Here is a 144,179-nt window from a genome sequence, read left to right as displayed (position 1 = left end):
ATTAAGTGTTCAATTAAAAAAATAGTTCAAAGGAACTGCGCTTTTTATGGGGGGGGGGGGGGTAATTATCTCAAGTCCATAACTAAATAAATGTTTAAACAGCCAACTGAAGTACACCATATCAATACGATTTGTTACTTATTCTTGTTGAGTTACAATACGTGCCACATAGCCATTTATCTTAAAAACTGTAGCGAACTGGGACAACTAACTCTTTTTTTATACTGATGTTAATTATAAAATTGGCAGAAAAAGTAAATCAACCACAAAACAGAAAGAATAACAAGCTGTTGGACTTTAACTTCTTCAAAAACTACCACACGAAGCTCATGTTCATTTCATTTCGCTATTGTGTAGAATAATACAGGATTATATAGAATGTAATAGTCCATACAGAACGAGCATTTAGCTATGTGCTTCATATGGTTAAAAGAGAAGTTCACAAGTACCTTCTCTGTTTGCTTAATATCGAAACACATAATTTGTCACAACCGATTCAATCGATCTATCTGATGCTAAACATTGCACACAGTTTTTGAAAAATTCAAAGTTGAAACGTTCCTGATAAAATTAGCTCCAGAAAATGTATAAGACGGACCCAATTAATGAAATGTCAATAATATGTTTTATTATTTGGTGATTACCGCTGTTTGGTCGAATGTAAGTCCTAAAGCTTTCGGTTCTCCGATACGTATATGATTCATCATATACTTCCAAATATCTCTTTTTTTGGCTACGTAAATTTTCTTTGTTATTACTCCGGCCATCTTGGCTTTTTCACTTCTTATCTTGATTATTAGCATAAAGTGACTATATATCTATAAAGGACACATTTCTTGAATCTTTGGCATTGCGGTCTTAATTCAAATCAGGGAAAACACGAAACATATATATACCTTATACTAATGAAAAGTATCATGATCTTTTGGCAAAAATTAAACTTTTGGAATCATCAAAAAGAGTGACAAAAGGTCATTTCATTAGAAAATTTTAATTTCATTCACCACAAGTGCGAGAAATGTTTTATCAATTACACACTGTTCAAATGAAATTGAAAATGAATAATATACACTGACATTCAAATAATCCTCTCGTATTTTTCAAATATTTTCTCATATTTAAGTTGAACAGAGACACATATTATTTCACATACATGGGCGAACTGGTTTGATCATTGTTGTAAAAAACAAATCTTATATATAAAAAAACCAAACTCTTAGGAAAAAGTATAGTCCTTTATCAAAGGACAAAATCAAAAGCTCCGATACGTCAAACTAATGGAAACCAACTGCCATATTCAGAACTTTTTTGTGTAAACCTCGTACACAGCTAGCTTAACCTTCCACCTGTATGATAATAGCACAGCATTCCATTATACTGACAACTTATGTGAGCCAAACAAAAAGACACAACAGAAAAACTTGTATCTTGTCTTTCAGTTTTGCTCACATACATTTTCTCTATGTCTTTTTGTTTTTTGTTACATATGACTTGGCCCTGTCTACATACCTCTGTACATCCCGTCATTGTGTTATTGTGCAATGTTAAATGTTTTTAATATAAAAAAGAAGATGTGGTATGATTGCCAATGAGACAACTATCCCCAAAAGACCAAAATGAAACAAACTTAAACATATTTGTTTCATTTATAGTGATTAAGATAAAAACACAATGACTGCTGTGCCCCTATTTTTGAAATTTAACCTATTATGTCTTTTTTGTTCTCACATCATTATCAATATAAAGGCAATGTAAGCAACTGTTATATAAATGATAGGTTTAGCAAGCTACAAAAGAAGGGCGAAAGATACCTGAGGGACAGTCAAACTCATGAATCGAAAATAAGACCGACAAATAATAGTATTAAAGACACAACATAGAAAAGTAACGAATAAGTAACACGAACCCCCACCAAAATGAGTGTGATTGCAGTTGCTCCGGAAGGATGAGCAGATCCTGCTTTACATGGGTCACACATCCTGTTGCTCATATTATTGAAAAACTGGTAAATAGTTTAACTCGGTAAGTCGCATTCGTAGGGTAAATGGAAGTGGACTACAGTTACGATATAAGAAACATATTCGATATCATTTGTGAAACGGTTATTCCATAACGGTCAATCAACCCATGATGACGTCCGTAAAACTTACAAAGGGATGATTTCAACTTCGCCAGGTTTAATTCACCACTTTCTATACAGAAAAATACGTAGGTTACGGTATTCACGACAGAAATATATATAATTAGAGATCACACATAAAATGATATTGTGTAACTGTTAATAGTAAGTAGTACATGCTTTAATATAATACAACTTATCAATTGATTATTATATAATATAAAATAAATGATGTTTTATGATGATTAAGCCCGGTCACGCCATTTCTTCCACGATCAACATAATGGGTTCAATGATCTATCAGGACCATTTTTGTATGATGAATATTCATTACCGTTATACTTTTTTCAAAATTATATGAACTTTGTCACGTGATAACATTATGTTATATTACTGGACTATCTTACACACTAAAGATTAAGTATTAAATACCTCATCATAAATTGGATTGTGACCATTTAAGATACAAAACGTGAGTTTTCTTAATGATTCACATAGGTTTGTGTGAAGTTAAATAGTAACTTTTTCTTTCCCTCACTTCGTAGACCATTTTATAAAGGCAGTTGCTTCATTTTGACAGACATATTTGTTGAATATTTTTGAAAACATAACTTTATAACTTGATTTTCACTACTTTAGAATTACGTTATTTTAATCCATTTTCATTATTTTACGGATACAAGAGATTTTAAATTATGTAGATTCTTTTTCATTTCCTTTTTTATCAATATTTCTTTTAAAAAAAAGAAAAAAAGATTAAAGTCGCGAATTGAGTACTTTTTATGTAATCACTAACGGCAGTATTAATCCCTACATATATATCCATTCATTTGATGTGTTTGAGCTTACAATTTTGCCATTTGATTAGGTACATTCCGTTTTGTATATTCCTCCGAGTTCAGTATTTTTGTGTTGTTGTTTTTAAACAGTTTGAAATATTGTTCATAAACTTTAACAAAATGTGTCCCTAATTATTTATCATGTTTTAAAAGATAATCTTATGTAAAAATAATTAGTATACATGTCATAACTAAGAACAGTGGTCAAATTTAATAATAATCACAGTAAATCGTCAATTGCTGCTTAATATCTTTATAAACAAAATTACGTTTAGGGACCTAATTTTATCTATGTTATATTTCAGAAAAACACTAAAATCATAAAAAAATCTTTTCAAGAATATGATACGAAATATCTTACACGTATTTAGTCCATGAGGTACGAAATGGTGGATGCATTTGAACAATAAGGTACAAAGCGGTATTATTGTGGGTACGAAATGTTAAATATTGGGTACGAAATAGCAAATTTAGGTACAAAAGGGCAAAGATCTGAAATAACTTGCTTCCTTTAGATCTCTGAGGTCATGTTTTGACTTATGTGCATTAGTGCGAGCTAAATAATGAATTTGGAATACTTTGTGAACCTTGGTACCGTAGATTCAGTTTGACTCAACCGAAATTTCGACTCATCAAGTTTCGGCTAAGCGGGAGTCGAAATACAAATATTTATATGGAACAAAATTCGGGACCACGAGAAAACTTCGACTCTTTTCGCAATTTCGAATCAACTGATTTGGAGACGATGACATTTAACTGTACACTGAATTGCATACATAATCCGATGCCAGATTTTTCACGATCCAATTAAGGATTTATAAATCAAATATTTGAGTTTATTCCATATTGATAAAATTTTAGTAGGTTATATAATAGTTATCAAAGGTACCGGGATTATAATTTAGTACGCCAGACGCGCGTTTCTTCTACATGAGTGGGACTTTGAATAGATAAGTATATTCACCTGCTGAAAAAGTAAATTCACCATGCAAAAAAATACGTGCTTTTACGTGTATAATTTTGGTAAAAACATTTGATGTACAATTGGTTTTGATAAATAGTTGCAATAACATACATTTCTCTCTGAATGTGGAATAAAACAATTTCTGCATGTATATTTGACTTTTGTAAATCCTTCGTTTTTGTTCGACAAATGTAATACACTATAACCTAATCATCTATAATGTTGCACAGCTTATTTTAAATCCATTTGTTTTTGTCTTGTAAAATTAAAGAAATAATTGCTCGTTTATATACACAAATATACATAAATAAGGCCGGTAGTTTTCTCGTTTGAATTGTTTTACATTGTCTTATTGGGGCCTTTTATAGCTGACTATGCGAAATGGGCTTTGCTCATTGTTAAAGGCCGTACGGTGACCTATAGTTGTTAATGTTTGTGTCATTTTGGTCTTTTGTGGATAGTTGTCTCATTGGCAATCACACCACATCTTCTTTTTTATATACTCAATCGTTCCGTTTGATGTATAGTCGAGCAATTAGTATTATCTGTTTGAATGGACTTCCCCTTTTTAGATAAATCTTGGGAGGTTTAGTAATTTTGTTATAGTATGTATATGTAAAAGGATATATAAAGATGAAACATGTTCATTTATAATTGATTCGCTTGTGCGAGTAACACATTCTTTATGTAGAGATGATGGGTTATATCATGTAACTGGTGCTGGTCGATGTTACGTTCCCGAGGGTATTAGTAACCTAGTAGTCAACATGGCGGTGTTAATAACATGAATATCAACTATATGGTTATTTTTGTAAATCAACAGTTTGCAAAAGTATGAATTATTCCAAATACTTAGGATTTTAGTATCCTAGGCATTGATACCTAAGCCGTATTTGACAACTTTATGGAATTTTTGGTCCTCAATGCTCTTCAACTTTGTACTTATTTGGCTTCTTATCTTTTTGAGCTGAGCGTCAGTGATGAGTAGACGAAACGCGCGTCTGGTGTACCAAATCATAATGCTGATACCTTTGATAACTATACGCCTGATAACTTTGATAATTAATTAGATTCCCAGTAGATACAAGTCAATATAATCGTCACAAATGAAGAAATCCTTATCGTCTGATCATCATCTTGGAGTGCTTTAGGTTATAGTATTCCCCACGAAATTCAACCCAAGCAAGGATGTCGCCGATCAAACTTGACTGATAACATGCTCTATACCACCATCCACCACTTAGACTGGTTCCCGATCGCAATATTAAGTATGTTACACATATACCAATATAACGACCGGGAGGAGCTTAACGTTACCTTGAACTTGTTTACGACGTTCTTCAATATCGGAGGTATTTCTAAGCCAAACGTCGTCTATTGGCGAACTTTTTAATTTTGGCTTCTAAGCAGACGCTCCTCGCATAATGAATTCTGAGATCAATCTCTCGAGAGTTTTATCATAAAATCACAATTAAAAAGATAAATCGGCACAAATGAAAATAAAAAGTGAAATGTTTTGAATATTTTTTTTTCTTCAAAACTTGGATCTGAACAGTGAAATAGGGAGACATGAAATTATACTTCTTCAAACTTCAATAACTGTTTTATTTTTTTGCTGAAAAAAAAAATACATTCATTTTGTTAGCGTGAAAGAGTATGCTAATAGCTAATACCTGGAACGTAGTCCCGGGGACCAGGATACCCACCACTATACTCGTTAGCACAGCTTGGATATTGTGGGTCCTTTAGTTGGTCGTTGTCCATATCAGTCGTTGAAAATTGCATTCCATTGTGGTGAAGAAGAGAATCGCCTATTTAACAACAAGTATTTCAAAATCAATTATAATATAAACGTTTGCTCTACTGCAGAGTCTGTCAACTTATTAAAAAAAAACCTGAATGATACAAATTTGTTTATCAGAACTGTGTTTTCTGCATAGGACAATAAAGTATTAAATTTTATGAATAGAACTTTCGATAAATACTTATCTTTTTTGTAGACATGATATTACGACATATACATACATTGTTAAGAGATAGAAAACCACTATAGATTTAGTTAATTTCGTTGGTACCAATTTTCGTGGTTTGAGATCACTTACCTTAAGGGGATATTTTATTTCGTGGTATTGGCAAAATTTGCCACCATTCCTATAGAAAATGTGTTAATCGTTGAACAAGTAAACTCGTGGTTCTCTTGCACCCACGTAATCCACGAAAATTGGTACCCCGTCACAATCTTTATGCATGTGCCTGTCTTAAGCCAGGAGCCTTAAATTCAGTGTTTGTTTATGTGTTACATATTTGTTTTTCGTTCATTTTTTATATAAAGATTAGACCGTTAGTATTCCCGTTTAAATTGTTTTACATTGTCATTTCGGGGCCTTTTATAGGGTCATTAAGTGTAAAAAGTAAGGAGTTTTAGAAGTTATTCTAGTAGTATATCAATGGAAAGTACATAACGAAAACATCAGTTATGCATTTTTGTACAAACAATTGAGATACTAGTACTTTTTTCTTTTCGATTTTTTATTAGAACGTCACTTAAGAGATTTCTGTAGATACAAAGCTCGTAAGCGTATAAAATGTTAGTCCCGGTATCTATATTGGGTTTATTTTCAAAGACAAGTCAAAATTTGTTTCCTGTTAATTTGAAATCAGAATATTGGGATTCTTGTTTTATATTTTAGCTTGAATCTTTTAGTCTTTAATTTACGAATTACTGAAAGCAGAAGTTATAAAAGCGAATTAAAATATTTTTCTCTATGGCTGAAAAAACAATATTTGTCAAATTACTATAGTCCTAATCTTGTTCATCCCGGATTTAGTTAAAGTAATAAAGTTAAAATGACTTGAAGATCTTGACAAGGTTTCCGGATTAGATTCTGTAATAAGAATTAGGTGTATTGACTACAGAAAACTTTGAAACAAAACATGATATATAATGGACGCAGGTCATCAACAAGCCTTTATGAAAAGCAATAAAAATGAAAATATAAAATATTTTGAAACATATGTTTGCTATCTCCTTGTTTCTTAACATAATTTGTGTTATTTATAACGGTTATAAATTAACAGGTGCTCCTTGGTGTCTGTCTTTTATGATTTCATCATATTCATTGTATAACTGTAGTCGTTCTACTTAACTGCTACCATATATAGATATAGGAAGATGTGGTGTGAGTGCCAATACATGTATGTTTAATTTATTTAAACGAACTTTTTTTGGGGGTCAAAATCAACAGGTTACTAATGTTTCCCATGAAAAAACTACAAAATACATACTACAAAATAATTATATAAAAAGAAATATGCATATAACGAAACAATACAAAATAAATTAAACAAGCACGTACACGTACACACAAAGACAGAGAATATTCAACCAATCAAATTCGTCCACATTTTTTCAAGATTTTATTAGTCAAATATTTCAATATTTCATTAGCCGTCGTAACGTCAGACGTTAGTTACATAGCATAGAAGGCTATTCAAAAAATTGAAAACAACACGTTTAATAATTGCAATGCGCTTTTTTATTTACCTTCCAAATATTTTCAAATATACACGTGGACTAACTGGACTTGGAATGACACAATTACAGCGATTATATTTTCAATGAGGTATTTTGTATTTTTCTGATCTTCACACCATGGATCCCTAAGCGCCATCTGGTGTCATAAATGTTCTTAACTTCTGTCTCTTAAAGGAAAAGCCGCCGAAACTGCGGCAAAATCATGAAGTTGATCCTTACATATGGAAAGAGGTTCTGGAGCTTCTATTTGGTGAGATGATTTATTTTAGTCTTTACTTGATGAGGGGAAAAATATACTAACAAATTCAATGGTTTAACTGCATCTTACTTATTGCATAATGCCTCTTTGATAAAGCTTGATATCAAATTTTTGCAAAATGCAAGTTTATGATTTTTTTTTATAGCAAGCTAGTCTTTATTCTGATAGGTTCAAATGACAACATTATATATTTACGAATATCAGGTATTTGTCGTTGAATACTAACATGTTGCCAAGCTTAAACTTAACCATGGGGGTATGTTGTTTTTAATTATTTGTAATGTAAAAGAAGTCTTTTATTCATTTTCGTGAAAAAGATTTTTTATCAGCAACAGATTCATAAATAAACACTCATTAAGATGTATTCTGTACAACAGCTGACTTAAGATTTTTGACATGTATGCACTACTAGTATTATATATTGTTTTGTATTAAGCTCTCAAATTTAATCTAATTGATTACTTTGATCTGTTAACTAACCAGAAAAGCAACTAAAGATTTAAAACACATTATTAAATTTTATGTACCTTTTGTTGTTCAACTGGTCGATTTATTAACAGCAAAGAACTTTTCTGTGAAAAATAGTCATATATCTTCCCACAGATAAGCAAAAATAAGTATAACATTTTCTTCATGTTATCATACTTTCTGAAGAACCGGAAAGATCGAAAATCAACATGAAACCAGAAAAGAAACAAATATATTAGGATAACTTATACTTCTTGTTATAAGAATTAATAACGGAACCATATACCTATGACCTGAGAAAAAAATGATGCGATCTTTCAATAAATAGTATCAGATTAACTGATAATACGCGATATGCTTCCTTAGATCTCTGGTGGATAGTTGTCTCTTTGACAATCATTCAACATCTCCAAACTATTTTCATCTGATATCAATATAAAACACGTTTTACACATAAAATTAGGCAAAATGCATTGATTTTATCGACTCGAATGTTGTGTTATTTAACAGTTCCTGCAATACTAAAAAAAAAGGAATAAGATTTCTAAATATTGTGAAAGTTTATGGCCAAATTTCTCTTCACTCTGCTTACACATTTTGTAAAAACAATTTTTTAAAGATTGCAAAATACTCACTTAAGAAATTCAAAAAAACCTATTTACATATACCTGGAATATATGACTACAAACTGCTTTTTAGCTGCAACATTTTTATGCTAAAGACATTTTTGGTAGCAAAAATGGTTCGAGGGACATCCGTGTCCAACGAGAAATAAATGTATCTAATGGACTATTTTAGTTTGGCTTCTCACATAACTTCCTTTCATGTTATAGTTACTTAAAACTATATTCATGCTTTTCTCCAATATTATCTCTAAAAAAAAGTTTTAAGATAAAAAAAAACTCTTCATGTTAAACAATCCAAAAGTTCTAACTAAAAGCTGTATCTATATATGATATAGGCATTTTTCAAATTTAGGCATTTTGTAAAATGTCTGAAACATTTAGTCATTTTGCATACTGACTGATTTTTCATGATATATAATGGACGCAGGTCATCAACAAGCCTTTATGAAAAGCAATAAAAATGAAAATATAAAATATTTTGAAACATATGTTTGCTATCTCCTTGTTTCTTAACATAATTTGTGTTATTTATAACGGTTATAAATTAACAGGTCCTCCTTGGTGTCTGTCTTTTATGATTTCATCATATTCATTGCATAACTGTAGTCGTTCTACTTAACTGCTACCATACATGTATGTTTAATTTATTTAAACGAACTTTTTTTTGGGTCAAAATCAACAGGTTACTAATGTTTCCCATGAAAAAACTACAAAATACATACTACAAAATAATTATATAAAAAGAAATATGCATATAACGAAACAATACAAAATAAATTAAACAAGCACGTACACGTACACACAAAGACAGAGAATATTCAACCAATCAAATTCGTCCACCTTTTTTCAAGATTTTATTAGTCAAATATTTCAATATTTCATTAACCGTCGTAACCATATGTCAGACGTTAGTTACATAGCATAGAAGGCTATTCAAAAAATTGAAAACAACACGTTTAATAATTGCAATGCGCTTTTTTATTTACCTTCCAAATATTTTCAAATATACACGAGGACTAACTGGACTTTGAATGACACAATTACAGCGATTATATTTTCAATGAGATATTTTGTATTTTTCTGATCTTCACACCATGGATCCCTAAGCGCCATCTGGTGTCATAAATGTTCTTAACTTCTGTCTCTTTAAGGAAAAGCCGCCGAAACTGCGGCAAAATCATGAAGTTGATCCTTACATATGGAAAGAGGTTCTGGAGCTTCTATTTGGTGAGGTGATTTATTTTAGTCTTTACTTGATGAGGGGAAAAATATACTAACAAATTCAATGGTTTAACTGCATCTTACTTATTGCATAATGCCTCTTTGATAAAGCTTGATATCAAATTTTTGCAAAATGCAAGTTTATGATTTTTTTTTATAGCAAACTAGTCTTTATTCTGATAGGTTCAAATGACAACATTATATATTTACGAATATCAGGTATTTGTCGTTGAATACTAACATGTTGCCAAGCGTAAACTTAACCATGGGAGTATGTTTTTTTTAATTATTTGTAATGTAAAAGAAGTCTTTTATTCATTTTCGTGAAAAAGATTTTTTATCAGCAACAGATTCATAAATAAACACTCATTAAGATGTATTCTGTACAACAGCTGACTTAAGATTTTTGACATGTATGCACTACTAGTATTATATATTGTTTTGTATTAAGCTCTCAAATTTAATCTAATTGATTACTTTGATCTGTTAACTAACCAGAAAAGCAACTAAAGATTTAAAACACATTATTAAATTTTATGTACCTTTTGTTGTTCAACTGGTCGATTTATTAACAGCAAAGAACTTTTCTGTGAAAAATAGTCATATATCTTACCACAGATAAACAAAAATAAGTATAACATTTTCTTCATGTGATCATACTTTCTGAAGAACGGGTAAAATCGAAAATCAACATAAAACCAGAATAGAAACAAATATATTAGGATAACTTATACTTCTTGTTATAAGAATTAATAACGGAACCATATACCTATGACCTGAGAAAAAAATGATGCAATCTTTCAATGAATAATATCAGATTAACTGATAATACGCGATATGCTTCCTTAGATCTCTGGTGGATAGTTGTCTCTTTGACAATCATTCAACATCTCCAAACTATTTTCATCTGATATCAATATAAAACACTTTTTACACATAAAATTAGGCAAAATGCATTGATTTTATCGACTCGAATGTTGTGTTATTTAACAGTTCCTGCAATACTAAAAAAAAAGGAATAAGATTTCTAAATATTGTGAAAGTTTATGGCCAAATTTCTCTTCACTCTGCTTACACATTTTGTAAAAACAATTTTTTAAAGATTGCAAAATACTCACTTAAGAAATTCAAAAAAACCTATTTACATATACCTGGAATATATGACTGCAAACTGCTTTTTAGCTGCAACATTTTTATGCTAAAGACATTTTTGGTAGCAAAAATGGTTCGAGGGACATCCGTGTCCAACGAGAAATAAATGTATCTAATGGACTATTTTAGTTTGGCTTCTCACATAACTTCCTTTCATGTTGTAGTTACTTATAACTATATTCATGCTTTCCTCCAATATTATCTCAAAAAAAAGTTTTAAGATAAAAAAAACTCTTCATGTTAAACAATCCAAAAGTTCTAACTAAAAGCTGTATCTATATATGATATAGGCATTTTTTCAAATTTAGGCATTTTGTAAAATGTCTGAAACATTTAGTCATTTTGCATACTGACTGATTTTTCTAGGCATTTTACAAAATGACAAAATGCTCGAAATTATTTTATAGAATGAACTGTTAAAAAAAACCAATGACATCTCTGAAAACTGGAGCAGTTTTATATTTGATTCCTGAATTAAACAAAAAAAGTTTAATTAATCGAGAATAAATTTTATTTAATAATCAAAATTCACACTTGCACAGAACGCGATACTCATTTATTATTTCCAAAAATGTTTCTACCACCGAATATATTTGTCCTGAATTTTTGCAAATATACTGTTTATACCAAAATCATCAGACATTCAGCTCTTTAAGTACCTTTACTGATAAAACACTTAACGTTAGGCAACATTGGGTTTCGCGATAAGCACACACGTTACACATGCATATCTTCGTTTCCCCACATAAATCAGTACATTTTTATGATCAGTTAGACTTGTTTATAATTTATATATTTATACTTTAATACTTCTAATTTTTTGCATCAAGTCGAATAACATTAATGGTACCAATTCTACTGCACCAGTCGAGCATTTTGGTATTTAATGTCTTTTCGATAAAGTTTGAGATCAAATTATTGACAAATTCAAATTTTATTAAAAGATTAAGAGCATGTGAATAAAAAATAATAAAAAGTATGTCCAAATAGTCTTTATTCTTATTAGATCAAATGACAAAATTCTATATCTACGGATATCAGGTCTTTGTCGTTGAATACTTATATATTGCCAAGCTTATACCTTAAGTATGGGAGTATGTATTTTCACAAGGTTTGTTATGCACAGGAAATCGTTCATTCATTGTTTTTTTGTCACTATTATTAAAGAAAACAAAAGCAGTAGATTTTTTGATTGTCATAGCGCGAAACTCACATACGTATGTCTACATTGCAACAACTTCTTTTCTTTCTTTAAACACAAAATGTTTAGCTGATGCTTTTTTTCAAATATAGTTCTTTATATCATCATAATAATAATGATGATATATAACTCGTAAAACTAATACTTAATATAAAAAATATACATATTTGTTATTGGGTAGTTTTCAATCTACATATTATGAACTCGTTCCATTGTCGTTTTTTATCATTGTTAGAAGATAGCATTGATGTTATATCCTTTTTTTTTATTTATTATAATCAACTGTTAAGATAAAGAAAAAAGATACATGTATTCTGAAAACATTAAACTCATATATATAGTTAAGCATATATATACATGTAAAACATTTCAAAATAGGAATACGAAATGTATAAATGACTAGTCAAAAAAGCTTATTGTTTCTTTGATAAATAAAACCTTTCTTCCTTTACTATGTTACCGATCGGGCAGGACCTTCATGAGTAGTCAAGATCTTTAAACACCCAATTAGAAGTATGAATGATATGTTACTATTCCCTAAAATTCTCCTTCTGCAAAGTTTAAATCCAAGCAAACAGTTACTGGAACATATTATTATTTTTTTCATCTGGGAACTATACATAATATGTTTGAGAGTGTTTTCAAATGTAAACGGAATTTTACGATTTCAGAAATGTCACCATATAATTGCAACAAATTAGTAATTGGTTCAATGTTTTGAATCTGTATATTGCCTAATTATTCACAGTTATCCACATTTTTCTTTTCATCGCCGTTTTGAGTTTGTAATCATTGTTATAAGAGTGCAGTGAACTATCATTTTTTTTTACAATTTCTTTAAAGATAAAAAAAAACTTTATAAAATGTGATATATCAGAAAGTAATCGATTTTAATCAGACCAGTTTATAGTTATAGATATAAATATTTCAAAATAAGAATAGGAAAAGTAAATATTACGGTATACAAATGATAAAACCATTCTACTAAAACTTTATTACCGACATGGGTAATCAAACTACTTATAATAATGTACGAACAATTATAGTACATGTTTTCTCCCTAAAATTATCGTTCTGCGACTACTTTATTAAAATTCGATAACATATTAAAATTATTTCGGGATCATATTGGTCTATTCTTTAAGCGTGTACTATACATTTCATTTGGTCTGAAAATGTTTCTGAAACTTGTGACAAATTTTAACAAGGACATTTAAGTAATTAGCACTATCTACGTATATTCACAAAAAGACCTAATTGGTTCATTGTTTTTAGTCTGTAAATTAAATGATTATATACAATTATAAAAGATCTTTTTTTTAACAAAACCTATCAATGATGGATCTATGTTCATTCAAAGTTATGCTTGTTAGTGATTTCTTTTCAAATGCAATCGGTAGGAGTTCCTTATTAAATAAATGAAACAGTAGAAACAGGGAGGAGCTACAGACGTTAAAGCATGAAAGAATTTCATTTAATCATATCACCATCTCACCAAGACCACGACAGAAGAAAACACTATCAAAGAATGCGTGGAAATATTTGTTGTAAAATTCATGGTGATTACACTAAAAGATGATATATTATCTCCTTAAAATCATTATAGAGTAAACAAAATTTTATTTATACCATTTTATAGTTATAGATATGTACAGGAAATATTTCAATATCAGGCTAGATAAAGAAATGTCTAGTAAAGTATACAAATGTATTTCTGATAATTCATTCTACTTATTCTATATTACCGATCGTGCGAGATCCTCATGGGAAGGCAAACTCTTTAAATTCCCAAAAGAGAAGTAATGATATATACGGAACATATACATCATGATACATGTTTTGATTCCTTTAGATCCTCATTTTGAAACTTCTTAATACAATACGATAATCCAATTAAATGATTGCTGGACCATATTCGTCTATTCTTTCACCTTTGGGCAGTATATTGCATTTTGGTCACAAATACTTCTGAGACAGTTAAAAACTTTTGATAAGGAATTTAACGTTAATAGCGATATCTCAATGCACTTGCTGTAAAACGCAATCGGTTCTTTTTTTTTAGTATGTACATTGTCTGATTATTCACAGGTATACAGAAGGTTTGTTATACCAACTCTGATTTAAATGTGTTTGCCTTTTTTCAAATAAAAACCCAATGGTATTTGTATATTCATTTAAAGTAATGCTTATACATGTTTCCCTATAAAATGCAGTTCATTGAAAGGCATTTCTGAGCATATGAAAATAAAACTGTAGAGACTAGGAGGAGTTGTAAAGGTTTAACCCGAAAAGTATTTCATCAAATCATATCACTATATCTAACGTAGACAAAACCTAATTTAATTTGCCTTCTTTCCTTGTGTTTGTTGGCAAACTGACTTGAGCCTAATTGTTACGTCAAAGAATGATATCTTATATAAAGTATGTTATTGTTTTGAGAATATGCCATTGTTTAAGCAGCCAATAATTCTATATATGTTTGGCGGATCGGATTTTTCCTGCCTGCCAACTTTTTCTTTAGTTGAATCAAAAATAAATTCTGCACAATTTTTGAAAAGTGCAAATTTGACAGACTAAAAGGATAAAATCAATGTTGATAATACACCTATATACAGAAGACAGAAATTAGAAAATAAAAAAAATGCATTTTCATTTTTTTCATTTTCTTATTCATTATATGAAGAGCTTTTCTCTTTAAATTAAATTACAATGCAAAACATTTTCAAATCTTATCCGACTTGTGTAGGCAACATGGATATTCTTAGAAAAGATATAATGTACTTGTAGGATAAATATGAATTAAATTCGAACCACCAAATCATATCGTATAGAATATATAGACATGCACAATTTTTCAATATAAGAATACGAAATGTAAAAGTGACTATTCAAGTAAGCATATTGTTTGATGGATAAAATTATTCTTCTTTTACTATGTAACACATCATGCAAGATCATCATGAGTAGTCAAGCTCTTTACACACCCAAGAAGAAATATGAATGATATATGTTACTATTTCCTAAAATCATCATGCTGCAACTACTTTACTAAAGTTGAATAATCCAAGCAATTAATTGGTGGAACATATTCGTCTTTCTTTATCTGAGAACTACAAATGTACACATAACATTTTGGTCCCAAGTGTTTCTCAGACGGTAAACAAACGTACGAAAGAGTTTTACGTTTTTAGCAATATCACCATATATTCGCAACAAAAACAATGGATTTATTGTTTTTAGTCTGTATATGATCTGAACATTCGCAAAAGGTTTGTTAAACGAACTCTGAGCTCAAGGTTTCCTTTCTTCTTCTTTTTAAACAAAACCTATCAATGATGATAGTACTTCCTTTCAAATGCAAGTCAGTGTAGGAATTTCTCATCAATTGTTAATAAAACATTATATATATAAAGGGAGAAGCTACACAAATTAAACCAAAAATGAATTACAAAACCATGACACCAGAAAACACCATAAAAGAATGCGTGGGAATATTATTTTGTTAACATCTTGATAATGACATAACAAAATATTATCTCGATGAATAATAAAAATAAAAATATTATGCATTCGCAGTTTGAATGAATATAACATAGGTTTTCGTTGTGTTTCGTTTGAATATACCATTGTGGTTTCGAAACAACTTCTAAAAAAAATCCTATTTTAAAACGTGTTTTTTTAATAATAATAAAATTTTGCAATAATTGTTTATTATTTTTTCACGATCCAGGATTGCGGAAGAGCCCAATGTTACTTTTAGCCCTACGAATGTATTATCTCCTCTAATAATAGATAACTAAAGCTACGATTGGCAACACGTTTTGGAATTGTTGGTCATAATGTTTTTGAAATTTGTATTTTACTTTGGTCTTTTTACTAAATGTGTTTACCTCTTCACTTATGGATCTTTTTATTAATATATACGAGTCTTGCACACACAATTTTAATCGTCGATTAAGAATGATAATATCTAGGATGAACGTCTCCATATAGTTCATGTTATCTTTCAATTGCCGTTTGGATTTGTTATCATTGCAATGAGAGTGCAGGGAAGTAACATCTTTTTTTAATTTTCTTTATAGATGAAAAGAACCAACATTATCATAATGTATATGACAAATCTTCTTGAAATGATAATAGGGTAAACAAATTTTATTCAGACCAGTTTATAGATAAAGATATACATATAATATTTCAATTTAAATATAGGAATATAAAGGATTAGTAACGTATACAAATGTATTGATGAAACCATTCTGTTTATACCGACATGGGTAGTCAAATTCTTTGTAATAATGCACGAACCATTATGTACATATTTTCCTCTATTTTATCCTAAAATCATCATTCTGCGACTACATTATTTAAATAATTCGATAATTCATACAAATTTTCATGGAACATATTCTTCTATTCTTTAGCCTGGGAAATATACATTTCATTTTTGTCCGAAATGTTTATGAGTCTGCTACTTTATTATCAAAATCACCATATATTCGCAGCAAAACGCAATCGGTTCATTGTTTTTACCTTTAGGCTGTATATGATCTGATTATTCACATGTATACAGAAGGTTTGTTAAAATATTTCTGAATTTAAAGTATCCTCTCTTCTTCGATTTGAACAAAACCAATCAATGATTGATGTATGTTCTTTTAAAGTAACGCTTGTTAGTACTTCCTTTCAAATGCAATTCAATGTTAGGAATTCCTCATCAAATGTAAATAAAAATACTAGAGACAGGGATGTTCTACAGGCATTCAACCAGAAAAGAATTTCTCTAAATCATATCACTATCTCACCCTAAACCAAGACACTAAAAAACACTATTAAAGAATGCATGAAAAGCTTTTTTGGTAAATGTCATTGCAATGGCATTAAACAATTATCCTGATAAATAATGAAAACAAGCTTTATGCATTTGCAGGTTCTATCAATAGAACAAAGGTTCTCATATGTGATCTTGGTTTCGAAACAAGTTTTAATAAGATTTCTGTTTTAAAACTTACTTTTTTAATTAATAATAAAAATCTGTAATAATAATTGTCTATTTATTGCGATCCAAGATTGCGAAAGACTTCCATTTCTTTTTTTTAGAAAAAAAAATCAAAATCAATCGAAAAGTTATCATTGTATCAAAGATGCTTGAGAAGGATATACATAGATATATATAAACATAGATTATTCACATGATTGATATACATTGATCTCAAAATGAATGTATTAATAAAATAAAATGAAATAAAACATTTCTTGCTCTTGAAAAAAAAAATTTCAGTATTATCAAACACACCACTACAGGTAACAAAAATATTAGTATATGTACTTTTGGAGATGGTCCCCAAATAGTTTGTATTCACCTTCCATCCAACACGAGCGCCAACTGTAGTATTCCCCTCAATCCTCATTTTACAACTTCTTTTTGACAACTCGATAATCCAATCAAATAAGTTCTGGACCATATTTGTCTATTCTTTTACTTAGGAAATCTACAATACATGTTGGTCCCAAATATTTATGAGACTATTAACAAATTTAGATAAGGAATTTTATGTTTTTGACAAAACCACTATACACTTGCAGCAAAACCCAATCGATTCCTTATTTTTAAACTGTATATTGTCTGATTATTCACAGGTATACAGAAGGTTTTTTATACCAACTCTGATTTATAAGTTCTTTTTACCTTTTTTTCATAAACCCAATGATAATTATATGTTCATTTAAAGTAATGCGTTTACATGATTCCTTATAAAATGCATTTCAGTGAAAGGAAATTCTGATCATATAGAAATTTAACTGTACTATTAGCTGGAGCTGTAAAGGTTTAAACCAAAAAGTATATCAGCTTATTTCATAAGATGGTGCTTATTGTTTCACCAAAGAAGGATATATAATCTAAACTTCGTTCAGTGTATGTTCACTTGTGTAAATATGTCTTTGTGAGTTAAGCCATCTCAGTTGATATTCAATAGTGTGTCCTTCTTTGTTGTGATATAACACGATATTTCAGATCACACCGAAAATTGGTAAAGATTAAAACATTTTAACCTGTTGCATTTCTTTGCAACTGTCCTACGTCAGGAACCTAATGTTCAGTCGTTTGTTGATGTGGTTTATTAGTGTTTCTCGTTCTTTGTTTTTTATATACTAGTTCAGTAGTCAGCACTTCTCTATTGATTTGAGTTATCATTGATATGTTCATAATTATAGATTATTTGATAACAAAACTTTGCAGTATTGAAATACTAAGTCTTTTCTACCTAAGGAATAATTTACCGTAGCTGTATTTGGCAAAACATTAAGGAATATTTGGTTCTCAACGCTCTTCAACTTCGTACTTTATTTGGCTTTTTTTTTTACATTTTTGATTCAAGCGTCACTGATGAGTCTTTTGTAGTCGAAACTCTCGTCTGGCATAAATGTATAATGTTAATCCTATTATCTATGATTTTTTCTTTACAACCTACAGATGGATGCCACTGATGGTGGAGTATTAATTCCCCAAGGATATCACCCACCTAGTAGTCAGCACTTCTGTGTTGATGTGAGTTATCATTGTTATTTTCAAAATAAAAAATTGACTGTTAAAAAAAGTTTGAACTTTTTAAAAACTAAGACTTTTGTACCTCTGAAATAGATTACCTTAACTATATTTGGCAAAACATTTATGAATTTGTGGTCCTTTATGCTCGTCAACTTGTACTTTAATTGTTTTATTACAGTTTTTTATTCGAACATCACTGATGAGTCTTTTCTAGAAGACATATAAAATTTCAATCCTGGTATCTATGTAAGTTCTTTTATATAGATTAGATCGTTTGTTTTCCTTTTTGAATAGTTTTAAACTTGTAATTTTTAGAGCCTCTTCAACTTGCTGTTCGATTTTAGCCAAAGTTCCATATTGAAGACTGTACTTTGAACTAGAATTATTTTACTTTTACAAGTTTTGACTTGAATGAATAATATTCTCATCGGCACTCGTTCCTCATCTTCTTATATCTATAAGTTTTTGTTTTGAGAAAATGCCACTGTTATAGCATCCGTTAGTTCTATGGTTTTGCTAAACATATTGGAAAGTTTTTGGTCCTGTTCATCGTTCCTTTTCCTACAGTTTTAAAAAGGTTGATGCGTTGATTTATTGGAAATGTGATGACCTGGCACCTACACATACACATTAGGCTAACTTTGAATACAACTGTTCATTATATGTATTTATATTTTGAAAAGATGTACTATTCTTTTCAATGGAGCTAATGATTACTTCAAAAACTGTATCAATTTTTTTTAACTTAAGTAAATAAATAAATATCATGCTAATGTTAACAAAACGTATTTTACAACTGAGAATGATATTTAATATGAATAACAAAAATGGAAATTTAAAATGTAACATATTGATCATGAAAACGATTTCAAATTTTCTTTGATTGTAATCAGAATGTAATCAAGATGATAAGGTATTTTGAAAAGTAATTGAATTACAGTTATCAGAATTATAGCTGATAAATGATTACAAAGATTATTTGAAAAATTATAATCAATTACAGCTGATTAATGATTACAATTACCCAAAGTCTGCATTGGACTGAATCTTTTTGCCAATATAAATTAAGACATATTACATAATCCTATCTGCTTCTATATCATCAATACCAATAAAACATAAAGAATTGTCGTCTGATTTATCTGCTGATACTTTAGCATTACCATGATGTAAAACTTGTAAACCTAATTCTTTTAATGTTTCCATCCAGTTTTCAACATCCAAAGTATAATATTCATGATTATCTGAAAATTAAGACAGGACTTTTTTTGATTTACATCTCACTATTGCTCTGTATCATTTTCTATCTGGTATTTTACTGATTATACATGTAAGTATATGTTGCTTATAACCATAGACTACAATCTGTTATTTCTAGCACTACATATTCTTTACAAGCATTTTGCGCCTTGAAACAACGAATTACTATACTTAAAGTGTAGACAATCGTAGTATTTAAAATGAATGATTTCAATGTGCCATCAACACTAGGGCACACCTTTCTTACTGGTGATGTTCTGAGACTTAGGGACGAAATGCACAACTGTATTCAATAAAATATTGGAAGCCTCCAGTGTGTATTTTGTTGTTTGCCTTTGTTTCTATGAATGAACATTGTATGTCTGGTTTAAATGCAGAGTAGTAGATTTTGAGTGGTTGATGTGTTCTGTTGTACTTTGCAGTATATTGGTGATTTCTGTTTGTCCTCTTAAGAAAGTAGGAAATTATATCATATGTAGAATGTATGGATAACAAGATAAAATCATATAAGAGATGTAGCTTACAGGCGTGAAAGGTAAAAAAACTACAATTTGTTTTCAATGCATATCATATATAACAAGTTATGCATGATTTTTATTCATACAGTTGATTTACCTGTAACATAAATTATTCAATATTTTGACTTAATATTTCTCAGTGGTTGTACTGCATCCTGATCCTTTAACTTTGAAACAGCACCAGCAACTAAAACCCAATCAATTACACCAACATCTAAAAAACAATTAAGTACAAATAAAAATATTTTCACATATTGGTATTGATATACAGTTAGATATTAGTTTTCTTTAAAATGTCTTTTTTTCTTTAATTATATTTCAAAATATAATTTATCCATATGGTATGCCTGTCAGTAAAATGACAAGGTAAACTAGGCATAAACGTTGATGCTACATGTGCATACAATTACATACATACATGAACAGTATTTTACACTTTTGTGATTTCTTCAAAATACATGCACATAGATTTGTTCTTGAATAATGTTTAGATCAAGTTACATTAGCAATCCATTTGATCTGTATACCTAATAATATTATTACCTGACTGAACTGTTGGTGATGTCAACTGCACCTTTAAGCTGTTTTTTTCCTACAGTAGGTCTCAAATAAATATCGCTGAGTAATGTAATTGCAACGCCGTTCAATGAGGTTAGCATATTTTTAATATGAATTGTAATATTGCTAACGATTGCTGGCTGACAAATTCTAAAATAGTCATAACTTGTTATGAAGAAACCACAAAAAATGGCAGATATAGCTGTAATATTTTTTTCTGAATGGTCCATTTTGGCAATGTTTGATTTTGCTTCGACCAAGAATTTAAACATCTGAACATCTGCTCCTAAGCACAAGTAGCTGACTATTGAGAGGACTGATGGTTCTGTTCTAACAAGAAGAACGTTCGATAAATGACTTCCATGGACAAGCATTGTATACAGTATAAGTACAAATTTCCACAAAAGTCGAGGAAGAGATGCATCATGACTTTTGGTCTGAAATACAGGAGACAGATTTTGCCTTAACAAAGATTGATATTACCGCACCGGATTATTGTATGATAATCACAACGTGAATTCTGAGAATACTTTCTCTCAATTTACTTTCTAGCGAATGCACCCATGATTTTGCAGATATCACACATAAAACAATAGCAACATCAGAGACTACCAAAGCAACCTTTCTTTCCATGTTTATGTCGGTTTGTTAACATCGCTTACAACATTTAGGGGAAACGAAATTAGAAATAATAACTCTATACATTTGTATATTTGTATTTGTCAATTTTTCTTATTGAAAGGCTATACTTTGAATGGTATGCGTATCTTATCTTTGCTCAAAAAGACTACGTAATAAAAAATAAACAGCCTGTAACCTGAGCCATTATACAGAAAGCTATACGATGATTAACTTAAGGATTGAGGATATAAAATTCCAAAAAAGTTGTGCCAAATACGGCTAAGGTAATCTATGCCTGGGATAAGAAAATCCTTCGTTTTTCGTAAAATTCAATGTTTTGTAAGCAGGAAATTTATAAAAATGACCACATTATTGATATTCATGTCAACACCGAAATGTTGACTACTGGGCAGGTGATACCCTCGGGGACGAAACGTCCACCAGCAGTGGTATCGACCCAGTGGTGTAAATAGTTATCAAAGGTATCAGGATTATAATTTAGTACACCAGACGCCCGTTTCGTCTACATAAGACTCAACATTATCATTTAGCCATGTTTTTTATAAACTGAAACGTGACCAAGAGGAGGAACGACAACAGCACAGACTAATTTCTATCCTGGGATCTATAATTGGTTTATAACACACGGACGGAAATAACCATCCAGTGGGGCGTGGTTTCTCTGTTGATAATGATGCCCCTTTAATAAAAAAAGCAATCGCAATTCCTTAATTATAGAATAAAAGAAAAAAATATATTTTATAAACATTGCACTTAAATAAATTGCAATGACTTATAGTTATCACTATGACTGGTCTTCACTCGTTCCTATAGAACTTGTAAAATGACTTACGTTTTGCTTTGAACAATATGAATTTATTAGAGTTTTTAAAAGCATGGTTCCTTCAATATAAAAAAACATAATAGTAATTGATGAACTGGTCATTATCGTGACATGTGGACTGCCCGTAGGACAGTGGTATTGACTGTGACATCATTATTGAACTTGCTTACGGCTCAGTCATTACCGCATTCTTATTCATTCCGAATATCGCGTGTGTTGTGCATATTTATAACCTTTTGTTAGCGAAAGGTTATAAGATCAGAAACATGCTAAAGAGGTCAAAAGTATGATAAATGTACGATTGATGACGTCTTTAATGTTTTCATAATTGATTACGGGTATTTGTCAACTTGATCAGAAAAGAACACACATGCGACATGATGTAAACTCAACTTGAATATTTCGAATACTTATACTATGTTTGTAGTCATTGAAAGTTTAGGTTGCACTCTGATTCGATTTTTTAAAAATTAATTTACATAATAGAGGCTACAATTTGTAGAAAAATGGTCCTTGATTTTACTCTTCGTTTCGACTTTTATTGTTTTTCGTTAGTGAGAGGAGTTGGCGCAGAACAATACAATAGCAGAGAGGCACTTAGTTTGTCGCTGAAAATAAGTAAATCTATATACTTTATAATTGCGTTGCATTTATGTTTCATTATGATACGTTATTTTGATTGGCTAAGAACATTCTATTGTCTTTCTGAAATTGACATTAATTAAACAATCAAATATGTACCATTAACGATGACATGAAGTCCCACAATAAAGTAAATATCTAAATTAAAAAAAAACTTCAGAGAAATCGTGTATCATGATCCTAGCTAAAATAATGTAATTATAAGTTTTGAATGCTTCTTTTTGTAATTTCCTAGGGTTGTAAAAGCTTTGACTGTGTGTACATTATACGAATGAAGCCCGGAATGTACTTCGGTCAACGATTTACACCCCAGCAATATTACAAAAAGTACCATTCAATTCTTAAATACAAGTGCATGTGCAATAGCAGCAATGTTAGTTTCTTCGACCAAATTTCAGTTTCTTTTATTCTTTGTTGTTTTACCCTACTAAAAAGCACGACGGGAAGTTTTCTTTGTTGTTTTACCCTACTAAATAGCACGACGGGAAGTTAAGAGAAATGCACTAAACGTTCACTGTAGTATGGATGCAAAAACAATAAATTTATGTTTGCCTACCATGTAATATCTTCCTCTGTAACTTAGTGTAATACAGTCAGTATTGTAAAGCATGATAACATATTAAACTCTATTCTGATAGAACACTAAATTTAAGTTATAAAAATAAAAAGCGTATACACTATGAAAACCTTGAAATCGAATCCTTAGCGACTTTTCCCCGAAATCAACCCAACCGTTAATTGAAAATATAAAAGTTGATGACCTTACATGATCATGATCTCTACACGATCTTTACCCGACCACGTAGACTAAATCAAAGGTACTTGAAAACAACCCGACCAGCCTACCTGATTGTACATTAGTCGTATGGATAATCGATAACGCGTTGGGTACGTTCAATTTTAATATCAACACGTTTGATTGTTATGTCCCAGAGAGGCCATTAAGTATTGCAATTGTCTGTCTGTACATCTGTCTGCCTATACTCATGTTCTGAAATTGGTTTTTCTATGTTGCTTCCACCAAATGTTAGCAAATTTATACGCATTGCTTATAACCACAAATCTGAATTCATACTCACATTTGGGTTACGCCAATATAACTCCGTTAATTGTATTATCATTAAGAAGTTCAGAGTACATTTCAAGAAAGAGCAGTTGCATATGTGGGCAAGATGATTAGAGCTGGATGGAGATGGATATGTATGTTCATAGCTGACTCGACGACCGACTTTCGGGAAGTGCGAGGAACTATTCCACGTTTCAATAAGAATGTAAGAACTGTTTTTTCAAAGAAGCTTTACAAACTATATCAATCCTTACGTTTATTGTTTGCTGTTTGAGGGTATCCATTTTTTTTAACACTTCTTGTCATGTGATTTCCTTTGTAGTTTACTAGTATTGATGTTATACAAATGAAAATGAATTCTGTTGATTTAATATACATTGTGCATTGCTATTTCTTTACGAAATAAACAACAGTGTTTTCTTCAATAATTAACGATACTAGTTTTGCATTTCAATACTTTTTGCATAATAACTCATTGGTTTTATTTACTTTGCAGACTTGCCCATACGAGGCGAGTGGTGTAAAATGCAATGGTATATTTGCCATGCGTGTTAAAGGTCTGCTAGGATGCCTGATTTAGTTTCCAGAGACCATAGCGTTCGCTATTTGTGCGTGCATTACACAGCGTAATCCTCGAAATAATTAAAATCCTTTTATCGGAGGCCAGTCAAATGAAGTTGATTAATCATAATACAGATTTAAGAAGATGTGGTATCAATGCTAAATAGACAACTATCCACCCAAGTCACAGTTTGTATAGGTTAACAATCATATGTCAAAGTCTGGTCTTCGACATATTCAATTCGGAAACTTGGCTCACACCGAACAGCAAGCCACAAAGGTACCCACAATTACTACTTTAAAAACCATTCAAACGGAAAAACCAACGGTCTCATTTATATAAAGAAAATAAGAAACATTTATGAACCATATCAACAATCTACCACCATTGAGCATATAAAGTTCCTGACTTAGGACAGGTGCAAGCAAATGCGGCGGGATTGAAGGTTAAATAGGTACCAATCTTCACCTTTTCCTGAAACAATAGTGAAACAACACAACAAAGAAAGACACACTATAAATAAAGGCAACAGTAGTATACCGCTGTTCAAAACTCATAAATCCATGGACAAAAAACAAAATCGGGGTAACAAACCAAAACCGAGCGAAACGCATTAAATATAAGAGGAGAACAACGACACAACACCGAAACGCAACACACACAGAAACGGACCAAGCATCAGACAAAACACCACGAGAATAACAAAAATAACAGGAAAACCATATACATGAATTTGGGATAGACAAGTACCGTGCTACGTCTTATCTCAATATCTCAAAAGTATGGGAAAACACAAATGACTCAACGTTAAAATGCAACACACAGAGAAACGAACAATAATATAACAATGACCATCTTCCTGACTTGGTACAGGATACTTTTAAAGGGGAATAAAAGTGGTGGGTTGAACCTGGTTTTATGGCATGCCAAACCTCGCACTTTAATGGCAAAGTTAAATATAACATTGAAATGACAAACAGTGGATGTTTATAAAATATCAATTGAAATTTGTTTACTCAATTAAAAGACTTATTAACACATGTGATTAATAAATTTGACCTTTGACAAAATAAGTCAGACATCTTTATCTCATATACAATATTGTAAAATTTTAAAGATTGTTTTAAAATAAAAGTTATCATGTTCTGTCTTGCTCAAATTCTAGCTTTAGCTTTCATACATGGTTTGCCTTCTTGTATCACCAGGTGAAAGAAGGTGTGTGTCAAAATACTGATTACTTGTACTAAAAAATTCTAGGATTTTTTTGAAAAAAATATTTGTTGTCCTAGCTGGCCGAAAAAAAATTTATATTTTGCAATGTAGCTGAAAAAAAAAGTGCTGTCACCGGCTTAAAAAAAGTTTTGCACTGCTGAATTTGAATATGTATATTTTTTCAAGTAGATGATTTCTATTTATACCTTATCACTTTTTGTAAGTTCCTGTAATAGTGCTTGATCAAGAAATATCTGAAAGCATTCCAAATCTCCTGCATATATGTTTCTATATACTTTAAGACCATACTTAAAACTATAACTATTATAAACATGAAATGGTCATTTTATAACAGGAATAGATATGGTATCAAAAGCAGTATTTTAAAGTAGCCCTGATTGTGTATGACACAGACTTGTATACCGGTAGTATTTTCCGTTTATATCATTCTTTAAAATTCTGTTTACCTATTTTTTCAATGGGTTGTCAATAAATACTAAAGTTGGAAACAGTGGATGTTTATAATCTGAAGCTTCTCACTCTTTGTCATTACATATGGCAATGGTGGTCACTTCAATTGCAGTATTGAAATTTAAAGACTGTGGTACCTGTATGACGGACTCAGAGAATATCAAAATGTAGGAAGTGGGCTATAAAAACAAAAGACAACAGCCAATGCCAGGATATGGAAAGAGCCATGCACTTTACATTTACATCAATTAAATAATTGAAATGAATTTTATGTTAATCTTATGGTTTTGTAAAAAACAATGTATTTCTGTTCCACATTATAGGAAAAATTATTTTGCTTTCCTTCTCTTTAGAAAAAAAAAGTTATCGGAGGAAGGTACTGAAATTTTTTTTATGAACACAATAAAAATCCCAGCCCCACCCCCAAGATAAGAAAATTTGTGTTGCCTAATTAGATATATCTGTTTTAACTTTTACACTATTATAATTGATATAATTAAAACAGAACAAAACAACGCTTGTTCATAGGATAATGTGTTGTGTTTTTTTAATAGTTTTTTTTTCTCTCTTTCATTTAGTAGATAGTATTAATAAGGAAATTCCTTTTTGAAAACATGGCTGGATGTTCACCAATTTAGAATTACCTTATTATGATAAAATTGTTTTCACTTATTTAATTATTTCTTTGCATAGTTACACATTTTCCCTGTGGCTTTTATCCAAAGGTATTTACATTCGATTTTTGTCTTATTTAATTTATTTTACGGATATAAGAGATTTTAGAAAATATATGTAGATTTCTTTTCATTTCCTCTTATGTCAATTTTCCTTTTCAAAATAAAAAAAACAAAAAAATTAAAGTCGTCGATTGAGTAGTTTTAGGTGATTACTAACGGAAGTACTAATATCTTCATATATGTGTTTGAGCTTTCGAATTTGCCATTTGAATAATGACTTTTCTTTTTGAATATTCCTTGAAGTTCAGTATTTTTGTGATTTTTCTTTTTTTACACTTCAAAGCTCATCAGTGTAAATCACGATCAATTATTTCTAAACAGATTGAAATATTCTTCATAAACTTTAACAATGTGCTCCTAATTATTTATCATGTTCATAGAATATTATCTTATGTAAACAAAATTGTATGTCATAAATAAGAACATTGGTCAAATGTAATTTCACGTGTATTGTCACAGCAAATCGTCAACTGCTTCTTAATCAAACCAACCATTGGTTTTCATATATTTGTTTTTACGTTTAAATGCATAATGTTATTTGTGTTACATTTAAGAAAAAACATTAAAATCATAAGTATTTTTAGAAAAATATGATACGAAATATTTAACATGTACTAAGTCCATGAGGTACGAAATGGTGAATGCATTTGGCCCATAGGGTATTAAGTGGATATTATCGTGGGTTCGAAATGGTAAATGTTGGGTACAAAATGGCAAATTTGAGTACGAAAGGGCAGAGGTACCAAATGACTTGCTTTCTTTAGATCTCTGAGGTCATGTATTGAAATATGTGCATTAGTTGGAGATAAATAATGATTTTTGAATATTTTGTTAACCTTGGTACCGTAGATCCAGTTCGACTCAACCAAAATGTCGACTCATCAAGTTTCGGCTAATCGGGAGTCGAAATACAAATATTTATATAGAACAAAATTCGGGACCACGAGACTCCCGCAATTTTGAGTCAACCGAGTTGGAGACTCTTAATTGCATACATAATCCGATGCCCGATTTTTCACGATCCAATCAAGGATTTATACATCAAATATTTAAGTTTATTCCATATTGATAAAATTTAAGTAGGCTATATGAACATCTTCATTTAAGAATTGAATGCTTCTTTTTGTAAAATTATTGGGGTGTAAAAGCGTTGACCGAAGTACATTTTGTATGAAGCGCGGAAGCGCTTCATACTAAAAATGTGCGCACGGTCAACGCTTTTACAACCCTATAAAGTTGCAAAAAGAAGCATTCAATACTTATAATTACATTTTTTAGCTATGATCATGAAAACACGAATTTTATAAATTTTGTATATTTTTCACCTGTGCACTTTATTGTGGGACCACGTGCTGTCATGAATGAAAAGTTGTATTGAGTGATGCAATTGCTTACGGAATAACAAGTGATGTGCCGTTAGCCAATCAAAATAAAGTATTATAATGAAACATACATCTAATGTAATTATTTATAATTGGTTCGCTTGTGCGAGTAACATTCTTTTTTAAGAGATGATGGATTATATACATGGAACCGATAATGGCCGACGTTTCGTTTCCGTGGGTATCACCTACCAAGTAGTCAGCACTGCCGTGTTGACATGAATATCAATTATATGGTTATGTTTTTGTAAATCAACTGGTTGCAAAAGTATGAACTATTCCAAATACTAAGAATTTTCGTATCCTAGACATATTTTACCTCAGCCGTATTTGACACAACTTTTCGGAATGTTGGGCCTAAAATAATCTTCAACTTTATACTTGTTTGGCTTTTTAATTGTTTTGATCTGCGCGTTACTGATGATTCTTACGTAGACGTTACGCGCGTCTGGCGTATCAAGTTATAATCCTGGTACCCTTGATAACTAATTAGATTCCGAGTTAGATAGTCAAAATCGTCGTCACAAATTGAGAAATCCTTATCGTCTGATCATCATCTTGGAGTGCTTCAGGTTAAAGGTTTCCCCACGAAATTCAACCCAAGCAAGGATGTTTCCGGTCAAACATGACTGATACATGCTCTATACCACCAACCACCACTATACTGGTTAGCACAGCTTGAATATTGTGGGTTGTTTAGTTGGTCTTTGTCCATATCAGTCGTTGAAAATTGCATACCATTATGGTAAAGAAGAGAATCGCCTATTCAAAACAATTATTTCAAAATCAATTATTTTAATAAACGTTTATTCCATTGCAAAGATTTTATCAGTACTGTGCTTTCTTCATAGGACAATAAAGTATCACAGTTTATAAATAGAACTTTCGATAAATACTAATCTCTGGTATTTAGTATTTTGTAGACATACTATCAGAAATATAAATACATTACTTAGAGATAAAAAAAAAAACAAAAAAAACCTATAGATTCAGTAAATTTCGTTTGTGCCTATTTTCGTGGTTTCAGGAAAACTTAAATTTAGTGGATATTTAATTTCGTGGTTTTGGCAAATTCTGCCACCATTCCTATAGAAATTTTAATTGGTTAAACATTTAAGCTCGTGATTCTCCTGCACCCACGTTATTCACGATAATTGGCACCCCGCCACATTATATATGTGTGTGTCTGTTCAAAGTCATGAGCCTGTAATTCAGTGGTTGTCGTTTCTTTGTGTGTAACATATTTGTTTTTCGTTCATTTTTTGATACATCAATTAGGCCGTTAGTTTTCTGGTTTGAATTGTTTTACATTGTCAGTTCGGGGCCTTTTATAGCTTACTATGTGGCTTTGCTCATTGTTGTATGGTGAGCTATGGATGTAAATTTCTGTGTCATTTTGGTTTCTTATGGAGAGTTGTCTCATTGGCAATCATACCACGTCTTTTTTTTTATATTCGAGAAATATTAAAGAATCCAGAGTAATTTAAAGACTGTTTATATACAATCCTTCAAATTTTACCCGCAGTGCCGCTGTATCCTCCAATAGACAAAGTATAATAGGTACTTTCATTTCCAATTTTAAAGACCTGGTACAATGCATATCTTGTCTGGCTATCCCAGTCCGTTAGATCAACTCGTAATTGGTAGTGTGCTTGTGTTGTCAGCAAGTGTAAACTATCATTACCTGTACGAATAAAAAAGACATAGCGTTATTGACATAATACAACGTGTTCCCACTTCGTTTTTGCAATAGAAAAAGATAGAAAAAGATAACATGTGTCTACTTTGTCACGTAACAATTATTATCAACAGTGTAAACTAACTATAAAGCAACTCAAATTTTTTTAATGTTATGATTTGTTTAGGCTAGGACTTTCAATTTAACATATATTTTATAACTGATTGTTTGGTCTAGGAACACTTATTATACTTTTTTTTGTTTGTCAAAAAATACATAATAGAAGGTCTATTAAAAAAACCGGATCTATATGTTTATGATTAATATGACCATTGTTTTTTCCAGACCCGGACACTGATCTCAGTCATTTGTTCTAGATGTCAATGGCGTGTGCTAATCAAATATTAACCTTTAAGCATTTAGTTTGTTCTAGTTGAAGGTTAATCGACAACCCTTTCATTAGAGGTGTGCATACGGGGCGCCGAATGGGACTCTTGTGGTTTTGTACAAAATTCAATTCTGTCATAACAAAATCATTTTTGTCTTACAAAACTATGTGCTACAGACTTGTTTTGTTAGAACTTCAATTTTGTGATGACAAAATTCATTTGTGTAGACAAAATTCATTTTTGTAGACAAAATTCATATTTGTCATGACAAAAGTAAATTTTGTCTAAAAGGTATGCAAATATAAACATATTTGCATACAAAATTGACTTTTGTTACCTGATATGGAAATTTAATCACAAAAGTCAATTGTGTAAGGTAAGATTCAATTTTGTGAGACAAAATTGACTTTTGTGAAACAAAATTAACTTTTGTGAAACAAAATTAACTTTTGTGAGACAAAATTGACTTTTGTGAGACAAAATTCAATTTTGTGAGACAAAATTCAATTTTGTGAGACAAAATTCAATTTTGTCATTTTTGTTGAGACAAAATTCAATTTTGTCATTTTTGTTGAGACAAAAGTCAATTTTGTTGAGACAAAAGTCAATTTTGTTGAGACAAAAGTCAATTTTGTCAATTTTGTTGAGACAAAAGTCAATTTTGTCAATTTTGTTGAGACAAAAGTCAATTTTGTCAATTTTGTTGAGACAAAAGTAATTTTTGTGACGATAAAATTCATTTTTGTGACAACAAAATTGACTTTCATGAGACAAAAATCAATTTTGTTGAGACAAAAATCAATTTTGTTGAGACAAAAATCAATTTTGTTGAGACAAAATTCAATTTTGTTAATTTTGTTGAGACAAAATTCAATTTTGTTGAGACAAAATTCAATTTTGTTGAGACAAAATTCAATTTTGTCAATTTTGTTGAGACAAAATTCAATTTTGTCAATTTTGTTGAGACAAAATTCAATTTTGTCAATTTTGTTGAGACAAAATTCAATTTTGTTAATTTTGCTGAGACAAAATTCAATTTTGTCAATTTTGTTGAGACAGAATTCAATTTTGTCAATTTAGTTGAGACAAAAGTCAATTTTGTCTCACATTGGTCAATTTTGTCTCACAAAAGTCAATTTTGTCAATTTTGTTGATCACATTCGTCAATTGTGTGTAACAAAAGTCAATTTTGTGTAACAAAAGTCAATTTTGTGTAACAAAAGTCAATTTAGTGTAACAAAAGTCAATTTTGTGTAACAAAAGTCAATTTTGTGTAACAAAAGTCAATTTTGTGTAACAAAAGTCAATTTTGTGTAACAAAAGTCGATTTTGTATGCAAATTAGTTCACAGAAACCAAACTAAACTAATTTAAATACAAAATTGACTTTTGTCGCTCAATTTTCAAATAAGGTTACAAAAGTCAAGTCTGTGTAACAAAAATGAATTTTGTCATGACAAAAGTGACTTTTGTCCGCTGATAGATAATTTTGTATGACAAAATTTCAAATTTGTAGTATGATACAAATTTTGTTAAACTGAACTCATTTTTGTTGAACAAAAGTCACTTTTGTCCGTACAAAATTGAATTTTGAGTACAAAACCACAAGAGTCCCATTCGGCGCCCCGTAGTGCATTGTATAACGAGACGCCAACATCAAACAATCTCATATTTAAATATTACAAGTTGTGTAGCTGACAATGCATGTAACTATAAACCTCTTAATTATTTGAATAAAAGTTGTTAACATAAAGAAAGTACCAATCCAAAAGTCAGAACAGTTTCCAAATCCATTTTTATAATCTTCCCAGTTTGTATAAAATACAACTGAAGCGGCACTCCTATTGTGTACAACCTGTAAAATTTACAAGATTTCATTGAAAAACAGCATGAAAGTATTTCTATTTTTAGGAATACCATTTCGATGAATTATCTTCATATGTCTACATTTTAACTAGAGTCTTTAAGCAAGAGAGCCGCATATATGTCCATGAGCCTCTTTACTTTCCAAAATTGTACAAAAGAACATAATTCTCGTGATTGATGACTAAATTATCTGTTCTGTTCATCTTATATTGCTTAAACTTTTTTAAGTTTAGTTTGTCTTTATCTTCTATAAAGATATGTTAATACATACATATGGCTTTCTATATTGTCGATATCAAATGCACTTTAACAAGGTTAAGAAACTGCTTTAAAAAGACTTGTTTTACTCAGTCATCTGAGTCTATAATAATGCTTAAAATATCTCGGTATAAGAATTGTTTCCTTCAAATATTTAGGTATTTCACATCCAATTGTTTATGGAAATATTCTTTATAAAGCACAAAGGTGTCAGTATTCACCTCAGAAACTTACAAAACCTTTGAATAGACTTATTAAGAAGGGATATAATTACGATACTGTTGTCAAGTCATTAAAGATTGCATATTTTGGTGTTAATATTGAGTCACTGATAAGGTCTTTGCGTCGGAACTAAACACATTTATTCTAAAAACAGTTGTTGGCATGACACGGGTTATGTTCTTCTCATATATGTCATGATGGTATGATACTAAACCCCTAACGGGAAGGATTGTGCCTGATGTTCATATGATGAAATCATAATCTTTCAGTCAGTTTAATTGAAGTCTGGAGCTCGCATGTCAGTTAACTGCTAGTAGTCTGTTGTTATTTATGTATTATTGTCATTTTGTTTATTTTCTTTGGTTACATCTTCTGACATCAGACTCGGACTTCTCTTGAACTGAATTTTAATGTGCGTATTGTTATGCGTTTACTTTTCTACATTGGTTAGAGGTATATGGGGAGGGTTGAGATATCCAAACATGTTTAACCCCGCCGCATTTTTGCGCCTGTCCCAAGTCAGGAGCCTCCGACCTTTGTTAGTCTTGTATTATTTTAATTTTAGTTTCTTGTGTACAATTTGGAAATTAGTATGGCGTTCATTATCACTGGACTGGTATATATTTGTTTAGGGGCCAGCTGAAGGACGCCTCCGGGTGCGGGAATTTCTCGCTACATTGAAGACCTGTTGGTGACCTTCTGCTGTTTCTCAATTTTAAGAATTCTTTATGTTTCAAACATGTGCATGGTATACATAAAAAGTTATCAAAGGTACCAGGCTTATAATTTACTACGCCAGACGCGCGTTTCGTCTACATAAGACTTATCAGTGACGCTCAGATAAAAACAGTTAAAAAGCAAAACAAATACAAAGTTTAAGAGCATTGATGACCCAAAATTGCTTATAAAATTAAATGAATTTATAACTTTACACAAAAGGCAAAACAAAATATATATTCTATATTACTATACCGGAAGACCATAACTATTCCACAATTCATCTTTTTAGAATCTGAAGGAGTATTGGTTATCTCATTGCTCGTACACCAAAAGGAAAATAACGTTACGTCATTGGTTGCTTTCCCATCGTTTCGAACTTTTGAAACCAATCACAACGTTTTGATGTAAGATTATGAAAATATTACCCATAATGCATTAGATTCGTACATGACGAATTTAATCATGAGAAACTTACAGTCCAACCTCCAGGCTATGTATCCATATCACATTGGACATTAAATGCTCTCAGTCCTGGTGGGTACACTGTATATGAACCACTAACATTAAAAGTGCAATAGAAATGTCACTGCAGTCACGAGGGATACCTACAAGGCTGTCTGAAAATTAAGAAAATTCATTTAATGTAATCTTATCAAAATGAAATTGTTTTTTTTAATTCTAAAGTGAAAACAGGTTCAATTCTATTTTAAAAGTATTTGGCTTCGAACAGTTTACCATATGCCAATACAGAAGACATATGACAATCAGTGCCAGATTTTTTTTGGCTACAGAAACGTCTGTATTTAAATTGAGCTGGTTATTATCGTTGTTAATAGTTGTAAAATAGGATAGGTTAGTAAGTTCGAATGGGAACCATAACGTTTATAAATTAACGAAGAATAAAATGCTTGTGAATGAAATAAGTTCAAAGTTGGATTCTCATTTACAAACAATACAAAATTAGGTAATTTTACTGTCTGTTACATCACAGTGTGCGTTGTAAAATACAATTGCCGAGAAAAAAATTGTTCTTATTAACATGCTGTACGATTGTCGATTATTCAGTGTCATTGATTGGTTCAATATTGTCATAGTTTAGTTCATGAGCGCCATATTTTTTGTGGTGATTTTAGTCGTATATTAAAGTAACGATGAAAGTAAACATACTAAAATAACTGAATTTTCGCATATGCCATTCGGGGCAATATCGTTACCATTTTCTTAAGATGTTCATATACGAAAAAAATTAAACAATTACAATTAGGGGGTACAAAAATATTATTTGTATCCAAACTATGAAAAATTTGATCTATGACTAAATATTGATATAATTTTTTACACTTATAAAAATCATGTTAATCGCTCAACCAAGTCATATCAGTTTCTATACTTTCTTTTATCCTCATATAGTGTCTCATAAACAACAATATCATTCTTGATCCTTTGACTAACAATGTAGATTAAAAAATCTGTTAAGTATTTATTTTTGGATTGAAAAAGAACTTGTTCAATTGTTTTCAGAAGCATTTTAACCAAACCATTTCATGAACCAAATGAATAAGCTATGACAAAATCGATGTAATTAACGCTCCAACTTTTTCTTTTCTTTTTTTCAAGTATTAACTACATTGTACTTAACTAATTGCATTATCTTTTATAACAATAAATTAAATGTTGATATTGGTTCTTTTATAAGTGTCTATCTATCTATTGCAGTTTTAAAGATAAAAGAAAAAAACATGATATATATATCAAATCAAATAACTTTGAGAACGATTTCACCGACGACTTGAGCCATTTTGATGTATTTTAAGATCCTGCCATGCTTATTTTCTTTGTATTTGCTACTATGATTAAGTTAAACTACAGTAACTTATTATCTTAGTTCTCAAAATTAAAGGCAGAAATGCCAAAAAAATGTAAAACATCATCTTTTCATGGCTATAAATGCTACATTGAGATTGTCGAACCATTTCAGCGTTGTATACGTATTTGTAGATCATGTCTTCCTGATGATTTGTTATTACAAGTGTCTATCTGTCATGTATTGTTTAAAAAAATTGTCAGTGTTATACCCGGAAAATAATTGATTCCAATCGACCTAATATTTTCAGTCGAAATTGTTTTCATAAGCTTACATCAGACAGTCAACGACAGACGACATACGCCAAGTGATGGGAATAACTCGCATTGTCGCACTTGTTCCATTATTTACTTATAAAAGTCATCACCGATTCCCCTCTACGTTATGTGATATGTGCATAGCAGGATACGCTCACCCTGTAGAACCGGTCTTGCTGTTTTCTTGAATTTTGTTTTTGTTTAATGGATTATTGAGAATCTAGCATCTTAAATTTGATGCCGTTTTAATATTTTCTTTCTGAATTGATACTTTTACAATCATAATAATTTATAGAATTTCCTAACCTTCTTTTCCCTTTGTTATTACGACTGAATATTTTGCAACCTGACTTGGAACATAACAACAGTTGGAAATGTCCATTTTACATTTCATGGTACGGTAATCGTAACTGGAAACACAACATGTAGTTGCTTTCAAACACTCAACAGCACACTGCATTGAAGTCAACTTCTCCATTATTTCGACGGTTGACGATGTTATTGTCCTATTGTGATAAAGTCGAAACCTCGTTTTATGAGTAACGGATTCTATACAACTCATATGGAGAAATAATATACAAATCATTCCAATTTGTGACATTGTTTCAAATTAAAACTTTTCAAACAGAGGACTGTTCGTTCTATCTAATGTTTGCTTGCCAAGAGAAACAATCCTTAAAGGAAACTAGTGTGTTATCTTTTTATATATTTTGTTAACTTGTAATACGACTCTATGTTTATAATGGACGGACTACATTGTTATTTAACTTATAAAACAATGTGACAGTATCAAAAACATCAATTGTGTTTTTTTTTATATTTTAGAACAATATTTTTTTTCATTTGATAAGAGACTTGATATACCTAATACTTCTAAGTATTAACATTGCTTTACTTCAGCGCTTTTAAAATTTGTCTTTATGATTTATATGTTTTAATACAGTTCAATTGTTACATGACTATTGTTACGTCTTTTTAAAAGCCAAGCAATATGCATTTTCATCTTTGTGAATTTTTTATCTTCTTATTTTTCTAATGATTATATAAAAAATTGAGATAATAAAATTACCGGTCTCTAAGAAAAATTCAAAACGTAAAGTCTATTAACAGATGACAAAATCAAAAGCTCAAACACATCAAACGATTGAAAAAATTTCATGAAATGATTTCGTGTTATCTGAAGTATTAGAATATGCAAATATTTTACTGACTACTTTATAGTGTTTAATCTCGACCTTGATCTATCTGAACGGAACGATAAATTTAGAACGGAAATGGGGAATGTGTCGTTAAGGAAACAACCTGACCAAAGATAATAAAAACAGTCGAAATTCATCGATGGGTCTTCAACACAGCGAGAAAATCACGCACCCGGAGTTTTTTTTTTCAGGTTTATGCATATGTGATATAGATACAATGAATCAACGCTTATCCATTGTATCTATAACTTAAACTATTGTGTTAATGTCTTTTAAAAATCAAAGCATATTCTTAATTAGAAAGTATCGTAAGTGAGTTTAATTAACCATGTTATCGTGACAAACGATGCATTAAACTAAATTATATTGTATATATCACATTTATATGGTTTAAACAATACAAATATAACACAACACGTCTGCCCTTTAAGATCTCCATTTATCAGGCATCTAAAAAGGAACTGTGTCGCCAAAATGAGACATATTCGATCTTATTTCTAATATAATTGAGAATAAAGCTGGCGAAAGTGTCAAAGCCGGGGACAACAACTTGACAAAGAACATATACATAGTATATATATATATAGGACTCAAATCTATGGCGGGTTCCAAATCTATGGCAGATTCCTAATCTATGACAAATGTGACGTTACAAACGCCAAACAACTCAAATCTATGGCAGATTTTTGTTTTCTCCAAATCTATGGCAGATTTTTGTTTTCTCCAAATCTATGGCAGATTTTTGTTTTCTCCAAATCTATGGCAGATTTTTGTTTTCTCCAATTTTATGACAGATCCAACATATAACGTCCCAATTCATAACGTAATATTACATTGTTGCCGCTGCAAACGATGGCGGAACCCATAGATTTGAACACCATTCTAGATGACAACAATTTGAGGATGGTTTACATAAAGATGTGACCCATTATCTAGAAAAAGGACACAATGTGCTGTACCGGTCGAAGTCCACGATGAACAAGGTCACCGCTTTTTTTAGTAACGGATATTTCATAAAAGGAGTTATTATAGTAAACCTTTTACTGTCTGCGGTTGGCAAAGCTTATAAGGCGAAACATGCAATTAACGGATACCAATTTTATTTAGATCGTCAGAAAATAAAAAAGATGCCATAACGATGAATAACATATTATTTGAACATTCAAACTGTTCATTTTTATTTATCCCCCTTTTTTATTTATTAAAAATCCACCTTCTTGTTTGTTAAGGAACTTTACGTTAATTACTATGTGGTTAAATGAATGCACAGATTAGAAAATGTTTATTTTTACAAGGCACATCATTTCAATCTTGAAGTCTGTAATTATGTGCTGAGTTCATCATTTACGGTTTTTTTTGTTTACCAGTATTTACTGTTTATTTCCCAAATGTTTATAGACATGCAAATTAATGGTCGTATGTGTACTGCATTATTTTCCATTTGCAATTCATTTTCCGTAGACTGGGACAAACTAAAAATCCACCAAAACTTGCCATAGATTAGGATTGTAAAAAATCTGCCATAGATTTGGAATGACATTACGTCACATTTGCCATAGATTAAAAATCTGCCAGAGATTTGGAACCCACCATAGATTTGAGTCCTACATATATATAAAGCATGTGTCCGAAATTTTGAACAAGAAGTCTTATTCTAGGCATATCACGAGTTTGTAGCATATAGGAAATTGCGAATAAACAGATGAATTCATACTATATTATTTTTTAAAACAAAATGGACACCTAGAATGTGAACATTTTCGTTTTAAACATGTGGAATAGCCAACAATGATCCGATAATAATCAATCGAACTCGCTTTTAGTAAACAAAATATCCTCAATAACTTAAAAAAACAAGAAACAAAAACAGGACTGGAGAATAGGGGCAAGAAAAAAAAATAAAAAAAAATACAAGGATTCAAAACCTAAACCGACAAGTTCTAATTCATTCAACTTAACCATGAAACCTCGCGGCTACGAACTCATACCATACGATTGCCTATTATTGATATATAAAGGTACAATTTCTGTATGTCCGTTGTACCGATGTATATCATATATACAATTATATAGATAAATAAGTCAATTAATTCGTAGCCTATAGGTAGAAAGTAAAATCACAAAATTACTGAACTTTGAGAAAATCAATTCGGAAAGTCCATAATCACATGGCAAAATCAAATAACAAAACGCATAAAAAACGAATGGACAAGAACTGTCATATTCCTGACTTGGTACAGGCATTTTCAAATGTAGAAAATGGTGGATTAAACCTGGTTCTATAGCGCTAACCCTCTCACTTTAATGACAGTCTCATCAAATTCTGTTATATTTACATTGATGCGTTAAATAAACAGACACAATTAAAAAAATAGTCAAAATATGGGTACATCAGTCATCATCGTATAGCAATTTTAAAAGGGACAATTTAACAGAACTATCTACGACCACATTCATTGATTTGAGTGTCTGACGTCAGAAAATTTTACACGTCACATAAGTTTGTCGTTCAATGTGCATACAAATTTTTTTATTTACACAGGCAATGTTAGCATACAGGGTTATAAAATCAAAAGTATGTAAGAGTAAATTTCAGAAATAGACCGAGATTTAAACTAGTCCAAAAGTTATTGTTAGAATAAATTTGAATGATTTGGTATGCTAGGAAAAGATATTGACCAATTTTGAAGTTGATGTTGGTTTTATGGAGCAATTAAAATAAACGTTCGCATCAATTAATTTCCATGTATTAAAAACTAGACTATCTTTTATACCTATTGATTTATCACATTGATTTGAGGTATTATCATCAATAATAGGACAAATATTTTCAGACAGAAAATCAAAACAATAAAATATTAATAATGTAATTTAGAATTGGACTGGAAAGTTTAACCATGCGATTCCATTTCATTCTGTGATAAATTATAGATAACATAGTAATAAAAGCAATGTAATTAACAAACCAAAATAACAAATGAAATTATCGACGCAATCGTTTTGATATATTTTACATTGTGATTTAAAATTAATTAAACTTTTTAGATTATCTCACTTCTTGCATATAATACTTTGTACTTTATTCAATCTAAATCAGAAAGTTGAAATGCTTGAAATTTTGATATTTCAGAAACAAAAAGGATTACACCAATCATGTTTGTGATGGTTATGTTAAGACCAATTATGCTAAAGTAACGCCTCCGATAACACAATTAAATGGACTGAAAGTGTTCAAAGATGACAATGTTCGTATGTTAAGGACCAGACGTCAAAATTATATAAATATACAGTTCACACATATGCGGACAAACTGTTGATGCGTCTAAGGATTTTGACATATTTGCATATATATTTTATGGCATATCTTATCATTTTGAATTGGTTGTCGTCATTATAAGGCAACATGACCGCTATGTAAATTAGCAAATTAATCAAAAGTTTGTCATTTGTATGATATTAACTAGACAATTGTAAAAAAAAAAGTTGAATATCAGCTAAAAATTAAAAATTAAGTACGTTAGGAGATAGAAAATGGATATGCAACAAAAATGCACACTAGCCAGTTCAAAACAAAACTGTGAATTCCTTCCGATTTAATGTCTGATTAATATGTGTTGTAAATTATGTCTGTTTGTTTTGTTCACGCGTCATTGTCAATATAATTTAATTTGATGCGACTGTCATACAAGTGAGATGTTTAACTAGCCATTACACCTGTTGAATCCACCATTTTCTTCAAAGAAAAATACCTGTATCAAGTCCGGAATACGACAGTTATGGCGAGATTATAAGGAAGTATCTGTATTTTTATTCTATGTGGATGTGTATTTCGAATATCTGATTTTGTAGTTAAAATGGGCACACTGTTTCTTTATCAATAGTGTGACATGGGCATCGTAGTTACAAAGCAAAGAAAATACAACATTTCTTTTTTAGAATGATGCCATGTTGTCAATAGGCCCAAGACCACAATTAATGATCCCTTTTTTCGTTGTCCACGAATATAGTTTTCTTTAATGATAGTGTATTTTGTCTTATTTATTTATTTTCCCTATCTCATACATTTCTGAGTTTTTCTGGGGTGGAAATGAACGAAGAGAGCTGAAATAAACTTTTAATTTAACTGATTTGATATGTAATTGTAAAGAATGAGTAGGCCAGGTGCAAATTAAAATAACTTCAACGTGACATTGACAAGACTTTCTCTGAAGGTTGAAGCATCTCTAAATTTTTCAATAATTATTTCACACAAAGTTCTATAGTTAAGATAATTTTCCCTATTTTTATTGTATGGCATGTCGAACACACTAACTTAACAATTATAACTTTGCATTTCTTCAAGGGATAAGCGATACTTTGTACAATAGGAATCTAAACTCGTATCATCATTTTTGAGTGTTTTAGATCATAGTATGCTCCTCTAAATGCCTCCCAAGATAGATAAGTTCCATGGAGGTTTACTTGGTAACAACTCATGTACCACCAACCCCCACTGTATTGTTGAGCACAATTTTGAATACTTGGATCAGTTACAAGATCATTGTCAGAATCTGTTGTGGAAAATTTCATACCATTATGGTAATAGAAGCTATCTCCTGCAAAATATAATTAAAATCAGTTTTAAAATCTGTTTAAAATTACTTAACTCACATTTGCGTTGTCAGATATATACATGCTTCGACTTCATTTGCAAAAAACTTTTGCATTTTTTTTTTATAATATATGTTTCTGTTTAAGTAAGTTATGTTGTTGATTCAATGTGCACCTGTACAGATGAAAGGTATTCAAAATGTTGCTGCTACTAATTTTATTTATATCTTGTTGTAAACATTAAACTAGCAGTATACATTAAAGGTGCAAATGTGAGTTAAAAATATACGGATTACTTTCTCAGAAAGGCACATGTTGTGTCATGTGTACTATTGTTTGTCTGTTTGTCTTTTTCATTTTAGCCATGGCGTTGTCAGTTTATTTTCGATTTATGAGTTGGACTGTACCTCTGGTATCTTTCGTCCCTCTTCTTTAGACTATTATAATATCCAATATACAATTTTGAACGAACATCGATTAACATTGACAAGATAATAGATACACGGAGCTCAATACTAAATGTCATTATGCTTCAAAAACTGATTAAATTGGGAGTACTTTCATGCTCTCAAATGTGTGTAGATAAAATTTTGGTATAAAACCAATCCAGTGTACCCCAAGTTTTTGATGGGGTTCGTGTTGCTTGGTCTTTATTTTTAAATGATGTGTTTTGTGTACTATTGTTTGTTTGTCTGTTTGATGTTTTCTTTTCAAGCCATGAATTTCGATCAATGAGTTTGAATGTCTCTCTGATATCTTTCGACTCTCTTTTGAAATTTAATGTATTCAAAGGAACAATACCTGCAGTTCCGTTATAACCGTCAATAGACAATTTGTATTGTGTATTTTCATCTCCAACTATGAAAATCTTGTAAACTGCATATTTTGTTTGTCCATCCCAGTCCACTAGATCTACTCGTAATTGGTAATTCCTCTTTGATGTCAGCATATGCAAATTATCATTGCCTATAAACAATACGCAAAGTAGGAAATATAGAAATAGAGATAAAGAAAGTAGCATTGCTTGATAGATAGTTGTTACCTTATAAAAGTGAGACACGATGTAGTAGCCACTAATTAACTTTAAATATATATTAGTATTCGAAATAAGGCAGTATTTCAGGTTTATCGTTGAAATAACATCAATATCCTTCCGTTTTGATGCTCGGGATGATACCCAGGCTGATACAGAAAAGGCGATGTATTTTAAAATCTCTATGAGGGTACTTTTTATCTGGCCTTCCAAATACCGTTTCGACCCCTAGCATCACTGAAGAGACATTTATTGTCAAAATCCGGATCTGGTGTACTAAAAAAATATTGACACTGTATGTTTGTGGCATAACATCGGGCCACAAGTTATTTTTTTCTGTTTAGTATTAAATTTATATTAAGATCCATTTTTGTTACATCTTGTGATCAATTTTATTTGGCAATCGCCAATGGCAGTCAGCAGGGTTAAAGAAAATCAGTTGTTCGACCTGTTAGTCAAATGCGTTTTGTTTAAATATACTTTTTCACTTTTTTTGGTCTCTTGGAAAATGTTGTTTGTGCTGTTTTAAACCCTTCTACAACGAAATTTGTTTTACATGCACACGTATAAAAAATGCGGTTTTTATCCAACGCAATCATAGGTTTGAATGTAGTTTTCAATTTAGACTCGTTTATACTTTTTCGTTTGGGCTTTCATCATATTTTCCCTCCGGTTTATATGATCCGTTCATCCTATATTGACTTTTAAAATTCAAGAGTCTATCTAAAAATGAGGATACTTTTTTTTTATAAATATGAGGGTACTTTTTATATGGCCTTCCAAATACCATTTCGATCCCTCACATCACTGAAGAGACTCAATGTCAAAATCAAAGTCTGGTGTACTAAAAAAATATTGACTCCGTATTTTTGTGGCATAACATCGGGCCACAAGTTAATTTGTTTTCTGTTTAGTATTTAATTTATATTAAGAACCATTTTGTTACATCTTGTGATCAATTTTTTTTGGCAATCGCCCATGGCAGTCAGCAGGGTTAAAGAACATCAGTTGTCTGACCTGTTAGTCAAATGCGTTTTGGTTAAATATACTTTTTTCATTTTTTTGGTCTTTTGGAAAATGTTGTTAGTGCTGTTTTTAGACCCTTCTACAACGAAATTTATTTTACATGCACACGTATAAAATTGCGGTTTTTATCCAACGCAATCATAGGTGTGAATGTAGTTTTCAATTAAGACTCGTTAATCCCTATTTATATATACGTCTGAGCCAGTGACAACCATACAATAATTTATCCATCGGATCACCAGCAGTGATGGTGATACATGGCTGTGTACATTATGTTTATACAACTCGTCTAAACATCAACCCAACAATGTTAGATCTGTTAATTTTCTTTCGCAAATTTTTTGCTCTTTCCTCGCCGGGATTCGAACCCATGCTACTGAGATATCGTGACACCAAATAGCCTGAACTGCAGCCGTCTCGCTAGACCACACGACCACCTAGGCTTAATAAAAATGAAGCTTTCGGTGGCCGGGTGTTATCATTTTACGTAACACTGATTAACTTTAACTTTTATAATCGTTGAAATAACATCAATATCGTCGTGTGGTCTAGCTGGAAAGCCAAAGTGCAGGCGATTTGGTGTAAGTTTGTCCATTTTGTGTTTGATCTTAATTTGCTTGACCAGGACGCATGTGTCCATGTTATATGTATAAACCAATACGAGAGTTAGATGTTTGACGACATGATTACAAATCTTAGATCAAATATAGATGTGAAATGTCTCTTACCTATCCAGAAATCAGACAAAATGTTACCAAATCCATCTCTATATTGAGCCCAGTCTGCGTAAAAGATTGTTGAGCCAGAATTTCTATTCTGTATCACCTTCAATTAAAAATACCAATAAATTTTGGTTATGCAAATAGTCATCAATGAATATCTGTAAAAAAAAAAGTAAATTCACAAAAATACGAACTCGGAGGAAAATTTAAAACGGAAAGTCTCTAATCAAATTGCAAATTCAAAAGCTCAAACACATCAAACTCTACCAATGTTCATATATAAAGACAAAACATGAATTTAAAATGATCAAAATAGTACACATTTTGAAATATGCTGGTAAGAAGACTTTGACAAAACCTCGAAAATAAAATGTTTCCTCAATTCTCAACATTGGTACCTAAGAAAATACACGAATTCACTTGTTGGTGTTAAATTCCTATATTGACCTGTAGATAGCGTTTAGATTTCATGTCATTCAGCGAATATCTCATTACCGTGTTTCCAATCTTGGAATTTATTCGAAAGCAACAAGAATCATGGTTAACATAGAAGCATATATGAATCTGCATTCAAATATATCTTCAACCAATAGAAAAAAACCACATTAGACTATAAGTGCTAACACGAAATCAAGCAAAAGTAATTTTATCTTTATGTTGATGTTTGCATTATTATTTTTTTTCTTCAAATTTTAAAATTCATCTATCATCGTAATCGGTATTTGATGGATTTAATCGATATTATCATATCAGTACTGAACCAATAACAATAGGGATTTTTAAATCCTTGGAGACTGACCGTCATCAAAACAAGGTAGCAAAAGACAATTGATTCAGGAAATTTAACCATTTGAATCTGTTTCAGGTATTACTGTCAAAGTAATGTTTTAAGCAGAAAAACAACCAATCAGTTTGACTTCCGGCATAAACAGTAAGTATTGAAACAATGGTATTGGAAGCTACATTTGATTTCATGTAACTGGTACGAATTGTATCATCATATCACTGATGGGATTGTGTGATAACAATGACACATTATGTTTTAAAAGAGGGACGACAGATACCAAAGGTCAAACTCATAAATCTAAACAAACTGACAACGCCATGGCTAAAAATGAAAAAGACAAACAGAAAAACAATAGAACATATGACACAACATAGAAAACTAAAGAATAAACAACGCGAAGGTATGGGTAAAGAACGTTTAAAAAAAGAACATATTGCCTTTCCATTAATTAATAAAGATTGAATAAACAAATATTGCTTTCAACAACAATAAATTATAACCTTTAAGTAAGAATTTTGTAAAGAAGTATTCAAACTGATAAAAAATAGTCACTTGACTAAATACAAATGTAAATAACTGATCTAAGATTAAATCTAATGTAGAGAAATATCGAACAAGACCAAGACGAGTTTACGATTATGAAGAACCTGATATCACCTCCGGTTTAAATCTTATGGAACTTTTTTTGATTTGTGGAATAATGATTTTTTTTTTGCTTTAATGCCTACATATCCGTTGTATTTGCCTCAAATATGTTGTCATCTCGATTCCCATGTGTTACCACTCAGCATAGGAGATCAGCAGCGTTAAATTACAACACCGAACAATGTCATTGTGTCATTAAAAATAAGAAAAAGAACTCATCTATAAAATCAGGTTCATAATTTGTTGCGTCAGACTCGCGTTTATTGTTACCTGCTGATAAGACGCACCAATTATTTGAAAAGCAAAATCAAATATGAAGTTAAAGACATTTAAAGTAGAAAAAAATCCAAAAAATCATTCAAAATACGACTAAAACTGTATCATGGCTGTGCTAAAGAAAAACACTTCTCGAACAAAAAGGTGTTTGATACATATAATCAAGTGAACGAAGGAAAAAGTCAAGGGCAGTAGATGATGTTAAAACAGTTAATTTCATATGCAGCGGAGTCAAGATGAAAGGATACTAATTGTTAACATCATATTACATGCAATATTTACAAACAACAACTTTATCAAAAGTTAACGATTAACTACAACTATTTATTAATGTCTGTAGAGAAAAGATAATTCCTCCGATAATGTTTTAATCAATAATGAGATTGATGATAATGATCTTACAGTCCAACCTCCTGTATCTGTGTCCATATCACACTGTACTTCGAGTGCACCTATACCTTCAGGGTAAATTGTAAATGCACCACTTATTGTTGACCAACATTTAAAAATGTCACTACAGTCGAATGGAATATCTGTAAAATTTTCTGAAATTGAAAATACATGTACGTTGTATAATAACATATCTAAACGAAAAGATATGGTTTTTTTTAAAGAAAAAAAGGTTCTTGTGTCAACCGGGTTTGTTTATTTTAATTTACATGTATAGTCATTGTGGATAACCCCGTACGGTTAATTCCGGACATTGTTTCATTTCGGAGCGATCTAAAAGAACAATGTCAAAATACTGTCTTTCGAAGACGAGAACCAGTAAAAATAAAACAAAAATTCTCATATACTATGCATATAGAACAAAGATTTGCTTTTTTGAGGTCTATGAATTGTACAGTATTTTTAATATTACATCCACAGCAAATATGCATTCTATGCAGCAAAAAGAAGTTCAAAGCTCACGACCACTTAAAGTCTTTGAGTACGTATACTATATTATATCTTTGTTAATGAATTGTTGAATCCAGATTCACTCTGCTTATTATTAATTGATAAATATATTAGATGAATAAGATAGAAATTGATCGTATGCAAATGAATATAAATATAATTAACCGCTTGATGGGTTGATATTTGTATATGCGTAGTCTGTAATTGTTTGAAATTTGAGCTGATATAAGACCCCCCCCCCCCAAGAAAGATCAAAACTCTTTTATTTCGTATTTGAATGTTCCTAAATCAGTCAAAGTCACACACATGCACCTAAATATGTGTATTTGAATAAGGTTGATTTTGATCCGACTTAGATCATGTATAACTTTAACAACTTACAAACTCTTTGCATTTCAGTTATACCCATGTAGATATTAAACAAATGGTGTCAGTTAGAACCATCTGTACAGTTTGTTGTCGTTGCATAATGGTTGTACAGTTCGTTTTAAATTCGTGTACTGGTCGTTGCGCGTTTTTAATTTTAAAAAAAAAATTGATATGATAGAAATATATATACATAACGCGTGACCAATTTGTAAAGCTTATGTAAGTGAAGTACTTTGAATGTTCATTAAAAAATGATAACAACGTGGAATTAACTGACTAATTTTGTACCATCATTTTAATTTGGGCAAAATTGAACCCTTTATAATATCGAAGAATCTTTTAAAAAATCGTTAATGTAGACAAAGAATTCATTATATCAAGATAATATAATACAAATGATATTGGTAAATGGAGCGTAGAAACCTGTTAAAACATCATTTAAATGTCATTGTAAACAGAATAAATGCATGCATGTAATGAATTTATGTATATCAAGATATTTCATTTTTGATCAATATGTAACACAATTTGATATGATCAACCATAAAAAAGGAGATGTGGTATAATTGCCTATGAGACAAATCTCCACAAGAGCCAAAATGACACAGAAATAAACAACTATAAGTCACCGTGCGATTTTCAACAATGAACAAGGCTCATATCGCATAGTCAGCTATAAAAGGCCCCGAAATGACAAATGTAAAACAATTCAAACGGGAAAAACTAACGACCTAATTTGAACGGAAACAATACTAGTATGTTACATACAAAAAAATCGACAACCACTTAGTTACAAGCTCCTGACTTGGGACAGGCATATGCATACCGAATGTGGTGGTGTTTAACATGTTAGCGGGATCCCAACCCTCCCCTAACATGGAACAGTGGTGTAACATTACAACATGAAAACGAACTGTAAAAATCAGTTGCAAAAAGCTTAACTCAGCAGTTGGATACATATAGAAATGCTACACAGAGTGTACGTGGCCGGATACTTGTATATCCCAGCAACATCAACAAAAACAAAAAGTACATATCTGAGAGTACTAGCAGTTACTTGCAGCTAGTTCAAAGCCACTATAAACTATTAAAAAAAATGCATCTAAGACTACATTTAACTAGTCTAGATAATAATATAGTAAATTGTGTTCCTATGATATAATAACGTTTCGAGAAATGCATTTATTGTAGAAGTTTGCTTGCAGTTGTATAAATTTAATATATAATGATTGGCATTTAACAATAACATGTATTCATTGTAAACAAAGAAACCACCCTTCCTATGCTTGCAAAAACAAACAAGATCATAGTAAGAGCTCATATAACTGTTCAGAAATTGGGTATTTTGAACGAGACAGTCTTAACGAATCCAAATATTCCTTCTGCAAAAAAAGCGGTCATGTCCGTAATGATTGCGCTGCTTTTAAACACCATACTATGAATAAGTCTTAATATGGTAATTGTGCTAGCGAAATTCTCGAAGGTAGAGAAGCTAAAGAAAACGACAAAAATGAAGGTCAGTCCATCGACCTATTAGCGGAAACAAACCATATACAAACACCTAACACATACCACACCAAATCAAAGGGAACAAATGTAATGTTAGGAGCTTCAAATTGTTAGAGAGTTGGTAAATTTTAGGACAATTTAATCAATGCCTCTATAAATTGTGACACTCTAGAAAAAATCGATCAGTGTTTGGGTGCGGCTTTTGAAAATCATCGTATGAAAAACAATGGCTCAAAAGTAGGCAAAGTCATCATAGGCTTAGGTACTAACGACTTGAGTAAATCAAGCACGACAGTGAGCAGGTGAGTGTGTACGCAACACAGGCTATTGTCAAAGTTAAACAAGTATTTCCGAATGCAGACATTGGTGTGTGTAGTATTATAAAATTATAGCTAAAATACTATCAGAAAGATTAGAAATAGTCCTTCCTAAGCTTATACATCCCGAACAAAAAGGGTTTGTAAAAGGCAGACATATAACGGAAGCGAATAGAATGATACAGGATATCATAAAATATATTGATGATGAAGATGAAGAGGATATAATTGTCTTTTTATACCAACAAAAGGCCTTTGATATGATGGAATGGGGATGGCTAGACTTCGTTATGAAGGAATTTAATTTTGAAGACAATTTTCGTGGTTGGGTTCAAATGCTATTAAAACGTGCAAAGACGTGTATTAATGTGTAATACTACCATTGACTTTCCCCTATTAGTCTTTGTTAAATTTGCACTTTTCAAAAAAATGTGCAGAATTTATCTTTGTTTCAAATAAAGAAATACTTCGCATGAGTAAAGATTTATCCTGTCCAGTTCTATAGATTAAATTTCACATAACATTTCATTGCATAATATTATAAGAAAATAACCATCATTGGAAGTTAACCAATCAAATTTCTCCCCTTATTCTATCTGTGTACAAGGTTTAGTCACCATGTAACCTCAAGATTACATTTTTTTTTTATAGAAATCACAAATAAAAAAGAAATTGGTGTTTTGAAATACCCAAGACATATGTTTATGACACAGAAATAGTTTTACTGCAATAAAATGTAGGATTAATTACCTACAACGCTCAAATTCAAGGGAATTCTTTTTTAGACCTACTTTCGTATGCAACCGGATGTGACGTACCATGATTTGGTGGTATTACACCTAAAGAAGACCTTTTTGTTTAATAAACTGAATGTGATTTTTTTCCTTTGTAATACTGGTTATTTCAAGCATTTCTTTCAAGTTTTTTCATAATCAGTTCAATAGTTTGAGAAAAATCTAGTATATTGAAAGACGATATCTACAGCGATTCGAGCAAAATTTCTTCGACAAATCCAAACCAAGCCGCATCAAGATAGAATAGAGTGTGGACTAATAAATGATCAAATATCTATCTTATCTGCCTTCAAACAGTTGAAAATGATACACAAGAAGATTTTAGGAAGATAAAATACCACTAATAAACCTCTTTGTCTTCTTTATAAGGTCTCTTTGGGTCAGTTTATACCTCTCATTTTCTCAAAATTTCAACTTTTCAGGCCAATAAATAAAAAAATTGGAATACTTTCACTCATTTATGGTAGAAATGTTATGAGAAATAAGTAATTGAAGCATTTTAGCAGAATGAACAATCCATATAAAAGTTTACTGTCTCCATGGAGGTTTCAATAAGTCCTTACGTCAAAATTAAATTTACGCCGCGTTCCAAAGAGGGACATAAAAGGCTTCTCTTTTAGTGAATAACTTGTCGTTACAATATTAAAAATAATTTCATCTACTTATAACTATATATTTATTTAAGTATTACCTAGTTATACCATAGCAAAATATAAGAAATAAGGAGAAAAAGCCCAACCCCTCCAAAAAAATAAATATATGCACTTAGTATGGCTTGTTCTGTCAACTGAATATTCATGGTACAGTCCTATTTCAAGACAATTTTCTCATAAAATGTGTTTTGGAGACTCAATCCACTTAGAATATTTCATTTTTTGTATTATTTCACTTAAATAGCAAGAAATTTTAACACATGCGATTACTCACAAGGCCATAGGTACATGTACAGCTTCCCATATTAGGTGTAATACCACCATTGATTTTCCCCTATTAGCCTTTGTTAAATTTGCACTTTTCAAAAAAAAGCAGAATTTATCTTTGTTTCAAATAAAGAAATACTTGGCATGAGTAAAGATTTATCCTGTCCAGTTCTATAGCAAAAATTTCACATAACATTTCATTGCATATAAGAAAATAACCATCATTGGAAGTTAACCAATCAAATTTCTCCCCTTATTCTATCTGTGTACAAGGTTTAGTCTCCATGTAACCTCAAGATTACAATTTTTTTTTATAGAAATCACAAATAAAAAATAATGGTGTTTTGAAATACCCAAGACATATGTTTATGACACAGAAATAGTTTTACTGCAATAAAATGTAGGATTAATTACCTATAACGCTCAAATTCAAGGGGATATTTTTTTAGACCTACTTTCGTATGCAACCGGATGTGACGTACCATGATTTGGTGGTATTACACCTTAAAACAAATGGCTACATCTCAAAATATTTTTCAATTTCTAGATCAGTCAAGCAATAGTGTCCTATAGACCCTTTTATATATATTACAGGCAGAGCCCTGGGCCTGTACAATAAGGGCAGAAAAAGACATGCAATGCATTATATTGCCTAGGGAATAAAATGGGGAGCTAATATAAACCAAATTAAATATGTTTGCAGACGACACGCAATTATTTAATAAAAATGAAAGTTCTGTAAAAAAATCTTTTGAAATATTAGACAAATATGAAAAGGCATCGGGTTCTAATTAAAGGCAACAGTAGTATACCGCTGTTCAAAACTCATAAATCCATGGACAAAAAACAAAATCGGGGTAACAAACTAAAACCGAGGGAAACGCATTAAATATAAGAGGAGAACAACGACACATCACCGAAACGCAACAGCACACAGAAACGGACCAAGCAACAGACAAAACACCACGAGAATAACAAATATAACATCAAAACCAAATATATGAATTTGGGATAGACAAGTACCGTGCCACGTCTTATCTCAAAAATAAGAGAAAACACAAACGACTCAACGTTAAAATGCAACACACACACAGAAACGAACAATAATATAACAATGGCCATCTTCCTGACTTGATACAGGACACTTTTAAAGGGGAATAAAAGTGGTAGGTTGAACCTGATTTTATGGCATGCCAAACCTCGCACTTTAATGGCACAGTTAAAAATTAATTACGAAAAGACTAAGGGAATACATATTGGCGCAAATAAACGCAGACGAGCTACTTTTAAAAAGATAAGCTGAACAACAGATAACATAAAACCACAAGGTATTCACCGTGGTTATAACATTGACAGTGACCAAATTTAGAAATCAATATTCGAAAAAGTACAAAGTCAGGAAAAGTCGAATATTGACCTACTCTGAAAAAGTCCTGATTATTAGAAATTTAATTTTATCAGTGTGTGGTTATGAGTTAGAAATAAGAGGTATACCCGAAATATACAAAAAAGAATTGAATAAGATAATATGGAATTTTATTTGGGATGGGAAAGTGAATCAAGTAGACCGGAAGGTTTGTTGTTTATATGTTAAAAAGGGGGCATGGGGATGGTAAATTTAGATAGTGGTATAGAAAGTAAATATATCAAATCTTTATATTCGATATTACATATGCCATTATCTAGTTGGAATGCAATAGGTACATTTTGGTTAAAAAATGTGATAAGAAATTTGAGGATGAACTTTTTCTGTGTAAATGTTCTGACCTTTCAGGCCTTGGGATAAAAAACCTACCACATTATTACAAAAAGCACTTTACAATCGTGGTCAAAATTGACAAAGATCACACAGGGTCTATTTAACGAAATGGAAGTAAAGAAACAGCGATTATTTGGAAACTCAAATATTCTATTTCAGGACAAATCTTTACTTTATTCTTCCTTTTGAAGAAGTCAGATCAAAACTATTGGTGATATATGGGACGATAATACCAAAGATTTTAAAATCATGCATTAAGATATATATACAATTAATAGATAAACGGCGTAATTGTATTTCGGAATATTCACGAATTAAAAGTTCCGTACAACAATCATTCATGCAGATTTAAAAAAAATAACGATGATCAGCAACAAAATAAAAATTTCTGAAAACCTTGAAATTTTAAATCAAAACAATAAAATCATTAAAATCAAGGATGTGATATTAAAATATGTTCAATTAAACATTAACATAACTGAGACCCCTAAGTGTCAAACAAAATGGGAAATTTTTTATAGCGAGTATATAAATTGGGAAAAAACTTGGCTAAATTTATACACAGGATTGGTCCGAGTACACAGTTATTTCGTAGTGCGTTTCTTTTAGACAATAAATGAAAATTAAAAAAATCCCACCTGCGCTTTCTCAATAATATTTTTACAGTGTGTTGTACTACTTTTGGGACAAATTATATCAAAATTATAGAAAACTTCATCAGCTCTAACTCAAAATATGGACAATTGTATGCTGAGGGGGTCTTGAAATCTTTTGACAGCTTCCGAAGTGCTAATTTTTGACCTTTTTCAGCTGGACCTAATCACTACTTTACATCAATATTTATGACCCAAATTTTTTTACAGTGTCATTTCACCCCCCAACTTGCAATATGAGGCATAAAACATGGAGAAATAAATTTGGAAGGGGTATAACAAACATTGGCAAGTAACCCACTGTCCACACTAAGGACTATATACGAAAATCAAAGGATGATAACTGTGTACTCTGACCTAATATATACAGAAAACAAACTGAAAATAATGCACATGGAAAATGGAAAATGTCACTTAAGTGATGAAATTAATAATATTGAAACTCTTGAGCATTTATTTTATCAATGTAACAATGTGAAACCATTGATAGAAACGGTTGTTAGAAATTTACATCTTTGTAACCTTATGAGCGACGAGGTTCTCGTTGAAAAAGATATTTTATTAGGAATTTGTACAGAGAATTCACATAATTCCAATGTTTATGCAATAATACTTTATTTCAAATGGGCTATTTGGACAATACGTAATAAATGCAAATCTGATTAAATTAAACTAAATGTGCCGTCTATACAGGCTTTGCTAAAACTACATGAAAAACGAATTAAAATTTCTTCTGCTACGCTCGGATATATAAAGTAGATATGCAAAACGAAAATTAAACTCTGTATCGAAAAAATTTAGGAAGATGTACTTAGTTCTACTGCTCTAAACGAAAGGTGCGTTCGAATCTATATATACTAATCTTATTGTATCTTGTGTATAAAGTAGTAAACAATATGTTATTAAAACAGAAAGAATTTTTTTTTTCTTGTAATTATTATTTGAATCTATGTCTGTGTATAGTATAAGTTAATTACCACATATAGTCTGCTTCGTTATACATTTATACTTTTTTTTATAATATATTTCAAAGAATACTTTCAAATTCTGTTCAATTACATCAAAATTCTTCAAGTCATGCTATAACTTATTTTCGCAATCAAATTTTAAGGTATTTCCAGTTTAAATCAACACATGTTTGTTCAGTGAACCGGATTTACGATAGTGATTTATTCAGGTGTGAAAATCAATTGTATTGGTTATTTAAATATAATTATATAGATATAGGAAGATGTGGTGTGAGTGCCTATGAGACAACTCTCCATCCAAATAACAATTTAAAAAGTAAACCATTATAGGTTAAAGTACGGCCTTCAACACGGAGCCTTGGCTCACACAAACAACAAGCTATAAAGGGCCTCAAAATTACTAGTGTAAAACCAACGGTCTGATCTATATAAACAAAACGAGAAACGAGAAACACGTATATATTACATAAACAATCGACAACTGCTGTACATCAGATTCCTGACATTTGCAGCGGGATTAAACGTTTTAATGGATCCAAACCTTCTCCCTTTTTCTGAAACAATAGCATAACATCACAACATAGAAAAACATACGATAAAATATCAATTATGGCAGACTTAACTCAATCAAAAAACGTATGATTACACAATGAACGAATGAATAAATTTGATCTGCGATATCTGAATGTGTAAAACATTTGTTTAAACTCATTTGATATTTTCCCTGGTCAAGTGAGGCTGTTAAAATACAGGGGCTCTAAGTATGCGACCTTGGCTACTTAGGTATTTATATATCAGGAAATGATTGAATAAAATATTTGTTATCGTTAAAAAAAAACAAAAAAACAATAACACTCCCACATCTTTTGCAGCACTATTTGTAATTTGCTTTCAGAAGCAATGAATTATTTTTATGTCTTTTCTGAGATTTAGGAAAACATGAATATTTGTTCATACAATTAAATGCAAATTGACATTCTTATGCAATATTTATGTAACAATGTTACGGTACACGTAAATAAGGAGGACCCGTCATTTGGAATAAGAGGAATCAGCAAATGTTCAATTTCTACAATATTATCGAAATTGAACATCACCTACCACGAAATCACCGTTTCAATAATACTACTTGCATGGTTCATGATGATGTAAATGATCAAATAGGTTACATCAAATGCAAGCATCTTCCGTTTTGAATTTTCTTTTGAGCTCGGTATTATTGTTTCTTTACGTCACAGACTATACAAACTGAAATCTAATTTCTCTTGGAATTACAAAAAAAAAAATCCAAACATATACAGACAAACCTTTGTTTTTTCTGACCATTACAACAGATTCTTCAGACGATTTCGTTTGAACATTACAGCATCCAGATGAATCAATACCACACACTTTTGTACTTTCGGCATAACTGCTAATGCAACAAGATTCACTTTTTAAACATTCAGCAGCACATCGATGTAACGAACTTTCTGTTGTAGAAATAACAGACACCGATGTTGTTAGTATTTTGTTTTTATGAATCAGAAATTGTCCTGTTTGAAAATCAGAGTTTATTAAATGTATATGTAAAAGTAATACCATACAAATTATTCTCCCGCCAGTTTTTCTCCGCTGATTAAAATGTTCTCCCCTGCTTGACCACAGACGACCGTCCATCATACAAGCATCCGATTGCAATACTAGGTAATATAACCATATCACAATTTGTTTTCATTTACTTAATCATCAACTTTTTTAAATCGATTGTAATGATTGTTACATTTTAGTATTCAAATTATTCATTCTAATTGAGCTATTAATTTTTTTTCAAAAAACATTATTCAAAAGATTTTTAAAATCAATGAGAAACGGACAGCATTGTATATTGCTTTGTTTAAAGAATGATAGCGCAATCCATTGTGTTTTGATATGAGATATAGATTTTGTTTTGACGTTAGCATAATAATTATAAAATGTCATAATAATTGCTATTTAGACAGCTACTCACCAGAGACCAAATGAATAAAATATTAAAATTACAAAACTACCGAACTCTGAGAAAAATTCTATAGTCAAAGTCCCTTATACTGTATATGGCAAATTAAACAAAAAGCTAAAACACATCAAACGAATGATTCAAACTGTCATAAATGTATTCCTGATTTGGTACATAATAAACTCATCATAGATACCAGGAATTATATTAGTTATCTTTGTGTAATCAGGGGTGTACAAAATTTTACACCGTTGTTGAAAATTCATACACCCTGGGGCGCAGCCGAATAGGTGTATGAATTTTCAACAACGGTGTAAAATTCCGTACACCCCTGATTACACCAAGATAACGAATTTATTTCTTATGAACAGTTCCTTTACTCATTTTGAAAACCAGGATGTAAAATTGTAAAAATGGTAATGAAAAATTTCCGGCGTAATATTTTTTCAATGTCCATGTTGCTGCACATTGTCAAACACTTTTTAACTTTATTTCTGGAAAAAATTCAGAAATTTTTTGTGTTCTTTTGACAATGTTTGAGTTTACAAAAAAAATCCATAAATAAATGATTTTTTAAATTTTTTTTTAGCATTTTTTTTTAGCATTTTTTTTTAGCATTTTTTTTCACATATGAACCTAGTATTATAGCTAGCTAAACCTCTCACTTTTATGAAAGTCGCACCAAGTTTTATTATATTAACCAGGTTTAGCTACACGAAGCGTTAAAACCAGATTTAATCCACAATTTTCTACAGAAGAAAAAATCTGTACCATGTCAGGAATTTGACAGTTGTTATGCGTTTGTTTGATGTCTTAGAGCTTATGATTTATTGTGTCATTTGATTGTTTGATTTTAATGCGCTATTGACTCGTCTTAAACGAAACTCATCTGTTTCGAGTATCTCGACCGTAATTACCTCTGAATACCTGTAAATTACCTGTAAATAGTATATGTTCATATATATTAGTCCAGAGCTTCCAGTACTTTTGTGATTTTCTTCGAGTTGAAGAGCGAATCGACGATTGTGTCCTCCAGTTTATGAAAAAGTTTTCGTAACTGCTACTCTTTTCCACACTCTTGTTGACTTCATTCGTCTGGTGTCCATTCTCACCGTTTTTTACTGCACCATTGTTAGGTTTAAACTTTGCTATACATTATCAGTTCATAATACTAGTAGTCTTTTGAACAGCTTGTTATTTTGAAACATAGAGCTCGAGGCAAACATCTTTAAATGTAATATAAATACACTGTTTGTTAAACGAATAATATGCTGTGACGTTCGATAAAAACAAAACGTTCAAAAGCAAATTATTTTCATTTATTTGTTATCCTCGAGGCCCAAAAAACAACAAATAGATAATAAGGTTTTGGCAGTATTTGGCCACAGCTTTATCTTGAATAAAATATAACATATATGATATATAATATGTATTTAAATTGGCAATCTTGCTCTGAAATATATTTATCAATGTCTGTATTTAATATATATGTAAATTATAATGTGGCTACCGCAAATTATGGCAGACCACTAATATAAATATATTTAAGTAATATGTCTGGTACGAGAAGTTGACTGATGAGCCCTGGTAATCAGAGGCTATCATTACTGTTCACTGAATATATGAATGTTAAATCCAGCGCAGCGAAATGTGCTCTGCCAATGTCCAACTTTTACATCTACTTTATGTTCACTAGTTGTCTCCTACTCTCCCATCTCAGTACCATTAGCAGAAATAAGCTGAAATATAAACTTAAAAGCAGTATCTGGTTTCTTACTTCCATTCAGAACAAATACACATGTAACACAAAATTAATTTACATTGGGAGGGTGGTGGGATTTTTAAGAAGATTATTTTCTCGTCCAATTTTCGTCTTCTGAAACCTTGCCGTCGTATTTTGAAAAGACCAAAGCGAGGTTGCGATCAAACTAATCAACACAAATGTTAAATACCCAACAGTGAACCACCACCTACCCAAATTAAAATATTATAGTTTGTACCCAATGGATAACGGGCTTTAAAATTGTAGATTTTAAATCCTTTTATCCTCGAGGCCCAAAAAACAACAAATAGATAATAAGGTTTTGGCAGTATTTGGCCACAGCTTTATCTTGAATAAAATATAACATATATGATATATAATATGTATTTAAATTGGCAATCTTGCTCTGAAATATATTTATCAATGTCTGTATTTAATATATATGTAAATTATAATGTGGCTACCGCAAATTATGGCAGACCACTAATATAAATATATTTAAGTAATATGTCTGGTACGAGAAGTTGACTGATGAGCCCTGGTAATCAGAGGCTATCATTACTGTTCACTGAATATATGAATGTTAAATCCAGCGCAGCGAAATGTGCCAAATTGTCCGATAAGATCAGAGTAACAACTTGATCTGATTGGACAACCGCCACTGAAAAGAGGGGGTGAAGCTGCGCGAAGCTGTGCCAAATACAATTTAATATATATATAACTTTCAAGTTACTTCCTAGTAACTTACTTGAAACGTCAGATATAAAATGTTAACATAACAGTTGTATCTAATTACAGTCGGGGAAGGTTAAATTAATGCCAAGATTCCTGATGATCATTTCTAATCCTCCCTGGAGGGTATTCAAGAAAATGTTATTTCCCAAAGACGTCAAATGCACTCCATCTTTCATTAAGAATAATTCATTAGCCTTTATCTCAGGGTAACGGATGTAACAACCATCTGATTTGGTTAAAAATGATGCTATAGAGGTATTAACCCTCAATCTACATTTTTCCATGGCATTAATATTGTCAGAGTAACGCCAACTTGATCTCGGAATAATTTGAGACCAGACAAAAACTGTGTCCAACATCAGTTGACGCATCCAACTGAACTGTTTCCTTATTAGTTCACAAATAGTTTTTTGTACTTTCTTTCCCTATATCATTTCCTCCAATATGTAAAACTAATATAGTTGGCGGATCTTCATATTTTAACATGGTTCTTATTTGTTTTTTCATGTCCAGCACTTTACCTCCACATTTTCCTTGCCACCAAATATTTACTCCCATCCTCTGCAGCCCCAAGTTTACCCCTCCCGGTCGTCCTCTGGCTTCCCCAAAGGCATGCTTAATAATCGAGGATCCAACGATCCAAACTGTAGCATGTCCTGCAATTCTTAGAAAGCAATTATTACTTGCTTATATTGATGCAGGACATACCATTTATTTACATAATATACTATTTTTTTTAAATGCCAGCTCAAGACTGCATTATGAAATAAGCAAATTGAAACATATTTACACACATAAATGTACATATATAATGTTCAGGCACATTTAAATCCTAATGTATCGCAAAAAGGCCTGTGACTTCCAACGTCCCATTTCTTTAATTTGTTCATCAGAAATACCCTCTAATGCGCATGTAGTTGCCATTCCAATTCTAAGGAATGGGACTTAAATCCATTGTTTTCTATACCAATTACTGACAGAGACCTTTTTAATAATGCTGAAAACTGGTATCTTGTAAGGGGGGATCCATCAAAATGACAAAATAAAGGTCCCAGATAAGGTGGGCGAACTTTAATAAAATTAGCCATTATTTGTACTGGACATATATTTTTGTTTTTCTGCTTAGAAATAACGATTGTTGTTCCAGAACCAAACTGATCAGTTTTAGATGACGTCAATAACACCTCTAATCTTGTATCACAAAGCTTTATATTTTCAAATTTTACAGTATGCATCTGCTTATTTTTGCAATCAACTGTTATTTCACCTACTCTCATAAAACCATGAAAGGCTAGCGAAAATGAAGTCATAAACAGTTTTGTCTCATACCCGTTTTTGCAAATCACCGCCAGTGACCTCAATAATTTTTCCAATATATCTCTTGTTATAGGTAATCTAGTGTCCTTTTGATTTGGGCCCCCCAACCTTTTTATTCCTTCAATCAATTTTCTGACCACAAATTTCTGTGTATTGTCTTCTAAATTGTTGATTTTATTAAAGTAACTTAAGCCTGATATATAGCCAGATACTGTTGAGTGGGACAATTTCTTTCTAAACATATAAACAATGAATGATGTCAAGTCATCAAGCGGAATAGGCCAGACATCAGAAAAACCATGATTTTCTCTGAATTTAACAAATATATCCATGCTATGCAAATATGCTTTCTGTGTACTGGGTGCTAATGAATTTATAAGTAAGTGATTCATTTCAGTTCTGAAATCATCGACAGGAATTCTTGTGGGATTGCTGCTGGAGAACTGTCTGCATTCGGGACCAAGTCCATAAAACGTTGTTCCTGAAATCGAGAAAGAGCATCTGCGATTGCATTATGCTCACCCTCAATATGTTGTGCCCTAAATTGTATGTTATTGTTCATAGTGAGAAAAACTAGTTGTCTTATCCATATCATAACTCTCTTTGATTTTGATGTTCTTTTGTTCACAATGCTTACTAATGCCTGATTATCTATTCTCAACAAAATCTTTTTATTTCTAAATGAAGGACCCCATATCATGAAAGACAGCACGATGGGAATAAGCTCCAAACATGTTATATCCAATAGAATGCTAGTATCAGCCCAACTACTGGGCCACTGGTATTGTACCCAGTGACCTTGAAAATAAGCTCCACAACCTAATAAAACATTACCTGCACTATCAGTGAATAATTCCAGACTTTCATTAGTCGACCAACATCTATCAGGAAAATAACACTGACCATTGAATTGATCTAGAAAATTTAACCAAACTCTAGCATCTGCTTTGACCTCTGAATTCAATCTGACAGTATAATAAGGCTTTCCATTCTTAACTGAAGCTATCAAATCGTAAAAACGACGAATGAATGCACGGGCTGATATAATAGCCCTTGAACAAAATGCCATTAAACCAGTGATTGATTCAAGTTCCTTCAGTGCCATTTTCTTTTTTGACAAGACCTGATCAAGCATAAATTTAAGTTTATCCAGTTTTTCAGGGGGGATTCTAACCAACATAAGTACTGTGTCAATTTCAAGGCCTAGAAATGTGATACATGTAGTAGGACCTACTGTTTTATTCTCTGCTAGTGGAACACCTAACTGCCTACATACTTCATTAAAAGTGTCCATCAAAATGGTACAATTATCCGTTGAACTTTCACCAGCAAAGAAAAAGTCATCCAAATAGTGGTCTAAAGTCTCAATGCCAGCTTTCAATGCAACTGTTTTATGCAAAAAGGTGGCAAATTTTTCAAAGAGGGCACATGATATAGAGCAGCCTTCAGGCAGACATTTATTAATATAATATTTCCCATCAAAGAAAATTCCCAGAAGGTCAAAATCAGCTGGGTGAACCAATAAAATTCTAAAGGCCTGACTAATGTCCATTTTGGCGCAAAGCACGTTATTTCCTAATTCAGAGATCATCCCAACTACTTTATCAAAAGAAGAATACTTTACTTTACAAATTTCTGGATCAATGAAATCATTCACACTCCAGTTTGTAGGATATGACAAGTGAGTTATAAGACGCCATCCCCCGTCATTTTTTGCAACTACCCCAATAGGAGATATTCTTAATGTTGAAATTGGTATTTTTGAAAAGGGGCCCAACATTCTACCAAGATGCACTTCTTTTTGTAATTTTAAATTCGTTTCGGTTTTGTGAACTTCTGCCGAAATGAGATTGCTTGCAAAACTCGAGATCCTTGGACCAGTATAGTTTAATCTAAACCCCTCTATAAATCCCAATAATAACATTGCTGCATCAGTTTTGTTTTCATAATTTGACAGTAATTCTCTCAACGATTTAATTTTGACTGGGGTTTTGCCTTTGTCCCATAAATGCTCCAGGAGAACGGAATCTTGTGTTATTTTGCATTTGCCTAGGTGCAAAGGGTTGAAAATTAGAAGCTGTTTTCTGTGGTGCTTGAGGCCGGGCTGATCTGAATCTCTGAACAATCCCAGGTGACTGAGGATTATTAGAGTTAGTCACTTTGCTATTAGTGCAATATATAACCGGATGTACCCCACTGCATTTTAAACAAGCATGTTTGTATGTGCAATATTGTTGGGTGCACGTCCCATTATAATTATATGCATAGCATTTAAGAAAATTGTTTGTTGGTTTTTGTGCAATATTGAACTCTGGCCCATTAATAGGACCTGCTGGTTGCATATACAATAACCATAGCTCAGTGTCTATGACAGACCAGGATCCAGCAGGATCCTGTGATCTACGTAGTCTAAACTGTTCATCATACAATTTCCATCCTAAACCTGCATAGCGTTTAGCCCCTAACCTGACAGTTTGCATATACTTCAACAGTTCTTGGAACTGAGATGTATGTATAGAACAATAAATACTGATATATATTAAAAAGGCATCCGTCCATATACCTATTGTGGTAATTCTCGTGTCCTGTTGCTTAGGTTGTAATATAATCTGTCCCTGATTAAATGTAAGTGTTTGATTCACTCCTGTTATGTTCTGTGAATTATTTAACAAACTGCCCATATCTACATATTCCCCATTTATTACTTTTTGTTTGACATTTTGCGAAACGTTTCGCGCTATGTCATCTGACGCCTTAACCGTTTCAATGGGTAAGGCATAACCTGTGTTAATTAGGGGTTGGTGTAATGTATTACTTGGAGCAGGGTAAATTGTTTCTGCTGGCAGTGTTGCTGGGATCATTATTGGACTCTGTGGTAGTACATTAGTTGTCACAGTGTTTGAGCCGAGCTGTACAGGTGGTGTTCCACTTGTTCTAGGTAAATTCCTGGCTAATCTATCTGCAATATTAGCAGTCGCCTCTTCCTGTTGCTGTTTCGACTTCTTTGCAGCTGCCGCTGCGCCTCCATTATTTGCCCTGCTTGTCGGCACCCTTTTTCTGCCGGACCTCCTATACATGATCTGAAACTTAAAGTGTATGTGTTATCTTCATTCAAATAAATACATTACTTTACCTTATCTATATAAAATATTAAAACTAAAAGTGAATATGCGAATCCGGAACATACGAGTTTATCAAAGCCGGTTCCGGTTTTTTTATTACATGTTTGTCAATAAATAGTCAAAACACTCAACTTTTTGCTCATTTTTGTCCTGTATTTAGATGAACTAAGTTATCTACTGCATCAACTTATATGCTGACAATAAGCTGTTTCATAATTCCTCGTGAAAACATTTGGTTGATTTGGAAACCCTTCATATCCCTAAGTTACGGCAATAACATATCATATATTCCTTCACACTTTGAAATTGCATAAAAATTTAATGTCTAAACACAATCTTGGTTTTGATTTATTTTGGCTGTGACCTTTTACTTAAATTCGTAATTCATTTGCACATTAAATTTTTTTGTATGTTTTAAAATGTCGCTTTTAACTAAAATTTTAAGACATCGTGATTAAATCGATATCAATCCGTCTTTATCGTTTATCGATATACACTTATAACCCTTTATCAAACCTATTTCAGGTGTTATTTCAACTTTTTTTAAGAAGATTATTTTCTCGTCCAATTTTCGTCTTCTGAAACCTTGCCGTCGTATTTTGAAAAGACCAAAGCGAGGTTGCGATCAAACTAATCAACACAAATGTTAAATACCCAACAGTGAACCACCACCTACCCAAATTAAAATATTATAGTTTGTACCCAATGGATAACGGGCTTTAAAATTGTAGATTTTAAATCCTTTTGTGTCTGAAATCAAAGTCATGTTATAAAAATATGTATATTATATAAACAGCTACCCTCTGCTATTTACATGAATTACAGTTCTCCCATGATAGTAAGTTGTTTATTCTGTTAACTTGATATTTTGACAAATTCTAATTACAAATTTAACACATTACACATGCTACACATGTTGAGCGTGATGTGCTTACCCTTCCGGATCACCTGAAATCACCCCTAGTCTTTGGTGGGGTTGGTGGGGTTTATTCTTTACTTTTCTATGTTGTGTCATGTGTACTATCTATTGTTTGTCTGTTTGTTCTTTTCATTTTTGGCCATGGCGTTGTCATTTTATTTCCGATTTATGAGTTTGACTTCCATCTGGTATCTTTCGGCCCTCTTTTAAATCTCCTATATCATATTTAAAAGAGAGTCAATTGTAATGTTATCTACTTCAACATTGTAATATATTAATTGTTTATTCGTAAAACTATTGAGTTACAATCCTATTAGTATTCAAATTAAGACTAAAAGGGTTTCACGGAAGAAATATACAACACACTTGTATGGTTTCAACTGTTCATATTTTAAGGGTAGAGGATCTGTATCTTAAAGCAAGTTTTACGTCACCACATTTTCGCTTGTTTCTGTAAATCAAGAATATCTGCAGGGCTTTTCAAATTATATTTAAGGTAAAGTTCCAGTGGGGAAAAAAGTTCCTTTTTTGTTAATTGTAAACGAAACCATTTTCTAATATTGTTACAAAACATTGGGGACACGATCTGATTTCAAAATTGAACTTGCAGTCAGTTGTATTTTCTACTTTTACCATATGTAATCACCGTCAACAACAAGATTATTTTTCAGATGGCTTATTGCAAACGAAACGTAGATTAATGTCATATGAAACTTCATAAACAAAATGTTGAATATGTTTTTTTTATACAATAAAGGGTAAATTTAGCTCTAAATGATGGAATGCGAACTTGTATGAAGAAAATCCGTTATATAATCAAAATCGTCATAAACGTACCGATATTGAATTATTGACTTCTCAGACATAAATTCGATGATATTTTCGTATAAAGTATCATTAAGTACGCGACCGCTCGTTATAAATGCGGTCACTGAACATCGAAAGTACGAAGGGAAAACTGATCGAAATACAATAGAACATCAAACAATTGTTTAAGAACATTTAAATCAACAAATGAGAACGCATTGAAAATATGAAAAAAACAAAAATATCATGGATATTTTAATTCACTTATTAGTCACGTTTTGTTCGTGATCTGTTTTTATTGTTTCTCAATGTCACGATTCCGTTAACTTCGACAAAGCAATTGATATCAACCATCACTGAATAAAATATAGTTTGTCGATAATACGTTATGAATTAGTAAAACGTATTAAAAACACCGTACATCCAAACCTTTAAGTTTAATATACAGTCGAACCTGTTTTAAGAGACCACTTTAAGGAGAGCAAACAAGTGATCTCTTAAGACAGATGGTCTTTTAATACAGGTTCAATTTTAATGAAATGTACCACAGAAGGATCTATAGTTATATTGTGACACAGGGTTTTGCTTAATACACTTGGTCTCTTGAGCAGGTTTTACTGCATATGCATGCATTGGTTCGATAATTTCGATAACATCAAAATTTCAAGAAACTCAGATCATAAGACTTTAACTTTATACAGATTAATACAGAGGAACAATATAACTGATTTACAATAGTTTGATTTGTATAGCCTAATGAATATTGCTGTTTTGATTTTGAAAGTCTACATTGCTATTGATCATATTTTTGAACAGTTTGTTTCATTTGGTAAATGCTCATAAGAAAACATAGTAGTTTGTATTGTATTGTATAAGGAGGAAGGATTTCCAAACTATTCGAATTTGACTGTCCTGTTGTTCGCCTCTTATAATTAGTTTGTTGTTCTTATGTATAACACCTTTTTAAATTCAATTCCGTGTACAAATTTTGTTCTCAATGCATTTACTTTGTTAGAGGTGCTGTGCTCCTTAAGGTGATTTTCAAAATGTCGTGTGTGTTTGGTTTTTTTTGTGTTAAAAAACATACAACTCTCTTTTAACTATTGTAATGATATCTATGTCTTGTGTAAGTAAAGGTTCTAAACTAAGAAGGTACAGTACTAGTAGCAGTCTTACTAGAGACTCATTTGGACGACCTTGGAGATTTTTTTTTTATTTCTCCACATAAACTTCTTGAAGATGAATTCACTTCTCTTATCTTGAATGAAACATCAACGTGTTAACATGTCCACCATTTCCATTTCTAGTTGAAGATACATAAGCATTTGACACAACTTTATGTTTTTTATCCAATGTACAACATGATAATGTGTTTGTCTGATGTTCGGAGTCCTTGGTGATTTAACCACTATACATGGTAAAATATTTTCTCTATAACACTCAATATATTTTCTTATATGACTTCAATGGCTCATAAAAAGTAATTTGCCAAAATATAAGCAGATTTAAGATTTCTCTTTGTTTGATTCCAGGCACAAAACTACCAAGACAAATGTTACGAAAAAGCCCAAGTCAGCCTTTTCCGCTATTTTAAAAACAAGTAAATTCTCAAAAAGGAGCTTCATTACGTTTAAATATTTTTAACTTTATTTTGTTCATTTAAGGAATGACTGTAATATTTTTTCTGTCTATGAAGAAATAACATAAAAAATTTGGTGCACACTGAATAACGCGTGTAGCGGGTTATTTAACAGTGTGCACCACATTTTGTATGTTATTTCGAATAAACAGAACAAATATTACAGTCATTTCTTATAATTTGATTCTATATTCCATTTTAAACCGTAGAAAACGATGAAAAAACGTTGATGACGGCATGGTCACATGACTAAATTATGTCTATGGGTTGATAACAAAATAAAGTCAGCCAATCAGGAGACGCGACACATCCGAAGTTACATTATTAACTAATGTACTCCTGACTTTAAGCATCCATTTAAAACTACATATGTTCTCAAATTTCCCCTAAGTACATCCTTAAAATAATATATACCTTATTGAAATCTGCCACATTTGACAGGATATTTTGCGATACTTGAACCATTGGCGTCACACAACAATATATTTTCCATTTAGAAGACAGATGATTTTAAAATTAACTGAACGCCTGCTATATAAAGAAAAGCTGACATATAGCGATAAGATGAATACGTTTGGTTTATTGTTTCACATTCAAAAATGTGTCTTCAAAGACTGAGACCCTCTGTTGGTGGTTCTTTAAAACTAAATTTGCGACTTCAAGAAATTCCCCTTCATTCCTAGTCATCTTCCTAAATTTAGCATAACTAAAATAGAACACAAAGTTTTAAAATGCTAGTGAAACATATATAATTAAGAAGGTTTTAGCATTTATCTGTCTTTAAATCTCTTGTGTTGGTAGAAGACGAAAATGGTGGCATAACCGACTATTGATCCTCGACCTGAAATATTTTGATAGAAAACTTTTTATATCAAGGCTTTCAAAATACAAGTTAGTATGGAGAGATCGATGAACATGTCACAAAGATCCGCGTTATTTAGACAATGATAAATAGATATCTCATCGACAATCGTACAACGCAATCTTTTTTATTATATATGTACCATTATTGCTAATTTTCCACTTGACGTGTAAAAAGTAAAATAACAAAAATACTGAAAATTCAATCGGAAAGCCTTTAATCAAATGACATTTTCAAATGACAAAAAAATATCAAACAAATGCACAACTGTCATATTTCTGACTTTGTACAGACATTTTGAAATGTATAAAATAATGGATTGAACCTGGTTTGATTGCGCTAAAACTCTCACATGTACGACAGTCGCATCAATTTTAACAATATTGACAATAATGCGTGAAAAAACAGACAGCCACATTAGGTAAACATGTTACAAATAAAGGTTTAATTTCTAATAAGGTAGGTCAAATTCGTGAAAAAGAAATGGCATCGTAGTTACGACATATCCGATATCATCTATATTACAGATATTCCATTTCAGTCAAGCAACTCGTGATGGCGTCCGTGAAATTTACGAAGTGATGATTTCAGCTTCCCAATGCTTCACTATTGGAAAGCTGAAATCATCTCTTTTGTCGTAAAGTTTTGTTTTCAACCGACCCTCATAGTCGATATACCAGTTTTAGTTGACCTTGTATCATAAATCAACCTAAACTTTGATTGCAAAATGTGTCTGTCCATTGTGTAAAAGAGCAACAAAAGATTCCAGATTGCCATCTTAACTTAAAAATCAAAATCAACTGACAAAGCAATGGCTACAAAAGAACACTTATCCCACCAACATCTGGGGATTATCAGGTGCTCATGAAGTGTAAGCAGATCCCGCTCCACATGTGGTACTCGTAATGTTGCTCATCTTATAAAAAAAACAGCAAATAGTCTACTTCGGTAGGTCACATTCGTGAAAAGGGAACAGGGTTGTAGTTAGGACATTACAAACATATCCGATATTATCTGTAAAACACATATGCCGCAACGGTCATCCAATGTTTGATGGCGTTTATAACATCTGTGATTAAAAAAAAACATAATCCACGCTAACTTTTTGATTCCGATCAATCTGTCAATATAATTAATTCATTAAACATATCCCAGCCTCTTCTGCTTAATTGATACCAATTTTACTGAGTAACCCTTAGTAACAAACACAGTATTAAGAAACAAAATATTACAGATATAGTTGCGGTTTGAACTTGTACTTGACCTATACTAATTTATCGGATACATGTAGTAACACATCTCATTATTCATTGTGTAACATATGTATATCACATTTCAAATAAAACATAGATTCAGTTCAACGTTGTTAAATAACTCATATCATGTGGTCTGTGTACTGAAAACAAGTAAAATTTAAAAAAAAACATACCGCACTCCGACGAAAATTATATACGGAAAGTCTTTTATCAAATGGCAAAATCTAAAGCTCAAACACATCAAACCAATGGATAACAATTGTCATATTCCTGACTTGGTACTACAGTTTCTTATGCCAAAAAACAGTGGATTAAACCTTGTTTTATAGATACCTAAATCTCTCACTTGTATGACAGTCGCATACAATTCATTTATATTCACAACAATGTGCGGACAAAACAAACAGACATTATAGGTAAAAATCTCAAAAAAAGGGATACAGCAGTCAACATTTTGTTATAATCTAAAACACAATTAAAACAAACAAATTTGTAACGAAGAAACAAATAAAGGCAAATAGACAAATAAAAAACTCATCATAGATATCAGGACTAATTGTAGTATACAATGACAGGATGTATGGATACAATAGCACGTCATATTAAACAGAGAAATACAAAAACTGGCATGTACACAAAAAACATAAGGAAATATGAGAGACAGGAATATATTTTTTTTTACCAAAGGAAAATAAAACAATGATGGGAAGTGTAAGTACAGAACCACGTCAAATAAAAAACACCCAAAGCAGACTAATGTTGTTTACCGTGACGGGAAATTTAGAAACGATTAGTAAATTAAAAGAAAACTTAATATCATTGTTATATGCATAAACGCATTCATGGATCTACAATCTGTCGATACCTGTATCAAAGCATTGTACAAGGTAATTTTTTCTCTGATTGTTTATGACGTCTTCACACTAAATCTTTTGGATGTTGGATGTGAACTCATTGATAATTTAGTCTTATATGCATCATTTTATGTTTAGTTGTTAGTGGCTTTGAACTAGCTTTAAAATTGTCATTTCGGGTCATTTATAGCTAAACGGTATGGGCTTTACTCTTCTTTTTTTATATAAACAGTAACTCGTTATACAGGTGAATACCGAGTAAGTTGAAAAATATATATCATACAATGTATATGCAGGTTTATCAAAATTAAGGTGGGGAAAACCCCTGAACATGTAACTCCAGCAGTCACATATGTTCTGACATACAATTACTACTTTGTTTGAATCACAGCCATTATTAATAGTAATAACAGTATTGCAGTCGACCCAACATAAGTTCAACATATCGCAAAACAAACTGGTTTTCTAATCTTAAAAAAATGTTTTTCTGTACTATCAGGGAGTCAAACAGGAATTTGGTATTTCTCCTGAACTTTATCATGTATACACGACTTACAATAAAAACATACTGGATGAACTTGAAATTGCATACATTTGATTAAAGATAGGATTTAATTTGATGGAATGTCCTACATATGCGTATAATGTATACTATTAGCAGGATCATAATGTGATCATTGAAAGCTGCACAGCAAGGAGACACTTGTGATTAACAATAAAATAAAACATGAAATCTTGTGTATATACGTATACAAAACGAAATTTAAAGGGGTTTCAATCGTTTTGATGAGACCAATGAAAAGCTATTATTTAATACCAGGGTATTGAGAGGCAGACCAAAATAGACCAATATAGCAAATTGAATCTCCGATCCACTACAAGTACAACTATGTACTCCATTGTCATGATTGTGAATGCATAACTACATGGGATAAAAGAACAAAGTTTATTGACATAATAACATTTGTGACAATATGCAGTAACAAATATGCTCAATGCAATTGAAATTTTCAACACTTACAAATCTAACATTTTCCTACAGCATAGGATATCATTATTCTAGCAAAGAGAAATTTGACAAATATCAAATCATGATATGATTGACGAAAGAGAGATAAGTCTAATAAAATATAGTCTGCAAAATATGGTTCTTATCTTAAATCGCATTATTTGTAACCGAATTCTGAGTTATGGCTAAAAAAATATCATAAAGTATTGCAAACACGAGAACATCATTTTCACTGCATATTTTGAAATTGGTCACTTATCTAGCAAACTATTAAGTTGTGTTTATCAATATTTCTGTTGAACAAACAACTTAAAAATCACCTACGTGCAAAAATTGCATATGAACGGTAAGTACTTTTTCAAATATTTATAGCTTTGAAAAATCTATTTATCAAAAGAAAAAGTGTAGTTTCAGTGAAAGGCACAATATATATAAGAACATGTTCTGAATACCTACATATATAAGTATTAATACATTGTCTTTTTATATCAGAAGTGATCTATTGTACAGGTCAACATTTTTGAGAGTGTAATAAAAAGTGTTTTGTATAAAACAAAAATCTTATTCACACTGTACATACAAAATATCTTAATAGTGTATCCTTTAATATTTGATGACATGTTCATTAGTGAGTAAATTCGTTTTGTTTCTTTTTCTCAATTTAATGTGTGTAAACTGTTTGATCCTACATGATCCTATATATCATGTATCATTATAGTTAACATATTTTTAAGCAACTTTACACACAAGTTTTTTTTTAATGTTTTTACACAGTTTGGTATACAAAGAAACCCCACATTGTTAGAAAATACAAACATTTATATTATGATCTTATCTAATCAGATCGTATGTCTTCTAATCTCATCGTAAACTGCATGTGAATCATGAACAGGAACCTATTACTTGAAATACTTAAGACAGGGGTTATTCGTAATAAATGTGCATATAAGTTTTTAGGCAGGATAATAATGACACAAACTAGACCCTTAATTACATGTTTTATTTAAGCTTAAAGAATTTCGTACGGTTCAAACTCGACTTGGGACAGGCACATCAAGTATATAGCAAGGTTCAAGATGTTTTAGACTTGGGACAGGCACATCAAGTATATAGCAAGGTTCAAGATGTTTTAGACTTGGGACAGGCACATCAAGTATATAGCAAGGTTCAAGATGTTTGAGACTTGGGACAGACATGTCAAGTATAGTTAACAAGTTTCAAACAACTTCAAGCTTGATTGTAGTAATGAACCCATATGACTAGACGGCAAAAAACAAACACAAACTTAGTATAACCTGCATCCTTGAAAAGTATTGGTGGTTTATCAAGGTTTGTTGTTGTTGTATGGTCTCGAAATCACCTTGTGAAGGTTATTCATAATGCTAAGTACACATAGGAGAATGTTATGATTATATGTTTATAATCTATAATGCCATGTAGATATAAGCAAAGCATGTGATTATTAAACCTTTAGGACAGAAAAACAAATTTCTGACGATTTGTTTATAAAAATCCTTATAAAGACTATGTAAGGATATACACAGAAAGGGCGATTTTGCTTATTTTACATGAACTGTGCAGCTTTGTGAATAATTTAGCAAAAATAACAGTAAAAAGAATTGATTATTCTTGATATTTCTTTATCGTTCTTCGTCTTTTTCATTAAGTCAACTAGGTTTTAAAGTACTTAGGTGGTGTCCCACGGCGAGAATTCGAAGGGAAACGTTTGGATTCACCAGCTAAGACAAATGTTAATAAGTTGATTTGTATTACATAAACAAACTTACACTTCACTGTCCACGTTTAAATCAGAAGCCTTGTAATTCTATATATTGTCACATAATATGGAAGTTATTTTCTTGATTATTATGATTTTTTTTTAAATGTTACACATTCATCACCTTTAATCTCAAATAAACACATAGTGAGTCTTTAGGAGAGATATAGTGCATATGCAGACATCAACAATGTGAATAAAACAAACAACGACAGTCACTTAATGGTCAATTGTTGCTAAGTTTAAAGGATATTAAATAATATTTGCTTGTCGGTTATTTTTGAGATAAGTATCATTTCCAACAGCATCGCTAAGTGGCAAAGTCGTATACTTATGTTATGTTTACCACTTGTTCAATAACTCTGCTGGTGGTCTGTAGCGCACGGATGTACCACAGTACATAAGTAACTACTTAATTGAAAACTCGGATATTGTTTTATCAAAATTGAAAAAAACTGTGAAACTAGTTTAAAATAAAAAAAAAGATAATACTCTTCGTGCATAGCTTCTGTTTCCTTGAAAATAACATTGGTCCTTAGTTTGTTGTATAAGCTCTCCAAAGCTAGTATAAGGTTATGCATTTTCAAAAGCGAAATTAAAAATACCAAAAACTAAGGGACATTCAAAAGCATGAGTCGTCAAGAACCTGAAACTTGCACATCGTTTGATCTCTAGTGAAGAGATTACTCATTAACCATGTAAACCATCATACCATATTTTCACATTTCTTTTTACATATTGACGTCGCTATGTTTAAAAGAGAAAAAAGTCCAAACGAAAAACAATAGTAAATAAATTTAACATAGAAACTAAAGCCCGAGAAATACAATTCCAACCTTAAACCAGTGGTGGTCTCAAATTCATTATTGCCGTAACAAGAGGCAATACCAAATGTTTCTTCTTTTATTATGAGAACGGACAATATTACACGTGTACAGTGTACTGCAAGGCTTACCAGATTCAGTATATTTAGAAAATCGGCGGAATTGATTATTTTAACATTCAGTTCATCTTAAATAATATTCTAGTTTATAGTAAAAGATATTTGTGAGGACAACAGTGATATTACTGATCATGTAGGCTAGTATTTATATGTCATTTAAGTATGGTGCCTGATAATTAGAAATGTTAAAACATCTAATTGACAATTGATGTTTATCATTTTGTTTAACATACGTAATACCTAAATTATAACTTAACAATAATACTCGAATATCCTCAATTTAAAATGTAAAAAAGTCGAACAATGGGCAAATAACATACAAATGAGATCTAACTTCAGATAAATTAAGTAATTGAAATGAAAACAAATAATTTCCATATATGATATTAGCAATAAACAAGCATTGTCGAATTATACAGAAACTATGTCGACATTTAAACATTTCATAATCACTCATGATCATAATTACTTATCTTGCATTACTTTAAATTTCATCCGTTTTGATTTTTTTCTGTGTCATCTATAAACAAAGTTTGCGATTTAACTTTTGCAATGCACTAAGGCAAAACTTTAAGTTTGCTGCGGTTGTTTTTTGTGTCACATTTCACAAAATTGTCAAAATGATATAATCATTCAGAATGATGATAAAACTTCATATAGCAACTTTCTGAGCATAATTATGTTTGATACATACCTTATAAGATTGTTTCCAACTGTTTAAGTTCCTGTGTTTTGATTGCGACCTTAATGAACCTATCAATATTTTGTTGATTAATTGTGGAATTTAACTATATTTGAATACAAAGTTCAAACGCCAATAGTGTGAAATCCCGCCATTGTGTTATAGTTCTTTGGTCAATTATTGAATTCTTGTCTTCTCTGTTTCCTTATATGTTCAGTCTAAACACCCTTTTGTTTTTCTTTGTTTACATGTTCGTTTGCTTTTATACGGATTAAGATTATACAAAATGTTGACTGCTGTATCTCTTTTTTTGACATTTTTGCCTATAATGTCTGTTTGTCTTGTTCATATATTGTTGTCAATATAATGGATTTTTTTACGACTGTAAAAGTGAAAGGTTCAGCTAGCTATATAGTACAACCATGTTTTAAACATAAAGAAATGCATGTACCATGTCACAATTGTTTTCGATTCGTTTGGTGAGCTTGATTTTTTGAATTTGCCTTTAAAAAAATTACTTTCTGTTATGAATTGTCCTTGGAGTTTGGTGTTTTTGTTAATATACATATGAGACAAGAAACTGATATATATTATAAAGCACAATGGATATATTGTGGAAGCCTTTATAAGTTTTAAACAGCTTTTTATTTCTGTTATTGCTTGGTCTTTGTTAGTAGGAATTCCTTGTTTTAATGCATCTCTCTTCATGGTTTAGTAAAGGTCCCCTTAATAGACCAAACTTTCTTTTTGGTTTAAGTTAATATGTTACGATCATTTCTGTACTTATTTATTGATCATTGTCTTTTTATACAAATTTATATATTTTGTGTATATTAAAATGAAAAAAATCTACTTGTAAAAAACAAGAATCAGAAAATCACATCTTAAACACCAAATGATTTGTTCCGGTTGCATATAAGCAGCATACTAAGAAAGTAATCAAATAATTAACGTAACACATTGCTGCTTTGTATTAGCTAGATCTGGTTTATACTTGAAATAGAACGAAATTTGTATGAGAACGTGTTCAATTTGTTTTTGTTTCACATGTGTTATCTTGACTTATCATAATCATTGAGAATCCTAGAAAAGAACTTCCTATGCATGCTGTTTATAACATGTTGCTTTCATTTTTTAACACAGTGTTCATGAGGTTTCATAAATTACATAACATTTGACACATTGATAACCATATACTTGTACTTGATGCTCTCATTGACTATTATTCTGTTTTGTCCAATGTACTTGTACGAATTTATAATGTTTTGTTACGATCTTTTCGTAACCTTATTATTGTAAGTCAAAGTCATAAAAAACGAGTTTCTAGTAATAATAATTTTCAGGAAAATTAACAAAAAGAGCGTTAAGATCCTTACAGACCACCAATTGTTTTTTAATCAGATTATGATCTATGTTTACCTTTTTCTTAGTTTAAAACACGCAAATATACTGCTTCAAATTAATTTCGGCAACTTACAAGGCGTAAATTGTACACACGTTTTTTAGGAGTCGGGTATATGTGGTTGATATGGTCTGATGCATTAGATATAGAAATACCAATTGGCTTTACTAATGGAAAAATACTATCCAATTTTGAAAACATCGATAATAAAGCTCATACTATTTCAAAGGTTTTTATAACTATGTGAACAAAAATAGATTAAAATGATCATATGGAAACTCCAACATTTTATTCTTCTAAACAAAATTTTGTTAGAACAATTGAAAATTTACCCGACCTAAAACTGTTATCACTGCAATGATACATACTATTATGAACGTGCTGGTTAAATTGATAATTAGATGCTTTTTGTGCTTCTTTGTTAAATATTTGTTTCTATTTTGATCCGGTTGAGATTGCGACACGGTGATGACTGTACCCCTATTTTGACAGTTTTACCTATAACGTCTGTTTTGTTCACGTATCGTTGTAACTATGATGGAATTAGATGCGACTGTCAGACAAGTGATAGCGCTATAAACCAGGTTCAAAACCATTTCCTGCATTTCAAAATACCTGTATCAAGTCAAGAATATGTTATTATCATTTGATAAGGGACTTTCCGTTTTGAATTTTTTCTCGGAATTAAGTATTTTTTCTATTTTACTTTTTATGAACGTTTTGTTTTATTACGTGACACGTTCGTGACATTTTCTTGATAAGTTATAGCAAGTAATGTTTTATCTGTCAGACGAACTTAGTTTAGTCTTAGAGGCATGATTTTTTTATTAGTTGTCAGATAACTGCGAGTACTTTAAGATCTGTTCATTGTGTCTTTTTGTGTCGGGATGTATAAGTACCCAGCCATGTCCACATTTATTTTTTGTCTATCTGATGAGTTAGGCCTTTTTCAACTGATTATTATCGTTCGTTTCTTATTTTGTACTGTTATACCACTGTCCCAGGTTAGGGGGAGGGTTGGGATCCCGCTAACATTTTAACCCCGCCACATTATTGATGTATGTGCCTGTCCCAAGTCATGAGCCTGTTATTCAGTGGTTGTCTTTTGTTTATGTGTTACAAATTTGTTTTTTGTTCATTTTTCTACATACATAAGGCCGTTAGTTTCTCGTTTGAATTGTTTTACATTGTCTTATCGGGGCCATTTATAGCTGACTATGCGGAATGGGTTTTGCTCATTGTTGACGGCCGTACGGTGACCTATCGTTGTTAATGTTTGTGTCATTTTGGTCTTTTTGTGGATAGTTGTCTTATGGCAATCATACCACATCTTCTTTTTTATATTATCTTGAAAATCGTATTTTTAACCTTAAAGGATTTCATTTGGAATAACAAAATGAGTTATATACAATACTACGAGATTAACTATTTATCACAGTAATTGGGTTTTCAAAACACCACTTACATGAGATGTCTGATTTAAGAACAAACATTATAAACGTGACGTATTTTCTGTTTTTCAAGCAGAGTATAGAAAAGGACTAATTTTGAAAACACGTTAAAAATAGATACTTAAGAAACGATAGTAAGGTGTATTTGAGTTATATGATTTGTAGCAATGTCAACTTTGTGCATAAAATAATTAATTATTAAGTTTTGTGTATAAATTTAACTTACTTTTAATTGTACATTACAATATTTATATAATCTGGCACGATGTATAATCCGTACAAAGCACTGCACTACAGTATAAATAAAACAATATAATCAATATTTTCAATTATGATTTACTTAAGTAAAGGGAAAACAACAATATTTATTCTGCCATAGGCGACAATACCAACATTTTCTTAATTGACCACTTTTCATGATAAAACAGTGAGGTGTGGTGTTAGTATTGTATTATTCTGTTTCCAAAATTGAAGTGAAATAGTATCATGACCACGTTTCAACGGAGGTTATTCTTACCGATGCCCACCGCCATTTTACACCAAATGTATGAAATTATGGAAGTCTTTTCAAAACAACTCTAGAAAATATCTCAGTAAATTTCAAAATGTCTATTGTAAATAAACACACTGCAGTTATTTTAAAATAGATAAATAAAAAGATATTTTGCATCCTACATCTTTGTAAACCTAAGGCCACTAAATTTAGTCCTAATATCTATGATGAGTTTATTTATCATGCAGTGAATACCCACCCCCCTCACCCCCACCCCCCGCCCACCCCAAAAAAAATCATTTCCACCTGTATTTAAAATTAGTTCGCATTTTCTACATCTCATTCATCCCTCAGCTTAGGAAAGTAGCAAGAAACAAGGGTGAACGAAAGAGCAACCTACATTCTGGAATGCAAATACTACCGTGCTACCTTAAACAAGCCACCACACACTTGAAACCAATCGTTACACCTATGATAAATAGATTTCTTACTAGAAAACATTTTACAAAAAATTCATTAGGTATTATATATCTTAGAAAGGCATGTCATTTTTGTTGATATTTTTTATATAAAGGTCATCGAATGTGTACTAAAAACAAAATGATTGTGATGAGAAAATTCACTCAGAAAAAGTAATCTTGTTTTATCGATACATTCACCTCTGTGAAAAAAAATGTTACAATTTTACACATGTTATGATGTATATATATCTGACAATACAGGCATGTGGTTGACATTTAATTAAGACTTTTAGTTGAGGCAACATACAAGATACAGGTAAGGAAAGAAATTATATTCCAAAATTGTGGAGGAGGTTTCAGTAGTCTGGATTACAAAATTTTAAACCTGGTATCTATCATGAATTTACAACATTTTTATCAGGAAAAACATAATTAGCTTTAATCTGCTGTTGTCTGTTGACATGTTTGTTGTGTACCTAGTTTAAGTTGTTAGCACTAAGGTGAATGATGCAAGCATCGGTTGCTGTCTCTTTGACACATTCCTCATTTCCATTCTCAATTTTATTCATTCATTTGTCAGAACTGCTTGCACTCCTTGATATAGTAATTTTATTCTCTGAATTACAGATGCTATAAAGTAGCTCACCGCTTCTGGGTCATTGTTTTTGTGCAATTTTCTCTGTGCTTTTTCATATTTTGTTTAACGATAGAATAGATCTTCTTTGCAAGACAGAATGGAACCCTATTTGTGATTATTGTTGTGCATATCAATGTTTATATACTGTTCAATAGTTGATTTTAAAAAGCCGATCTTTGTTGAATATATTTATAAAAATTTGGTGGACCATTTAACGTTACTAGGATTGGCATATTAAATGATGTTTTCTTTAAAGACATTATGTTAGTTCAAAAGTTAACTGTTTCTTTTCTTCTAAATACTGCATATCTTTGAATGTAAGAGTTTTTAACTACATTGACTGGCTATACAGCCTTACATGGTCGGCAATTTATTTATATGGAGCAAGTCTTGAACCAAACTTTAAAAAAGTAAGATCCTCTCCCAAATCTAAAGTGTTGAAAACGTAGTCCAATGTTTATTTTTTTAATGTCGTAATGGCGTAATAATGTTCTAGCTTTCGATGTCAAATTATCAAAAACAACTGGATTTATGACTGTTAATAAGTTCAGTAGATTTTTCTGCAGCTTAATATACTGATAAACCAGTTTTATTAATGCTTCTCTGAAAAAGATATGTTCATCAATATCAAAATTATTATCAAATCTCTCCCGGATACACGTTATTTTAAAATTCAAGACATTCGTTGTCCTTCAAACACTTTATTTAAAAACGTATGACATTCGTCGCCCTTTATCTAATACAAAACACATATGGTGTCGTGTGTACACATAGCACATCGTTAAAAACAAACAATGTAAAGAACCATGCAAAAAGCTTTGTAAGCCCAATTGCTACCTTTATAAACAATATTATATAATGATAAATCAGATTTAATACATATTTTATACATATGAAAATGTCTGTTCCAAATCAGGAAAATTACAGTTATTAAGCGTTCGTTTGATGTGTTTCGGCGTTTGATTTTGTTATTTGTTTAGGGAATTCCATCTTTGAAATATCCGTTGGGGTTCGGCATGTTTGTTATATTAGTTTTGCATTTATTGTATGCATAAAATTGCTGACAATTAATGTTATAACTACAACTGAATCGAAACTTCAAAATTTCATTGCACTTTTGCTGTTAACAATTTACTAAATCTACAGCTTCAATTAAGTATCCCTTCAATTAGTTATTGACTATTTAGGGAAAATTATTCAATAAGTATATCTATAAAATTAGTTTTATTTATTACATACATAATAGCAGTTCTACAGAGTACAATTTCATATCGGAAAACGGTACGTTTCTTTACCTAAATTGTATTTGATTTATTTATTAAAGCTTCACTGAACCGTGAAGCTGGTGATTTATTATATCTAAAATTAACACCAGCGACGACATCATTCAAACATATAACTAATGATACCAGTAGTATGTCGCTGTCCAACAGTCATAAATGGATATAGCGAAAACAATACCAGTTTACAAATTGACCGACGGAACCACATCAACTCTACGAGGAAAAAATGGAACAAAAAGAAAAAAAAACAAAAAAAAACCAACCACCAACATACCCAGAAACGGACTATTTGATAACAACTATCATATTCCTGACTTTGTACAAGACATTTAAAAAAAGGTAATGAGTTTAACATGACAGTGTGGCTTGCCAAACCTCCTGCTAAAAAGGCAATATTAAAAAATTCCGCTAAAACGAAAACACTTCCACTACTACTTTTGCTTCTGGAATATCCTGACCTGTGCAGTTTATTAATGATAATATGATGTTTACTTCACTTTTGTACAAAACATGCCTTCCTATTTTATTTTATTACCAATGAAATAATATGCAAGACACCAAACGTGTTTTTCATAATACTTAGCCGTGAAATTTGCACAAACACATATGTGTCAATTTGTACCGTCATCTATATATATATATGTTACAGGCATTTTCTAAATAAGTCATTTTGTATAATGCCTGTCAAGTTTAGGCATTTTATAAATTTCCTTAAAATTCAGTCATTTTACAAAATGCCCAAATTAAGAAAATGACTGTAACATACATATATCAATTTTTATTGTAATTGTAACGGAGACATGCTTGTCTTCTCTGATACAACTGTCTGGATCAATAATAGCTTAAATATCCATGTGCAGAGCAATATTATCTAGTTACATGCACCCTTTCGAAATCGACTATTTACGATATGCACATTTATCATCTGTACTTCTCTGTTACCTAGTTTTAGTTCATTTATCAAAAAGGGTTGAAATCATTGATTTAAAGATCGATTAATCTAAAACATGTTATCCCAGTTTATAAACAAATAGATTTATTGAAGACGAAAGAAATATTTTTCATCATGTAAGCCAATACGCATAGCTCATTTCAAAGCAAAAAATCTAATTGAATATTGATGTTCAACATTTTGTTTTACGTACGAAATAATATCAGTATAACATGACAATGATGATATAGTAAAAATGATCAATCAAACGTGGATATGTTAAATAAATGGATTAATTACATATTATTGAAATCTAACTTGAAATTAGTAACGGTAATAAAAGCAAATTATGTTCATATAGATGTTGTAAGCAATAAACTATCAGAATGATCGTCAAATTGTCGTTCAGAAACTATGTCGACATTTAAACCTTTTACCATCATTCCTAGTCTTAACTTGTAATTAAGTATGACTGTAAGTTACATGGTTGATTTAATCTAATTTTAATTTTGTTACGTCTTATTTAACTAACTAAATTTTGCGATTTGATTTGTTACATTACTAATATAGAAGTTAAAATCTATAAAACCAAAAAATTGTCAAAAATGATGTAATCTAGTATTTTAATAAATCAGACGCCATGCATTAACTTCAGAGAATAAGTACATTTGACAAATCTACCAGATTCTTTGCAACAGTTTAAGTTTTTATGTTTGATCGTCACTTAAGGCTATCAATCAATTAAGTGTTGTTAGTGTAATTCAATTTAATTCCTCCAAGGTTGAAACATCAAGGTGTAACATGATAGTTTGCATTAAAAACTCGTGCAATGATATGCATGTAAATTACAATAATTAAGCGTTTGTCACTAACTGACAGGTGACCATGAAACATATTAAAATTCTGCGTCGTTCATATATATGTTCTGATGTTGTACTTTCCCTTTTCGTACAGATGCACTTATGGTGTATTCAAAAGAACTTTGGAACAAAGACTATGTGCATGCAGCCTTTGTGAAACATGTTTTATGTACAAAAACTTATATTTGAATCAATAAAATAGGCTGCAGTGGCCAAGTGGTATATGTATAGCAACGTTTTTTTTTTTATCACTAGCCAGTTAAATAGCAGGTGCACTATATCGTTATCTCAAATAAGTTGTTATAAACCCTCCTAATGGTCAACTGTTCTTCTCTCCAAGTATATTAGGTAATTTGGTTATTAATTACGTCACATAAAATATACCTTCACAAAATGGTCAATAGTAGTGCTGACAGTGACATGACAAACCAATCAATCAATCAATCATACGGTTTAGAATGCCTGATTTCTATAATTTATGTACAATAAAATGATAGTTCTAATAGAATTAGACCATTTCAAGTGAAACGAAACGTCTCTCTTCAATAACTTTTATCGATCTTTATCAGATATTTCAAAATTTGAAAAAATTGACATCCCAAATATTTTTAAATATTTCAAAAGAATCAAAAATGTCTTAACACGTATTATTCTTATTTCCTAAAGTATAGATAGTTAAAGTGACAGAACGTCAAATTCGTGTACACATATTTTATTAAATTTTCACCCAAAAACTATAATTTGAAATTACAAAAAGGTGAACAAAATTTTTACAACTCTTGGAATCAATAGTATGTATGATAATTTCGTGCGCATTGTAGAAAGGCGCCATCTAGATTTCTATTGAGATTCTACTGCATTTTACCCGATATGAAGATTTATACGAATATGACAATCAAGCAAGTGCAATCATGTAATATTTGTTCTTTTTAAGGTCTGTTAAATTTCATATTATACATTGGTTATAGATAAAAAGATAAAGGCAACAGAAGTATACCGATGTTCAAAACTAAAAAATCGATAGAAAAAAAAATCCGGGTCACAAACCAAAACCGAGGGAAACGCATCAAATATAAGAAATGACGACACAAAATTAAAATGTAACACACACAGAAACGAACTAAGATTTAGACAAAATCCGACGAAAATAAGAAATATGAACTAAATACATGAATTTAAGATGGAAAAGTACCGTTACACGTCTTATAATAATGTGAATTCGCACTTAAATATGAAAGGAAATAAACGACACAAAAGAAACACAACGTTAAAATGTTACACACACAAAAACGAAATATAATATAACAATGACCATATTCCTGACTTTGTACAGGACATTTTTTAAAGAAAAAAATGGTGAGTTGATCCTGATTTTGGGGCATGCTAAACCTCCCTCCTTTTTGGCCATGTTTAATATAACATTTAAATGACAACACAACATTACAAGACTACAATACAAATAAATAGGAGAACACAATTGACAAAGAAACACACGAATACTAGCTAGCAAAAGGCACCAGCTTTAGAATTGCGCCAAAAGTGCGTTTTGTCCACACAAGACTTACTAGTGACGCCCAGATACAAAAGTTTGAAAGCCAAAACAAGTACAAAGTTGAACAGCATCGAGTACCAAAAGTTCAAATTGTTTTGCCAAAAACAGTCAGGGTTTTCTGTCAGGTACCAGAACATCCCAATTATCTAGAATAATTTATACTTTTGCAAACCGTAAATTTTATAAAATGACTACCTAAAAGATATACATGGTAAAACTGAAGTATTAACTAATTACAGAAAACAACCAGATATATTACAGTACCCGACAAAATCCAACACAAAAAATAGACACACCCGAATATGGCAAGGCCTCAACGCATAGTGACGTCACATTTGAAATTGTAAAACAGGACAAAAAAATGACTTCACATTTGAATTTGTAAAACAGCACACCAAAAATGAAAAATGACGTCACATTTGAATGAATGAAACTATCTGCCAAAATTAAATAGAATTAGGAATTAAAATAGTATATTTGTACTAAATACTGATATAACATGTACATTTAATAACAATGAAATTGCAATACTGAGGTAGCAATTAGACAATTACCTATAGTATATGTACGGTTAATTCAGAATCAAACTGCAACCGCAATATATCGTACAAATTGCGTTGAACCAAATCAAATCTCAAAAATGAAGGTGGTGATTAATTTTCTTTAACATAACACATGAATATAACCGAAAAGACGTCAAGACATTTGAAAAAATCCGATGAGAATAACAATATAACATCAAAACTAAATACATGAATTTGGGATAGACAAGTACCGTAACACGTTTTATAGCAATGCGAATTCACAATCAGCAAAACAGTCACAATCGGGAACAAGTCACGTTTATATAATTATCATCGTTATACTGGTATAAGACTATACTTTGTGGACCAGATCAGTCAATGAACTGTTATTGCTTTTGTCACCTTTTATTCTCTCTACGAATCTTGACATTCTTTTCTTTTTGATGAATGAACAATACGCTAGATTCCTGCATCTCAACTAAAGGTCAAATTAAAGATTTCATTGCTACGGATTCAAGAAGGTTGAGTTTTTCAATCGCAATAGTTTCCTGAACAGTATTGTATGATGAAAAGCTATCAAGTTATGCTCTAACAGAAAATACATTGAATGTTTTCATGCATTTGTATTTCTGTAAATATATAAGGAAATGATCTTGCAAAAAAAAAAGAAGTTAATTTTGTATTTATAAACAAGAATATAGAAAAAATGTTCAGCTATAAACAGTCAGTTTGGTTCATTGTCGTCAAAAAGTCACCAACCAGCAACCAGCAACCAGTCATTTCGGGTACTTTTATAGATAACTATGCGGTATGGGCTTTGCTCCTTGTTGAAGGCCGTAAGGTAACCAATAGTTGATATTTTTTGTATTGTTTTTGTTTGTATTTGTTTCCTTTGGGTAAAATGTTATGTTCTGTCTGATGATACCAGAGTTTGTACCTATTTTGTTATTGCTGGTATTTCCTTTATAAGTTTTTCATTGTAGATTTTGTTTTTCCGATGTTTATGTTGGTGTCGGATGGCATATGTTATCTGCTGTGGTAAAATTAACTTGATGGTTTGTTCTTAAACATGCTATAGCTGTTTTTGCGTGAATTTTTATCTGCCATTTTTGTTTTTTTTTCATTTTTCATGAGTTCTGAGGTCTTGCTGATGAGGTCTTTTCTAGTTGTTGATTTCCCCGTAGAGTCAGCAGTTGTCTGCAAATAGTCAGACTGAGAAATTGATGGCACCGGTGGACATGAATGTGGCAGAGAAATAACATGGAATCAAAACTGGCCCTAGTGGTACTCTTCAGTCTGCTTTGAGTAGTTTTATATATTCACTATTTAGTGCTACTCCAACTTATATGTTTGTTAGAATGTTTGTTGCTGATTGTAACTAGTGGCTGAGTTTCGCATAATTAGCCTGACCATAAGCCATCATTCAAGGTCATCAAAACTTTGGTTTTCTCGAGATATTTTAATATGTGTTAGCATACGATGTGTTTCAATAGTTTGCATGATATGTATGTAAACAATATAGAACTGTTTTCTGATGAATGTTAACCGTCTTTCTGGCACATGTGGTATATGCTTCAGACTTCAAGTAATTTCCTAGAGTTAATAGAATATTGGAAAATGTTTGTAAGTGATGATGCCATGATCTAGAGTTTAGCGCATATGCTTAGAAATCTATTTTGTATAGTGGTTAGGTCTGAGACTTCGGATTGTCGACGTCCTAAATAATTCTGTGACTCCTTTTTCTCGTCTTATTATCAACGACTGGGATTTTTTTTAATACTTTCTTGGTAACTGCATGCTATGTGTCAAGTGTATCTTATTTAAATACAGATTAAAATTGATTTAGGAATATTTCTGTGATTTCTTTGCTTCCTGTTATTGGCTGTCTTGTGTATTAAAGGTATTATACCAATATTGTCCTGTTTCATTCAACATACGTATTTTACGAAAGGGTTATAATTCCTTTTTAGTTCTTAAGTTCTTTTTTTAATAAGTGTTTATCAGGTAGTTGAATATGTTCCTTCTTGAATTTTCTTGAATCTGTTCATAAATTCATTTTTGGCTTGTTGGTCAATGTGTCTTCTTAAGTATTTAACATACTTTGCAGTTTATTCGCGGTGTTTTATTGATAAACCAGCACAAGATCTATATACTGTCGTCTCACGGAAATCAAATTCGTTCAATTTTTGACAATGTTATTGTTCTATGTTTTCACAAACTATCACAATAAAATACACTAAGTTACATTTTTAATTTCTGAAAAAAAAATATTCGTTAATAAAAAAAAATGATACATGTATTAAAAATCCGTGTATTTGATGATTAAATATTAGAAAGATCACTCAGAAATAAAAATATAAATGTTTTATCGATACACTCACATCAGTAAATCTTACAATGTAATTATGTATATATATGACAATACAATAATTGCTTGACATTTGATTAATACTGTCATTAGAGACAACATATAAGATACAGGTAAGGGATGTAATTGTATTCCAAAACGTTGGTTTTGTAAGACTCTTTTTGTATAAACGGTACTTTGGCATGCATAAATCTTTGAGCTTGGAAACCGAGATGAGATTATTAAATTTTTATAGGTAAATTCAACTGAATTGTGTACAAATGTAAAGTGAAATGAAACTTTAAATGATAAAAAACGATATGCATCTGTTTTTTGTAATTAAATGGCTAGTTTTTATTATAAAACTTATGTATATATACTGTTTTCTAAAAAAAATCTATAATGTGTATAAATTTAGTCGAAGTTTCCCTTTTTTTAATTGCTTGCTTCCAGCGAACAATTCGTCGACAATTTTTCCGTATGCAGCGTGAACTTTCTCGTAAAAATCCAGTGATCCCAATACGCAAGTGCGAATGGAAATCCAAACATAAACATCGCTCCGTAATTAAGATAAACTTTGCTCGTTTCTGGTGTGACGTTTTTGATTTTAACGAATGTAATCTATGTATTACTTGTAAATTATTAAGGCAGAGATTTCAAAATAATTACTTAAAACCTTAACTATTTTTTTCCATAGATATAAAAATTGGTTTTGAAGTTTAGTTGTACTTGTAGAAAACTTATTTCTAATTGGATAGCACATCCTCATTTTTACAGAAATGTTGTTAATCGTTATCGAAAATTAAGAAACGATCCTGGTAAACTTGTCGATCTTTAAAAAACTTCTAAAAGGTTACCCATTCAAAACTAATTAAATCATTGCATATTGTTTTTGTTGGTATAAATATTGATTTTGTTCTCAGTAAATTTATAGCAAATTAAATATTACTTGAATGGTATATAGATAAACACAGTCATGGATCTACAATCTGTCTATACCCTATTTTGTCATTGCACAAGCTCATGTTTTTCTCTGACTGCTAATGACGTCTTAACACTTAATACATTGGGTGTTGGATGTGTATGGATTGATAATTTAGTCTTAGGTTCATGATTGTTTTATACGTTGCTAGTAGCTATGAACTAGCTGTCAGTTAACTGTGAGTACTCTCAAGATCTGTAGCTAGTGTCTTTTTGTTGTTGGGATGTATAAGAACGCGTCCTCGTCCACTTGTACTTTCATCCTTCTGATGAGTTAAGCCTTTTTTAACGTTCATATGTTGTACTGTAAAACCACTGTCCCAAGTTAGGGGAGGTTTAAGATCCCGCTAACATATTTAACCCATCACATTCTGTATGTATGTGCATATTCTCAGTCAGGAGCCTGTAATTCATGCACAGAAGAGTAAGTTTATGATATATGTATATATGCATTGGTTTAAGAATTGGATTAACAATTTTTTTCACCGATCACTCGTTTCATATGACTTAAGGTAAAAAAAAGCTTTTTTAAATTTTGTTTAAATAATGGGAAATTACCTTATCTTGTTTTTCTTCAAATTCAGAAATCGAGTCAATCTTAGATAATAAGTAAGTTCTAAATCAAAAGCATAAAAAGAGATAAATAAAGATATACTTTCTGAGGAAATGCAATTTACGAAAAAAAACCTCCAAAAGTAACGACAATTGCTTTCTAAAACCGTAATAATGTTCGTGGATCAATAGCTATATATCCTAAATTTATTGTTTAATAGGTACATGTAATAATCTATAATTAATGTATGTATTATATTGAAGCTTTTACAGTTACCAAAGTCCCGCTATCTGATAATAAGCACCACTATACGATTTCTGCTTCCTTTTTGCTAGTTCAAATTTTGTAAAAGATTGATTGTGGTATATGTCAAGAGGAAATTACTTCATCATCATAAATAGATAAAGGAAGATGTAGTATGAGTGCAAATGAGACACCTCTCCATCCAAATAACAATTTAGAAAAGTAAACCATTAAAAGTCAAGATAAGGCCTTCATCACGGAGCCTTGACTCACACCGAACAGCAAGCTATAAAGGGCAACAAATATGAATGTAAAACCATTTAAACGGCAAAAAACCAACGGTCTAATATATATTAAAACGAGAAACGAGAAACACGTATGAACTACAACTACAACTACTGTACATCAGATTAATAGCCAATCCGCCGGAAAACCAGAAAATGAACCAAATCAGCATTAAAACTTGACACATTCTAAAACATTAGCTTAATCCTTGACATAAAATTGAAGAATTTTGCCACTAATTTTTTCCAGAATCGCATCTTATTTTAAGCATAATGCTGTATATTCATAATGAAACCAAGAAAAGCTCCAACTTTTGTATGCCTTTCAAGCATGATCCAGAAGTAAGTTAAATTTGGTAATGGAGGTTTAAAAGTAATGTCATCGGGCACACACCCATTTTCCTATGTATAGGCTTATTTGTTGCTGTTTTAGAACAATTTTATCTTTATAAAGATGGTGCATAAAATAAATCCAGAACGGTTTAATATTTTCAACAACAAAAACATGTGTGTAATTATTTACATTACTGAAAGAGGGACGAAAGATACCAGAGGTATGGTCAAACTAATAAATCAACCATTAGCTGACAACGCCTGGCTTAAAATGAAAGATGACAAACAGTCCAACAATATAACAATATAACACATGACACAACTTAGAAAACTTAAGAACAAGCAACACGAACACATACTAAGGTGCACCAATATGCCAAAATTGAACTCATTTGGTAAAAGTGACCTTCGTACAGTTGTTCCTGCTTTTCTGCCAGATCTGCTCGAAAGGAAGGAGTAAGTGCTGAAAGAAATATTATAGTAAAAATTTGTCGAGATTTTATTTTCGTTTTGGGGTCAAATTTAATTCAAAACCAGACTATGCATCTTAATCAATGGAGAAATTGAAACAGTTCATTTGAGTTTAGAAGTACTTGATTGTCACTTCTATAACACCAATAAACCAGATGCAATTATTCTGCAGTTTCTGGTTTAAAAAATGTTAAACATGTAAAGACGTGTTATTTTGTTCCAGTTCCAAATTAATACTGTTTGCATTATGCGCCTTAAATAACAAACCCTTGTTGTGTAATAATGCCCAAGATGAAATACTTTTCCTCACCACTAAACACCACAGTATTAGATAATTTTAGCGTTAAGTTTCAGTGATATATTTTGTGGACTGTCGATTTGTTATTTAACCGGTTGCTTTGGTAATGGTGGTTTCATTGTTAAATTCTGTCAAGATTTATCATTTAATAAATTCAGTAAGTTATAGGTATATATATATATATAACTCGTCTAAACATCAACCCAACAATGTTAGATCTGTAAATTTGCTTTCGCAAATTTTTGGTTCTTCCCTCGCCGGGATTCGAACCTATGCTACTGTCATATCGTGACACCAAATCGCCTGCACTGCAGCCGTCCCGCTAGACCACACGACCACCTATATACAACTCGTCTAATATATTAACAGTTTAATATATCAATAAATTGATTTGTTTAATGTTTTACTGAAGTATAAAAACAATGTTCGCAGAGTCAGAATTCTTATCAATAAATTTAACCCGTTCACACTGCATTTAAAATTGGAAGACGTTCGTCTCCCATTAGCTTGTATAAAACACATGTATTATACTTTAGTACATATAGTTCATAGGTAAACATAGTGTATGACAGAACGATGAAACGAAAGACTTTAAAAGGTCATTAGTCACTAACACTTGTTCGATACCTCTGCTGGTGGTCTGTAATAACCGGGTTATCACAAGCCTACAGATCAGTTCTTTGCTGCTTGTATACAAATGCGAATATTGTTTTAACAACATTTATAAAAGTTTGAAAATCATTTTGTTTTAATAAGGAATATAATCTTCATCGTGCAAAGCTTCAGACCCATTGGCATACCTGCGGTCCTTAATTAGTTTAATCAGCTCTTTGATGCTATACATGAAGTATTGTTTAGAAAAGAGAGGCGAGCGATACCAAAGGCAATCTGACATTCAATCTCATAAGTACACAAAAACATAAACTGTTATTTGGTCTTTGCTGGAGAGTTTTCTCGTGGTCAATCAAACTGCATCTTATCATTGTTATATTGACAATGGTAAGGCATAAAAAACAAAAATAAAACGACCAAAAGAACTTTTTAATTGAAGGTTGGTCACCTTAATCTTATAGGTAATAAAGTGAGGAACTGCCATAACTTTTATTTTATTATGAAATGCAGATTATTGCGCCCTTACCCCCGAGTCACTTAGTTCCAGAAAATATATAGGTATATTTTGAACAAATATGTTGAGGTTGAAAATCTGCTTAGTCTTTATCTTATTTTGTAGTGTCTTCTGTACTTGTATTTGTCTGTTTGTCCTTTTATTTTTAGCCATGACGTTGTCAGTTTATTTTCAATCTATGAGTTTGATTGTCCATCTGTTTCTGTTTGTACCTTTTGAATTGATTGGTTAAACATTGTGTTGATCTTTAACAATATCCTAGATAGTAACACAAATATATGAGGACGATTGCAATATTACTCATAATTTAAACCATTATTCATTTCTCATTAATATTTAATACATAATAGTTAGAAATGTAAAAAAAAAATCTAATTGAATAATGATGTTCAACTTTTTTTTACATACGATATACCATAAATATAATATGACAATTATGCTAAAATAAAATGATAACTTAAATGAATTAAGCGTTGAATTGTTTAGAAGATGGATTTATTTACATATTAATGGATTTTAACTTTAGATGGATTATTTGCCATTAAAGCGAATAATGTTCTATGTATATTGTAAGCGATAAACATTCGAAAGCATTGTTGAAGTATTGTATGGGAAACTATATTGACATTGAAACCTTTCACCATCACTCATAATAATAGATATGTATCTAGTGTTGCAGTTAATTACATCTACGTCTTGTGTTTATTTTTGGCATCTTTTAAAACCAATTGTGTGATTTAATTATTTCAATGCTGACGTTAGACTTCAAATTTGATGTTGTTATTTTCTGTGCCATTATACTACATAATTATCAAAATGATGTAATCAATCATAATAATTTAACTCGATTTCAAGCAGCAACTTTTGTAATGTAGATGCATTTGATGCATACCCTATACAATTTCAGTTCTGCGTTTGCGAATTAAGTTAGTCAATCAATATTTTGTTGATTGAATTTGTAAATCAATTTAATCTTTAAAATTGAACTATAATGTAAAAAGATTTGTTTTTCATCTAACACAAGTACAATATTAAACATGTAATTATGCATTACACGATTTTAGTGTTTGTCACTAATTGACAAGTGACCATGAAACGTGTTTCAAATCTTAGTTGTTGACCTATTTGTACTGATGATATATTTTTCTTTTACATACATACGCACTCCTGATTAATTCAACTTTCGAACAGAGACAACGTTCACACGGCCACTGTGACACATGTTTTGTGTACCCAAGTTTATATATTTGAGTTAAAAACCAAACAATTATTTGACACATATTTACTTGTTTGCAAACTTGTTTCTTTCTGGTATAACACCGTATTTCGAAATCAATTTTTACAATAAAAAGAGGGATAAGTTGACGACGTGATCTAAGACGTCAAACTACGTATCACTGGTCTGTCAAAATTGAAGATTTTAGTTCGAGTCTTAGGTACACTTGTCTCTAAGGATTTTTAGTTATGCCAGCGAAGCTCAGTTGTTTTCGTCACCACTCTACTTTAAAAAGTAAACAATGCACTCCAAGGAGAATTCACAACAGGGATGCCTTAATCAAAAGGCAACATCAAAAGTTCAAACACATAAAATAATGGATAACAACTGTCATATTCCTGACTTGGAACAGGCATTTTCTTACACAGACAATGGTGGATTGAACCTGATTTGATATCTAGCTAAACCTCTCACGTGAATGACAGTCTCATCAAATTTCATTTTATCGTCAACGATGCGTGAACAAAACAAATAGAATAAATAAGAGAATTTAAGTGATGCTTTACAAAACAAAATATCTTTTTGTCGGAATTTCTATCGTATTATGTTGTGGATTTTCAAATAAGATGAACGAACATTATTGAAAATGCAGTACAGACTGTACTTGCCGAAATGCATATCTAACTTCACCCGAGTCTTTACTTTGCCTAATGGCACATGTATAGTTTCTCGGTTAGTTTCCGATTTGAAGCTGTGTTTTCTGCTTTTTCCCTAGGTTCTCCATTAAATCCCTCTTGTTCTTACGCGATATTATTTTACGTCCAAGCTACATTCTGTTTATATTGTTCCTAGATTTTCTTAAATTTGAATATTGTATTTGATTTTGTTTTTTAAAGTCATAAGAAACCTCAAATTAAAAAAAAATAATGCATATGTTTTTTTTATAACTCAATGGATAGTTTTCATTATAAAACTTATGTACATATACTTTTTTCTGAAGAAAATTCTTTAATTTATTCATATTTAGAAGAAGTTTACTTTATTTCAATGGCTTCCTTCCAGGAAGTATACGCGTACGGTCCAGTACGAGCTGCCCATACATGTTATTGGATCATATGGGTTAAATTTAAACAAACATTTATCACAATCTTTATTTTAAATTTTACAAATTGTTATTATTACAATTACATGGATAAAATAAACAAACGAACAATTAAAATTAAATATTTGCTTTATTGTATATCCGAATCATATTTTGTTACTCTCGCCTAAAGTGACACTTGCTACCACTAGTAACGTAATATTTTTTTTCACATTTACATGTTTGCCGATCATGTCTGTTCCTTGGCATTTGTATTGTAAAGTAGCTAAACGTTCTAATAGTTATCAAAAGTACCAGGATTACAATTTTATACTAAAGCAATTGTCCTCCCACGTTATGTTTACTTCCGAAATCTTCAAGTTCAGTGATCATAACTCAATTAAAACGGTATTACTGATCGACATACTAAATACAAGAGATTAACATATTTAATAAGCTTGACTTTTTTTAATAGTTAAAATGTCAGGTTTTCATTTCAATTACAATTGAACTTTTTTATATTAATTTGAGAGTTTCTGTTATACGCATTTGTATCTAATAAACTTGACCAACTTCTTAATTTCAGTCCGACCGTACGCGTACGTTCCGACCGTACATGTGTGAGTATTTTGAAAAAGTACGCATACGGTCCAAATACTCATACGGTCTGGAACATATATGTATTCCGTATGATATCCTTAAGTGTTGTTTTAATTGTAACTGAGGCATGCATGTCTTTTTTGATACAGCCGTCTAAGGATATTTTTGTCCTTCTATATGCAGGTGCAATTTAGTATGCACTAGTTACTTGCAACCTTTAATGTCAATCCTCAACATTGCCTATTTACGTAATTCTATTGATTGATATTTAGTCCTGATATACATGTTTTGTTTGATATTGTACGCTAAACCACCAATCCATCATCATTATGACACTGAAAAAAATGATGAGCTACGACCTATATTTCTGAGAACTTACAGACAGATTTGTATATAATCTAATCATTGATATATGCCTTATAATTTCCATGTTTTAGGGTCTGCCATCTTAATGTTTTTCATCTTTTCACACCAAAACTAAAACATTATAAAGCTGTCCACTGCAAGTATATACACCATACCATTTTTAATTTGAGTTATCATTTCAACATAACTTTCAAAACTAATCAGCGATTCAAAGATAAGAAAGCCCATTCAAAAACAGCGTATGCACTTCTTTGATTTATCTTCGTTGCCATCTAGAAAGACACTCCAGCATTCATGAAAACAAATGTACCTTCCTATTCCCTTGTATGATCATATTTAGAGAGCAGATTGATTGCTAAACGATCTTATACATTGTTCTAGATTATTTTAATTTCTTGATTGAAAAATATTTGTTTTCTAGTTTAAACGTATGTTATTGTTAACAAATGACATATGGATTAAACACAAGTTTTTCAATATGTACATGAATATACACATGAATGAACATATTTGTTACGTTTAAAGGATGTGTTTTCAACAGATCGTCGCCATTCCAATGGGGACATATTATGCCTCTCTTCTTGCCTATTTTTGCTGTATAGGTATTTATTCAGGAATTTCTTAGGATAAAGGATAAGAAGTTACCAATATCCTTTAATTTTACTTTCTGCTATAAAGATGATGTTATGACATATCATGATTTCCTTAATAGAGGGTTGCTTCTAACAAAGAGGCTTTTAAACCATGAGTTCCGAATGGTGAAGTTGAAATCATCCCTTCGTAAATTTAACGGACGCTTTCACGAGTTGACCGGTATGGAAATGCCGTGTCACAGATGATATCGGATACTATAACTCCCTTCAATTTTCACGAATGCAACCTACTGAATAAGACTATTCACATAGTTTTTATTATCATGAACAACACGACTGGAATCACATGTTGACAAGAATATGCTTACTCTTTCGGTGCACCTGAGATCAACCCCAGTTTTTGGTTATGTTCGTGTTGCTTAGTGTCCTGAGTCTTGTTTTCTATTATTTGTCCTTTTTTTTGCCATGGTGTTGTCAGTTTATTTTCCATCTGGGAGTTAGACAGTTTGATATTGTTCCAATATATGACATTATGATATTTTTCTAGTATAAATTAGAAAATAAGTTGAACCACAAACGTCCGAATTATTTAATCGCGTAATGGAATGAACTATTTGCGGATTCTTATAAATTCTTTATCACGTTTGGACTATTTTTAATAACGGTCTATTTCTGAAATGACTTCACATACTTTTGATTTTTTTAACCCTGTATGCCAATATTGCCCATGTGAAATTTTAGAATTGTTTGTTTATTCATTGAACGACAAATATATGTGACGAATAAAATTTTCTGACGTCATACAAGCGAATCAATGAAGGTGTATGGATATGTTTTTGTAGTCTGTTAAATTGTTCCTTTAAAAATTGTTACATAATGATGACTGATGTACCCATATTTTCACTATTTGATTTATTATTCTTGTTTAGTTCACGTATCATTGTATATATAACGGAATTAGATAAGACTGTCATCAAAGGGAGAGGTGTAGCGCTATAAAACTAGGCTTAATCCACCATTTTCTACATTTGTAAATACCTGTACCAAGTTAGAAATATGACAGTTCATGTCCAATCGTTTTTGATGTGTTTTGTCATTTGATTTTGTCATGTGATTATGGACTTTCCAATTAGATTTCCCTCTGAGTTCAGTATTTTTGATATTTTACTTTTTTCGTAATTCACACACAGCTAAAATCAAGCATACTAAAAAAGCCGATTAAATGCAGTTTCTTTTTGGTTGCAAATATATTTAAAAAGTGAAATTACAAAATGCCGAACTACACGGAAAATGCTAAACGGAAAGCCATATAATTAATATACATCCTTTAAGATTGGTTTGAACAGTTTCCTTGTTTGATTGTGACTTTATTTATCCTTTCAATCTTGTGTTGATTTATAGTGTAATTTAATTCTTTATATCAAATGAAGGTATATAATATATGATGAGTTGTTTTTGATGGTGTCATATCTATTTTAGTCAGTAAAAATAGTGTATTGAAATGTGTTTTCACATATTACATACTATCGGATACAACTGATAAACATATAATTGTAATTGGTGAATACATTTACATAATACAATACTGCAATTATAGTATTTTATTTTTGGAATAATTTAACTTGAATATAGTCTTACCTATACCTTTATATACTTTGAACGCAATGCACGACTTTCATTCAGTGTAAAAAGATTGAAGAGGCATTATCTGTCAAATTAATGTTCACCGATTTTAATTTAATTACCATACTTGATTTAGAACAAACTTAAACATATAAAGAAATTTAAGAAAAAAAGTCCAAAATAAACAATTTTAAAACAACGTTTGGACATACTATAATGTGGCTCCATTTTGTGACTCTTTCAGACTTTATTTTTGTCTAATAATTCTGAGAGATAACATGAGAAGACTGCCGACGGTTATTTGACTCCATGTAATCATTGATATTGATATAAACAGATATTCAAGCAATTGCAATCGTACAATTACGATAGTTTTAATCTGCTTGATCAAATGTTATATAATAAACATATATGTATACATTATCGTTTTACTAGTACAGTGTAACTTGCCTAATCCAACACACGAAAACCAGAAAAAAATGTCGAATTAAGCAGGGTGTCGAAATACTTAGTTTTTTTCTGCAAGATAGGCATATTGAGGGCCCATGAAAATGTGTCGATTAAAGTAGGATATTGGAATACTCAGGTGTCGAATTAGGAAAGTTACACTGTATAAGAAGACTTGTCTGTAGGTGGGCTCAGTCAAAGACATTTGTTTTGCTGTCTGTCATGTTTCGCTTGTCAATGCTGACAATAATTTATATTTACTGAATGATTCACATGCGAAGCCCATATCAACAAAAGATTAAATTCAAAGTAGAATAAATACTATATCAAATAAAGAGAAATTATTGGCATGCAAATCGATGTGGAGTTTGCCTTATGTCGACGGAATGGAATCAAACAGACTGATAATAGCTATATATTGTTTCTGTAGTCGTCTTCTTTAATAAATATTTAAATCTAAATCAAATTGATATCTAATTATTTGTTTAATTTGCAGCTAATCATAATATATATTTACCAAAATATAAATGTTACAAATCATTCAATGTTATTTATATTAGTACATAGCTTTATACGATTACTTGATCAAACTTATCTTGAATATTCCGTTTAAGCAATACATATATATTCCCCATTTCAAAACCAAATGTTATACAAATGAAAAATAAAATCCTAAAGAAATCTTACGTTCACCTATATATATATATATATATATACATAAGTAAAGAAAGGCACCATTAATTTCAAGTTTGTATTGCAGTCATTTCGATTTGTACAAATCGAACACTCTGTGTTTCATAACATCTAGTTTTTATGTTGATTTCTTTTTTCTATTGTATCAGTTCTAAGAATCCATTTATAGTTTACGGGAAAAACTTTCATATTTGAAGACAAAGTACAATTATTAATCATTCAAACGAATATGTATGTTTTATTACTTTTAATTAATTAAATGTCTAATTAAAAATTAATGTTTAACATCAATTTCTGTCTGACATACAATATTACTATTATAGATAAGTTTATTTTAACATGGCAATGATGATGCAGTTAAAATGATCGAAAATGATAAATGAAACGCGGAAGTATAACGTAAATCGATAAATTAGTCATTTAATACATCTTACTTCAAATGAGATAAAGTAATAACACATGCAAATAAGCATGTATAGGTCATAAATGCTCTCCATCTAAGTACTTTACTTGTATATTAAACTTGTTTTATTCGAGCGTTTGATGATTTTTGTTAAGACAAAACGTGCGTCTGGCGTACACAATGACATTTCGTTGAATTTGTGATGAGTTTATTTGTAAGCAATCATTACAAATTTAGAAAGAAGAAGCGTTGAATGTGTGTATCAATATTATAATCTATTCTGAAACAAATTTTATGCCGACTTATAATTGAATTTTACGAAAAACTAAGAAATTTCTTTTCCTAGGCATAGATTACCTTAGCCGTATTTGGCACCACTTTTTTGAATTTTGGATCCTCATTTTCAATTTTGTTCTTGTTTGGCTTTATAAATATTTTGATATGAGCGTCACTGATGAGTCTTATGTAGACGAAAGGCGCGTCTGGCGTACAAAATTATAAAATGGTACTATTATAAATCATGAAATCTAATTTGAAATAAGATAAACAACAAAATATGCATCAAGTTGTACGCCATCATCAAACGTTTTGATGGAGCGTTGAATTCTTCCATTAAAACAATGTTATCGTGCATGTTAATAAGCCTTACTTCATAAATTTTTGAACAAAATCATCCAAAAACCTAATGTAAGTTTTCAACCTTTTCACGTAAGCGGACTCCTTCTAAATGAATTATGTTCAGTTATGTTTGCGTATTTTTATTGTAAATATAGAAGCTCCAACGTTTTCTTTAATACCTGATATTATCTTCGCTAGCCAATTGTTACGATACAGATCCTCTATCCCTTTCGCCCTAAGAAAAAACAGGGTTATAATTCGTGTCTAGCGAAGATGAAATGACCTGCTATTGAAAAATTAGGTTTTAAACGACAATTTATGAGTGAATATTAAACTTCAAGAAAGGAAAAACTTTTACTTTTGTTTTACAAATAGTGAAAATGGTGTGCACATTGAAAATATTTTCTTTTACTTATATTGTTGTTAAAACTGATCAGAATAAAACTGAGAATGGAAATGGGGAATGTGTCAAAGAGACAACAACCCGATCATAGAACATATGCAACAGCAGAAGGTCACCAATATGTCATCAATGCAGCCAGATACTCCCGCATCCGGATGCGTCCTTCAGCTGGCCCATAAACAAATATATACACTAGTTCAGTGATAATAGACGTCATAATAAACTCCAAATTATACATAAGATACTAAAATGAGAAATCTACCTAGCATATGATCCTGTCTTGTAACATCGAATGAATGCGGTTCCTCATTAAGGTGTTCATCAAATTGCAATATGGATTGATGATTGATTGTTGATGTTTTAACCCCATTTTCTAGCGCCACTTTTGAGCTATTTCGTGTCGGCAAGTTTTTATTAGTAGAAGAAGCCAGAGTGGCCGGAGAAAAATGGCCGGCATTCAAATTTTTTTTAATATGTTCATTTGCGAGCTCATGTTCTCTTACTAAAGTATCAATTTATACTAGGGTTGTCAAATTGTACACTTTTGCCTAACCGGTTACTCGGATAATAGTTCGACCGATTAACCGGTTAACCGGTAGTTTCAGTTGGTGTTTGAAAGCCTTATCTATAGAACCCTACACATAGATATAAGATGTGATATGAGTGTCAATTTGACAACCTTTCATCCAAGTCATAAATACGCTTTTAGAATTGAAATTTTTCTTTAGCATTATAAGGCTTGTCCGTGAGGATTCCCAGCGAAATTTGACATTTAATAATCAAATATACCGTATCAACTATAGCGGTTGTACGACTTTCAGATTGAAAAAAAAAATATATTAATATCGTAGATTTGAATATGTCATATGTCTGAAACCGATTATTCTTTCCTTTTCTCTTGTTGTCTCAGAAAGTAATGTGTTGTGTTTCAATTTGAAATGATTAATTACAAAAAAAGAAGATGTGGTATGATTACCAATGGGACAGTTCTTCACAAGCGACCAATTTCTTTACTGTGTTTGCTTTTTTCTTTAAGCATGTTACTCGTACTTTCACGTATACATTAAGTAAATTTACATTGGTTTGCATTTTACAATTTTTGATTTAAAGTAAGACTAACCCTTGCACTACGGAGGCTGCACATTTATATGTAGGTTTTCACAATATTAGATCAAAAACGAAATAATGTAGTAATTAGTAAAGTTTAATCTCATTTCTGATTTACAGTTACTATTGCAAAAACTAATTATGTTTCTTTAAGATCCTGCCCCGAACTCTAATTAATTTTATGGTTTTTTTTATGGATTAACAGTAGCAATCAATATACTGGACAATTGATCTGTCAAATACATTACCACGACAACAATTTAAAAAAAGCCATATATATTTAATGATTTTAATACAGATTTATATAAAATCTATCAAAATTGACAAAAAGTCCGGTTAACCGGTTAGCGTTTTTGGTATTCGGTATTCGGTCGTTCGACCGAGTAACCGGTTAACCGGTTAACCGTTGACAACACTAATTTATACACATCCGACAGAAGTATGGCAAAACATCTTATACATTAATTACGAAATCAGGCCTTTATTTCTTTTCATAAACGTTTTAGTATGATAATTTAAAGTGCCAGCCCTTAGTAAAATCCGAGTTATAATATCAAATTTGAGACAACACGTCTCATTTCAAATTGAAATTGTGGTTCACCAAATAAAACGTCATCAAAAAGAAAAAAGGAAAACACAAAAAGTACTCAAAATCAATATTGCATATAGGTCGACATGTTTCACTACTTAGAGTGGCGTCTTCGTGAAAAATAAAGATTGGATATACACATGAAAAAACGTTAATGTGGTTCATGTGAATTTCAAAATTAAGTCACACATTTCTACAGGACAAAATGTGAGGCTTTTAGTATTAAAGTCATATTTTCACAGTTCATTTTCATAAATATGTAATGTGTAATTCCGTTTGTTCATATTTGTTTTTTCTTGTTCTCTTTTTACTGTCTTTGAATCATGCATGTGTAAGACATTTATGGTTAGTTTACCAGAAACTAATTTTTTGGTGATTTACCTATTACGTATTTGTTTTGTTAATACATTGATGTCAATACAAGATATTTTTAAGACAGTCATATAATTGAAAGGTTAAGCTATCTATAAAACCCGGTTTTATCTTTCATTTTCTACATAAGAAAATGTCTGAACCAAGATAGGAATCTTACATCGTATATATTTGTTTGATGTGTATTAGCTTTTGATTTTCCACTTTTGATTAGAACCTGTGCGTTTTGAATTTTCCTCGGAGTACGGTATTGTTGTTAATTTACCTTTTACTGAAATCTTCGTTGTTCTAAAACATATAATACGCCATGCATCTCACGATATTCTCGAAACAAAACAAATTGGTGCCTCTTTAAATGTAGCGCCGTTTAAAATTGAAATATTATGTAAATCACATGTCAAAAGGAATTCAGATTAATTCGTTTGAAAAAAAAAGTTTTGTTCTAATTTGTTAATGCCGTTTAAGTATATATTCTGGAAAATATTTTCGCTCTGACATTGTGTAGTCTATTTCTTGGTAAATTTCAAAGTGATGTGTTGTTTAATTCGGAAAAATTGAGAATCTAGATGAATTGAGTAATTATAAGTAATAAATCCAACTGAATGGAATATAAGTAGAAACAAAAGATTAAAGAAAGTCACAAGTTAAATTGCTTTGAAAAGAAATTCACGGAAAAGGTACAAAAAACAATAAATAGAGAATATTGACATATACTTCAGAATAGAAAAAAATTGGATGCACAAATCTTTTTAAAAATTGAAAACAAAGGCCTAGTTCTCCTCCGGCAAATGTTACTCATAGTAATTCTATTGAGGTTTTAAATTTTTTTTAACATCAAATTTCCCCCACATATTATGAATTGTGTTGTGAGCATTATGTGCTACATTTTTATATTCATTTCTGTTGTGTGATTTTGATATTTTATTTCAGATATGTGATGCATTTCCAAGGAAAATTCAATGTCTTTTGGACGTTATTTTTATATGAAGATGGATGTTTACATCAGTTTTAATAGAGTTCGTTTTTGTTACAATTGGTTGCTCTGACAACGTATATTCCATTAAAGTATGATCAAGAACAGTATAATTGGATGATAAAAATGTGACTTTTGTTTTAATTAAGCAGTAAACTACATAAAAGGTCTCTAACAAAGTTGAGGTTGAATTACTAAAGCTAATAGTTACGACTTGTTCTGTTACAATTTGATTTGTTTCGGAGACTATTAGGTAAATAGTTATCAAAGGTACCAGGATTTTAATTTAACTGCCAAACGCACGTTTCGTCTACATAAGACTCATCAGTCATCATCGGCTAAGGTAATCTATTCCTTGGATAAAAAAATCATTAGTTTGACAAAAAAAATCAAAGATTTGTAACAGGAAATTTATAAAAATGACCATATGAATCATGTTCGTTTCAACACCGTTGTTTGAAACATATAATAACTAAATAAAAATCAATTGCTTTGAACTTATTGTACACATATTGTTTTTCTTATAGACTTTAAAAGAGAGTTAAACAATTACCAAAAACAGAAATGAAATTCACCACCTCTCCGCTCGATTCATTACTTCCTGGGGAATACATTTTATTGCCAACAGTGCATGACATGTCAGTTCACACTAGCTCTCCTCCGCCAAATGTTACTAGTAATCCTATTGAGGTTTTAAGTTTTCTTTAATATCAAAGTTCCCCCCACATATGATGAATCGTGTTGTGAGCATAATGTGCACATAATTATCATAATAGATATGCGTTCATATATTTATTACATTGTTATATTCATTTCTGTTGTGTGACTTTGATGTTTTATTTTAGATATGTGATGTATTTTCAAGGCAAATTTCAAGGTCTTTTGGAAGTAGTTTTTATATAAAGATGGATGTTTACAACAGATTTAATAGAGTTCGTTTTTGTTACAATTGGTTGCTCTGACAACGTATATTCTATTAAAGTATGATTAAGAACAGTATAATTGGCTGATAAAAGGTGACTTTAGTTTTTATTACGCAGTAAACTACAAAAAAGATCTCTAACAAAGTTAGGGTTGAATTGTTAAAGCTAATAGTTACGACTTATTCTGTTACAATTTGATTTGTTTCGGAGACTATTAGGTAAATAGTTATCAAAGGTACCAGGATTTTAATTTAACTGCCAGACGCACGTCTCGTCTACATAAGACTCATCAGTCATCATCTGCTAAGGTAATCTATTCCTGGGATAAAAATATTATTAGTTTTCAAAAAAATCAAAGACAGGAAATTTATAAAAATGACCATATGAATCATGTTCATATAACCAGAGATCGTACTAGTATGGAAAAAGGTTAAAACACGTTACGGTAATAATCTGCTTGACTTATGTAAATGTAACAACTTATTCATTATGAATGGTAGACTGGGAAATGATAAAACTGAAAATTTACCTGCAGAAATGCTGGTGTTGTAGACTATTGTTTGAGTAATGGTAACATTTTAGAAAAAACTTTTTGATTTTGATTTACTAGAATTTTCACACTTGTATTCAGATGTTCATTGTCCATTGTATTAACGCTTATAAAGCAACTCATTGGTCACAGATTGTAATGACCAGGACAGGACAGTCCTAATGTTCAGGCAAGACAAAAGATTAATAAATGGGATCATAAAATGGTACCTGAATTTAGAGTTAATTCCTAATTTCCGTGGCACGTAGTGTAACGGGAATTAATTGTCTTCTCACGTAGTAGTTCGAAGGCGTATGAATTTTTCGGGCGGGAAAAATTATTGTGTTAAATGATAGGTGTATGTATGGTCATTTCGAGCCCTGCTTTACTTGAGTGAACATCAAATTTTTTAATTTGTACGTTAAGAACGTTTTTTAAATATTTTGTATATATAAGTATGTTCAAATTAGCATTAAAGTTAAAACTTTTCGTTATATATATAGGTGGTATGGCTATACAAACGTAATCGGATTTGCGGTTATTACAGACTCATTTCTGTCTTCAAATTATTTCATTTAGCCGCAGTCTTTGACTGATAGCAGATTCTTTGTTTTTTAAATGTTTTCTTAAATGTTTTTTGAACATTCTTATATCAAGTGCGGTCCAACACTTGGGGTTTCGCATGGCATTAGGCAAACGGACACAGGTTTCTAAAAGTAGTTTTTCCTGAACGGCCACGAAACATTTAGATATTAGTAGTAGATATTAGAAGTCATCATGATTGCCACAATTTTTTATGTGTATTGGATGTGACATGTTTGTACATATTTGTTTAATAAATTCGGCAGCTCAGAATATACACAAGCAGCAAGCTAGTCGACAAACATACGTTTGTGTTTTAGTTGTCTATTGTTAGAAGTGTTGCTATGTTAGGAACATCAGGTATAGAGAAGACTATAAATGTTGATAGATTAGACAGGTTGTTACGTAATTTGAAAAATGTGAATTTTTTAAAAGTTGATGATAACAATGTCAACGCATTTGTAAATGAGATTGGATTAGTTGTTTTAGAGTCTGCTAAGACAACGTTTGGAACACGAACTGATAAACCAAAAACGCGAGCCCCTAAACAGAAGGGAGACAAGCCTTGGTTTAACTATGACTGCAAGGGAAAACTTTAGAAAGCTTAAGCGCAGGCTCAAATTTTCACCTTCGCTTTTATTGTATAACAAAGTTAAAGATTCTGAGAGGAAATATAAAAAAGTGATGGATAAAGCCATAAAAACTCATAGACGTGATATGGCTTAAAAATTAAAAAACCTCAGATTTCAAAATTCAAAGGAGTATTGGAATATTTTAAATAAGCGGGCAACACACGAAACAACCGGACATTAAATTTGATAATTTACTTAATTTTTTCAGAGATCTAAATTCAGGCACCCCCAATCCTATTGAGTTACCAAATGTAGACCAGGATGTTTTAGATGATTTAAATGGTACACTTAATGGTCCAATTACAAAGGACGAAATTATGAATAGTATTAAGAAACTTAAAAGTAACAAAACCTGTGGCGACGATATGATTATAAATGAAAATTTAACATCGTCTATTGATTTGTTAATTGATGTATATGTTGAATTGTTTAACTTAGTTTTTAGAACTTAGATTATACTAGAATCTTGGGTAATTGGCACGATCAAACCATTTTATAAGAATAAGGGAAACACATTTGATCCAAAAAACTATAGACCAATCACAATTGTCAGTTGTGTTGGGAAATTATTCACCTCGTTTTTATGTCATAGATTATCAAAATTTTCTGATGATTTTTTATAAATAAATGAAAATCAGTTTGGATTTAGAAGTAGCTATTCAACAGTCGATTGCATATTTATACTGCACTCTGTCTTTGAAATTTTGAAATTAAAAAAGAAAAAAATGTTTTGTGCATTTGTAGATTTTGAAATAGCGTTTGACACAGTCAGAAGAGACGCTTTTTGGTATAAGATGTTATTGAATAACATAAATGGCCACATGTATCACATAATTCATAACATGTATGATAATATTAAGTCATGTTTATCTTATAATGGCAATATCTCAGATTATTTTTCATGCAATATTGGCCTACGACAAGGGGAAAACTTATCTCCTTTTCTGTTCTTACTTTTCTTAAATGATTTGAAAAACTTTTTTATCAACGTGAATTTGATTGGTTTGAACACTATTGAAGATGCACTAGAGGAAAAGTTAGATATTTATGTTAACAGAGGGACGAAAGACACCAAAGGGACAGTCAAACTCGTAAATCTAAAACAAACTGACAACGCCATGGCTAAAAATGAAAAAGACAAACAGAAAAACAATAGTACACATGACACAACATAGAAAACTAAAGAATAAACAACACGAACCCCACCAAAAACCAGGAGTGATCTCAGGTGCTCCGGAAGGGTAAGCAGATCCTGCTCCACATGCGGCACCCGTCGTGTTGCTTATGTGATTACAAATCCGGTAAATAGTCTAATTCGGTAGGTCAAATTCATGAAAGGGAAGGGGATTGTAGTTACGACGTAAGGAACATATCCGATATCATTTGTGAAATGGTTATTCCATACCGGTCAACCAACTCGTGATGGCGTCCGTAAAATTTACGAAGGGATGATTTCAACTTCACCATTTGGAACTCTTGGTTTAATAGCTTCTTTGTGAGCAGTAACCCTCTATCAAGAAAATCATGATAGGAAATGCAAGCACGGGAATATCGTATCAATGTGTTAAACTGTTCGAAACCTCTATGCAGATGATACTGTGCTAAAGTTGGAATCGGCCAAACATCTTCAATTATTGCTAGATACATTCCACTCATATTGTGATGTCTGGAAAATGAAAGTTAATGTAGAAAAAACAAAAATTGTAATTTTGTGTAATGGAAGACAACCCCAAAATCTCAAATACATATGATATCTCTGTTATAGATATCGTTCAAGAATTCAACTATCTTGGGATCTATTTTTCACGAAATGAGATATTTAATCACTGTAGAAAACACTTAGCAGAAAAAGCTACAAGGACAATGTATGAGGTAATCAAAAAGGAGAGAAAACATGGGTTATCTATTAGTTGTCAATTAGACTTATTTGACAAATTAGTGAAACCAGTCTTATTGTATGGTTGTGAAATTTGGGGGTTTGGGAATAACGACATTTTGGAGAGAGTTCAATTAAAATTCTGTAAGCTTCTTCTGCACCTAAAGTCTTCTACCCCAAATTGCGTAATAAATGGTGAACTTGGACGATATCCTGTTAATTTAGATATTAAAGTCCGTATGTTATCATTTTGGGTGAAATTAATATGTGGTAAACCGACTAAATTATCAGCGACCATTTATAAACTACTGTTTAAGCTGTCAAATGAAAATGATGTAAAGTTTAGATGGTTAAACCATGTTGAATCTATTTTTAATGAAACGGGATTATCTTTTGTGTGGTTATCTCAAACATGTATTAGTGACATTTGGCTAAAGAATACAACCAATACATCACTCCAAGATCAGTTTCAACAAACATGGTTTTCAAATGTGCAAGCAGGTTCGAAGACATTAAATTATCGAATTTTTAAGGATACTTTTGGGTTGTAGAACTATTTTGATATTTTAGAACTTCGTGATATTTATACTTTATGCAAATTAAGAACCATCAACCATAAATTACCCATTGAGATAGGGAGATGGACAAATATTCAGAGAGATAGACGAAATTGTAAATTATGTAATTCTAAAGATCTCGGAGATGAGTATCATTATATTATCATGTGCACAGAGATGTCAGTAGAAAGAATGTCTTGATAACAAATAAGTTAACCGTCCAAATATAATTATGTTTAAGAAAATTATGAATTTAAATATAAAATCTAAATTGAGAAAGCTGTGTACTTTTATTCAATATATAAATACCCATGTGTGCCCTTCTGTCTAAATTCTATATTTTGCTCTGTGTATTCATGTATTTATGTCTGTATTATTGATGTCATGTAGTGCCTAAAGAAAAAAAGATATGTAAACATATTCTTAGTTTTACAAGAAATAGAACACATAACCGCAATCATGTTTTTAAAACAATTTGGTAATATAACTAAAATCAAATCCCGAGAGGAACAGTGGTGGATAGTCTGTATAGACAAGTTTCTTTTTTCGATTGTGTCTGACTCCATTATAACATGATAAACAGAGGCAAATTCCGTATCTAAATGAAGGATATAATGCAAATATTCCGAACCTTATCAAACCGATTAATGTACATTCAGTTTTGGTCAGAAATGGTTTTAATACACCATTTTAATGTTAAGTGTTCTTCAAACTTTTATCTTCAATGATATAATCTATTTTGGAGAAGACGGGAATAATTCATAGAAGTTTTGTCTGATCCAAAGCATTGTCATTTCTACAATGAAACATGATAAAATACTCATTTAGAAAAAAACAATTTGCTAAGTTAAAAAACAACTTTATACCCAGTTTTCAAATATGTTCTTATTATAAAGGAACCTACCAGTATAGGCCCCGTTCAGTACCTTAAAAAATAATTTCTTTTAAAATGATATTCATTACTTTTTACTTTTTATTTTGGTGCTAATGATTTTCAAATTTGTGCGCACTACTGTCAATGTAGAAATCAGCTAGTGCGTACGAAAAAAAAATGCGCACAAAACTCTTTTAACGTTTGCGTACAATTTTTAAAACTGCTTAACATGTTTTTCAATCTGTTGCGATCGACTATGAAACTGGTGTGGACGATTTATAGATAGTGCGATGTACTTCATATCTAGTGCATGCATCTGTATAATTGGTATTTGATTTCATCTAAAATAATCTTATGACACTCATCATGTCATACAAACGTTTCTGTACAGTTCAATTTACAATGTCTTAACTTTCGTTCGCTACGCTCTCTGTTAACGTCCCTGATATAGAGAAGATTAACATTGTTAACTTTATGCAATAAGTTTTGAGCAATTATATGTTTCAAAATTAGAGTGATATAATCGACCTCAAAAACATTCAAAGTGTAGCAAAACAAGTCGTAATTGTTGGCTTTCATAATTTACTAGTAATCATTACTAGTATAGTACTTGGTTAAGTCATTTTGGTTAGTTTACTGCGTAATTAAACAAAAGTCTTGCCGATTAACAACAAATAACAATGCAATTGGTTTATCATAAAATTGACTATTGTCGTCAAAGCAGTCAATTGTAACAAAAACCGATTCTATAACATTAATTTATTTTTATATAATGCAATTAAAACAACAAAAACGTGAATCTTCCCTTGCAAATACATCACTTATATCTAGATTAAAAAAACATAACCACACAAAAGAAAATGTATATAAACATGGTGGTGAATATGTGAACGCATAATTTATTATGATCATTTTGCACTCAATACTTATTTAAGAAGATTTATCTTATGTGGGAAAAAACGGTACTAATGTAACCGAAAACCTCTATGGAATGGACTAAACGGTATCTGTGACGGGAGGGAAATGGTGTGAATCGACATGCACTATTGGACATATATTTAGCGTACAATAAGGGTCTGAATCGAGAGGAGGGGTTACATTATCATTTCTGTCCTCCATAATTGCTTATGTCATTCCAAACCGGAGTTCCAATTTAAAATATCGGTTATTATTTTTAGTGTCGGACAGGCGGTTGATTGCTAAACAGTGTCCATGTTATAACTTGAAAATGCCTTGATGAAATCATTTATATTATAAATCTAATGATCAAGTTTGGTTTTCACATTTTTAATTATGTTTCATTGGGGTGTTGTGACCGTTATATAGTAAACATGTATACTTATGTTTATTTTGTCCTTTCCAATTTGTGCACCCTACCAAATTTTCTTTTTTAATTGATTTTATTTGGGAGTCCAGATTTTCAATTTTTATTTTCATACAGATAAATCCTGTTTGCTGACAGCCTCTTGTTTCATATTTTTTAATTGTTTATGTCGTTGTATTTTATTGTTTAAATGTTTATGCAATATTTGTGAGATTCAATCGGATTTAATAAAAAAAATAATTATAAAAGTATATGACGCTGTTCATGCAGCAGACTGTTTATGGCATTATCACAGTAATGTGATCTTTCTATTCGATGTAAAACCATGAAATTTTGCTTGTTGCCACGTTTTATCTCTGATCGGAAGAAATAATATACTGTTTGAAAACGACAGTTTTTCTTCTTGACATGCCTTCCTTTGCGAGACACACTTATCATTCTCATATGATATTATCGCACTTATATGATGTTTTTGAAAGTTTGTCTCCGTTTTGTCCCACAAGACGCTACTGCAAATTTTACGTTTTCGCCACCATATTGGACACGGCTGTAATGCTACATATCTCATTTTGTAAATAAGTTTTTCCAGCATTGAGGGACACGACAAATTTGAGTAGAAAGCGAGGGGAAATCTCCCTATATAATTTATCATATAGAATCATATTCAAAACAGTGTGGTCCTGGCCATTGATTGACGACCTAAATTATCCCATTGACTGGGACAGATTAGGTGAACGTTTGTCGGTAACAATCACTGCTCACTATGTACTTGTTAAAGACACTGAATCTGTGGGGTCACCAAAGGTTCTCAACACCTAAATAAAGCAATTCGAAAAACGAATCCGGAATAATACGATGTGTTGATTTATATCAATAATATAAATCAAAACATAAAGCTTATTCCTGAATAATTTTTCGAATTATTTTATTATTAAAGGCGTTAAGAACCTTTGGTGACCCCACAGTGTAAATTCTATAATAAGTAAGAAGTGAGCAGTGATTGTTACCGACAAACGTTCGCCTAATCTGTCCCAGTCAGTGGGATAAGATAGGTCGTCAATCAATGGCCAGGACCACACTGTTTTGAATATGATTCTATATATATATATAAAAAAAATGACAATATCACCGCTTCATGTATGTACCTTAGTGGTCTAGTGGTATATTTTAGATACCATTGACCAAATTATACACGCCAAAATAAGCTCAAATTTTGTATTTATTCAAACAAAGATGAAGCTTGCATGTGCAATCTTCACCAACAAGTTAGACTATTTTCAAATTACCGACATTTATTTTGTTTATTTACTCTGTAGGACATCATGGTACCAAGTTAAGTGAAAGCAAGGTAAGGAAGTAAAATAAAACAAACTTTGAAATCGTACAATTTTTTGGGGGAATTTACTGCTTCATACTTTCTTTACACGACTAAATCATTGGAAAACACTAAAATTTCCGCTCAAACTACATCGATAATTTTATTTTATTTCACTTATTTTGCTTGCTCTTCATTGAACGAGTACCAGGATATCTAACCGCGGAAAAGATAGCATGTCGAAAAAATATATAATCTGGAGTCAATAGTCGGTTATATGAACATAGTCTATTGTATATAACTAAACTAAGGAATCAAAGTTCAAGTATTCTCTTTGGTTTAAGGTTTCTGTCGATCCAAAAATGTAAATAAAAAAACAGAAACTTATAATTGTGTTGCGCTATTAAATAAAACTTAATTTTATGGGATATGTCGAACTTAAAAAAAAAAGAAGTACACTAAATAAAAATTCGTATTGCTATTCATTTAACAATAAACAAGAAATCAATCTTTGTCCTTTTTTGCGGAATTAAACTTCTTGGAAAGTACCTTTTTATTTTATTTGTAGATTTAACCTTTTTAGAAAGTACTTATTGTTGACGAATAATATGTATCTTTTGACTTTTTACATTTGGTGCGATATGTCATATTTTTTGTTCGAATCGTTATTCATCGAGATGTTTTGATGTGCATCTTGTGGTTACTGTGATTAATAGCAAGTATTTTACCTAAAAAGAAAAGCCGATTTTATTTTATTTTATGTTTATTTTTCAGAAACTCTTTCCATTTCTTGGAAACTTGCAATGAATGGTCTCTGGTATATTCTTCTCTATGTTCTTGTGCAAACGACATTATTCGCACGCGCGCAAGGTCCAGTAGACATTGCAGCAGCCATTGGTGATGCTGTAACGGAAGTGAGTGGCAGACGACCTGGTGTGGCTGGTAAATAACATATTAATTATGAATTAGTATTTTGACTGTAATATTTTTTCTGTCTTTTCGAAATAACATTAAAAAAAAAATGAGGCGCAAACTGTAAAATTACACGCTATGCGGGTTATTCAGTGTGTACCACATTGTTGATGTTATTTCTTTATAGACAAAATAAAATATTCCAGTCATTCCTTAAACAAATAAATGCTTTAATTTAATCGTTTATGTAATAATACAATAATTCGTGTTCTTCTTATAAATGTATAGAAGGTTCATTTCGAAGGTGTAAAATTTCGCTAATTTCATTGAGCAAGGTAGATATAATATTTTCCAGGTTCTTATTTTAGTGGATTCAAAATTTATACCAAGACTGCATCTATACTTTTAAATTGGCGGAATTTTTTTTTGGCGAATTTGATGTATCTCCGAAAATAAGCAAAAATTTACAACCCGCGAAAAGTTACCCGCTATCATGGCTATAGGAGGTATTTCTAAAAATGCATTGTATATCCATATTATTTATTATTGCATTCATTCTAAACATTAACTTGCCATGTTAATTTAGGTTCCGGTCCTGCTGGAGGTTTTGCCGGCTTTGCTGGTGGACCGCCTGCTGGGGGACTTGGTGGAGTTGCCGCCCCAGGAGCAGGATCTGTAGCAGACAACCCAGTCTCTATTCATGCTTTGTTCAGTAGTAGAAGAGAAGCCCCTGCGGCAGTTGCAGCTTTAGGCGCGGCGGGAGATATATCAACTACTGCAACTTCTAACTTTGCTGCAAGGTTTTTATATGTTTGATTTAGATGTTCAACTGTAACTTGTTAATTTTTGTATCAGTTAGTATCTTTTGGAGAGATGTTTCGTTATCGGTCATACCAAATCTTTTTCACTTCATATTCAAGTCTCACGCTTAGCAGTATTTGGCCCGTAGAAATTAAATCAATAGGTAAATTTTATTAAAAGATTTCGATTGATACTGAATATGAAAGAGAGAGAAAAGACATGAGATCTCTGAATGAGAAACAATTTTCCAACCAAGAAAATACCAAAACATATTTGTTAAAATTTCCATGACCAAAAAAATACAATTAAAAAAAAGTAATATTAATTGTACAGAGAAGTTCTATGTGCAATGTAACAACAACCAAAGTATTTTTTACACAACTATTTCATTTCTCCCAAGTTAGATTTGTGGCCTATGTAGTCGATTTTTAGTAAATTAGTTCCATAACTGTATTTCTAGCCTGTCGACACTGAGGTTGTGAATTCGAACCTAGTAGGTGGGAAGTGCTATCGACTTTTATGTCATTTTTCCTGTCGAAGATCGTTGGTTTTCTCCAGGCACTCCGGCTTCTTTAACCAATACATGATACGGACTGTCATGCTATAGATTATAGTGCTGAATGCGACGAAACTTGCATACTGTTGAACTGCAACATATTCCAACCATTCTCGCCTTCAACAATTATTTAAACATATCAAAAGTCAACGTAAAATTAAACCTTTATTTAACTATTGTGCTTCCATCGGCCGATGAAAAAACTCATGCAAGCTTTAAGAATAAGAACGAACTTTAGATGACTCAACAAACCTCTCTAGGACAGAAACTTGATACCATCCCGAAAAGACATTACAAAACAGATATTTAGATATAACAAAGAAAGGTTAACTGCTGCACCAAACCCCAAGCCCCCGCATCATATATGTTTCCTACTGTTGCATTTATATATTCAATTACAGAACTGGAGGCGCTACACCTGACGCCGCTGAATTCAGCAGACAGATTGCTCCGTACTGTCCAGTTCGTGTCCCTGTGTGTAATCCTAACGACCGCTACCGAACAGCAGATGGTTCTTGCAACAACTTATTCAATACATTATGGGGAGCTTCTATAACAACTCAAGCGAGATTTCTTTCCCCTACATATGGAGATCGTAAGTTCATTATTTACTAGAACACACCCGCGAAATCGCGGGCATACAGAGCGTAGTTTAAAGTATGTAATGTGTTGTTGGAAGAATTTTGTAAAATATTGAATGACTGGGGAATTTCAGCAAAAGTATCATAAGTCATAGGTTATTGGGGACAGGAAAATGCCTTTTTTTTTTTATCCCTCCTCCTTTCCAATATTCTCCTTTTTGGTTTTCTATCAATTTCTATATGAACATACATTAGTATGTTATGAACATTCAAGTAAGGAGCCTGTAATTCAGTGGTTGTTGTCTGTTTATGTGTTACATATTTGTTTTGCGTTCATTTTTTTTGTACATAAATAAGACCGCTAGTTTTCTGGTTTGAATTGTTTTACATTGTCAGTTCGGGGTCTTTTAGAGCTGAGTATGCGGTATGCCATAATGGGTGCTCGTTGTTGAAAGTCGTACAGTAACCTATAGTTGTTAATATCTGTGTCATATTGGAGGGAGGGATAGGAAGGGTCCTGATCCCGAAATCCCGGACTTAAAAAAACGAAATCCCGAGGTCCCGAATTTATAAAAAGTAAATCCTGACGTCCCGAAATCCAAAAAAAAGGATTCCCGGATCCCGAAACGGCCAATTCCGAAATCCAGATCTTAAAAATACCCGATTCCGCAGTCCCGATAAAGGTATATAAAATAGTGTGTTTACTTTCAACTCTAAGTTTACTAAACGACCCATAGTGGTCATTGATATAGTATACAGACCCTCTCTATTTAATAAACTCTGTGACTGCCGTGGATAGTAATCCCGCAGTCCCGATACACCTTATCGCTATTCCCGGCTGACCCTGCCGCTTGAACTTTTGACGTCAACAACAATCACTTTTCCATTGTGGCGTCAGATATTTTGTTTTATGACGTCAACATTTTACGGGAACATGTGTGAAATCCAGCAATGGCGGATAAATAGCGATAAGGTGTATAAAGTCCTATCCCTCCTCATTTTGGTCTCTTGTGGAGAGTTGTCTCAACATGGCAATCTTCTTTTTTTGTATAAATGACTTTTGTAAAAGATTTAATAACTGGAGAATTTCAGAAAAGGTATCAAAAGTTCACATGAATATTTTTAGCGCTTATCTGTTTATTATGAACATTCATTACTATATAAATATAGTGTGTTTACTTTCAATTCTAAGTTTACTAAACGATCCATAGTGGACATTGATATAGTATACAGACTCTCTCTATTTAATAAACTCTGTGACTGCCGTGGATAGGAAACTTGAAAATGATAGCAGATAGAATTCTGAAAATATACTTTATTCTTTGTATATGTATGTTCAAAGTATACAGAAAAACGCAAACCGGAAGTCTAATCTGACTTAAAATTTCGTCCAATGACGGGACAATATCCGGATGCCTTTTTTCTCGTTTTTCTCCAAAAATAACTCAATCTGAATAATAATATGAATGGATGACAAATGACACTATACATTGTACCTATAGGACACAGAGGCGTGTTGATTAATTTATTGAGGAAAGAAGAGAAGCGACACCAAAAATGAGGTCTTCTCGTTTAATAGTATAGAAACTGTAATTTAAAACTACAGGAAATAAAATAATTATGTAATGCTTCATCGCTTATATTTTAAATATGTACCCGTAATGTCTTGTTTATTATGTTATGGGTTCAGCTTTACATAATTTGTGTTTTTTTACTTTTCGGACTACTGAAGGCACTTTGAAACGTGTAAACATGGTAAACATGTGAATAATATACTTGTACAACACAGATTTGACTTATGTTTTTCATTGTAGCATTCAACACTGGCTCTATTCCACGTATACGCAGTGTGATTGCAGGACCCCTTCCTAGTCCACGTTACATATCTAACGCTATTCACAATGGTGGTGTATCACCCCCTAGAAGTCAAATTTACAGTGTATCCTTAACTCATTTTGGACAGTTTGTCGACCACGATTTTATATCAACACCTATACTTAAAGGTAATTTTAGTATTATTTCTGTATGAATGTCTTTTAAAAGACGAACAGTATACTCTGGTTTATTCTTATTTACTGATATTTGTATTTTACGTATTTTTTTATGTATATATAATGTTCATGCATTTTTATTTCATTCTATTCTACTATATTAATAATAGTGCATTGAAAGTGCATGTTAGACACTGTTCTGTAATAATTCGATTTTTCTAATAAAATGGATTTGTGTAGACATTCGTATTTTCCCGCAAAAAAATTTTAATCTCCCATGCAGAATTGCAAACGTTCTTGAGATATTTTCCGCATGGGTGTGCATAGATATTGATGATTGTTTACTTAGAAGTATATATATTCAAACATTTTAAAATATAAATGTATTTTCTATAAAAAGTATTTGATGAGTATTCATTGAAGAAATAAAAATAACAATCATTTTGCATTCGATGATGACTGCGTATTCATCATGTGTATATAGGTCGGTTAAAAATCCAAAACGGAAGTTACGTTGTGGAAATCTAGGCTATAGCAATACACCAAAATGCCCTCACAGTAATAAGTAAATAATTAAAGGTCAAAGTACGGCCTTTTAAAACGAAACATCGACTCACACAGAACGACAAACTAAAAAGGGCCCCGAAATGAATAGTGTAAAATAGTTCAAACTGAACAACCAACAGTCAATAAATCTTTATCTAAAAACGATAAACAAGAAATACACATAAACTACATCGACAAATGACAACCACTGAACACGGGAATAAGGGAAAACAAATGCTGCGGGATTAAGCGTTTTAACGATCACCAACCTTCACTCTAACCTGAAACTTTATTGTATCAAAGAATACGAATACGAATACTTAATTTCTCATAAAACTACAATTACATAGTTATAGAGAACATACATAAATATAACTATAAGGTACAATTTTTACAAGCATGTGTGAACAATACAATGAAATTAACTTGGAGGACTGACTTTCACATTTATAACTTTGATAAATTTACATAGTTTTTTCTAATATTACAATATTACATGAATTAAACAGTTGATCAAACTTATAGATATTAGGGTTAGACCAGCAGTATGTAGGTAACAATTTCTTTCTTTCAAACATAAAAGATCCACAATTCATAAGATAATGGTATTCGTCACCAATGTCGTTTGAGTCACAGAGACGGCAGATTCTGTCTTCTCTCGGTAAACCCTACCACCTTCCAGACTCAATCGGCAAGTGATGACTACCACATCTATATTTGCATAATGTATAAATGAATTTGTAAGGTAAAACAGAAAAATATTTTTCCAATTGAAAATTATTTTTAAAAATACGATAGCATAAAGTTTTAGGTGATTCGGCAACAAATGCAAAGCATTCTTGTTGAAACTGATCTTTAAGTTTTTGCTCAATACATTTTGACACCCATTTATCAGCAAACTGTGCATTCCATATATTGGACATACCACAGTTATCAAAAATATTTTTAATATATGATATCCACTTAGTGTTTATTCCGTAATCATTATAATATAAAAATACAAGTTTATATAATACAGCACAAATTTTACTTTCTTTTCCATTAAGAAGTCTACTCCAGAAATTAATCATTCGCAGTTTTACAGACACAGTAATACGGTATCTGCCAAGTTCTGCATACACTATGAAATTTGGAGTAGACTGCTTTAAATGTAAAATCATTTTACAAAATTGTAAATGTACACGTTCAAGAGTATCTATATTTTCAAAACCCCATATTTCTGATCCATATAACAATATTGGTACAACCATTTTGTCAAATACATCAAGTTGACATTCTATTGACAAATTGTTTTGTCTACCGCCAGTTAAGATGAAACTACACCAGGGCATTAAGTCATTACTTAACTGCAATTGAATGTTACTTGTTTAATACAGCTTTAGATTAACACATGTATACAATGATCTTTGGTTTACAATGGAAAGCCAAGAGAGAGAGCGAGCTAAAACATAGTTGACAGTTCCGGACAATAGAGCCTATAATGGCGTTACCAGTTTTTCTTTTTTTTCTCTCATATATGAAATTAAAGTTACTTTTAAGACTCTGCATAAATGTTACAAGAACAAACATATTAATTGTAGAAAAAAACACACTTTCATAGGGTAGACTGCCCTCAAGTGATATCGGGGATTATTCTGCCCCACTTATACATAATAATAATCAAACAAATAATATTTAAATTTGCTATTCCAACGCAAATTGTTTTTGTGCTAATGGTCCACACTAGTTATACTAGAACGCAATAATTTGTCTCTCACTAAGATAGCAAATAATTGTCTTGAAGAAATTTAGGAGGATGGCGTTCCCGTGTGGATCGTCGAATTACATCGGTGTTTACTTGATCATCAGGTTCGTGCTGTAATTCATTTTCGCCTATTGGTAAGCCTAAGTCACTTGGTTCGTTTTCGAAAAGTTCAGGTTCTAACTCCTGTAAATAAGGAATGGATATTACATTCGGAATGTCAGGGGGTTTAGGCGGGCTTTGTGGTTTTCCTGTATTATCGTCCTCGTCTGAAGATGTAGAATTGTCGTAACTATAAGTATCCTGTTGGCGTAAAGTGTTTAATAGTGACGGGACTTTATAACAATCACTCCTTTTTACACGGTATGATGTATTGCGTAACTGAGAACCAACAAATTTTCTTATGTTGCACCAAGAATTGTCTGTAGAAACAACTAGGTATCGGTCACGAGCACAAGTTTTGTTTCGGTCGTTATATAAGTAAACTAGATCACCAACTTCTAAATGCGGAGATTCGGGTAGGGCTCCAGAGAGAGCTTTCGTAATTTCGCTGTACCTGTGGTTCGATTTTCGTAACTCATATTGACGCTGAATAAGATTCTGATCTATCAAAGGTATTTGGTTGTTTGAGAATTGGTCACGTTGAGTCCACATTTCTCTTGCGGATAACCCACGGTTACGAATGCGAGAATTTAAACGGGCAATAGCCAGAGTGAGTGACAGGGGTGATATACATCGTGTATTCGGATCTTGTCGCAAAATTTCGTCTTCTAACTCTTGAATTGCCTTGTCGGCTACAGGATTTTTGTTTTTGTTTTTGAAACGACCAACTTCTACGGTAATTCTATGTCGACGCAACAGTTCATCGTTGACCAGAGCTTGGAATCCTGGTGCAGGGTCGGTACGAACAACGGCAAATGGTCCATCGAGTGGACATAGTTCAACACAAAGACACAATAAAGACTCACGTAAAGTTTCTTGGCGCTCGTCTGTGATCAAGCGAGCGGCTGTGAATGACGTAACATATTCGCGCACAACTAGGATAAGCTGTCGTTCACGCTTCATCACATCTGCAGCAAATGCAGACCCTATTGTCTCTGGTGGGTCACCTGTAGATTGTTCATTTAACTTGTGAGGAATTTTTTGAAGAGCGGCACATTGATGACATCCATTACTGACAGTTTCAATTGCTTTGTCCATATCAAGTGCGAAGAAGTAACGGTGTACGACAGATTTAAGTTGATAGGTTGAAGGATGGTTGAGTTTGATGTGTAACGATGTAAGTAGTCCATCTAAAACCTGACGAGGAACAACAATACATTCACGTGTAGGAGCCATCGGCTCGTTTCTCTTAACAACGAGTAAACCGTCTTTAGCAATACACGCATTGTTCAAATAGCGTTTTATGTCCTTCACATTGGTAAGTTTTTTTGACGGTCGGGTCCCTTGGCGCAAGTGAGCATGTGTTCGCCGTAAGTCCGAGCATTCTGTTTGGATTGATATCCAGGCGTTCCTGCTTGTAAACGGAAGTTTTTGAATCCCTTCAAGAATGTCTTTTGTTGAGATATGTCTAACAACTGAATTTTCAGTAAATTGCACAAATGTACATATTTGACAGGCTGAATCCTCACAGTCTGGAGCATTGCGACTTGCAAAATCGGACGGAAGTATAGCAGCTCCTGCTACATGTCTTACTGTTACTTGATATCTACAGGCTGTTGAAAGAAATGTCGAAACACGTGGACTTGCTGAAAATTCTCCCCTACACAGCTTCTCAAATGCCTGAACACAGGGTTTACTATCGGTCAATATGCAAGTGTTATGTTTTGATTGTATGATATACGGACTAAAGTGCTTAATAGCTGAGGCAATAGACAGTGCTTCAATTTCACAAGGCAGCCACGTTAGTTGGCGTTTTCGCAGTTTTGCACTAAAAAATCCAGAAACATGTATTTTATCATCAAGTGTTATGTAAAGGGTAGCGCCTAAGCCATGTTTTTTCACAGAACCATCGGTTACGATCCATAGTTGATCATTTGGTTGAGGTAAAAATATTGAACGATTTGTTGAAAGAGCTTTCTGGGCCTGTGAGAATATATCAGTAAGTTCCTCTGACCATTTTATAGTTTCTTTAGATTCTCGACCGGCTACAATATCATCAAGTTTACCTAGTAATGAAGCGCAATCTGGTATTACTCGTGCGAGTACTTTATACGCTCCAATAAAAGACCGTAAACCGCATACTTTGTCTGGTTGTGGACAAATTGATAAGGTGGAAATACGATGCGGGTTGGCTTTGATAGTTCCTAATTGCCAAATCCATCCAAGAATAGTTGTAGTTTTGGGTGCGATAATCGTTCTAGTAGCAGACAAATTTAGACTGTTCTTTTGCAGAGCCTGGAGAACCCTTGTCCAGTTTTGTAGTAATTCGAGTTGGGTATTTCCACCGCAATAAAGATCATTAGCTATTTTAGCTACAACACCTTCTTCTACCAGATCACCTAATACACGACACATTAGCTCCTCAAGTGCTGTTTCTGAGCCTGGCATGCCCATTGCAGAGCGCACATACACACGCACACCTTTAAAGGGGGTTACTACACCACAGTATTTCATTGAATCACTCGAAAGTGGAATTTGGTAGAACGATTTAGTAAGGTCTGTAGCTATTATGTATTTCCACTTTGCTATTTGACGTAAGGTTGAATTAACATCTGGCATGAGTGACGGTTGGGGTTTGCTATATCGACCTACGTCTGCAAATGCGGTAACTAAACGGAAACTGCCATTTGGTTTCTTAACTAAAAAGGACGGGTTAACATACTCTACAGATACGCCAATATCTTCAGGGCGTTTGAAAACACCAATTGCTTCAAGTTCATCAATTTTTTGTTGAAGTTCTACTAGTTGATTACGGGAATATTGCGGCACACGGCCTTTGCGTTGCGGTGGTTGGACTGGTCCCATGTTCACTCTAGCTTGAAATGGACCGGCGGCACCATTGTATCCCTTGAAATGTGGGTCAAAAACATCATCAAAGTTTTTTACTGTATCCCTGAATTTTACTTTTAACTCTTGAGACAACAAATTATCTGGGTCAATTTTTACTGATTCTGAATGATTTGTCAATCTTGGCTGATTTATTTTATCACTGTTTTTAATTGATTCGACGACATCACTTTTACACTCAGGAACATATGTTGATCGTATTTGACAAAAGTGTTCGTTGCGTCTTAAACTATGGGGTTCCTGTGTCAAATTTGGAATACGAATTCTGCCGGCAACGCTTGTAATCAAATTTGGCGGGGGCCACACGTTTGAATCCTTTACAGCATGCATTAATGAAACATGCGACTCTAATCTTGGTTCAATGGCGAATGTATCATCAGTTGAGCAAATATCAGATGGTAATTGCATTTCAAGAAAATCACCAGGCCAAATAGTTGTAAATTGAGCTGGAGCACGTAAAACGTGTGCCCGACGGACTGTATGATGTTCGGACGTGTTTTGAACGGAGCCATAAGTATAAACGGTATTGTTACCCAGTATTACTTGACGTTTAGCGGGACGGATAGAAATGTCATTTTTTTCCATAAAAGGAATACCAGCCAAGATGTCTACATCCAAAGTTTCGACGACTAAACCCTCAAAATGTAGTTCACGTCCATCACGTGTGAAATTAGTGTGCACTTCCCCAATGACTTTGAGGGGTGAAGATCCATCGGCCTGATGTGCAGATTGTGAGCTAGACTTTATTTCAATACCCATTCGTTTAGCTGCGGAAGCACGCAACATGTTGCCGGTCGCACCACTATCAATAGTTAGACGCGTGTTATAATGTGTATGGAACACGTCAAGATACGGAGACTGACGGACTTGGACTCGGTTTACTGAATGCATAGGTTTAGAAACAGTGTCGACTTCTACGTCTGACAATTCGTCATCTGAATTATCTAATATTCCAGCAATTTGTCGGGCTTTAACCATGTATTTTCGGTCGCTGTTCGGTAAAAAGGAGCACTTGCTGAGGAAGTGGCGGTCGGGTCTACCTGCTGCTTTACACAACGGACAACTTTTAATAGAGCGTGGATAAGATAATTTGAGTTTTTCTTCATGAACAAACTTGGATTTTGCAGGAAAGTTAGAAGTAGCTGCTCGCATAACTTTTGCATCCTCAGAATTACGGAGTTCCTCAAGTAATGAGTCAAGCGCTTGCGAAACTTCCGGTTTTATTGACGACAATGTTCGCGATCTCAATTCTGTTCCATATCTTTGTTTGACCAGTTTTGGCAGGTCTGTATGTATTAGTCTTAACCATGTTAGAACGACAAAATTTTCAAGTGAAGGTGTCATTTCTTCATCTTCCACGATTGCGCCCCCGTGATGCGTTATCTGGGTATCGCGTCGGAGCAGGTTGTCATCAACAAAGGCCATTATTCGTTGGTAAAGGTCTTCTGGACGTTCGTTCGGTTCAAAATGTATTGCTGCAAAGTCTATAAAATGAGCACCCGTTGATTGGAATCCATAATGTAAACGGATGGTTTGCCATATATTTTCAATAGAAGTAGAATTTTTTACTATAGTGTTTCTAGATATAACTGGGCAATAATTGGCTATTTGACCAAGCATTAATTCTAACATGCTGACTTTTTGTTCACGTGTACGCCTATTTGCTTCAGCTACATCTTCACCATCATTCAAAAAGCCACGATTGGGACCAAACCTAGTTTTCTTTTCCCATTGTACATTGTCTCCTAAGAATGGTGCAAAATGTGGGTCTAATGATAACGTGTATATTATGTTTTGTCTCCAGTTTTCAAATGAATTTACAGTTTCAATTTTAGTAAGGCACCACTGTTTAGGTGCTCTGTGAGTATTTGCCATTGCATTATGCTCTTGCTTATTTATAATGCAGATTAAGTTTCACGGTAAATATTTATTTACGGATGACCTAGACAGGTTTTAGTCAGTCCCGATGTTCGTCTCAACAATATGATGAATAATAAACCTTTCTTGTAGGCGTAAATTCGTATCACGCTGCCACCACGCCAGTTAAGATGAAACTACACCAGGGCATTAAGTCATTACTTAACTGCAATTGAATGTTACTTGTTTAATACAGCTTTAGATTAACACATGTATACAATGATCTTTGGTTTACAATGGAGAGCCAAGAGAGAGAGCGAGCTAAAACATAGTTGACAGTTCCGGACAATAGAGCCTATAATGGCGTACCTTTTTTTAAAACACTATACATAGCTTTTGTTGCTTGTTCTTTTAAATATTTTTTATTTGATAAAAAGGATCCACTTCTAGAAAATAAAATACCTAAATATTTGTATTCTTTTACAATTTCACTGTCGTTACAATTAACTGTGAACTTGAGATTTGCTGGCATTCTGCCACTCGAAAAGATCAAAACTTTAGTTTTATTTTCCATTCGTCACAATATTCGTAAAATGTATTTAACATGTATTGTAAATCAGTGCTATTTTCTGCTAATAAAACAGTGTCATCTGCATATAAAAGTAAAAACAATTTCAAAAATACTGTCAGCTCATTTTCGATTTCTTGTGATATAGATTTTAAGCTTGTTATGTTTTTCTTTTCAAAAAAATTTTGAAGATCATTTAAAAATATAGAAAACAAAGCAGGTGAAAGATTTTCCCCTTGCCGCACCCCCATCTCACAAGGAAAGAAATCAGATTTTTTTACCCTGATGTATAATACGCGATTTGGCATAATCATACATACTCTGAATAACTCGAAAACATTTCTCATTTACTTCATTCTGCAATAATTTGAACAGAAGTAAATTTCGCTGTAGAGAATTAAACGCTTTTTCAAAGTCGATAAAAGCACAATGTAACTTTTTCTTTCCCAATTTTAATAATTCAAATAAAATATGTATAGTAAAAGTATGTTCAGTCGTAAAATAATTCCTTCTGAAACCTGCTTGGTTTTCATTCAATATACATAATTCATCAAGATAATTACATAATCTTGTGTTCAATATTGAGGTAATAGTTTACCCAGAGTAGACAATAACGTTATAGGTCTATAGTTGTGTGGATCACTTTCAGAGCCTTTGGTTTTAAACAATGGAATTACATTTCCTATTAACCATGCCTCAGGCAACAATCCTGTGTCAAAAACAAGATTAAATAAACACACATAAACATCAATAAAAAATTCAATAGACGAGCATATATACTCATTTACAATAAGATCATACAGTACGAGAAATTACTAAATCAGCAAGCAGAGCACTTTCAGCCTTATATGCTAAATTTATTTCGTGTGGTGGAATGACTTATGATGTGTTTACGAAACTATATAGGTCGGTAGTTGAGCCTGTTCTATACTATGGTTCTGGAATATGGGGACATACAAATCGGAGAGAGGTACAAGTTATACAGAACAAAGCATGTCGGTTATTCTTAGGAAGTGCTTCAAATGCGTCAAATATAGCCATTCAAGGTGATATGGGACTTACAAGTACGAAATCAGCAGAAATTTTGGAAACTTTTCGTCTATTTCTTAGAGTGAGCAAAGCTTATGATACAAGACTTACGTATAAGGTTCATATGTGGAGTAAGGATTGTTCTAGGTCATGGGATAAAAATTGTATAAAGAAAGCACAAATTTAAGGTATTGAAAATGTTATTAATGATACTTTTTCCATTAAACATAAACTGCAAGATATCAAATCTAAACTATGTGAAAAAGATAAAAATGAGTGGGTTGAAAAATTGTTAAATGACAGAAATCAATGTAATGGTAATAAATTACGTATTTATAGAGAGTATAAACATGTTTTAGAATTTAGTTCTTATGTAAAACTAGTTCGTAACAGGCAGCATAGACGTGTTTTGTCAAATTTTAGAAGTGGCTGTTTACCACTTGCAGTTGAAACGGGTAGATACACCAAGCCAAAAATTCCTTTAAATGAGCGCACTTGTATATATTGTACAGATAATTGTGTAGAAGATGAAAAACATTTTTTATTAGGGTGCGATTTTTATGCAGATTTAAGATATGATTTAATTAAAAAATCTGGTGATATTTGTGATTCTTTTAACGATCTTGATTACAGGAAAAAAATATTTTTTTAATGTCAAATGATGTTATTCAACCATTTTTAGCTAAAACTTTATATCAAATGTTTTATCGAAGAAGGTATTGTGTATAGTAATATTTTAGTACATTAGTTTTAATTGTTTTATAATATGCGTGATATTTTTAAAGTGTCTCATAAGTCAGTAATTTGGCTGGGTACCAATATTTTAATTGTAATATTTAATAATTTTTAATTGCATATTATGTAATTATATGTATTCATTGTGTTTTATATTGGTATGTGACACTTTAATAAATTATTCTGATTCTGATTCTGATTCTTATTACTTTTCAGGCTTTTTATTGCCTTCAAAATTTATATTTTGTAATACAAGCATTAAGAAATACATTTGATGAATTTTCGTTTACATCATTTTCTAAAATATACCGATCATTTGTTTCCTTATTTTTTTATATTTTTTTTTATTTTTTATTTTTTTTTTGAAACAGAAGTGTCACATTACAACACAGAAAGACAAACTATAATACATGTATATCAATTGAAATGACTGAACTCGATCAAAAAGTCATATTTTCACAGCTAAATTCAAATATGATCATCTTGTAGTTAGGCGTAAGGCTATATTTTTTTTTACAAAAATATAAATGAATTGTTTTTCATAAGCGAGTACAAAAGTGAATTTTATTGGGATACTAAATATTTAAAATCAAAGGTATTACATTAAACAAAGTAAGTCGAGGTTTAACACAAAATAAGTAATATATCGGATAACCACGTTCCTCATGTGATCTACATCTAGACATCATGAACATATCTTTTCGATAAAACTGCAATGTAAGGATGTTAAAATTTCACGGTATTTTTGTGCAAATTTATTATACCTAATCATTTTGAACACTGAATGTACCGGATGGTTTTTTTTTACAATTACGATCAATAAAAATGTCACTGCTAAATCAAACTTGTAAAGAAATATGTATCTCTCGATCATATCCCACATGAGTATTCAAGGAATGTTAACCTTTTTTGCATGTATGATTATTGATTTGGTAATTAAGTTTTTTTTATACTTACTTTTGCAGGTGGTGTAGATGGTAACACAGATATACGTTGCTGCTTTGGAGATGTTCCGGTTGTGAGGTTATTTAAGTTTGATATAGTTGCATGTTTACACAACATTTCGTTTAGGGGAAAGCAAACAACCAGTACCTATAAAACCTAGTTCTTTTGTGTGTCAATCAAAATATTTGCAAATCCCCATGTCTTTCATTGTGGTGTTACAATTTCTTATTTCAAAGTTGAATGGTCATTTCATAGAAAAGAGAATGGAAACGGGGAATATTTCAAAGATACAACAAAGAACAGAAAACCAACCTAGACCACAAAAAGGATTTTAAACACTTCAAGAAAAACCGGCATCCAGTGGGCTTCAGCTGGCCTCCAATGATGTATAATATTTCATCATAATGGACGCCACACTAAACTTCAAAACTACAAATGAGTCATAATTAAAAACGCACATCAAGCATACAGACCTTTGTTTTTTTTTTGCTTGGGTCAGACACATAGGGGTGGGGTTAAACATGTTTTTTAATATCATAAGTTGATATGTTTTCATTTCCAACTTGCCAATAGTTCTTAGTTACAAGTTGACGTTTCTCGGTTGTTAGTTGACATTTCTCACATCCAATTTGACATTTTAAACTCTTTTTTTTTCAGTTCCAGTTTACATTGACATTTTCCAATATTTTTCAATGAAGATGACCTAAAAAAATAAGAAGATGTGGTATGATAGTCTATGAGACAATTTTCCATTCGACACCAAAATGACATCCAGCAGTTTACAAATCAAGGATATTTTAGCGGCTTTATCAATAAGCAAAACCGATATCGCATAGTCAGCTATAAAGGCCCCGAAATGACATACATAAAACAATTCAAACAAACAACTAACCGCCCAATGTAAATGATGCATGGCAGTTTTCGTATCGCACTAATATAAGCTGTAAATGTTCATGTTATGTATATGGTATTACTCTTAATCATTTAATAACCGTATGCTTACCTTGTACAATTAACCAAAGTGGTAATACACAACAAACTACACTAATCATTTAGGGTTAATAATTGAAGGCAGAAGCCGTAGCTGAAATCCAAGTATTCTATTGGATATTAACACGATAAACCAAAATGTTTTGTGCATTTTTTTGTCTAACACTGGAGTAATTTGTATCTTCTTTACGTTATTTTCAAGGGTTCAACCGAACATAAAGCATTTCTTTTCTGTATAAGGCTTTTACACAAAACACAAATATACTATACATTTCAAAGGTTGGCAGCATTCAGTCTTTAAATAATACATTCGGAACATGATAACAACATTTGCACACAAATTTAGAATGGCAGGTGTTACGCAAAAAGTAGTCCTTATTACATTCTCTTGACCAGAACATGTAGAAGTATGATCAACAGCCTGTGTGAACAATCTACAAAATACAATTCATTTTTCTTTAGAAACAATGCAATAAACAACTACATGTAAATGAATGAAAAAAGAAAATTGAATAAATACTGTAACTTTGGACAGTATATGTGCATATCTATTGAATTGTACAATTCTAGAAGAATAATCTTATACGTGTGAAAGACAGTACCTATAAAACAAAAATTGCTTCTTAAACAAAAATAAGATAAAGTCAAACAGACCTTTACAGCAATTAAATCAATCGTGTAGATTGATTGAATGCAAACCGTCGAATGATTTAATTCTCGCTTAGGTATCAATCCGTGCAAATTACTACGCATAACGGTATTCGTTAAGCCTTATAATGAAAAGAAATTTATTTCATAAGCAATGCAATGTTTGGTAGTTGGCAACCACATGTCTTGTGTACATGGAATATGAATAAAGTGTAGATAGACACTTGAAAAGTATAACATTTTATCAATTGCAGTTCAGTATTCATGTATTCGTTTTTGTCTTTGTTTTGTAGTCCAGAATGTTTCCCCTTTAGAACTCCGCCAGGTGATTTCTTGACAACTTGTATGCCTTTTGTAAGATCCGACTTTGGTGCCTCCGCCGGATGCCCACCAGGTAAGGTTTTGTCAAATGTTAAAATTCTGTTTCAAAGTATAGAACACTTTTTGTTTGCCAAAGGAAATCAAACGTTTAACGGACAACCATGCAAACTTAGACAAATCTTAATACCTATCCGAACCGCCGTGTTGTTCAAGTGGAGTCGTCTTTGCCTCGAGTATGGAATTGTGTGGCCCTATACTAATTACAACAAAAGTATAAAAACAAAATTACTTGAAATTTGGTAGGTGATTCTACTCCTTAAAATCTAATGCGTCTTTTGGAAATAGAAAAGTGTTAATAATAAGCACTTAAATGTATCTGGCTATAATGACATGTCTTCCATCGGGGTATTATGTTATACATTAACTTTTAAATTCTACTTGTTCTTGTTCTTATTCTTCTGTGTTGAACTCGTTATTATAACATTTTAGAGTCGTCTGTCCCTTTTCTGCAAAGCCTTAATGAATATAAATAAACTCATCATAGATACCAGGACTAAAATTTATATATACGAATTTAAGTTTAGCTCATAGGCTATCGTGTTGCTAAACCAAATAAGTGAAAATGCATGTTTAACCTTTCATGTTAGAAAACACTAACTTATATAAATATATATTTTTCATTAGAACCTAGAAATCAAATAAATCAGAGGACATCTTTTCTTGATCTGTCTGTGACATATGGAAACACACTTGTTGGACAAGAGGACTTACGAGTATTGGGAACAGGTATTTACACTAGAACACTATTTTCGTTTACATGTTTGAAAGCAATGAACTGTCAGACTTCAAACTAAGCGACAAACATTTGGAAGCTGATACTTCGTGTATTTTTTAAATCCGACAGACATATGAATGTCTATAAAACCGCTTCTGATGAAAATTGCAAACTAAGCTTAGAATTTTATTTGACGACTAACATTAATCAAAGCACATACTATAGTCTTTGCCGTCTCCGATGCAAATTATTTTGTACAATTGTTTACAACCTCTCTGTACAGAATAAAAATATGCACAAATCTTTTTTAATCGTTTATTATTATTATTATTATTTCGATCACAAATAAAGAGAACCAATTGTAAGATATTTTTATAAAATAGAGAGTAAGCAGAGAAGTTTGAAGCAAGAGGTGTTATACCAGTACTAACCATTAGCTGTATTTTAAGCCATTACCAGTTATTAAAGTTTTAGCACTGTAAACAAAGTCTGAACTATTAGAAAAAGTAACATTGAGATATTTTATGTTAGTATGACTGTACCATTTCTTTGCATTTCGATTATGATTTTATAGGCAAACTTCAAGAAGGTCCTAACAGACTTCTTCCTACTGGTCCCTCTGGATCTGAATGTTTAGAAGGGGAAGAGTGTTTCAAATCTGGTAGGTATTGACTTATTTTCTTCCGGTATTCTGTGTCTTATAGTAAACTTTAACTTAATATATGATTAGATATGATCGTCTGATAAGAAGTTGATTATATTTGAAATTTTCGGACGCATGAAATTATTATCAACAACGATTAAATTGTAAAATCTGTGATACCGTTACTGCTATTTACAATGAGGATGTGCCCTAGTCTGCCGTTCGTACAAGAAAGAGCAATAATACTGTTTCACTTTATAGGCAGAAACTTAGAAATGTTTCTTTTCTAGGGGACAGCAGACCAGCAGAAGTTCCAATGCTGACAGTCGTGCATACTGCATTTATGCGTGAGCATAACGATATTGTTGATTTGTTGATAGAACAGGGGTGGAATGATCCAGAAGAATTGTACCAAGAAGCAAAAAAGATTCTCACAGGAATTTATCAGCACATTATTTATACTGAATATCTTCCAATAATACTTGGAGCAGAAGGTATGATGCTTTTTGGGTTACGAAGTAGACAATTTGGATTTAATACAGTGTATAATCCTTCTGCAAATCCATCTACGAGAAATGCATTTGGAGCAGCAGCCTATAGATTTGGCCATTCCCTTGTTGGTTCTTTTGTTGAAGCGTTTAACCAAGACTACACACCACGCGCCAGTGAACCTATGGAAGACCATTTCTTCAGTACTCGTTTGATACGTGACTTTGCTATATTTGGTCCAAGTGCCATAGCCAGATGGATGACAACACAGTTCAAGAGTAGAGGAGACCGTTTTCTTACTCCAGCCATTAGAAACAGACTATTTCAAACAATGCCAGGAAACGGCTTTGACCTAGGTGCACTTAACATTCAGCGCGGTAGAGACCATGGCATCCCATCATATAATAGATGGCGACAGTTCTGTGGACTACAACCTGCTGTACATTTTGGAACAGGACCTCTAGGTTTAACCAATCATCATCCTTCGGCTGCAGGAGCATTATCATCCGTCTACAGGTAAATTATGTTGATTGTAAATTTTCCTTAAGGAAATAACGAGAGTATAAAAAAAGAAGAGTTTAATACATCCAAATTTATCTTGCAATCAATAGATATTTAATTGGCAATCATTCACCATAACGCTTACCTTTACATCTCCTTTATATTGAAATATTTTTTGTGGCCTAACATTTGCGAGATTTTCATCAATAGGCCCAGTGACAAAATACTTTACTGCTAAATATTTTTTAGTAGGGCCTCTACCGAGTTATGAATATGACAGTTTATATCCATTCATTGATATGTTTGAGATTTTGATTTTGCCATTTTTTTTAGAAACTCCGTTTTGAATTCCCTCAGATTTCAGCATTTTTTGTATTTTACATTTGGCAGTATTACGAAATAATTATATCCATGTGTGAATGCATATCCTTTGGTCTTTTTTTTAATGAATGCGTACATTTTTTAAGGTTGTAAAACTCCAAACATCTCATTTTATTTCAAAACTGACAAAATTTGTGTAATCTTTTTTGATAATTTTTGTGAGCCTCATTCATCCTTAGATCTAGTGTGTACCATGCCAACGACATTAATTTGAAGTGGATATGAAAATTCTCATACTTTTCTAAGACTACTGTAACAATATACCAAATGGATAATATTCTAATTTTTAATCAAAGTTTTGTCTCATAAACGCTATCATACAAATATAAAATGATAAAATTGAGAATGGAAATGGGGAATATGTCAAAGAGACAACAAATCGATCAAGGAACAAAAAACAACTGAAGGCCACCAATGGGTCTTCAACACAGAGAGAAAATCATGCAAATGCAGGTGGGCTTTTGCTGGCTCCTAAATCCAAAAGTTCAGTGAAAATGGTGAGTTGAAACTAGTTCAATAAAACTGTTTCAATGAATAACTTGCATATTTTCGTTGGACATATGTTGGAATGAATATAGTCTCGCAAATGATGAGTAAATTTGCTTTAAACCACCTTTTTCACAAAGATCTATTATGATCATTTGGAATCCATGATGACTCTCACTCATCCAATACCTATACATATGTATAAACTTGATCCTTAAAGGTTTTCAGGTATTTGTACACTACTAGTATATCAAATTATATAAATGTGATGACCTCAACGTAGTTTCCCTTATATAAAGTTTGAAGCAAAGTTAACATATTTGGTAATACATATCAGGAAGATGTTACTACATTCTTTGTAAATTTTCTATCTAGCAAAGTTATATGAACGTCATTCGATTTATGAAAGACCCATTCTGTTAACCTATGTTTTATGAAGTTACATAGGAAAAAAATCCTGATCGAGGAGACTGAAGTCCTTTATGAAATTACAAAATCAGAAGCTCAAACACATCTTACAAATGTTTGCTTATCAAAGAAACTAATAAAACGATATGTTTTCATTAAATTGCAAACAACATTCAACACTGGCCGTTAATTAAAAGAATAATTGTAACCCTGTCCTCTGAAATTTGTAACCATCAAACGTTATTGTTGGTATAAATAGATAGTACTGAATAGGAAAAAAACTCTTTTTGTTTTGTTTACTAATATTTCTCATTTTTCCTTTGAAAGTTACAGGACGTTTAAGATTTAACTAATTTTGTTCGCATGTTATTATATCACAACTCGATTTTGCTGAATTGGTTTATTTGAAACGTGAACTAATGGAGATAACATTTTCATAGGTCATTCCAGAGTTATGGGACTTTGACCGACATTTTACAATGCCATGCACTAGCTAGTAGATCAAATAACGACAGGCTTAACACTGTTATTATGAATGGTTTAATGTAGATTCGCTTATGACGTTGATAATTTATTGGTTTGTTTGACTTTTAGTAGAATTAAATACATTAGCTGTGTCCGAATCCTTTCTATGTCCACCCTATTACGGTGTCCACACGCTGTGCTTAAACAATTTCCCGTGGATTCAACTTCTATATTGTCATTTCAATGATTTAAGGGAAGACATGTTTCCGGAAAGACAACACTTGAAAAATAATCTACAAAAAGTTTTTAGAACATTCCAAAATATTCGCTGTACTAATGATTGCATTGAATTTTTTGTACAGATGCCTAGAGACTTCAAAAGGCAAGGCAATCTCTATTCTTACAAAAATCACCATACATATAAATGTCTTGTGTCTATTGCTCAAAATGGTTCAATAGTATATATATCCGATTTGTATGAAGGATCGATTAGCGACAGGGATATTGTTGAAAAATGTGGTTTTCTTCAATATATTAGTCCAAGTGATATGGTACTAGATATTAAAAACGCGTAGAATTTACCAAGGCTCGTTTTCATGTAGAACGTGTTATTGAAAGAATTAAGAAATTCAAACTTTTAAGTGGCAATATTCCACTTTCTCTGTCACCAATAACAAATCAAATGGTGTTTGTTGCTAGTTGTTTATTCACTTTTCAGGAACCACTTGTCAAATAAGTTTTTACTTGAATGTTGTTTTTCTTCATAAATGTACTTAGATCAAATATTAATATGAAGATGATAAAGTTCAAGTTTACAACATCAAAATGAGTTTATATTACTGAGATTTTGTTAACTTGAAAGTAAACATATAAATGACTTATTTATATTGTTTAGAATTATTGTCATCTTTGTACTTTTATTCGAATGCTATGCTCTAATTGGTACATGTACACGTTGTTTGAACTTTTGAATTAAATAATTTGTTTTCACCTTGAATATGTTGAAACCACAAGAATAAATACAAAAATGTATTATACAATAAGGGCATTTAAAAAATTACCATCAAATAAAGTTACCATCAAATACAGTCATATTACAGTGAATGACAATCTTTCAATTTGCGTCAAGAATAAAAGAGAAATGTTTTTTTGGAACTCTCATTTCAAAAATTTCTGGTCCGATTACATTTTTCCACAAGGTTATGATGTTCCCAATCATTGTTACACTAAGCTGATCGTCACGATAAATGCGTTCAATGTTTGGTTTACCTATGTTTGACCACAGCACAAAATCACACCAATTAAGTTCATTGATAGCTAGTTGGAACTGAATTTGAAAATAATATCCATGTGTTGTTTTCAATTCTAATTTAATATCGTTAGCAGTCGGTCTTGAAAATCAGGCAGAGTAGAGATCTTTATAAGTGATAATTTTCTGTTCAAAACTTTTGAACATTTCAGCAGGAACTATTTTTTGAACAATTTAGGGCATTTTATTTCAACCAGGCCATATTTGTTACTCTCATTTGGATAGTACACGATACCATCAGGACTACATCCTAACTCAGGCCACAATTTGTTTACCCAGAAGCCTGTTTTTAACACTTTGATACCTGGTGAACTATTAAGCTTGGCTTGTGGTAACCCGTTTTTGCCTTGTTCTCATTAACAATACCACAAGCAGTGTCAGATGTTGAAAAAGGATGAAGTCCCAAATATGATATGCTAAATAATTTTACAGTTTTCGGTAAGTTGAGTCTATGTATGTGGTTGTATGGACCAAGATTATGAGCCTGTTTTGCGGTTGATGCTGTTACTCAAAACCATCTACTATATTTTCATTGTTCAGATTCGGACTAAGGCTCTGTTTCGGGTATCACTTAAGCATTTGTTTCAAATTTGAAACCATTGCTGCGGATATTGGTAAAAAAAGACCAGGTTAAGTGTTGAAGCATAATGTTACATTCTTCATCAAGATCACAATTGTCATATGTAATGGTGGCGTTGAGGAGACCTCTAGTAATAAACACGATATTTTAAATCAATCACAAATTATTATTTTTTTGCATCGTATGAAACTTGTCTCATATGCTGAGTTCGTGGTCAAAGTCGCAAATTTTACTGCCTTTTGTTTATATGTCGAATATATTACATCACTTATTTTTGATGGATTTTTTCCAGTTTTTTTCCCCTGATTTCACTTACAAGTCTTTGCTGTACAAGCAAAGGTATCGTACTTATTTTCTTTAACATGTTTATTTATGAATAAAAGTACAGCTGCAAAATGGTTGCAACGCCCTAATGCTGAGACTGGACAAGAGAAGCTTGCATCAAGAACAGATCACTGACATTTGACAGAGTCACATGCACAGTCGTCTGTTAATTTCTCATTGATGCATCACCTTTAGCCTTCAAAAAGTAATATCATGTGCCTTTTTAACTGTGTCTATGATATTTGTGACACTGCCACTGTTCACACACTGCTCCCCTTTGGTTAAAGGTTTTGAGGTCATATGTGACAAGTCAGTGTCCTCTTTTCCCCCATCTCAGTTCAACAGGACAACACTTTCTAGTAGGTAATGATATATATGACCATAGTTGAAATTTTGTAGAATTTGGTTATTAGGAAATTGTTTCTAGCCTTAAACAGGGGGTAGTGCTGGGTTCTTTTTTCTGTCTGCAGAAGTTTCTTCTTTTACAGACTCATATTTAATTTCGTACCATTTACCACCATCGACGCCGGAATCAATATGGTCTGCTTTTCTATTACATCTTTACATCTATAATAAACAGGAGTATTCAATATGTTTCTCTAACCATGAACGGTAGTGACTTCCATCAAATTCGTTATTTTCTATTATTAATTGAAAATTTTCGATAAATGAATATCTCTTTTAAAACACTTCATAAGTGAAATAAAATTTAGAATGGAAACGGGAAATGTGTCAAAGAGGCAACAACCCGACCATAGAGCAGACAACAGCAGAAGGTCATCAACAGGTCTTTACAGACTTTAGAAACACCTTTGTTTTGCGTAAATGTAAACAAAGGAATACTATGTCTAAGAAAAAGGTGTGTTATTTAACTGTCAACTACAAATCATTGCTCGGTGAAAAAGTTCACCTTCCGATATTTAAAAGGATTGACTATTTGTAGCTCAGATAAGACATGTCAACAATAGAAATATGCGTATCGTTACAGGTCACTCACCTGTGAGAAAGTTCTGGTTTGTTTCCAGAAATTTTAACATCACGGCACTGTAACCATCTCTTTCGTTGGATATTACAACTGCCCTGGAAATCCTTTAAATCAATTTTTGTCCCGGGAATATCTTAAACAGTTAATTTTATATTCTTGAGTGGACGCCATTGTTATTCTGATTTGTTTGCATGAGGTGCTGTCACGTTACCTATAAATGAATATTCACTACCAATTAGTGACGTAGCTACCGATCTCTGCTGATATACCGCGAATTCGCAGGCATCTTCAAGTATCATTAATCTAAATCGAAATCATGTTTTATACCTTTTAGCCATCCTGAAGATATTGATTTATTTGCTGGAGGAATGTCAGAGACACCAGTAGCAGGTGCCCTGGTGGGACCAACATTTAGATGTATAATTGGACTTCAGTTCAGGTTTTTTAAGATTGGTGACCGTTTCTTCTATGAAAACAATTTCCCTCTTACTGGTTTTACTGAACGTTAGTATATACAATTATTATTAATCACTATGTATGTATTGTCTATTTTTGTAAATACAATGTAACCTTTAAATCATATTGCAATCTCGTACAGCTGAAGACAAAATTTATTTCTCCTACAGGAATGCTATATCAATACTATGTCAAAATTACATAAAAATTATATGGTTCATTTGTCTTTTTAACAATATGATAATATTTAAACTAACAAATAACATTTCTGTAAGTTGACAGAATATTTTATTGTTTTATTTCTTAAATACATGTATTTATATTACCATGAAAACAAAAACAGAGATAACTTGGTATTTAAATAAATGTTTAATCCTTTATATATATTAGAAAGTTATATTCAGGATTCTAGATTATCCATTTAAACCAGGACATGAAATTTGATGCACAATACATTAATGCATTACTTTTTATATGAAGGCAATTGCTAAGTGTAAACAGTTAATCACATGTCGTCAAATCCGTTTCAGGTATATACAAAATTATAAACATATCTTTTGCTTTATTTCAGCTCAATTGCGAGTGATTAAAAGACAGTCATTGTCGGCGCTTTATTGTAGGACTCTGGATGTTTTTTCAATGCCTGCAAATCCGTTTGTTTCACCGTTAGCTGGGTAATACTAGATTTTAGTCTTTTATTTATTCCAATATGTATACGTCAGAAATAAAGGCATCAGTAGTTGAAAACCGAGGGGAAAACATTACCTGTAAGAGGAAAACAACGGAAAAACAGAAACACTGAAGTGCAAAAAAAACCAAACACAAATGACAATGGCATACAACATACATATAAATAAACTATTTGAAAAAAAACTACCATATTGCTGACTTGGTACAGGACATTTTAAGAAATACAGACAATACCTGTTATGGCATTTGTTCGTGGAACAGTTGAATTTCAAGCAAAACGCACAGGGACAAAAACGCATTAGGTAGACGTGAGATTAAAGGATACACCACACAAACGTGTCTTATTTCAAGTTTTCTGCATGCAATGATTTCTAGACACATGTAATTACACTTAAATCAGTTAAATATATACATATGTATGTTTATCGACTTTGTTAAGTGATCAACACAAATTATATGCCCATTTCCTTGACCATTATTGTCTTAGAAAATAGAGATATAACACAACATATATTAGCTTCAATTTAAAGCTGAATCAGTAGAAGAACCGGGGATGATATGAGCCATGTTGTACTTTCTGTGAGGGATACGTTTTTATAGAGGTTAAAGCGTCAATGTGTCTTTTAATTAAGACCACCTATTTATTTGATTCGTCTATTTCCGGTTCAAAATATTCCGCGTTCGAGAAAGTTATCGTCATTAGTGTATGACATACAATCACATCCTCGGTTTGAGACTACATTTTGATTTGTCATTACATTTCTTTTAGAATGTTTTTATATAATGTTTGACATCATCGATTTATTTGAACATATTTTTTTCTTCAGAGCTCCGCGTTTACCTTGTCAAAATTTTCCAAGACTGGATTTAAGACCATGGAGTAGAATAAACCATTACAGTTATCCAAGACGGAATGGTAGAAGAAGCAGAAGATTGAAGAAAAAGAATTCATATTAAAGGGTGTCAAAATATAACTTGCCTGTTTCCATTACGTTTTTTGTTCTAATTTAATAACTAAAACGAATCATTCACAAAATAAACTCAACACCTGTTATCAGGATCGTTTCCAAATTTCCTGACTCGATAAGAAACATCTCCGTAAAAATGAGGATGTGCTTATCTATTTGAAATAACCAAATTTAAAACCAAATCTTTATATCAATGGAAGAACTTAGTAAATTACTGGCTAAATAATTTATCAGTTATACATATGTTGATGAAGGTAATAAGCACAATATACAATAAAACGATTTTCTTGTAGGCAGATACAAATGATGCAGCAAAATAAAGATTCAGTGCATATACACATTCCCCATCATGTAAATTTTACATAACAGGAGATTTATATTTTGTCGGTTGGTAGAATGGGTAATCTTAACTGCACCAAAAGCAAACCTTATAAAATAAACCACATAAACTATAACACGAAGTATTCGAATGTACCTTATTCAAATATCGCCAATTTCGATTCTCAATCTTATCATTGTCATTTTAAACCTAACCAATGATATAGATTTGAAGTATTAGAATGCTCTTCAACTTCGTTCTGTATTTTTTTTTAACTTCGATTCGAGCGTCACTGATGAGTCTTTTGTAGACGAAACGCGCGTCTGGCTCATATACAAAATTTAGTCCTGATTTTTATGATGAGTTTATTCACTACCACTGGATCGATGCCACTGCTGGTGGCGATTTATTTCCCCCGAGGGTATCACCAGCCCAGTAGTCAGCACTGGTGCTGACATGGATTATCATTGATATTGTTATAACTATAAATTTACTGTTCACAAAATTTAGAATTTTTAAAATACTGTTATAAATGGGCATTGATAATAATCTCAAAGAAACAACACATTTTATATTTCTAAATTTTATTGGGATCGATATCTGAAAACCTGAAAAGTAATGTTCTTAGATGATTTTCATACACTAAGACAACTTTGGCAAACTCAATTTGGGGAGATCAAATTGCATATTTTTATAATTAGTACCAATTTCGTCAGATAACATAACATTTAACATAACGTCTATCAACTTATCAAGTTGACATAGCGGTAAAATTCAACTGTCAGTGAACAGGCACTTTGATCACGATTTTCACGGGTCTACATTAAATTCACACTTTCAGGGGATAATGGGTTTGTAAAACATGTTTGTCGTTACCTATTCATTCAGTCTCAGTGTTATTTGACACATCTTTTGGGTAGTTTTCCCTACATTCCATCGTGGCGAGTGCTTGTTTACGTATATTGGAAGATGCCATTCCAACGAATGGTCACTTCCGGGTAACGGTACTTCTTTATAAAGTTATAATAATACATAAAAGTATTATTAAGATATGATTAAATTACTTGCTGGCCTTCCTTTTACTGTGTAGGATATTTAATAATAGGAAATAATTACGATAAGTACGTTTTTGTGTAGCGCCGTTAAGAAACTATTTTGTGATTTCAATGACGTCATATAGTAACGTAGGTGAAATGGCTACGAGTATGGAATTTTAAGGTTTATATTTATTATGTCACTTATTTATTGGAATTAAAGGCAAACTTTCGCAATTTTATGTATTTATAACGACATTTTGGGACATAAGCCAGAGTTTTCCTTAGTATTTCAAAGTTATAGTTGATTTTCAGTTCTGTGAGTCGCGGATGTATTTCACCGTCAAGTATAAATACGGCGTCGCACTAGTACTTTGGCATATCGTATCTGGCTATCAAGCAGAGCTGTACAATAAACCAAACGAACCCTTAAAGTCAAGCAAGCTATTTAGGTATAGGATGCATTTCGATATACAGCTATTTCACCTTAAGCTATGCGATAGCATTTCAAGCCTTTATTTATCTTTTTACATCTTTTGGAATATTTAACTAAAAGCTCACATAAGGACGTCTAGGAACCAAATATCGCTTTTATATATATTCCCGCTTAAGCAGGTCTTCAACAGGAAGTGGCTTCATATTAAGACAAGATGAGGAACCAGTTCAATGTTTACAATTTCTAATAACAGTTTTTGGCAAATTACACAAATTATTAAAGATGTAAAGATACGATGTCCCACCACGTTGACAACTTTCTTATATCGTAGTTTAATGAAATACGTATATTCCATTCTCTCATTATTGTATTGATAGGATAAAGTCTTGTAAATCTGTATTTATAAGTTATATCTGGGGTTCGGAAGGCCAGCATCTTACTATTACAATTTATGGTTATGTTCCGGACCAGTTGAGTATCTGGACCATACGCGTATGGTCATGACCATATGGGTATACTCATATGGTCCGACCATACGCGTATGGTCGGACCATATGAGTATATACTCGTTTGGTTATTAACGGGCCGGACCATATGAGTATTTGGACCATATAGGTATTTTACAAATATGCACAAGAAACGTTGAAATTATACAATAAACTTTACCATAAAAAAACACAACCTTGGTAACATGAAAATAGATTAATTTTATAATTCAAAGATTACAAGTTAGTTATCATCACTAATTGTGTTCTTGCAAATAGTTTTAGGATGGCATTTGCTACCACACGGTACCATTGCTTTTCTGCATTTGCGTTGATAAATTCGTCAGTTGCGTTCCTACAAATACCCCATCGTTTGCCTTTTGACCAAAGACCGCCTCATATGGGGTTACCTTTATACTTGAATGATGTTGCGTGTTCAAAGAGTACTGCACTTCGTACAAATGTTCAAGCCAGCCAGAACCAGGGTTTTCAGATCGTTTTGCGGCTAGTAATCTATGTAATGAATTATGCACTTGCTCTACAAGACCTTGAGTACGAGGATGTCTAGGCCTACCAGTTATAATCTTGACATTTCCTCCGGGCCAAGTCTTTATTGTTTCTCTTATAATATCATTGTCATGTTGTAAAATGAACGGAAGGCCAATGACAGAAAATACGTGTACCTTTAGATTATGTGCAACTTCAATGGCGGATTTACGTTCTTGTGGCCAGAAAAAAATAAATTTGGAAAAGTGATCTATGTAATGTCCAATCCAGCAAAATGGACCGTCAGGATCTGCACGCTTATCAACTAAATCCAACTGACCCCTATGCATAAAATGTTTGGATGAAATCGGTTTTAACGGTGCTTTTTATTTTGAGGTTTCTTACACGCACATTTTACACATCCTTTAATAAATTCCTTACAAAGGGTTCTCGGGACGCCGTAAAAAGTATCCTCAACATCTTTAAATAGTTTGTGATAACCTGTATGAGACCGAGTTCCTTCGTGAACTAGCTTTAAAGTCTTGAACATATTTCCGACTGTCACTACACGACGCCAGTGTGCAAGCAGGTCAGGTCTCTCACATTCCTGAGGGGGAAAACGAAAGAAAGGTATAAGAAATAAGCTATTAAGAGTTACAGAATGAATAAAACGATCATTGTTGAAGGCCTAAAAATTGCTAACTTTAACGTCATGCGGTCTCTGGTGGAGAGCTGTGTCATTGACAGTCATACCACATGCATATTCTGATTTTTGGAATAACATTTTTAACTAAAAAACGTCTATTTATTTTACAACTATTAAAAACCATATAAGATGCGATGACAGCAATTAAAAACAAAAACACATATAGGAAAATTCTGAATATTGCGCTGCTAAAGAACTGCTAATGCTGATTAATGTAAAGATTAAAAATTAAGCAAAGCCATAATATGTAGAATTCTAACCTCTTTTGTTGGAACACACAGCTCATTCTCTAAACCTAAAACGGCACAAGTTACAAGTTGGAATCCTTTGTCTTTGACATATTGCCGAAATCTGGGTGTTTTCTGTCCGTCTTTAGTGTCAATTATAAGACTCTTTATCCTTTCAACCTTTTCATCAGTTAGTAAAACAGTTGACTTCTTTTGTAAAAGTTCATTCAGAAATATTTGAAAGTTATCTTCCCAAGACGACATATTGCCATTCACTTGTAACAATAAATCGGTAATGACCATAGGACTGGTATAAAATGTGTTTACTATAGTATTGACCAGTGAGTAAAATTTACTATAAGAAACTGTTTATTTTTATTAAGATAATTGTTTAATTAATTAATTAATTAATTAATTAATCGACCTTTGATAGCGTCTTCTCAATGACGTGTCAACTAGAAGGATCATACCTTGTTAAAAGTAAAGTCTTAACAGTAAACGTGTTAATTACCCCGACCATACGCGTATGGTCGGACCATATGAGTATGGTCCGGAACAGTTATACTATGTTATTGCTGATATTTGCATGCGTTATTTATTGAGATATACATGCCTACTGGACAAGAATAAAAGTCACTCTGTTACGCTGGATTCTTCATTTATATATGATTTTGCTGGAGTCAACAAACTACACTCAAAACAAGACAAAGTAACGGAACACTATCAATAAGCAATCCTACGGAATTAAAAGTACACTCGACCCCTACTCGCCCGCCTGTAACAAACTGGTGTCAGATGTGGGATGTCACAGTCCAAAGTGGCATCGAGGATGCGAACCTCACATTTATTTTTAAATTCAACTATCTACTAGTATACCAATTTAATATGTCAACGTCTACGATAAAGATGGATCTTAACGTGGTGGAAATTTAATTTTATTACAATAATTATTGTACGTTATATATATATATATAGGTTAAAATCAGTCTAAGTCTCAACATGGCCGAGTCGCCAGATCTGGAAATCAGATTTTGATCGGAAGCGAGAGAAAAAGAAGCAAGGCATGAGAGAAATACCGAATTTGCGGACGCAAATGAAACTTTAGAAGAACACAGAGCAAATGTATATGCACACGGGGAGGGAGACGTAAATAGAGAATATGGCATGTCTGGACAAAGATGACAAAGGGGGATAAATACTGACGGATTCCGATACAACAACCCACACACAGTCTCTATTAGACCAGAACCATATGATGGAGGAGAGGATTGGGAGGAATATATTTCACACTTTGAGGTGTGTGCCGAACTTGGGAGATGGCGGGACGCAGACAAAGTATTAGCGCTAGCGGCAGCATTAAGGGGACCAGCAAGGACATTTTACATTAGCTTAGAACAGACGGAAAAACGGGATTACGGTATTTTGACTCAGAGATTAGGATTACGATTTGGGAGTACAAGGCAACAAAACAGATGGCTTTCTCGTCTTGAAATGAGAAAAAGGAACCCAGGGGAAGCAATAGCGGCGTTGGCGGACGATCTGCGCCAGATGGCTCAGAGAGCTTATATTGATCTTGATGCAAGGGCTCAGGAAGTATTGGCACTTAACCAGCTGTACAAAAGCGTTACACCTGAAGTAAAATACCAATGCACTAACCAGGGATGTAGAACTGTTGCAGGAGCTGTACAGGTAATAGAAAGATATGAAGCTATAATAGGAGATGGCTCAGAAAAGAAGAAAGGCAGTGTCAGAATGACAACAGATACACATTTAGGAGAAGCATCTAATTTTTCACAGGAACCTTCGGAAAACCAATTTCACGATAGCATTGATGGACTAACAAGGAGGATTTCACAGCTTGAAGGAAAAAGAAAAGCAATACATGAAGGAACTTCTTCTGGCATACTCAGACGTTTTTGCAAAATCAGCAGATGATTTAGGGAGGACTAATAGAGTACAACACAGGATAAATACCGGAACTGCACATCCGATAAGACAAGCACCTAGGAGGCTACCATTGGGGAAAAGGGAAATAGAAAAAAAAGGAAATAGTCAAAATGTTGGACCGAGGAGTCATTGAACCATCAAACAGCCCTTGGAGTTTTAGGACCGTACTTATAGCCAAGAAGGACGGAAGTACAAGAGTTTGTGTGGACTATAGAGCTTTAAACGAAGTGATCATTAACAAAGACGCCTATCCCTTGCCTCGTGTGGACGACTGCTTAGATTCGTTAGCAGGAGCCAAATGGTTCGGATGTCTGGACTTAAATCAAGGTTTTTACCAGGTGGAACTCTATCCAGATGACACAGAAAAGACAGCATTTTCGACCAGTCAAGGACTCTTTCAGTTTACAGTCACCCCATTTGGCTTAGCCACTAGCCCAGCAGTTTTCGAAAGAATAATGGAGGACGTACTTAGAGGACTTCGTTGGGAGGAATGTCTCTTGTACATGGATGACATAATCGTTCCAGGGGCAACGTTTGAAGAAGAACTACTTAGGCTAGAGCCCGTATTTCAAAGAATGAGGGAAGCAAACTTAAAATTGAAACCATCAAAATGCATTTTGTTTCAGAAAAGCGTCAAATTTCTTGGGCATGTAGTCTCAGAGCAAGGAGTTCAAACCGATCCTGAGAAAATAGAAGCAGTTCAAAAATGGCCATTTCCACGGAATGCAAAGGAAATAAAGAGCTTTTTAGGACTTTGCTCCTATTATCGGAAATTTGTTAAGGGTTTTGCTGATCTATCCAGACCTTTACATAAAGCATGTGACAAGGGGACGAAATTTATTTGGACAGAAAACTGCCAGCTTGCTTTCAACTCACTAAAGGAAGCACAAACTACACCACCAATATTGGTTTACCCAGTTACAGACAAAACCTTCATTTTGGACACAAACGCCAGTAATTACGCAGTAGGAGCCGTCCTCTCACAGGAACACGATGGTCGTGAGCATGTTATTGCATACATGAGCAAGGCACTCAATAAGCATGAAATGTCATACTGTACGACTAGAAAGGAGCTACTAGCTGTAATTATTGCCTTGAAGAATTTTCATCCATACGTCTATGGTATACCAGTTTTACTCAGAACTGACAATGCAGCCGTCAGTTGGCTTCAAAGTCTGAAGGATCCAACAGGTCAGATAGCAAGATGGCTTCAGACATTAGGAACATATAATTTCAAAGTTACTCATAGGGCAGGGAGGAAACATACAAATGCTGACGCAATGTCTAGGAATCCATGTAAGTCATGTAAACATCAAGAGGATTTAAATCAAGCTGAAAACGATAATGATACAAAGAAAAGTGAAAACCCTGTAGAATGCCATTCAAATTTAGAAAAACAAGAAGAAACAGTAAAACACCTTGCTACACCCCTCACGGAAGCAGATGAAACACCAGGTATCACTGAAATTACAGGGCTAATACCAGGAAATATCCGAGCTGTAACAAGGAGTGAACTCAAGGAGCAACAGAATGAAATGAAAGTAAATGAGGCACTTTTTGGGGGTTGTGAACCATCGGAAATAAGACAACAGCAATTAGAAGATGACAATATTGGGAAAGTATTTGCAGCATTTGAAAGCGGATCTCAGAAACCACCATGGGAAAGTATTTCTAGTGGAACATCAGCATTGAAAACTCTTTGGGGACAATGGGACAGATTAGAATACATGGAGGAGT

The 144,179-nt window shown here is 32.0% G+C and overlaps 4 protein-coding genes across 5 annotated transcripts; 1 reads left to right on the top strand and 3 right to left on the bottom strand.

Moving 5' to 3' along the window:
* Positions 1 to 41,485: 41,485 nt before the first annotated feature.
* LOC134683677 (ryncolin-1-like) lies at positions 41,486 to 55,915 on the bottom strand. The gene is made up of 5 exons (XM_063542989.1): positions 55,832 to 55,915; positions 46,738 to 46,880; positions 44,634 to 44,730; positions 42,648 to 42,812; positions 41,486 to 41,851 (listed from the first exon to the last, which is right to left on the bottom strand). The coding sequence occupies exons 1-5, from the start codon at positions 55,848 to 55,850 to the stop codon at positions 41,628 to 41,630; spliced, it is 648 nt and encodes a 215-aa protein (XP_063399059.1). The 5' UTR covers positions 55,851 to 55,915; the 3' UTR covers positions 41,486 to 41,627.
* Positions 55,916 to 60,481: 4,566 nt separating this feature from the next.
* LOC134685276 (uncharacterized) lies at positions 60,482 to 64,128 on the bottom strand. 2 transcript variants are annotated; one of them, XM_063544878.1, is made up of 2 exons: positions 63,955 to 64,128; positions 60,482 to 63,402 (listed from the first exon to the last, which is right to left on the bottom strand). In XM_063544878.1, the coding sequence occupies exon 2, from the start codon at positions 63,391 to 63,393 to the stop codon at positions 62,290 to 62,292; it is 1,104 nt and encodes a 367-aa protein (XP_063400948.1). In that variant the 5' UTR covers positions 63,394 to 63,402; positions 63,955 to 64,128; the 3' UTR covers positions 60,482 to 62,289. The 2 variants fall into 2 exon arrangements, with proteins under 2 accessions (XP_063400948.1, XP_063400949.1); XM_063544879.1 differs by having other exon boundaries at positions 60,482 to 63,396.
* Positions 60,705 to 61,868, bottom strand: LOC134684369 (uncharacterized). The gene has a single exon (XM_063543656.1). It carries the CDS (start codon positions 61,866 to 61,868, stop codon positions 60,705 to 60,707), a length of 1,164 nt encoding a protein of 387 aa, XP_063399726.1.
* Positions 64,129 to 78,238: 14,110 nt separating the features above from the next.
* On the top strand, positions 78,239 to 136,808 carry LOC134685275 (peroxidase-like protein). Its single transcript, XM_063544877.1, has 13 exons — positions 78,239 to 78,309; positions 110,887 to 111,054; positions 111,611 to 111,824; positions 112,783 to 112,976; positions 114,777 to 114,965; positions 125,404 to 125,461; positions 127,315 to 127,415; positions 128,027 to 128,128; positions 128,692 to 128,778; positions 129,051 to 129,765; positions 135,023 to 135,192; positions 135,716 to 135,818; positions 136,662 to 136,808. The coding sequence occupies exons 2-13, from the start codon at positions 110,916 to 110,918 to the stop codon at positions 136,789 to 136,791; spliced, it is 2,202 nt and encodes a 733-aa protein (XP_063400947.1). The 5' UTR covers positions 78,239 to 78,309; positions 110,887 to 110,915; the 3' UTR covers positions 136,792 to 136,808.
* The last annotated feature ends 7,371 nt before the right edge of the window (positions 136,809 to 144,179 follow it).

This window comes from Mytilus trossulus, chromosome 9, assembly GCF_036588685.1.
Source record: "Mytilus trossulus isolate FHL-02 chromosome 9, PNRI_Mtr1.1.1.hap1, whole genome shotgun sequence".
NCBI lineage: Eukaryota > Metazoa > Mollusca > Bivalvia > Mytilida > Mytilidae > Mytilus > Mytilus trossulus.
The sequence above is the reverse complement of the archived record's forward strand: the minus strand, read 5'-3'. Positions and strand labels throughout refer to the sequence as shown.

Bases quoted from the DNA above. Each gene is read 5' to 3' on its own strand.
- LOC134683677 (XM_063542989.1), bottom strand. The intron at 44,731-46,737 runs GTAAGATCATTA...TTTTAATTGAAG, and splicing joins CAGATACAGGAGGTTGGACT to GTGATACAGAATAGAAATTC. The intron at 42,813-44,633 runs GTAAGAGACATT...TATTGTTTATAG, and splicing joins TTTGTCTGATTTCTGGATAG to GCAATGATAATTTGCATATG.
- LOC134685275 (XM_063544877.1), top strand. From the start codon at position 110,916: ATGAATGGTCTCTGGTATATTCTTCTCTATGTTCTTGTGCAAACGACA. The intron at 111,055-111,610 runs GTAAATAACATA...ATGTTAATTTAG, and splicing joins CAGACGACCTGGTGTGGCTG to GTTCCGGTCCTGCTGGAGGT. The intron at 128,129-128,691 runs GTATTTACACTA...ATGATTTTATAG, and splicing joins CTTACGAGTATTGGGAACAG to GCAAACTTCAAGAAGGTCCT.
- LOC134684369 (XM_063543656.1), bottom strand. From the start codon at position 61,868: ATGGACATTAGTCAGGCCTTTAGAATTTTATTGGTTCACCCAGCTGAT.
- LOC134685276 (XM_063544878.1), bottom strand. From the start codon at position 63,393: ATGTATAGGAGGTCCGGCAGAAAAAGGGTGCCGACAAGCAGGGCAAAT.